The 112,025-nt window shown below is 47.0% G+C and overlaps 3 protein-coding genes across 6 annotated transcripts; all 3 read right to left on the bottom strand.

The window, feature by feature from the left end:
• Positions 1–5,341: 5,341 nt before the first annotated feature.
• On the bottom strand, positions 5,342–16,074 carry TMEM119 (transmembrane protein 119). 2 transcript variants are annotated; one of them, XM_083407978.1, is made up of 3 exons: positions 15,764–15,910; positions 11,391–11,605; positions 5,342–9,277 (listed from the first exon to the last, which is right to left on the bottom strand). In XM_083407978.1, exon 3 carries the CDS (start codon positions 9,251–9,253, stop codon positions 8,375–8,377), a length of 879 nt encoding a protein of 292 aa, XP_083264104.1. In that variant the 5' UTR covers positions 9,254–9,277; positions 11,391–11,605; positions 15,764–15,910; the 3' UTR covers positions 5,342–8,374. The 2 variants fall into 2 exon arrangements, with proteins under 2 accessions (XP_083264104.1, XP_083264103.1); XM_083407977.1 differs by lacking the exon at positions 11,391–11,605 and having other exon boundaries at positions 15,764–16,074.
• A 19,940-nt stretch (positions 16,075–36,014) lies between these two features.
• SELPLG (selectin P ligand) lies at positions 36,015–45,226 on the bottom strand. Its single transcript, XM_083407748.1, has 3 exons — positions 45,110–45,226; positions 41,571–41,817; positions 36,015–39,483 (listed from the first exon to the last, which is right to left on the bottom strand). The coding sequence occupies exon 3, from the start codon at positions 39,476–39,478 to the stop codon at positions 37,913–37,915; it is 1,566 nt and encodes a 521-aa protein (XP_083263874.1). The 5' UTR covers positions 39,479–39,483; positions 41,571–41,817; positions 45,110–45,226; the 3' UTR covers positions 36,015–37,912.
• Positions 45,227–46,352: 1,126 nt separating this feature from the next.
• On the bottom strand, positions 46,353–111,754 carry CORO1C (coronin 1C). Of its 3 annotated transcripts, none has more exons than XM_083407591.1 (11): positions 109,903–111,754; positions 85,192–85,391; positions 70,494–70,616; positions 59,228–59,357; positions 55,373–55,554; positions 54,441–54,560; positions 52,877–52,981; positions 51,186–51,331; positions 50,363–50,420; positions 50,015–50,260; positions 46,353–49,410 (listed from the first exon to the last, which is right to left on the bottom strand). In XM_083407591.1, exons 1-11 carry the CDS (start codon positions 111,266–111,268, stop codon positions 49,291–49,293), a joined length of 2,796 nt encoding a protein of 931 aa, XP_083263717.1. In that variant the 5' UTR covers positions 111,269–111,754; the 3' UTR covers positions 46,353–49,290. The 3 variants fall into 3 exon arrangements, with proteins under 3 accessions (XP_083263717.1, XP_083263719.1, XP_083263718.1); XM_083407593.1 differs by having other exon boundaries at positions 111,590–111,722; XM_083407592.1 differs by lacking the exon at positions 109,903–111,754 and adding an exon at positions 106,289–106,420.
• Positions 111,755–112,025: the final 271 nt, after the last annotated feature.

Raw genomic sequence — 112,025 nt, 5'->3', positions numbered from 1 at the left:
AAACATGGCCTGTATTTTGAACAGTCATCTTCATTCTGTGGGGTGTTCCAGAAATTTGCAATTTAAAAGGGAAGGTGGCAGATCATGAATTCTGTCATTTCGACTGAAATCACCCACTTGCGTGTTCACCTATGGTGAGTAGGAATCACCTGTAGATAACCAGGGGACATTACTTTAAAAAGGATTCTACTTTTATGCCTCTGAGTGCCACAAATGCATAATAAAAGCATGTGTGTTCAGATGGATTGCTAAAAATAAAAAAGTGAATGCAAGTACAGTGGTACCTCAGAACTTGAACAGAATCCGTTCTGGAAGACCATCCGACTTCCGAAATGTTCGAGTTTCAAAGTGCGGCTTCCAATTGACTGACAGCCAGGTTTTTGCATAGCGGAAGCTGCATTGGACATTAGTTTTCCAAGGATCATTAGAAAACTGGAGCACTTCCTGGTTTTTGGCGTTTGGGAACCAGAACGTTCAAGAACAGCCATTCAAGTTCCGAGGTACCACTGTAGTAGTATTTGTCTATTTTTAAAGGATGAATTAAAAGAAATCATTACCTGGTGTCAGGTATCTCCGGCTCATTCTTCATTTGGAGCACAGCCTACACACACTTGCCTTGTTTAAATACTGAAGGGTGCTACTTCCCTAATATACAACAACCTATTCGATCATGAAGTGGGGGTGCTAGAGGCCTTCGGATTGTATGGGGATCAGATTTAGGCCACCCAAACGAAGATCACAAATGAGAGGGAATCTGGACCCCCCCCCCATTAAAACCATCTCTGCTCGCTTACAGGAGGCCTCGCTCAAGGTCATCTTCCAATGGCACTGGACACCGGTCAGGCTGGCAAAAATGAATCCCTCCCTCTCCCCCATAACTTGAAAGGGTTGTGGAAAACATGGTTCATTCATTCACGTTGGGTGAGAATGCCCCATGTTAAAAACTTTTGGAGTAGCAAATACCCCATTATATCTATAATTACAAGCCAACCTCTTTCTCCAAATCCTGCCTTAGCCCTAATATCTTTGGACATGGAGGGGCTCCATTTTGCACGACAGAAAACCAGCAGGCTTCTTACTGACCACAACAAGATTAGCGATAGCTCAGCAATGCAAGAACCAGACTGAAATGCCCCTGAAGATATGGGGAAATAATATTTGGGATACAGCAATGTCTGAGCATCTTGGTAGACACAGGAGGGCAATTAAAGGCATAACAAAAAGAGACACCTTCCAAGAAAGGTGGACCCCTTTCTTGAACTGTGTTAATGACCAAAATCAAGACCTTGTTATCCCAACCACTCAATTTTCTCAGTGGAGAAGTAAAGTTAAGTAGTAGGTTTGAATACTGAATGCGTAAGCTTATGTATAAAGTCAATGGGTAGAACAAACAGCATTAAATGTACTGCTGGATAAGTGTTTAATGGTTCTTTTATTTGTTTAAAAATCAATAATAATTGCTTAAAACATAAGAATCATACCGGGAAAATAAACAACATTAGAGCAAAAGAACCTGAGAGGTGCATTGCTTCATATGCCCATTGCTCCTTCCTATATGAAACTGATGGAGCGTGTCCACAAAATTGAGCCAAATGGTTCTGCTGAGAACTAAGGGGGACTGTAGTTTGGTTTAACGGTCAAATCCTCTTCCCAGGGAGCTCTGGGAATTGTAGCTCTGAGAAGAGAACTGGGGTCTCCTAACAACTCTCAGCACCCTTAACAAACTACAGTTCCCAGAATTCTTTGGGGGAAGCCATGACTGGCTAAAGGGGCATCATATTGCTGTTTGTGTAGAGTGTGGATATGGCCCCTTCGGCTTCCCAACCGCAGCCCACAAGATGCCTCTCGGAAGGCCACAAGCTGGACAGCAAGGAAGCAGCCCTAGCTTCTTCCCAGCAGCCCATATCCAGTGGCATCCATGGCTCCCCAGTGGCTATTCTAAGATACACTGCGGATGAACATGGAGGAACTATTATAACTTCCCATCTCAGTGGTGTCTCCCTGTTTATGGCATGCTCTCCACTATCTGCTTTTGTGGGAGATTAGCAGCCAACTTAACAAAGGCATATTCTTGCTAGTTAGCATGAGAAGGGGCCAAGTCCACAGAGCCGCATTGCAGTATTGCTGAGACCATAGAAATACAACTGGTAGACAGGCCTTTGCATGACGTCATTTCCCCTTGGAGCATACAGTACTTGCAGTTCCTCTCTCTCTTCCTTTGACCACCATTGGATGCAGACATGCCTCCACTTGCTCCGCATCCCTGAGGCTGCTTATATAGTAGAGATAAGTATGTTGCCTGCATAGTTTTGACTGCTGCCATTGCTGTGAACCAATGCATGAGTATAAGTAAGTAAATCTTTTTAAACTTACTTCCCAGGTTGTTGCCTGATTCTTTGTTAAGTGGGTTAGAAGGGGGGAGCCAGCTTAGTTCATAGCTGGACTTGCTCAAAACAATATTTTACAGCCTGATTCCTATGCTTTACATTTTGCTGCCAAAGGTGGGAGTTTGAAACTCTGTTCAACCTGCACATGAGAGGCCTGACTCCAACTATGGAGGCCAAGCCATTTTGGTTCATTGTGGTCATAAGAACCTGCCCAAGAACCATCCAGGTTGGTGATCATCACTGGCTCCTGTGGGAGTGAGTTCCATGGTTCTAACTATTGTGAATTTTTGGTTGTGTCATCCTTGTTTTTTAGTATTTGTATGTCGCTTTGAGTTTCCCTTTTGATAGAGGGACAGTGGCTAATTAAAAAAAAACCCATTAATTAATAGTAAGTAACTTTGCATCAGCATCAATTTTTTTAAAAACAGAAAGCACTTCTTGTGCAGTATTTTCATCACCAGCTGAGGCGCCATTTTGCTGATCCCAGAAAGTGCCTGGGGCTTTGGGGAAGGGGCCTGGCTCTGGGGCAGAGCATCTGCTTTGCTCCCGCAAGGTCCTTGGTTCCATCTCTGGCATCATCTTTGGGTGGGACTGGGAGCAACCTGACCTGTAATCCTGGCAAGCTGCTGCCAGGAGAGAATACGGTAACTGTGTTGGGTGGGCCAGTGGTCAGATTTGGTCTACAGCAGCTTCCCCTGTTCCTAAGCAAATTATGGCCACAGACCAGAAGATGTGGCAAAGGAAGGACTGGCTGTGCATGGGAACCACCCAAATTGCCAGTGACCAGAGATCCTCATAAATGGCTCCCAGCGCTTCTCTCACAGAATGGTTAGGGGGTTTTTCTCCCCATCTACTAATACCAGATTTCAGTTTAGCCAGAACTGGTCAGGTTTTGAAGCTTTCCCAGCTATTTACTGTCTTTTTTAAAAATAAAAGATTTTGTGCTATATAGATTTAGATCAGTGGCCAATTCTTACCTATATAATTTGATTGACCCCTAAACTAGGGCTGGCTAACACCCAATTAAGGGGTGTGATCAGGCTCTCACCCTCCCAACAAAATTGTCTGGTCCCTGCCAGATCCTGCCAATTTTGGTGATGGCATTGAAAATATTTTGTTGTATCTACTGTAGATTTTAGAATATTTTATGTGCACTATGCATTTAGACACCTTGTAATATATTATAACCAAATTCTGCCTGGTGGCTCCTGAGGAGCAGGTTTCCGTATATGGTTGGTAACAATTGGATGCCATTTTGAATCAAGATGGCGGGTTGAACTTTTCAGAACTGCATTCATTTTTTGGGTTTCTTTGACCTCTCAAACAACACTGAGGATGAGACATCTGCAGTTAAGACTTAGCTGGTTGTAGCTTTTGGGAGCTTGTGCCAGGAGCCTGTGAATGCCCTCATTTAGTGGGGGCGTTTGAGGGGAGGCCGTACACACACTCCAAGAGACATGGAGGGCGAGGGCCTGCAGCAGCTGCACCATGTTGGTCTTCCTGCCAGAGAGCATGCAAAAGTACACTTGTAGCAAGTGTGCACTGGTTGCCTTGTTGGAAGAGAAGGTACAACAACTTGAGGCCTGCCTAGCCACATTTCCAGCTACAGGACAAGATGCAGAGGTTCTTGACAGAGCTGAGTGGAATGTGCTGGAGCAGCAACACAGCTGAGGTGCCTGTAAGGAGGAGGAAGATTGCCTGTTGCAGGAGATGAACCCCTGGAGGAATGTGGCACACCAAAGTAGGACTGTCAGGAACCATGTTGTATCATTGGAGCTGCAAAAGCAATTCCATGCTCTCACCTTGGACACCGATTCTGGACCAGAGGAGCTAGGACAGCAGTTGCTGACCTCAGAATACACCAAGGTGGCTGTGGAAGGTACAGTGCACAGAATGATTCCTGCCACCCTCCAGAGGAGGAAGAGATGGGAGGAGATGGACTTGGAGGAGTCCTTTTCCATTCTTGACCCTTCCCATCCAAGGCTATTGATTGTGGATGAGTACGCAAATAACCCACTTGCTACCTTCCAAGGAAATGATCTCAGAGAAAGGGAATTGCAGTCTGGAGAAGGCAAGTTGAAGGAGAAGGAAGTACTCAAGCCATAAGGCTCCTGCCTTTATAACCTATCCTAATAATATCCAGATAAGCTCCAATAAGCAATAAGGGGAAATTCATTATATTGATCCAAATACAGGGATTGGGAGAAATATGTCCAGATGAGAGGCCCTAAACTCCTACCCTGCTAGCAATCTATTTTCTGATTCTGGGCCAGAGGAGCAAGAACCGCAGTTGCAAACCTATGAATACATTGAGGTGGCTTTGGAGCCCTCAGTGTTTAGAGTGATCCCTGCTGCTACTCAGAGGCGGAAGAGACAAGTGGGGGTGGTGGGTGACTCCCTACTGAGGAGGACAGAGGCTGTAGTGTGAGGAGGAAACAGGATGTGCCAGGAGATGTCTTTTGGGTGCAAAGATTCATGATGTGACAAGAGAAGTCTCTGAGTCTTATAAAGCCCACTGACCACAGCCCTGAAGTCTCTGCATAAGGGATGCTCCAGACCTGGCAACTCTCGTTCTAATCACTTCCCCAAGGCTAGCCCAAAATATTTTGCTGTCTGAAGCAGAATAGGCTGTGGCACCCACCCTCCACTGCCCAGGTCAAAGCACTCAGTGTTCATGGCTGGCACCCAATGCAGAAAAACCCACAAGTGCTCCTCCCATGGAAAGAAGGAATCAGTGCAGAACATAACCATCCCTTTGATCCCCATCCACAACACCCAAGTGCCTCACTCTACTCAATGGTAGGGCTGGCCCTGCATCCTTCAAGAGAAAAGCTATTTGAGGTGGAGGCTTGTTTGCGTCCAAGGGAATCTGATATCCACCCCCCCTTGAATGGATGCTCTTACACAGAGACATATCACACCTATAGCAGATTAAAAAGAAAGCGTTTCTAAACTTCTGTTTCAAAAGCAGTTTACCACAGAGCAGCACAAAGAAAAAAAACAAATAACTGAAAAATAGGTCTGCATAGGAATGTATATTTGTGTGCATGGGTAACTGAAGGTTTAAAGAAGGTGTGGAAGGAGGTGCAGGCAATATACATTGCAGTCTGCAACTTTACTTAATTAATTTGTTTAATATTCAGGTTATTTCTTAAGTAATTGGTTAGATTTCAGTTTATAAAAATGCAGAGATAATCCCTCTGGTTTATTTCTCTGAATCTCTTTGGGCAGCAGCTGTGACTTCTGGAGGAGATGGCAATGATTTCAGATATTCTGCGGTGGTTGCCCAGGGACCGAATACTGTTTTGCGAAGCCTGCCAACATTTTCCATGGAAGAGTCCAAGAGAGTAGCTTTGGTAGAAACCATTCTTAGGAATCCCCTTCCACACTTAATGCCAAAGTAGTTTTGCAAAAGGGCCCCAAACTCTGTGCAGTAAGTAGCCTTGGCCTTTTTTTACCCTGTGTTGTTTTAAACAAAATGTTTTTCAGAACATGGCATAACCACTGAAGGAGAGAGTTGCTTTTTCCATCAGAGAGAATGGGCACTTCCAGATAAATCATTATTTCTGCCCAAGTAACTCTAGGTCACAAGGTTCCTGGTTGAGGCCCTTGACCCCCAGAGTCTTAATCAGCCAAGGACCTCTGGCCCCTCATGATGCCTTTGCTCCCACTGGTCACGCAAAGGGATCCCGGAAGCTCTTCACCTAAAAACCACCCAATCCCTGGTGCTTGTTGAACAAGAAAGGATGAGGGGGCGGCCTGCCCGGGTTGTTGGGTCCTCCTGGGTTTGAATGCAAGGGGCTCCAGGGTTCTAATTCTCCACAGCACCCCAGGAGAATGGTGTGCGTGGTATTGTGCGATAGAAGACCATCACAAGAGCGCACGCCTCTTTGGTGGCTTCCAGCACCTGGTATTTGGAAGCATATTGGGAAATTTAAATGGAGGCTGGACGCAGCCAGCCAGAAAGCGGGCAGGGCAAACATCACTAATGCATTGCAGAGGGTTGGACTAGATGGCCCTTGGGGATCCCTTCCAACTTTACAATTCCATGATCCCCACCTAGTTCCCCAAGCCCCGCCATGGCACACAGCCCACCAGCCAGGCTTGACAAATCCCTGTTCTTAAAGAGAGCATAACCATCCATGTTTTTTGTTGGCTTTTGTTGACTTCAGAGAGGGCTTCCCTATTATCTTGTGTTCTGAGGAATGGCCACAGTCATAAATATTATCAGAACCTTTGTGAAGAAGCTTGGCGAAAATGGTCGTCCCCCAATAAAACCCTCCGCTCAAATTCTTCAAGGCTTGTCACGTATAAAGATAAAGAGTTTCTTGGTCCAGCTGTAACGTTTGCTAAAAGTATTCCTCTCTTTCCTGAGCAGGCCAGAGAAGAAAATGTCTCAGAATCCCAAATGGAAACAATAAAGCCACTCAAAAGTCCTTCACAAAAGTACAAAAGTGAGTTTTAAAACAAAGTAGTTTACCTCCCCCGAACCCCTTCAGAGCTGATAGAAAGAGTAAAAATGTCCAGCCAACATTACTGGCATTTTAGGCAGATTTTTTGAGTTTCCCAAATATATGCTGCTTCCACAGATATTATAAATTCAAAATTATCTTAAGATCCTTTGCTGATGACACAAATGCTTCAGGGTTCAAGTGGTGTGAAAGGCCAGTTCTGGTGTGCTTCTCTCACACATGATTGATGTCCTCTCCACCCCAAAATTCTTGTAATAATATAAATGCCTGGATGTTTGTGAAACTTTAAGCATGCCAGTCAATCAGCTGGGGACATCCCAGATCCGAGCCTATTCTCTTGAGCAAGGATCTTTTGTAGGATTGTTTGAGCACTGAAATTGACCATGAAGGCATCTGTGATGTCAAAGTTGGTGTCTCCCTGGCTGGTGTCAGAAGTGGCATCCATTATCAAGTCCAACTGAGGTTTCTGTGTCACGTGGATGGGAGTTAAATTTAAAACCTAACATCACGAAAAAATATCCAGGAGAGATCTGGGGAGCAGAGCTGCCCTGAAATTTCAGGACTGAATCTTGGACCAAGAACCTCTAACAAAGATTGTCAGGCCTACTTGTAAACAGTGGCAGAGATTTGTTCTGAGAGGTGAGCTCTGCTTCTACCCATGCACCTTCACTCCTCAAAGGGCACATATACTCAGCTTCAGATTGAATCCAGATTGTCATTTTGCCAGCCACATTTTTAAGCATCATGCATTGTTCTTTTATCAACAATTTGTTCAGCACCTGAAAAAAGGCTCCAAGTGAGGTGGCTTTGTGATTGACACGAAAGGCTGACCAATCAGTTCTAAGTCCTGTGCTAAGTCCTACTTCCAAAAAAAGCGGGTGTGGTGGCTTTGTAATTGACCCAAAGGCTGGCCAATGGGCATGTTGCACAGCCTTGCTTCAAAAGGAGCGACTGGCTTCATGATTACCCAAAAGGCCAGCCAATCAGCACTGTGTAAATTCAGCTTTGGCAGAAAACTAGAATGGGCTACTGATCCCAGGGAGAGTATAGAATATGGAGCAGCCCGGCACTTACCTGGAAAGTGGGGATTGGGTAGGCAGCTACTATTATTGGGGACTGCTAAAAAAACCCTCATCCAGAACTGGGCCTGAACCACAGGTTCTACCATATCTGTTCACAAAAACGTGTTTCAAAATAGGTTTAAACCCAACAGTGGTTTCAGTCCTATATTTGGATCTCAGTTAGCGCTCAGTGCTGGATCTCCTCCAGTCATCCTCACCTACTAAATAATACCTTGTACTTGTGTCAGAGGAGAGTGGCTAAGTCATTCAATGAAGAGACTGTTAAGGCAAACCTCAGTATGCTACTTCTAATGGGGCATCTCTACAACGTCATATACTGAAGGGCCTGGTGTTGCCCACAGAGTAAAAGTAAAGTCCATCACAGGTTCAGTATGATCGGCTTTTCAACACGATAGCCAACGGGTGGAAAGCCAAGCAATGGAGTCCCTGTGTCCTAGTCTCCTGAGGTGCAAGTACTATCAGGGGGTGAAGCCCCCGGCTCATCTGCCTCACTTTCTGAGACTTGTCCTGTGGAATTATCAGTCCCTGGTGATTCCTTGGGCTCTTCTGGAGATGCTGGGTGAGTTTCTTCTTCCACCTGTTGATCCTTCACATCTTCACCATTGATTTCCGCATTTACCGAGTTTGGCAGGGCTGGAGTCTCAGCCTCCTCTGCTGGACCATCCTGTTCTTCTGGAGTGGCTTTCTCTTCCTTCTCAGCCTCTTCCATCACCTTTGTCCCTTCTTCCTTGACGTTGGTTGCCCTGTCCTCCATTTTGGCACTCTCCCCGTTCATCGTGACAGCCTTGGCTGGGGATTTGAGGTTCTGTGCAGCGGCTAAAATATCCGCCTGCAGCTGCTTGGTGGAGTCAACGGGCTCTTCCTGGTCGGCATCAGACAGCTTCTCTGGCACTTCGCTGAAGGCCTTGGCCCCTCCTGACTTGTCGTTCTGGTCCACGTACTTCTTCTTTGGAAAAGATGATGGATAGTAGGCCGAAGCCTTGTGTTTCTGCCGGACGATGACGGCGGCACACACAATGAAAAGGAAGAGGAAGACCAAGGAGCCGACCACAATGATCAAGAGCATGTACTTCTGGAAGAAGTCCACAATCCCGTCCAATATGTTGAGGGATGTTGAAGTCCCATTCACAATGAGGTCATTCAAGGTGGGGTTTGCACCTAGTGTCACGCTTGCAGGGGGTGGGATGGAGGATGCCCCCTCGCTCTCTCCGCTGCCACCGTTGTCTTCAAGCCCTGCTTTGTGTATGGATCTTGAGGCACACAAGGGCACCATCAACATAACAAGCAGGCAGATGTCCATCAGGATGGCCATGTCAGTGGTTGGATGTGGCTAGTTCTTTGGAAAAAACAACACACACACAAACAAACAAACAAACACAAAGGAATGGTTATTCTTAGATGTGTAGCATGTGCAAATGAGCTAAGTCCCATTCTTAGACCTGGAGGAACTTCTTCCATGGGGGTGGGGGGCTTGCTAAAGTTAATGGTGAGCCTCTTTGCACATGCTTAGTAGGCCTCTCATCTGTCCTAATGACTTCACATATTCGACAACTAGTTCTGGGGTTAAGCTCTGGTGAGTCCCTACCTCAAACTGAGATGTGGGCATAAGCAAAAATAGCCAATGAAATCCCAGGAAATCGACACATTCAGTGAAGTTTCAGGCCCAGCTAGAGGTAGGGCTTCTTCCATACATACACAGCTCATGGACAAGGTGTGTTATTTCTTCCCCACTCCTCTCACTCTTAATGGAATTGTAGAACTGCAGAGTTGGAAGGGACCCCTAAGGGACATCTAGCCCAACCCTCTGCAATGCGAAATTTGCAGCAAAAGAATCCCTGGCAGCTATCCTACTCTACTTATAAGCCTCCACTGAAGGGAGCCCATCACCTTCCGAGGCAGTTCATTCCGCTCTTACCCTCAGGAAGTTCTTCCTAATATTTAGTCGGAATCTCCTTTCTTCTCATTTGATCCACTGCCTTCCCCAGAGCCAATTTTAAAAGTCACTCTCCACCGCCTGGGATAGTGGTGGTCCCCCTGCAACCCTCCCCACAAAATGAGATGCAAAATAGTTTTCCCTCCTCTCATTTTCACTAATGAAGTGACCCTTCCCAAAGTTACAGAAAATCAAGGCAAACTCTTTTTCTGAATTACCTAAAATGGAAAAGGTTTCCTTCTGGTGTGAAAGGCTAAGTTTTCTCCAAGAGAGTTACCCTCAGACGACTTGCCCACTGCCTATGACTTGGGATGAGTCACTGTTCCATTGAGAGGTCATAGCTCAATGGCAGAACACCTGCTGCACATGCGGAAGGTCCCAGGTTCATCTCCCGGCAGCAGGGAGCAGGTGGTGGAGAGGAGCTGCCAGTCAGAGTAGACAAGACTGGGCTAGGTGGATTAAGACCAGGGATATGACCGTGACTCATAGCTCTGCAGAAGCCAACTCTGTATGTGTCAGCCCAGAAGAGCGGCTCAGGCAGGCAGCCTCCTCTGAAGGAGGCTATTTCTGGTCTGTCCGTACAGTCAGGAGTGATTGAACAATCCTAATGTCACCCAGTCAAGAGTCCGAGGCAGAAGGAGATCAGAAGAGCCCCCCTTGTCAGGAGGGGAGCATACAGTGAGGTGGGTGGGCTTTGAGCTGACAGAGATGTTTGGATGGTCTAAATTCATTTATTTCTCAACATGCAGAGTTGGGAGCTTACTAGTTTAGGAGTTCTAATAAATCTCTGATCTCCTGAGCCTGATCAGATCCTGGCCTGAGCACACCACAGTGGCTGGTGGGTAAATTCCTGAGATTTGAGGTTTGCAATGGAAACTGTTACACAGACCGAAGAGCGCAGACTCAGGCATGCAGCCCCGGCTGATCCAACTCAAGGTTTACTTCACCAGCTGTTGGAGCTGTCAGTAGATCTAGACAGATGTTTAAATGCTGCTGTTTCTGTTCTGACTCTCCAGTGACACACACCCAGTTTTTAATGTGGAAACAAAGAGGGCTTCCTCCCCCCCCCCGCACTTCTCTGCCTTCTTTGGGGCTCTGCCTTCTGCCCCCAGTGCTGCACCCCAAATCCCAAGTGCCAGCCTGGCAGTCAGGAGGTGCCACTCTGCACATGTTTGGAACTAACATGCTCCCCCAGAATTTTCTTCTCCTCTGCTCCTTTTTCTAAGCAACATATTCAGAGTCCAGATGTTCCTGCTGAAAGGGGCTGTGCCTGATGCAAGCAGTTTCCCCTTGACTCAAATGCAACGTGCCCAGAACCTTTGCCAAGTCTGGAGACATTAACTTTCTGCAAAACTGCTAACTGAAACCCAGGGTGCAGCCTCAGCATCTGGAACAGCCAGAGGTCCCTGGATGAATCATCTGGTAATGTGTAGCCTCAAAAGAGCCCTGCAGCTGATCATGCCCAGAGCTCATCTATTCCAATGGAGACCAGCCCAGATGTGTCCGAGAAGCTCACCAGCAGGGCATGATGGTGGCAGACACCCGCTGTTGTGTGTCCTCAGAATCTGGCCTTCCCAGCTGCCTTGCCTCTGAACAAGGAGTTTCCATCTGGCTCACAGCTGATGACCAATCTCTCCAAGGATATTTCATCCAATGCAAATTACAAAGACTTTTGAAATCCGTATATGGGGATGTTTCCTTTGCAACAGATATCTAGGCTTCTCACTTCCACTGGAAAGGAACATTCCACCCAGATGATACTTCAAGAAAAGAACTTCTCCTTTATCATCTCTCCCTGACCCCTTCATCGGCTCTTCTTTCCTTAGGAGCAATTTAGCCCCGGATCCACAAAATCCAGGCAGGGCACTGACACAAGGGCCCTCTGTAATTGTTTCTCTACAGCCCTTGGTATTCAGAGGTAGACTGCCTTTGGGCATGGAAGCTCTGTGGATCTACCAAGGCTAAGCTGTCAATATCCTCCCCACCATGAAACCCAATTTGAGCTTGCAACACTTCAGCAGGAATCCAGAACTTTTGTGCTTGCCAGAAATACGGAGAAAAGGGGGTCCTCTAGCCCAACCCCCTGCAATGCAGGGGTCTCAGCTCAAGCATCCATGACAGATGACCATCCAACTCTGCTTGGAAACCTCCAAGGAAGGAGAGTTCTTGCACCCTCCCTTGAGAACCAGGGTCAGCAGGATCCCATCAAATGGATCAGCCATATCTATGCAAGGCCTGCAGCCTCTCTCCAGATCCCAGTGACAGGCCAAATTCCATACCCTCCAACATTTCTGTGATGGAAATAGGAACGTCCCATTCCACCATCGTTTCTTTCCTATTTATACCCCACACATCTGACTGGGTTGCCCCAGCCACTCTGGGCAGCTTCCAACATACATAAAAACATAATAAAACATTCAAGAAAAAACCCTTCCCTATACAGGATTGGCTTCAGACGGCTCAGGGGTTGGATAACTCCATACCCTCCAACATTTCTCCAATGAAAACAGGAACGTCCTAAGGAAAAGCGTGACATTCCAAGATCAAATCAGAAATGGGAATGGCTTCTGTAAATCTGGGGCTTTCCCTGGAAAACAGGGACATTTGGAGGGTCTGAAATTCTTCAAACTCTAAATGCACACAGTCTCCCCCAGCCCTCTGCCTCCTTTCTTCCTCCTCCTCCCTAGATGCATAAAATATCCCCTAAATCCCCTCTAGTTTTAAAAGCTGTGTAATCTGAGAACTGCCCCATCTCTTCTGAGCTGGAGCAAATCAACTGGCAATTAAATCAGCAGACAAGACCTTCCTCTGGACTCTGAGCACAAACCTTCTCAGATAGCCAGCTGCATAATGCAAGCTTTTAATTCAATTTTGTTTTCATCAGGTTGTTATTCTTCAAAGGCATCCCACAATCTTAAAGCAGCTGATCTACCAAATAATAGTGTTGATTTGATTGCTCCAAAGTCTGTGCTACTCCTTTAACAATTCAGTCATATAAATTTAATAATAATAATAACAATAATAATAATTTAAAAGGCAGTAACATTTAAAAAAGCAAACTACCCCACATTAACATCAATAGAATATATACTGCCTATGATTCAGGAATATTTATATACTGCCTTTGATTCAGAAATATTAAGACGGTGCAGAGTAAGTAACGCACAAGTTAATTAAAATGACACATTAAATAGCAATGAATAGCTAATTAACTGCTTTATTTGCTTCTGTTTTGTAGTTTCAGATTCTTCTGCTTTGTCTGTGGTGTGGTGGTTTTTTCCATCTTTATGTTCATATTTGAAGCCCTGTGGATGGGGCCTTGTAGACCTCCTCCCGGCAGCTCCTTTGGCCAAGCTCATGCCAAATGTATTGCTCTGCTTTCCTTTGGAGCCCACCAGCAAGTCCAAGAGGGGGGTCTTGTTGTCTGGGCAGCCCAGACCCTCCAGACACGCCTCCCAGGCCTGCACCCTGGGGAAGTCACTTTGGTGCTGCTAACACAGCAAAAACAAGGACTACGGGTTGCTTCCATCGGTGGGAGAGATCACTGTCTCTCACTGGTCAGCTGGGCCTGCCTTAAGCTGGGCCGCCCCAGTCAATAAGTGCTGACCCGCCACGATCTGCCTGCTTCAATGGGTGCTGGAGCTCAGAGAGAGAAAACGCCCTGGTGCATCTGCAGCAGCACAACCGGATGCCTTCCTCTACCCCAGCTGCAACAAAACATGTCTCTCCCATATTGGTCTCTACAGGCCACAGCAGCCTTCCAGCGGTTTGACATCGCCCCCAAAGGTGCCCTCCTCCCTTATCTTCTGAGACAGATGGATGCCAACAACAATGTGGTCTTTGTACAGATATAAAATCCTCTAAAGAAGCAAAACAAACCACCACAGGAGAAATCTGAGGTCACACGCTGTTCCATTGGCACCACCAACTCAAGAGACTCCTGGGTTGCAACGGTGGCTGGGCCTGTCCTTCACCTGACTACAAATGGGACCAGTGCTAGATGGCCCATAGGGTCCCTTCCAACTCTGTGATTCTATGAAATCAACATTATGTGAAGGCTACAATCAGCACCCGCAGGACACGACTGGCGTTCCATGGCAAGCCCAAGGCTGTCGGTGGCCGGGGGTGGCAGCAGAAGGCCGCTTCCTGTGCTCCTATGTCTCTCCAGATCTGCATTATGCCACACACCCCATGGCAGGCCACCTGGGACTGGTGCCCTCAGCCCCCTCCCGATAGTTGGTCGGTAACCCCTGAACAAAATACCTAGAAGGTCAGGTGGATTTGGAGTGAGGCTTACATGCAAAGCCTGCCTGATTACGTCCATGTTCTGATTTTGCCACAGGACTCCGCAGGGGGGGGGGGGAGGATTGGCAGAGCCATGCTGCACACATCTGAGCCTGAATCTAGCTTGCTGGCAACAGGGCAGGGGACCATGGCAGGAGGAGCAGCTGTGATTTTCCTCCATTCTTGTTGCATGGATGTTTTTGGCGTGGAGACCAAAGAGCTAGCTAAGGAAGGTGGGCTTCAGCTCAGTCCCCCCTCCCCCATTACCCATTTTCAGTGCTGAGAGCAGACCCCGGGACATATGAAGAGCCAGTGTGGTGGGGTGGTTAGAGGGCTGGATTACTAGGACCTGGGAGACTAGGGTTCAAATCCCCCACTCGGCCATGAAGCTCCCTGGGTGACCTTGGGTGCCAGCCACTGCCCCTCAACCCCACCTGCCTCACAGGGTTGTTGGGGGGATTAAACAAGGAGAGGGAGAGCTATATATGCTACCTTGAGCTTCTTGGAGGAAAATGTGGGTTATAAATACAAGAAATAATAATAATGATTAACACCTCTGAGCATGTGCAGAATGCTCTGCATGTTTCTTCCCCCTGCAGCCCCGCCACTGCATGACCACAAGCCCCCATGTGTGCCACAAATCCCATGACGTGGCTCCAAGGGAAGCACAAACCCCAGGTTGTGTTGAGGAATCTCTGCTTGGGGCACAGACCTCTGGGAAGTTCTCCTGCATATGCACACAAAGTTCATTTCAACAGTGCAGGAGAATTTCCCAGGGAGCTGCCCCTAAATTTTGAGTTTTCCTAGGGAATAGCAGCCTCATCTTCTTCAGTGCCCAAGGCAGAAGCAAACGGGTTCATCTAGGACAGCATTGATTACCGGGTCCTTCTGCCTCTTCACGGGAACACAAGAAGAGCCTGGCTGCTGGATCAGGCCAAGTGGGGCCCATCTAGCCCAGCGCCCTGTTCTCACGGTGCCCTACCAGATGCCTCAATGGGAAACCTGCAAGCAGGATCCAAGCACAAGAGCCCCGTCCCCCCTTCTGGCATTCAGAAGCATCGCTGCTTCCAGTTGTGGAGGCAGAGCAGAGTCGTCTGGCCAGCAGCCAGCATTGGCCTCCGTGAACTTATTCGGTCCTCTTTTAAAGACATCCAGGTTGGCGGACGCCCTGCCTCCTGTGGCAGCAAGTTCCATGGCTTAACTCTGAGCTGCACAGATTCCTTTTATCTGTCCTGAAGCTTCCAGCGTTCAGCTTCCTGGGCTGCCCCAAATTCTGGTGTTCTGAGAGAGGGAGGAATTTCCCGCTGTCTGCTTTGTCCAGGCCACGTAAACTTCTATGAACTTCTATTGCATCTTCTTCGCCTTTTCTCCAAACTAAAAGCCCCCAAGACGGCACCCTTTTCTTACAGGGGAGTTGCTCCGTCCCCCTTGAGCCACCCCGTTCCCAAGCAGGCGAGGCTTTTGTGGGGCCCCATCCTGCCCGCCCCAAAACGCTTAGCAGCAGTTGCAAGCCTGCCAGGAGTCAGCGGGAGTTGAGAAAAGGTGGGGCGGTGCTGGGCCCCCAAGGTTTAGGGCGAGGGTGGGGAGTTGCGGGCATTTACTCACGGGAGAGGAAACTTTGCCGTCTTCTGCTGGCTCCTGGCTGCCTGCTCTGCTGCTGAGCGCAGCCCCTTCCTCCTCCGAGCTTGGCCGCTTCTGTGCCTGGCCAGCTTTTTTGCATTAAGTCTGGTTTCATGTGGGGACAGGGAGGGAGGGAGGGAAGGAAGGGGAGGGCAGCCCCCCACATGCGGCTCTCCTTTCCCTCCCCCTTTCTCCCGCAGGCAGCCGCCCTCCAAGCTGGGAGGGAAGGAGAGGGAAAGAGGGTGGATAAAGTTTTGCTCCGTCTGTGCATCCCTCCAAGGGGAAAGTTCCCAGCAAAGCCAGGGCCAGAGGGGGGGGGGGGTTGTTTATCAAGGCAAGCAGCTGAGGAGTTAGGAAGGGGGGGGTGATGGTTGGTGGATTAAAATCATCTCCCCAGAGAACATTCTTCCCGGAGGTGACATGATAAAATGATGCGTCCATGGAGAAAGACGACAGAGAACAGTCTTTCTTCCTCTCTCAGAACCCGGGGACATCCCATAAAGCTTGAATGCCGTCAGATTCAGGACAGAGAAGAGGAAGGGCTTTTTCGTGTAGCACATAGTTACCCTGTGGAACTCACTCCCACAGGAGACAGTGATGGCCATCAACTGGGATGGCTCTTTTAGAGGACGGGGCGGGGGGGGGGGTCACAGAGGATAAGGCTACTAGTCAAAATGGCTGTGCGCTCCTTCTACAGCCGAGGCAGCAAGGCTTCTGAATCCCACTTGCTGGAGAGTGTTGCTCTGGTGCTCAGCTCCTGCGGGAGAGGGTCCTAGAGGACATCTGGCTGCCCCCAGTGAGCCCAGTGAGAAGAAGCTGCTGGGCTGGATCTGCTGGCTCTTCTCATGTTCTTAACAGCTTCCTTTTTCAATCCTCCTTTCATTGGTCACACTTCTATAACAGGGATCAGATGCAATGTTAGGAACTGAGAAAGATGAATTACAATATGTCCAGGGATTCAGTTCTATCACTTGTGGAATGCACCAAAACAAAGGATTTTAGCACATTTTGTATGCTACTTGACTTACGGATGCTGGGGATGTCCCTGTTATCAACAACTGTTTTGTGGGTTGCCTCTGTTAATTAGGTACTCAGGACAAGATTTCACGTGTCTGATGAAGTGAGAGGGACGCCACAAAACTTTATGCTATAATAAATTTGTTAGACTTTAAGGTGCCATAAGACTCTTTGTTTATCCTGCAATGAACAGCTCCACTCCGTGATGATTGCAATAAACTATTAAGGGTTCCTGAAAGAAGCATTACTTTATTCCTCCCCCCCCCCCCAAAAAAAATCCAGGAACCTGAAGTTTTTCTCTGAGTTCCTTAGAGAGAGGAAGAGATTGTGTGGAAGGAGCCAAGCAAGGGTTAAGGGCTTCTTCTTTTTCTTCTTCTTTTTTAAAAGGTCCAAAATTCCTTATCAGCCTCATAAATATATTGCTGTGTCATGTCACTTAAGATTCCCCAAATAATGCATTTCCCGTGAGAAACAGAAAGAAAATGAGGATGGGAAGAGGGAGTCAGAGGCGGGGCAGAGATGTGTAGTCATTTTGTTCTTCAGAAGGAAAACGGAGTGTGACCAACAGAAACCCATTCCAGGGAAGTGCAGGAGTGTGTGGACCAAGAGGACTGGGGGGCCAGTTTGGGCTTAACTGGGGGGAAAGGAGGGCAGAAGCCAGGGAGGTGGGAGGGGAAACCTAAACCTAAATAGCCCCCTGCATATTGGGGGGAGGGGGAGATGGCAGCAGCTGGCTTTGGAGAATCCCAGACTTTGGAGAACTACAAAAAATACTGTACTCTGGAGGGCCACATCTGGAGGGCATAAATGTGGGTCATTTGGAAATTCACAGATCAATTTCTAGAGAATCACGGAGCTGCAGAGCGGAAGGGGCCCTCCAAGGGTCCTCGAGTCTGTCCTCCTGCGATGCAGGCGTGACGGCTGAGGAATCCCTGACAGGGGGCCGCCTGGCCTCTGCTTCTCAAAACCCTCCAGGGAAGGAGGGTCTGCCACCTTCTGAGGGACCCCCCCCCAGAAAACCCCTGTTCTGCTGGGTCCTCCCCCCTCGCCCGCCTTTCTCCTGCGACCCTCAAAGCCCCCCTTGAGTGAGCCAGCCCCCCCCATCCCCTATTTCGCCATCTTGTCTGCTGGGGAAGGACAGCAACGCGGGAGGATGTTGCTATCAAGTATGCCCTCTGTTCCTCCTCCTGAATGTGTCCAGCAGCAGAGGGAGACTGTGCCAGGAGGTCCTCTGGTCCAACCCCCTATTCCATGCAGGAGCTGCAAGGCACTCCCTAGGCCTCATGGGGCCACCACACATCAGTCCCTGCGTCTCCGTCTTCCCATATGTCTGCTTCCATGAAGCTGAAAGCCTGGCAGGTTTGAGTCAGAAATCTCTGCTCCCCTCCTTGCATTACAGTGGCCTCAGCTCAAGAAGGATCATGTGCAGTTGGAGAAGGTTCAGAAAAGGACAGCCAAAACGATAAAGGTGGTGGAGCAACTCCCCTGTCTCCCTGGGACTTTTTCGTTTAGTCCATGCTTACCTTTTTGCTCAGCGCTTTCCAGGCACACGTCTGTGCTTTAAAGCTCTGTGTCTGAGTGTTCTTTCCACCCCAGAGCTTTCCCTGAGAAAACTCACTCTTTAAAGCTGAAGTGCAACAAACAGCAATTCGAGTCTTCTGCAAATTGCTGTCTGTTCTGATTCAGCATTAAAGAGCAGGTTTTCCCAGGGGAAAAGGGGGAAAAGCCACTCAGAACTTTAAAGTTTTATGTTTCATTATGATCATTACTATGCCCCCCACCTATTCTTTTTCTCTTTCCTTTCTTTTCTTTTCATGTTCTTCTCTCTCTCCTCTTTCTTGTCTTTTTGATTTTATTTGCTCTAGATACTATTTTATTGTATTGTGAAAACTTTAATAGAAATCTTTGGGGAAAAGAAAAAGAAAGCACGGTGCAAAAGGAAGTTTGAATGGGCCTTAAGAAGTGGCACAACTTCATAGTTGAGCATCTGCACTGGCTGCTGAGCCAGGTTCAAGGCCCTCGTGCTAATTCACAAAGCCTCAAACAACTTGGGTCCAGGATACATCAGGGAGTGCCTGAACCCTGGCACCCCAGCGGGATCACTGGGATCATCTGCAGGAGCGTCACCGGTTGTTCCCCAAGTTGGCGAGGCTCATTTGACAACAATAAGAAACTGAGTCCTGGGGAACACTCTGCCACTAGAGATTCACAGGCAACATTGGTGCCAACATTTACATGACTCCTGAAAACTTTTCTATTCTGCCAGGCTTATGTAGGCCATATCTTTTCACAATAGTAAGCTGATTTCTGCTTTTAATTTTTTTAATATTGTTTTTATTGCATGGTTTTATGTACAATTGTTGTAAACTACTGCAATGTTTTTAGATAGTTGTATATAAATATTTTTATCCTTAATTAATTTTTATAATCAATTACCTTTTTTAAAAAAAAATAAAAATAGCCCAGTAGGCATAGTTGCGACTTGGAAGTTGGTTCACCCTTCTCCACTGGAGATTTTTAAGCCCAGGCTGGGCAGCCGCCTTGTCAGGGCGTCTTTAGCTGTGATTCCGGCATTGCAGGGGGCTGGATTAGATGACCCCAAGGGGTCCTTTGCAATGCTACAATTCCATGATTCTGCCAGGTGCTAGAATAAGGGCTGGTCTGTAAACAGAAGCTGGCAAGCCCCTTCTCTATCACACTTTCAAAGCTGTGCCTTATTTCCACCCCTCTAGCCCGAAAACTGAGCCGGCAAAGCTCCTGCCTTCCTTGGCCACGTCCTGCCGCTGCCCCCTAACCTTGCCCAGGTCTTCTTGCGCAGCCTCCTTGGCCTGGCGGCCGCTCTGTAATTTAGCTCTTGTGGGGTGTGCTGCAGCTTTGTGGGAACACTTCAAACCAACTTGCAATTTGACACACACACACACAAAAAAAAAGCCCACTCAAAACCTCTTGGCCTGGCGCTGCTTCTAATTTGGTTGGCCAAGGAGGTTTTTCGCTGGGTCAGCAAGTGTGCATCCAGACTCCTCGGCCAATTCCTGACTTGCTGCAGAGATTTATGGAGCCTGTCTTTGCCTGCATGCAGGGGAAGGGACCTCTCAGGCCAAGCACTCTGATGCTACCATGACATACAAGGCAGAAGCTTTACAGTGCTTAAAAGAAAAAGTGGATTTAGGAATCTATGTCCTTTCTCTTCAGTCTGCTCCTCCCAGCCCACCTGACTCCACAGCATGTGCTTCAGCACACCCAACACAGTGTTAAAGCACACGGTCATTTGACAAGGGGGCTGCAAATGGTGGCCCTGCAGAGACGGGGGGGGGGGGGAGCCACGTGTGCTGGATGTGCTTTCAGCGCATAGTGCAGCTCTGCCCTTTGCCCTTTTAAACAACCCACAAGGAGAGGCCAATGGTTATGCCAGACTTTGCCAAGCTGGTGTGTTGGCAGGGGCTGAGGAGAGCTGGAGGTCCCCAGGCTGGTGAAGGATGATGGGTTGAACACGGCAGACACCCTCACCCTCACCTAGACATTTGCAGACTTCTGGATCACCCAACAGGGATACCAAGGGCATTCTTAGAGCACCAGCAAAGCGGGGGCACACAAACAATCAAAAATATTTTTAACAAAAATTTAACATTTCAAAAAAGGCACTGAAGTCATCATCCTGAGAAAAATCAGAACTTTGTTAGGCCTCCTTGCACTGTGCCCACCACACTTTTTCCTAATTTTTCTGTTCTCTTTTTATTATCTCCCACTAAACCGGGGAGAGTGGAGCATCCCACTAACATAGATCAGAATAATGCAAAGGAATCAAATCCTGTCATGTGTTGCACATGGTATAAGTTTTGTGTCAGCTAAAAAAATATAATGTTACTTTCATTTTAATTGCATATAGGAGGAGCATCATCATCTTTCCTGGTGCCTGGAGTCTGTAAAGGTCTTTCCTGCTCATGCCCTGCAGGCACTCATTTCAAGCCTGGTCTTTTTTAACCATGAGGACTAGAAGATTGCTCCTTAAAAACAAGCAAACTAAAATGCAAGTTTTGCAAGAAGCTGTGCTGAATGCACTGCACAGATCTCAGTAGGGAAACCTCATTCAGGGCCTGTGGTCCAAAGCAGGATAAGCAGAGATGCCAACAGGATTTCCTGGGGTGTAGCTGTACATGGACTGAGCACCTGCCTCCTGCCCTCACTCCTTGCAATCTGTTGGTGAGTTCTGGCTTATGTACCTCCACTAACTTAATATAGCCTACCTCACAGGGCTGTTATAAATATAAAAGAGTAGGGAGGAAGAGATACACAAGCTTGACCTCCTGAACGGGAAAGCAAGACTCACATTTTGTTCCCTGCCGCCCCAACCTCCTAGTCGTGCAAGATTCCAGGGGTTCCCAGGCACTGACTCAGGGCTCGTCCTTTTGGGAAGGAGGCACAGCGGAGACTGGGGTGTCTTTAGGATATATGGCTTATTTACACATATATACAACCCGAGCCAACAATGGAGGAGTTCATGGCATTAACACCTCAGAAGGTCTTGTTTCTCCAAGAGCTACAGTCTCTCTTCAAAGAGGAAAAGAGCGAGAGAAGATGGGAAAAGAAGCCATGAGAAAACATCCCCCCAGGCCACCCAGAGATCCACACGCTACAATTAAATTACATCCAATGCACATTTAAAACACATGACTCCCCCCGCCCACAAAATCCTGGGTACAGAGCTACAATTCCTAGCTCCGTTAGCGCCCCCCCCCCCCACTTTGGGGGAAGTCCTGTGCTTGAAATGTGCATTGAATGAACTTCAAACGTACGGGACGCAAGGGACAGAGGCAGCATGTTGTTGACAGGAGTAGATGAGCCTTTGGGTCCCTTCCAACTCTCCAGTTCTGTGATAGGGAGCAAATGCTGGCAAGGGGACTGGGAGCAGCCACACAGTTGGAAGCAACTGGATTTTGTTTACAGTGGCTTTGAACTAGCAACCAGGAGCAAGATGCTGGTCCACATGTCAACCCTCTCAACCCTTTGACTCTTGAAAGTTGGGAAGTAAGGCTGATTTGTGTGGGTTCAAAAGTCTGTCCCCTTCCAAATTCAAGATTAGTATTTCGACAACAGATCTGTATAACTAATACCTAAGCCTGGGTCTAAATTTGCCTAACATAATATGCAATGTGTGGTTCCTCTGTCCCCCTCAAACAGGCATACCTGAAATTGCAGCACAGTTTAACAAATAACGGTCAGTTTAGGAAAGCCACACTTTGGCAGTCCAGTTTCTGACTTTGCAGCACTTGCCTGAGAATTGTTTCTGCTGGGGGAGGGGGAATCTGGCACGCAGCCCCTGGCCCCCACCCAAGTGCCAGAGAGAAACCTCTCTGTAATGTGCCAGAACTTCCCTAGGGAGCTGAGAAACCTCAGCCCCAGAAATTAAAGTAAGACACACTCAACTCTTCAGGTGAGCCCCACCAAAATGTCTGAGGTTGCCAAACCCCTCCCCACCCCCTACTGAGATGCAAGATGTGGGGCAGAGGCCAGAGATTACTGTGGGGCTGCAGACTTTGGTTCTTTTCTTTTAAAGTTACCTGACAGAACTCTGTGTTGAGCTTTTGTGCAAATACACAACTGGGAAGCGGCAACCCATCCCATCCCCACTGGAAACCTTCCCAACCCCCAAAGACCGTTTCTGCAGGAAAGAGCCAGGCTCCCCTGAACTCTAAGTGAAACAGCTGCTGCAGCTGCACAACCTTGTTTATAGGAGGCCAAACCACAGATTTTTCTCCTCTGATTTTTAAACAACGGGGGGCCAGCAGGACAGACGGATGGACGGACGGGGGGCTTGCAGGGTGAGAGAGGAAGGGGGAAAGGGGGAGGTTCATGTACAGAGGGTCTGCGTGGATGGGAGGGGCCACATTTCCCTCAGACACCCCCAGCAAGGGATGCAAGAGGAAGTCCTTTGTCTGCCAACGTGTATTTAAAACAACGAAATTCCCAGCCGCAGACCTGTTAAAACATGGCCATTTAAAACACAATGTGATAAAAAGGGTTTTTAAAACCGTGATATGACAATTGCAATTAAAATGAGACTGTGGAGCAGAGAAGAGGAATGTGGTCACCAACTCTGTTATTAATAATAGAATCCTCGTTTTGCAGAGTTGGAAGGTACCCAAAGGGTCCTCTAGTCCACCCCCCCCCCCGTGCCAGCCAAGAAACATTTCCAAGTACTGTTCCAGTGTGCTTCCTCCTAATTGCACAATGTAGCCTGTTACCAGGGGCGGAGGCAGGGGGTGCGGTGGGGGTGGGCCGCCCCGGGTGTCACTATTGAGGGGGTGACAAATGCCGGGCAGCACTCACCGCGGGGCCTGCAGCGCGCCCAAGCCACACGAGCCTGGGAGAGACAGGGTGGTTTGGGCGCACACAGGCTCCACGCTGCCCAAATGGTCCGCCTGCTGCCTCCCCCCAGCTGTAGGGCGGCTGAGTGGGAGGAGGCAGGCAGACTCCAGAGGCCCCGCGGTGCGCCCCACCCTCGCCCCGTCCCAGGCGCCCAAGCGGCTTCCTCCGCCACTGCCTGTTACATCCCTTTCCGTGAAGACTACATTCAACAAAGAGGTGACACTCAATTTTGGCTACTTCATCTCCACAGGGACACAGGTGATATAGAAAAACCTGCTCCCTTTCCCTTATGGGGTATTCTGGAGCCCGGATAGACTCCTTAAATAGGTTCCCTATCAGTAGGAGAAAATAACAGGCCAACCAGAGAATATTGAGAAGGAAAGCAGCTCGTAAGCCTGATCTTTATTAAAGCTGTTGCAACAGGGACCTCGCTCACCACGTGCCAGAGGGAGGAGGAACCCAGAACAATGGTAGACTTCTGAAATTGCCCACCCCGTAGTCAGATACCACCCCCAAAACATCATACATACATCCCAGAAATAGGTGGTCTACAGCAGAAATCCTGTCTGCCAGGATACCTGACAATGGTCACTGACTGCTTTACCTGGACAGCCCGGCCATTCTTTTGTGATGGTAAATACTTTAATTCCTGGATCCAGGTCACAGGCTCACCCTATTCATACACAGATACACCCTTGAGACAGGTTTTGTGAGCAAAGAGACAATGGGGAGGTTTTCCTATTTCCTTCCTCCTTGCAGAGAAACACTTGAGGTCAATTTGGGAGAGTCAAAATGGCTTCAGGGTTGCTCTCCTGTACTGTTTCAGACACGGGGTTTATATACTTATGTATATGTTTGCCTTGTACATTTATGAACATTTATTTTATATTTGGGACCTTAGAATTCTTAAAACACAGGGATCCTCATTCAGGATACTTCCAGTAAGTGGCCTGCTGATACTTGGGGATAGTCAAACTATTCAGGTATCTAGCATATCTAGGAAATTCAAAAGTTAACCTAAGATATAAACAAGACTGCTAGGTTGTAATAGGGGTTATGGCCACTAGCTTAAAAAGCTTTTTAAAGCTTTAAAATAATAATAATAAACAAATCAATTAAGATGCCTACTAGTGTAAGGTTACCAGATTTTTTTCAATGAACACTTTTCAACTTCCTACTAAATAGATGGATTTTGTCAGGGGGACTGATTTGTAAATCCAGGGACTGTCCCCAGGAAACGAGGTAACCTTATACTAGTGATTTATCTGGCACAGCACCTAAATGGCTGTTTGGAGCCGTAGCTCACCAGGTGTTGGGCCTGGGGGGGGGGTGGCAGTGATGCCCACCAGTGCCCCTACTGAGGGTTTCCCAGAGGCCCCACAGCCACCACTGTGAGCAGATGCACACCACAGATTTAAACACACATATCCAACACCCACTTAAAGCACATGACTTCCCCCAAAGACTCCTGGCAAGTGTAGTTTGTTAAGGGTGCTGGGAAGTGTAGCCCCAGTTCCCAGAGTTCTTTGCGGAAAGGGATTGATGTTTAAACCACTGGAGAATTGAAGCTCTGTGAGGGGAATAGGGTCTCCCTTATCAAACCACATTTCCCAGGATTCTTGGGTTCAGTTTAAAGTGGTAAGATCCTGCTTTAAATGCAGCCAGGCCCTCTTGCTCTTAATCGCTGTTGCACAAAAGGGACGAGGCATTTTAAAAATCCCACTTGCCCACACGAAGAGGACAAGCATGAGCTCCGCTCTTCAGAAAGCCTTTCCAAGGCAGTGCTGCCTGCCTGGTGGATCACACCGGCTCTGTTCATGTGTGACGAAGAAGCCACTGCTTTGAAAATTCAGACTGGCTGTTGGCGTTATTATGGGCACTGGCGAGGGATGAAAATGTGGAGGCAGGCGAGGTGGGGTGGGGGATAGAGTGGCCAAGCCAAGTAGCAGAAAACTTTATGCAGCTATTTCCCCCAATACATTTTATCCTTTTAGAAAGCCTAGGATGACATGCAGCGGGTGTTCGAGTGTGAATTCCATTTTATCCTCTTCACACGACACATTTAAAGCACTGAGATACCACTTGAAATTGCCATGGCTTCCTTCAAAGAATTATGGGAACTGTAGTTTGTTAAGGGTGCTAAGCGAAGACCCCCTTCCTCTCCAAGAGCTCCATTTCCAAGGGTTCTTGGAAGGATTGATTGTTAAACCACTCTGGGAATTGGACCTCTCATCACCCTTTATTAATAATTTTATTATTTGTACCCGGCCCATCTGAGTGCTGCTCCCAGAATCCTTTGGGGGAAGCCATGACTGTTCAGAGTAGTGGCATGACCCTTTAAATGTATGGCATGAATGTCACCTTGGGGGGGGGGGGCATATAGGAAAGCCTTCCAATCTCAAGGTCCAGGCAGGAACATATCAGAGGAGGCAGTCCATTCATCACTAGTCATTTGATCAAAATAATCACCTGCAGGATCAGGCCAAGGGCCCATCTGGTCCAGCATCCTGTTCTCACAGGAACCACCCACCTTCCCCAATGGGAAACCCACAAGCAGGGTTCAAGCCCAAGAGCCCCTCTCCTGTGGCTTCCAGCAACTGGGATCCAGAAGTGTTTGCTTCCTCCTCCTCCTATGTAGGCAGAGCCCAGCCATCCTGGCTAGGAGCCATCAAGGGTCCTCTCTTCCTCTATTCATTTGTCCCATCCTCTTTTAAAGACATCCAAGTCGGTAGCCATCACTGCCTCCTGTGGCAGGGAGTTCCAGAGTTAAACTGCAGAAAAGCTTTGGTCAAATATGCAGAATTTATACAGGCAACAGAATTTGAGCTGACGCTTTAAAATGAAAAGTCAGTCTGCCCAACCAGGGGATGAGAAAAGGTCGTTGTTTGGCTGTTCTGCCTTGTAAGCAGAGCTCTACTCCAGCCAAGCACCCCACCCTCCACATTAACATGAAAAAAGAACCACAGTCTGTAAAAAGAAACTTTGTGGACAATTTTTTAAAAAATCCAGTTTCCACAAAGCCACTTTCTGCTCCCTCCCTCTGTGTCTATCTATGGAAACAGAGTTTTTGCATCTTGTTGGATGGTGGAAAACTTAGAGCATCTGCTATTTCAGTTGGGAGTCTAAAAAGAGACGCAGAGAGCCAGAGACACAACCCTCTGGCTCCAAAGCAGCAAGAATGCCTGTGATGTGTGCGTTTTGGCGCTGGATGTTTTAATTGTGGAAACACGTAGGCCTTCAAAAAAAAGCCTGGTTGGCGCTTGAGGGTGTATTTCTGTCCCCCAGAACAGCCGTCGCCAGCAGGGGTGGTCATTACAGAGCCACAAAACTCTCATGTTTGCAGAAAGGGAAATGCAGATGGAAGAGCCTAAAGCCAGGCACTCCTCAAATAATGCAATTGTTGACATAATGGGGAACATAAATCAGTGGCAATATCTATACGTTAGATGGATCTAAGCAATCAATCAAGTGGGCAGAACGACTTTCCTATGACGAAAAGGAGTGTTTGAGATTTTTCAGCTTAGAGAAAAGGTAACTAAGAATCTTAGACTGAAGGGAAATTGGCACAGGGCACAGAAAGGTCAGTATATGAAGTTCAGAGGCTCCCCCCCCCCCCCGCAGATGCACCCAAACACTTGCAGCAGCACGACGACTGTGGCCCATGGGCTTGAAACCTCAAGGCTGGATTGCTCCCTTGCGCTCTCTGTGGGGCTCCCCTTGGGCCTGGCTTGGGAGCTCCAGCTGCAGAATGCAGCAGCCACACTGCTGAAGGGGGCAGCTGGCTGGCAATATTTGATACCATTATCCAAACATCTGCACTGGCTGCCCATCTGCTCTTGAGCCGGGTTAAAGGTCCTTGTCTCAGTTTTCAAAGCCCCCAAAAACTTTGGGCCCTTCAGGGACCACCTGATTCCTTACATCCCAACTCGACCACAGAAATCATCTGCAGGAGCACTGCGGGTTGGGAGCTGCTGGCGAGGCTTGTTTGACAACTACAAGAAACTGAGCCTGTAATGTTATCACCCCAGCAGTCCTGAGGAACTCTCTGGCACTAGAGATTCAGCAGGCACCTCCCGTTTTAACTTGTACATGCCTGCAAAAAACTTCTATTCTGCCAGGCTTATGCAGGCAATTAAGAATCCAAATTTCCACAATAGTTTGCTGATTCCTGATTTTTAAAATATTTTTACAGGGTTTTTATTGTGTTGTTTCATGTATAATTGTTGTAAACTGCTCTGATTTTTTAAAACGAATCTCAATAAAATATTCCCTCTGAGCGTGTGCAAAGTGCTTTCACCATGGACCAAGCAGCTTGCTGCACCTCTGAGATCAAATAGTACTTTCTACATTGTGGCAGGTTTAAGTCTCTCTGCTGTTGCAACTGAGCACAGGTCAAAACACAAAAACAAATGGAGAGAAGCGGAGTGGTCTGCCACCTGCAAACTATCAAGCCCACCTGTGTGGACCAGGCCTCTTGCCTTTAAAGCTCCCACCCCCAGCTACCAGGAGGCAGAGCCACCACAGCTAAGGTCTGAAGTTTCTCCACTTTGATTCTCAATTGGCAAAAAAATGAGGCAAAGATGGGCAGATCCTGCAATCAGCAGAGTCGCTGTGCCCCAGAGCTCCCCACCTAATGAGCGGAATGCTTCTGGCCCCAAAAGCTGAGCAGATGCTGATTCATTTCTTTGCTTGACGTTTACATTCACCAGGGGGATGGCGGGAGAGAGCATGAACCTCAGGCGGAAAATATTCAAAACACAGGAAGAATGCACAAACACAGAACGGCTCCAAAGGCCACAGCAAAACAGAAGAGCCTCTTCTCGTCCAGCCCCCTGCTCTGCCCACCTGCAATTTTCAGCAGCTGCCCTTCAGAAGCACTCCTGCCTCCAACAATGGCTCTGCTCTGGTCCACGGTCCAGAGTCTTACAGCCCCTGGATGAAAGTCAGCTAATATGAGTGCCTGATTTAAACCTTCCTCTCTCAAAAGCAAGGGGAGAGTCAACTATGCGTAACATCAGAAGAGCCTGCAGGATCAGGCCAAGGGCCCGTCCCATCCTGCATCCTATTCTACTGGCCAACCAGATTCCTGTGCAAAACCAGCAAGCAGGATTCCAGCACAAGAGCCCTCTCCTCTGCTGTGGCTTCCAGCAAGTGGGATTCAGAAGCATCTCCTGCCTCTGACGGTGGAGGCAGAGCAGAGCCACCATGGCAGGAGCCACAGGTAGACTTCTCCACTAATCTGTCCAATTGTCTATTGCAGCCATCCACATTGGTGGCCATCACTGCTCCTGTGGGAGGGAGTTCCATAGTTTAACTGGCTATTTGGCTTCTGAGGGGCAATTGCTCTGGGGGCTAAAGCCACACCCCAAAACCTATTTCAGAGGACCTCCTCTAGAGCCAACAGCACCTTCAAACTCTAAAACGGCAACGCAACACTTAACACTGGCAGGAACTGGTTGGCATTGCAACCTCTCTGCCCACCTTGATTTGCAAAGTTTGGGGTGGGGGGGATCTGGTGGGAGAGAGGACGGCCGTCATAACACAAGAGCAGGAAGCTGCAAAGGTCAGGGCAGATTTCATGAAGCAGTAACTTTCACACAGCCAACTCAATAGGTCCAATCAAATGTTGGAATCCTGACCGGGGTTTACAAAATACAATGGGGCATCTCTCAACGCAAGTAAAAGAGAGCTGGTTTTGGAGGGGTCTTTTGCTAAGCGCGTGCAGAGTGCCTGCTCAGACACAGGTCTGAGGCTCAATTACTGGCCTCCAAAAGTGCTGGCGGTCAGGGGAGACAATACGAAGTGAGATGGTCCGCTCCCGGTAAAGGAGGTTCCTAAATTGTTTTTATCACGCTCTTTAGCCCCAAACTGCTCCCAGAGTAGCTTACAAATGTCAGTGATAAGGCAGTTCCTGACTTCCACCTTGCAGTGTAAAAGGCATGACGCCAAAGGAAAGGGGCCTGGAGGGGGGAGCAAACTCAGGTATTGCTGACGACAGAGTTATTGCAATGAGCCGCGGGAACAGAAATATTCTGAGGCAAGGAGGAGCCAGAAGTAGCTGGCCTTTCAGCAAGACAGATGCAGCAAGGCAAATGGGAGCCAGGCTGGGGGTGGGAGCACTCCTTTTGCAGGCAGAAGTCCTCCTGGTTCAGTCCCCACAGGCTTCTCTTTTCAAAGTGTCTTTGGCAGCAGAGGATGGGAACTGCTTGTCTCTGCCAGAGCCCTTGGAGACTCTCTCAGAGAAGATAACACTGAGGTCCAGATGCACCAATGGCCTTGCCAGGAGGTGTGCATTTGAACCTACATGTGTGCTGAGCACTCCCACATATCTCTACACACATTCCCAAGCAGTTTAGGATCTTTGGTTGGAGTCAAACCTGCTTCCATTATGAAGACATTTTTACCCATAATCATGTCCCATACAGTAGTTACACACACCAGGAAATAAAGCAAGCGGCTTATTACATGAAATCATAGAATCTTAGAGTTGGGAGGGACCCCCGAGGGTCATCTAGTCCACCCCCCTGCAAGACAGGAATCTCAGCTCAAGTTTTTCTGGATGTTTAGTCGGCATCTCCTTTCTTGTAACTTGAAACCATTAGTTTGAGTCCTATTCTCAGGAGCAGGAGAGAAAAAACTTGCTCTATCTTCCACCTAATAGCCCTTCAGACTTCTGAAGATGGCTGTCATATTCCTCTTAGTTTCATCTTTTGTAGGATAAACATCCCCAGCTCCTTCAACCGTTCCTCATAAGGCTTGGTTTCCAGATCCTTGATCATCTTAGTTGCCCTCTTCTGCACACTTTCTTAAATTGTGGTGCCCAGAACTGGACACCGTATTCCAAGTGTGGTCTGACAAAGGCAGACTAGAGTGGGACTTTTACTTCCCTTGATCTGGACACTAGACTTCTGTGGATGCCAGTACCAAAGATGGAAGAACAGAAGCCTCATACCTTCTTCTGGTGCCTTTTCAAAATCTTCACTCCATGTCTGCCCTGTAAATGGAAGCTTAGTTTGGTCTCCTCCTTAAACAGAGAACATCTGGTTTGAATTGCAGCACTTGGAATAAATCAACAACTGAAAGTGTAAAGAGATATCAGCTCCCAAAGCTGAGGCCAAGTGAATGTACAGAATATGCAGCTGGACAAGATCTCTTGATAAGAGGCAGAGTCCGAGTCCTGAACTCAAATCTTAGTTCTGAAATCCACATCCCTCTCAGGGAAAAGGTCCTCAGAGCTTTCTCTTTCTCTCCATGCAGCTGTAGGGAGAGGCCGCAGGGGCAGTGCTCCCCCAAGCACAGGCTCCATCTTTGAGCTAAACCACCTGTTTTGTAATCTAGAAGTATATTTGGCCTGAATATTTCACTGCTATTTTGTGCTTGAATCGAGCCTGCAGCTTTATGTAAATAAACAATATCTTTATTTTCTTGCATTACAGACTTCTGTGTTCTTACTTTGTTTAAAGGGTTAGATCCTGCGTTTTGAGTTTTTGGCCACCAGGCGGTGGTGTTACACCACCTGGCAAGCACATGATGACGTCTCCAATTGTAAAGGGATCCCCGCCCCCACGCCACATCAAACCCACAGCAGAACAGTGGTTGGGCAGTGAAGATTTTCATTCTGAAGTTTAAGTTTGAAGTACATTTGAATTTGGCAGATTTTTCTCAATTTCCCAATTTTGAGAATTTTTCCAGCTTTGGATTTTTTGAGCTGGCTAGTGAGAATTTCATTGCTGAGGCAAACCTTAAACTGTCCATTCTTACAGAGGACGACAGGGTCCAGTGGAGAAGATTAGAAGCAAGATTATTTCAAATAAACACATTTTTCCTTACATAAGAGGAAGGAGCTGAGAAGCCACAGCAGCAAAAGAGAAATGGAATGGACAGAATGATATAGCAGTATCAGTTGTCTTGGACAATATCTCAGATTTTCAAGTGATTCAAACAAAGATAGGTGAAACTGCTGTTCATATTCTTAATAATCTGGAGACTGAAAGAGATTTCATAGATCATGGATGAAAAATCTATTCAGAAAAATCTATTCCCTCTCATTCTTTTTTTCTCTTCCTACTTCCTGGAACAAGGAAAGAAGGAGCCATGCAGTCATGGCTCCCTGCAAGTGAACAGAATCTTCTAAAATGAGGTTTTACAGCTTGCATCTTTGCTAACCTAACGACCGCATGATCTTTTTTACAAGGAAACGAAGTTACTTCCTTGGGTTTTTTTATTGTTTTATTGCCAAGCATGGAGACTTGTTTACTGAACTTCAGACACTCTGTGAGTAAAATTTAGACATTTGCAGAGCTAAATGTCTGTGATTTATTCTAGCCTAAGCATTTTCATGGGGAACATTTGTTCAAAGTTGGAGGAGGGCAGATGTAGATCTAAGTTTTAATGTGCTTGGTCGTGATTGCCATTGTGCTTAACTCTGCTACTGGAGAGTAGGCATCTGTCTTCCAAACCTGAAACCTCCAAAAAGAACGTGAAGTACTAGCTGAGAATTGCAAATTCACTGGTGTTATGATTCATTCAGGTTGCAGAATGTATTCAGCACTGAGGTCTTGGGTGTGTGCATGCAAACCCTGTGTACCTTGGAGATGAAAGAGGTTGTTGCCTTTAAAAAAACCATACTCTGAAAGTCCCTCTCCTAATGCAAGCATTGCCGGGGGCGGGGGTGATATTGCTGATTGCTGAAAGGTTGGGGCTTTGGTAAATGCAGGATCAGGGCCGTGGTGGCTACTCAGCCACAAGCCTCTGAGGCTTTCCTGTGTCATTCTGAGAAACCTTTTCCCCCTCTCCAACGTCACATCAGATACAAGGGAGTCTTGGCTATGACTCATCTCACTTCTCTTGCAAACTACCAGAAAAAGACTCAAGACCCTCTTCGGCTGTTGCAGCCAAGATCCTCTTCTACAGAAAAGGAAGCAGCCATGATAAAAATGTGCACACACCTATCAGCAAGAATCTGTTTGAATAAAACCTGCCAATCCCGAGAAGCCAATGAGAGTTTTTAGCATCTTACTGAATGACTGCTTTGAAAGGCATTGATGCACACTAAGCCCTCCTTCATTTTCAGAGAGGATTATCAACACTGTTAATAATCACCATTGCTGAGTGAAACCTCCAGCTCCAGAGGAAGTCTACCTGTGAGTACCTTTTGTGGGAGAGCAGCAGCAACAGAAGCCTTGGTGGCTTTCCTGTTCTGCTTGAGGGATTAGCAGAGATACCTGGGTAGCTGCAACAGGAAGACAGGTGCCAAACCTATGTTCTGATCTGGAAGGGCTCTTTTCCCCAAAATCTTTGTTCAGCAAGCACAGCAACATCAGAAATACGTACCAAATACATGTATTGTTTTAATGCACAAACTGAAAAAACTAAAGAATTATTACATTTAATGACATTAAAGATGATCGAGTCTGCTTTAAATCCGTCATCGCCAGCCTTGGACTACAACTCCCTGGAGCTGGAACCAGTTGGCTCCTAGACTCAGTACAAAGGACAGCTCCCAGAATCATTTGGGGGAGCCATGACTCTTCACAGAAGTATCAGAGAGGGGGTGAGAGAGAGATGGCCAAGGCCCCCTTGGCCTCCTGACCCACCGTGACGCAGAGACAGCCTTGCTCCCACTTTGACGCCACCAACACACTTTCATTTCTGCTACACAGCTCCTGGTTCCCCTTCCGCTCCATCTCCACTCTTGAAGGGAGAACAGAAAGCCCAGGCCTGGAAGAGATGCCTGGCCTCTCCCTTGGCCCCAGACTAGCTTCGCTTTGTTCGGCCACCCTGAGCCGCCCCTCCACACAGGCCTCACACCTGACTGCCATGGGACTTTGCCGCTGTCCCACCAACCCCGTAACTTTTGATCTTGGCAGGAAGAGCCCAGAATCGATATGTGGGAGAGGGAGGAGGAGCTGATGGGTCTCAAACCCTTGGGAGTTAGGGACTTCCCTCTGGCGGATTGAGCAGAGGAGACCAAGAGTGGGTCCAATGGTCGAGAAAGCAGTTTCTGCCCCTGCCATAGAGGGAAGTGAGGGGCAGATGGGGCTCGTCCGCCTGGGAAAGGAGCCCATCTAGGAGAGGAAAACTCTGGTCCTAAACCTCCACTGCCTTGCAGGATATCTTCAGGAGAAGAAAAGGCTCAGGAGGAAACCCTCCACAAATCCAGGGTGGAGACAGTTGGATGGCGCCTTGTCCGCCTCCTTCTGGCAACTCCTGCAGCCAAGCTGGTGCCAAATGTCGGGCTGTGCTTTCCTTTGGTGAGGCCGGGGGTGGGGCGTATTGTAGTCTGGGCAGCCCCCCCCCCGACACACTGCCCAGGTTTGCACCCCGGGGAAGTCACTTGGATGTTCCTCTCACAGACGAATGCAAACAACATTGCAGTAATATATAAAGTATAAAGCTTTGTATAAAGTAGTATAAAGCTTTTGTGTCAGGATCAAGTAAACAGGTACCTTATTTTTGTTGGTTCGTTGCCCCCCCCCTTCTCCTAAGGGTTCACAATGTAAAATTACAATATAAAAATACAAAACACATAAAAACAAAAACGCCCCAATAATCCCCCCTTCCACACCACCTTTAAAAGTGCATCGGATGTCAATCACCCAAAGGTCTGGTTAAAGAGGAATGTTTTTGCTGGCTGCCTAAAGATGTATAATGAAGGCACCAGGTGAACACCTCTGGGGCAAGCGTTCCAAATGGGGAGCCACCACAGAAAAGGCCCACTCTCGTGTTGTTGGCCCCCTGACCTCAAAGGAGTGAGCACAGATTATGATCTCATATGGAAAGAAGCGGTCCTGGAGGTATGGTGGTCCTGAGCCATTTAAGGCTTTATAGGTCAAAACCAGCACTTTGAATTGGGCCCGGAAACTAATTGGTAGCCAGTGCAGTTGGACCAGGATCGGCGTAAGATGCTCAAACCGTCTTCCTCTGGTGAGCAACCTGGCCACCAAATTTATGCACCATCTGAAGTTTCCGAACCGTCTTCAGAGGCAGCCCTACTTATAACGCATATCAGTAATCTAACCTTGAGGTTACCAGAACATAGAGAACAGTAGTTAGGCTGTCCCTGTCCAGATAGGGGCACATCTGGGCCACCAGCCAAAGCTGATGGAAGGCACTCCGGGCCACTGAGGCCACCTGAGCCTCGAGGATCCAGGGGGACCCCCAGGAGATTTGTTAGGGAATCAGTCAAGAGAGGTGATTAAGTAGGGATGAACTCCCTGTGGGGGTTTTATTTTTAAAAGGAAACTAGCTTTTGACTGGCTTTATACTGAACTGAAAGCTGAAACTTGGACTGAAGCCTATTGACTGTAATTCATAAACCACACTTAACAATGTTAAATGACGCCTACACCACCCTTGATCTGGGTTTTTTCCGTTACCTTCCATTTTAAACTGTAAGGTATACTCTAGTTTTTAAATACTAAAGTCCTCTTTCACTGGTTTTAAACAGAACTGAAAGTTGTTTTTTCCGTTGCGTCCTACCCTTAGGCTTTAAGCTTTCATGCCACTCCTTTCCACCTAAAATGCCCAAACTTTAAAAACTGAAGAATCTGAACTGGGTTCAACCAGATAGCTAAGTCTACTTTTTCTAATTCTAAGCTGAATACCCCACTAGTTTAGTCTCTTCTGTGTGGAACTATATATTAATCTCTTTTTTCTTTCTTTTCTTTTTTATTCCCTCCCCAAAATTGGGATTTAATCAAGGTTTCCGGCTTCCTGTGGCCCTTAAAAAGTCCCCTGCTAAGGTAGAGTGAAATCCCACTGTGGTGGAGCTGAAAACTAGGATTCTCTAGACTTGTATCTTTAACTCCTAAGCAATGGGGGGGGGGTCGTTTCTGTTTTTTTAACAGATTTTAGTTTCTAGCACAGAGGTCAGCAATCTTTTTCAGCCATGGGCCGGTCCACCGTCCCTCAGACCATGTTGTGGGCTGGACTATATTTTTTGGGGGGAAATGAATGAATTCCTGTGCCCCACAAATAACCCAGAGATGCATTTTAAATAAAAGCACACATTCTAGTCATGTAAAAACACGCCGATTCCCGGACTATCTGCGGGCCAGATATAGAAGGCGATTGGGCTGCATCCAGCCCCCGGGCCTTAGGTTGCCTACCCCGTTCTAGCACACTGCGGTCTTTGACACCCATGAACTCCAGAATAGGGTCCAGATTGTATATATATGTGGTATAGGGTTTTTTTTGGGGGGGTACCCCAAACCCTAGAAATTAATGAATTCTAGGATTGCGATAAGTAGGGATGGGAAGGGAGAAATATAAATTGCAGTGGAATTCCTGGGTAGCCTGCCCAAGCCAGGGCCATTAAGGGAACCATAGAGAGCCATTCCGTGCAACAGAACATCTTTCTTCCTGCCCTGGGGTATGGACAGAGGGCAAGGGGTTTCTCGGAAGAAGGAGAGAAAAGGGCTGAGATCCATCTTTGGAGGGTGCTAGCTGCAGGTTGCCTACGTTGCTGCCTCTTGCAACGACCATGTCGTAAGATCTGGACTCTCTCCATGCAGACTGAAGGTGTAGATAGGTGAATAAATCATATTTCTTAAAGCCAGATAGTGGCCGCCTTTTCTATTTCCCAAAGGGACACAGACCCTGTGGCGGTGCCTGGGACCCCTGGGCTCTTGACACCGCTTGGCAGAGAGAGGGGCAAGCACCTGACTTTTGTAACAATATATTTGGCCAGACAGACAGTGCATCCTGACTGCATTTTATTGAAGGATGTATTTTCTAATTTTGGATCTCTCATCTGCAGGCATTTCTAAAGCATGCCTCAGGAAACGTGAACTTAGAAAGGAAAGGAACCCCCAATATTGAGAATGCCAAAAAAAACAAAAAGTCTTATGCATGAACTTAGAGCCACTTCTGTATTTCAATATATTTCATCATTTGAAATACACATTATCTTTAGGACCCACGTCCAGACCCCAAACACATTCAAAATTCATTCACGAAGTCCAAAGAAATACTAGGTTGTAAACACACCAAAAACACCACAGGAAATAAACTGACTTAGCTTTCTCTAGATTTCATTAATGTGACACTATCTTTGCCTTCCTGTATGTTTCACTCCCAGATTTACAGCTGAAACTTCACAAGATCAAAGTAGTCCATCTGTGGGGAGCCAAGGGGGCCGTGGCTCCTTCTCTCCAGTAAGGGCAAGAGGGAGGGCAAAATCCCTAGTCTGGCATGGCTGGCAAATTCTCTCTGCTTGATCCCCTCTCTGCAAAATAGCGCTTCTTAGCACAATCCTTTGGCATGCTGCTGTTTATCGGCAGAGATAGAGCTCACTCACATTTCAGCCTGCGGTGGGTGAATCACATGGAGGGAGCAGCCCTCCCCAGGGGGATAAACATCTGGTTTCAGCTGTGCGTAATGGGTGCTTGGCTTGGGTGCCCCAGGATTAGACTGTCCCTAAGAATGCCATACAGCAGTCAGAGAGGTTTGCAGAAGACACACTTTTGTTAAATGAAAACTTATAGGACATGCACTGATTGGAAACTGCTTCAAATCTTTTCCAAGTGCAAACAGTATCTGCACTGTTTATTTCCTTGTCTGCAATCCCACATTATTTGTGCTTGTTGATAATCCTAACATTTTTGGTTTAGTAAAAAACAAATTGTGTGTTTGTAGCATTATGGTTTTAAAAATGTAGACATGAAAGTTGGGGGTGGGGTAAATGTCTGCAGAAATCTTCCTATATCAGGTGGGTGACTGAATCAAATGGTCAGCAGTGGGAGCCCAGCATCCTTCCCCCCCCCCCCCCGCCCTATGACTAGCAGACCTGAAACAAAAGAAAATAGTACTTGTTCTTCAAAGTGCATGACTTAGACAGGTGGCGGGTCAGAAGCCTTATCCTGCCTGGCACATCCTTTTCTTAGGTAAACTGCTAGTGATAGGTTGCCGGGGGAAGTCAATAATTCGTTCGTGGCTTCTTTGGGCCAGGTGATGCAGCTGCCTCAGGCAGTGAGAGATGTTGGTGGGGACACACTGTGCCCCACAGCCTGCCCTCCTGCCCCAACTAGCTCCTTTCAGGTGTGGCAGAGGATGTGGCCTCCAGGTGAGACTAAGATTAAATTCTCTGCTCATCTTGCTGCTGTTTGGGCAATAAGGAGGTGGGCAGCAGCTCCTTTCTCTCAGGCAAGATAACGTCTGGGGCTGGCCCTGTTGTTTCTGGATACAGGATCATCTTCTGAAGAGAAAAGTGTAAATTAGAGGAGGGGGACAGAACTTTCCTCACCTGTTTAAAGGTAACTGGCAGTTTTGAGTCAGAGAAATAAAAAGTCACGTTTTGGGCTCTGCTAGGCGACTGGCAGTCTCCCTGGAGATCTGCTGTGAGAGGAGGGGCCTTGGTTTTCTCTGTGAGTGCGAAATCCGTGCCACCACATCGTTGTAAATTAGGGCTGCCATGTTACAAAAAGTGAAAATGAGCATCTTCTTTTTATTGCCAACCCCACTTCCCATATGGGTTGCCAACCAATTTTTAAAAATTCCGCTACTTTCTACGGACAAATCCCTGATGTGTCAGGGAAATTCCGGACAGTGGTCTCCTTCAAAGGAAACTAGACTTTGCTAAGTGCTTCGCCTGTTGAACTGCTCGCCACTGAGAGATGTGTCGTGAGTGTAGGACAACATATATTTTAAAGATAGTTCTGGATGGAGTAGACCTGGCATGAAAGTGCTTCGCATCGTAAAACACAACTCTGGTGAACGTGAGGAGTTTCTAGAAAGAACCAGAGAACCCTATTAATGCTCCGGCAAGAAGCTGTTCAGAGTCAAGTTGTCCATATCCGCCTCTGATCCATTCTCCCCAAGCATCTTTACCCTTTTCACCCTGGGGTGCCTCCCTCTGGCCTCCTCTGCTTCTTCAGCAGCTAGCAGGGATGAGATGCACACCATCTCTGTGTGGTTGCGACCATTCATTTTGTAGGCCCGTTTCTGGCGCCAGAGCATGGTCGCGAGGACACCAGTGGCCACTATGAAAATGCCGGCAATGAGGGCCAGGATGAAGATCCACAGTAAACACTTCCCTACCAAGATGGTGGTGCCACTGAGAGATGTCACTGAGCGGGGCTTCTCCTTGGTGGTGGTGGTGGTGGCTGAGATAGCAACCTTTGCTATGAAGGAAGGCTTGGTTGTGCCAACGGCTTGCCTCAACTTTGCTGTGGAAACATCTGAACTGGCCACCATGGACTGAGAGCTTGTCACATCATCCAGCAATGGCCAATCGGTGGTGGGGCTTGGCTTCTCAGTTGAGTGAGGAAATTTCACCTTTCCCTTTGCTATGAAGGAAGGCTTGGTTGTGCCAAAAGCTTGCCTCAACTTTGCTGTGGAAACATCTGAACTGGCCACCATGGACTGAGAGCTTGTCACATCATCCAGCAATGGCCAATCGGTGGTGGGGCTTGGCTTCTCAGTTGAGTGAGGAAATTTCACCTTTCCCTTTGCTATGAAGGAAGGCTTGGTTGTGCCAAAAGCTTGCCTCAACTTTGCTGTGGAAACATCTGAACTGGCCACCATGGACTGAGAGCTTGTCACATCATCCAGCAATGGCCAATCGGTGGTGGGGCTTGGCTTCTCAGTTGAGTGAGGAAATTTCACCTTTCCCTTTGCTATGAAGGAAGGCCTGGTTGTGCCAACGGCTTGCCTCAACTTCGCTGTGGAAACATCTGAACTGGTCACCATGGACTGAGAGCTTGTTGCTCCAACCAACAGTTTCTCAGAGACCCCTAAAACCAGCCTTGTTTCTTGGAGGGCAGTAGCAACCTTTTCTGTCTCAGTAGGCATAGATTGTGATACAGTTTTGCCCACTGTGGGAGCAAGGCGGCGGACACGGGGCACTGGAGCACGAGAGCTCTTTGTGGTACTTAAATGGGTTACTTCTTTGGTGGTGCCAACTTCTGTGGATACTTTCCCAAAGGTATCTAGAGTTGTTGTGGCATTAGTAGGCACTTCAGCAGTGGCACCATTGTAATTGTCCCCAAGAGATGTAGAACTCTCTGCTGCAGCCTCTGCGACTGTGAGACTTTTCCTGGCTTGTTCTGCGGTGGCTGCAGGAGGGTTCTTACAGCTACCATCCTTCTTTCCGCAAGGTAACTGAGGGGATTCCTGGCCATCATCTCCCGCTCTCTTCCACACCCACTGTCCTGGGGAAGCGAACTGAGAGCCTGCGCTGGCAGGGAGGTTGTATGACTCCACATCCTCAACAGCAGCGCCATCTTGGATAAGGAGTCTTAAGGTTGGGAGCCTGAAACTGCCAGCTGTGAGGAGACTCCAGAGAACCATCCAGAGGGAGAGCCAGAAGGGAGCCATTTTCCCTGGGGTGGGTGGAGAAAGGGAGCCAAATACACATATTAATATTTGTCCACAAGTCTCAAACCCCCCACCTCCCTCCACCTTACACCTCAAAATGGCTGCCACAAGAGACTCTTGGTTAAGCATTGGGGGCAACAGGGGTGCCATTTGGGGCTGTTACTGAGGGGTCTTCGCCCCTCTTCTAAAGGCTCAGGCAGAGCATTGTCTGTCTTGGCTACTTTTTAATTTGTTTGTAACATTTAATAACCCACCCTTCTGCCCTATCCTGGGAGAAAGTAGAGGTGGGGGGGAAAGATCTGATATCAATACAGGGCAGCCGACTCACAAGAGCCGAGGGGATTAAAGGACTGAAAGGGTTAAAATTAAGGAAATGAAATGGCCCCTGGTGCCCAGTGCCAACCAGCAGTAGATTCAGGGTCAGGCAAGTCTCTCTGGAGAGAACAGCATAAGTGGGGGGCATTTTTCAATTCTCTTAATCATTTCGCTTCAGACAATTAAGATGTTTCCATCGTGTCGCCCATGCAAACTCTTCTCAGCGTGGCATCACGCGTTGCAGGCCAGGTGCCCCCACCTGCAGTCTGGCCACTGCAATCTGCACCCGCTGGGCCTTCTGCACCGGCCCCAAGGGCAGCACCACATAGAGCACATTGTAGCAATCCAGTCTCGAGTTTGCCAGCGCATGGGCTGCAGCCACTCTGCAAGACAAGCTTAAATGCAAGCACATCATGAGTTGCTGCCATGAGGCTTTGTAGCATCTGAATTAGCTGGGATGCCCAAAGCAGGAATGAAAGTTTGTGCATGCCTAGAAGCAGAGCAGTCTCTTGCCCATTTCCTGTGTCAATTAATACACACTAAAGCGCTTTCAGGAAGGGCAGCAAGCAAACCACAAATGCTTACGTATTTTTCTCTTGCAACTGAGCCCAGCCCTAAAGTGAAATGGTTGCTGGGTGGTGGTTGTTGATGGTTTTTTAAGGTTAAGGGAGGCCAGATTGGGAAATAAATTACTTATGTCCAATGTACAGTGAATGTCTGATGTAGAGTTTTTCAATAAAGATTATCGTATCGCACTCCCCCTGCATGAAGAAGATGCGTGAGGAGCCTGCCTGCCTGCCCTCAGGGACCCCCTGCAATCTTAAATCGACAAGGATGGCGGAGGAGGAGAAGAAGCAGACAGACAAGTATGAATGTGAATAAATTCTGCTCCGTGCAATTAAATTGGGTTTACTTAGAAATCCCCTACCATGAACTCAAGCGCCCCCACAACGACACGGGAGAAGTCAAACTGACAACTTGTGTCCTCTTGTACAGCTCTTTTTACTGAAATCTATACATAATCTTCATTGAACCCATTTTATCAAACATGCCAGGAGAATCAGATGCTTTTGATGTCATTTTACTGCTTTCAAGTCAAAATTCATCTATAACCTTCAGTGTGGCCAAGCAAAACTCGCCAGCAGCTGGCCTCAGAGACATTCTGTAATTCTCCTCTTTGGAGTTTATGACAAGTCTGTAAGTTTGTTGCTGCCCATTTTATTTTATTCTATGCTACTTTTATTTCATTTCACCCTATTATACACATCTAGATAAAGTGTTTCAAATGCTTAATCTTACTTTCTGTCAGTCTACTGTTGAAATGCACTCAAACTCTGCCAGTGGGATTTTGTTCTGTTTTGTTAATCTTTAAGAGCAAGCGCTGTCCAGGGGAAAGTCAAAGAGTAGACCATACGAGTTACTGTCAGCCCAGAGGCTGAATCTCTGAGTGAGGCACTCACTGGTCCCTCTGGGTTTGGACATCTCCTCAAAACGAGCCGCTCCGCAGTTCAGCTTTGGGCCACCCTCTTTCTTGTGACCCCCAAATGCAACTTCATCACCCCACCCCAAAATATACATACCCCTGAACGCAGAACAGCCCAGTGAAGAGAGGGAGGCAGCTTCCTTTGTCCACAGAGCCAGGGGAGACGGCAGCTGCACAGACAGGACACGCACCGGGTGCGAAAGGGACCGAACTTGGCAAATGTCTGTGGCTTCAGGCTCCAAAAAAGAGAGAAGCAACCGCCCACTTCCATGCGCACACATGCATTTGTCTTACCTGCTGCGGGGCAAAACAGGAAACCTTCCGTGAGGCAGTACGAGAAAGAGAGGGGAAATCGGAAGAGTTGTGGTGGTTTTGGAGAACACACATGATGCCGCTTCCTCTTCTTTGGCGGGGGGGGGGGGCAGTGTGCAACAGCGGGAGGTGGGGCTATGGGCCCTACATTTGCTCTGCCTGGGGACCCTGAAGAAGACCAGGCCTCCGGATGCCGGGCTTTTCTTTAAGGACCTTCTGCGTTTGCCTCCTCGAGAGAAAGGGAGGAAGGGGACAATTCAGGACTCATTTACATTTACTTATTTGTTTTAATATAAAAATTGGCCTGTGATTGTTCCACCACCAAGTGATGTCCCTTCTGCTCACTTCCAACTTCAAAGGGAAATCTACTAGGGACTGTTAGGATACAGTTCCCTTCCACCTTAAAAGGGTCAGGCATGACTGTTGTGTATCACATGCCTGTTTACGTCCAGCACAGTCTGCTGGGAACTTCCCTTGTATGTTGTTTTTGTGTTACTGCTGCTTTGCTGGACATGGAGGCAAGCAGACATGTTTTCTTATGTTCCTGAGCTATGCTGAATAAAATGCTGTACGTTTTGCTTGCACATCTCTCTCTGCGCCTTTTCTACTGTGAGGTGTTTTACACACTCTGATGCCAGAGCGCGCACGGGTCTTGGAACGTATCTGAGGCTCGTGTCGCTGACTGACTGATGCTGTTCCACAGGAGACCGAGATCATCCCGGCAGTATCCCAGGAGGGACGAGGCAGCCCAATGAGAGTTTACTTTGTGGCAACCCAAGGCAGGTCTTCCCATGGGGGCTGGTGTCATGTGCAGCCAGGTGAAATTGATCCAGCTGACATATATCTGCTCCAAAAAGACAATTTATCTCCTGCAATACAAAGTAAGAAATCTGGAAAAGTTGGAAACTCTGGTGGAAGACCATTAGTCAGTCTCACTTGGGCTGTGACATTTATATATATATATTGGAGGGTGTTTCCAACTAACTTTTCCTCAGAGTAGGCCCACTCAAATGAACAGACTGAAGTTATTTATGCCCTTTTGTTTCAACAGCTCTGTTCAGAGGAGGCTTAACATTGGATACAGCCCTCTGTCTTCAAGCATGAGGGCTTTCTGTAGTGTTGCATGAAATGCTGTCACGAAACTCCCTACACTTGTGCAACAAGTCTCACCCAAGGAGCTCCCTATACGTCGTCTTTTGCTCGACTGGCCAGGGTGCTGCAGTGGTTCGTGGCAGACCAGGGTTATGTCCACATGAGGGCTTGAAGTGCAGCAAGGCCCAGTCCTCTTATTAGAGTACCAGAATGTAAGCGCCTGCTGGATCAGGCCAGTGGACCATCCAGTCCAGCATCCTGTTCTCACAGTGACCAACCTGATGCCCGATTCCCTGTGGGAAAGTCGCAAGCAGCACAAAATCAACTGTCTCCTGCTGCTGCTGCTTCAGCAACTGGGATTCAGAAGCCGGGCTGCCTCAACTGTGGAGGCAGAGAAAAGCCATCCTGGCTAGTAGCCATCGATAGCCCTCTCCTCCACCATGAATTCGTCAAACCTTTTTTTAAATACATTGGTGGTCATCTCTGCCTCCTGGGGGAGCTCCATAGTTTCCCTTTGTGCCGCGTGAAGGAGGACTTCATTTTATGTGTCCCAAATCTTTCAGCATTCAGCTTCATCGGATGCTCCAGAGAGTTCTAGTGTCGTGAGAGAGGGAGAAAAACTCTTCTCTCTCCGCTTCCTCTGTGCCAGGCATCATTTTATAAACTTTTTCCACATCACCTCTTACTTGCCTCTTCTCTAAACTAAAACGCCTGAAGGGAGGCAGCTTGGCAAAGGCATTTAATCGGGCACTGCAGGGGCTGAAGCCCCACTTCTGGGCAGAGGGCTTCTGTTGGACCAGAAAGAGCCTCTCTTGGCCAGGATTCATAAGCAACCGTTAAGTTGCAGGATTGCTGCTGCAAACTTGATGTTAATTGACACCCGCAGATCTCACTGTGAGGCAGGACATAGCTTTCCACCTTAATAAAAGCAACTTCCACACATGGATTGCTGCTTGTGTCTGCTTTTTGTTGTTGTTTTAAATTGTTTTTATTGAAGATTTTCTTGGTAACAAAAGTACATACAGTGTCTCTGCTTTCAATGCATAGAGTCCTTTCTACAGATCACTTATATTTGATGTGAGACACTAATGTTACGGACAAGATGAGATGGGAGAAGAGAGATGGGGAGAGAGAAGGGGGGGATATTGAACTTTCGATCTTTTATACGGAGTTCATGAAAGGTTTTTATGTCAGTATCATGTGGGTAGGTTCTTTGCTATTCATTTATTACTTTTGACTGGCTACTTGCTTTCATTGTCTTGATGAGTATATTTCAATATTGCTTTGGTATACCTAAAATTTTAGCACTTCGGGTGGTGCCCAACGTTAGCCTGTCTCACAGAAACCTGCTGAAATTAATGGACATAATGACTAATGGACAATTCTAATGGAGGTACTCTTTGGGTATACCTTATCTTAGGCAGACTTCTTCCAGCGGCGCTGCTAGCAGAGGGACTCAGGAGCAGTGGCGGTTTCACAAACGATATATTGCCCAGTGAAACCGCCATCCCACTTGCAGAGGAGGAAAAAGCTGCGCTGGCAAGGTGCCGATACACCTTGTTCCTTCCTCTGCATCTTTAAGCCGCTCGGCTGAGGAGTGTGTGGCTGCCACTCCACTCAGCCAAGCAGCTAAGGCAGTGGTGGCAAACCACATGCCAGGGTGAGCACTCGGCGCCCTCTCTGTGGGCACTTTCACAATCGCCCCAGCAGGGCCATTGCTGGGTGTTGGCAAAGTGGGCAGCCGCTCCCACCCCCACCCCCCACTGCGGTCCCCGGGACGAAGGCCTGTTAGATACTCTGGGCTTTACGAGGCATCTGACCCTCACCTGAGGCTACTCCAGCTGACGAATCACACACCTACTTCCCAAGCTAAAGCCCCACCTGGGCGATTTCACTATTCAGGTAAACTTTACAAGGTTTCTCCTCCAACTCACCATTTCACAGCACCCCACAAAATGTCCCCTCGGTTCCCTAACCTGCGGGGTCAAGATTTTGCTGTAAATTCCATGTTAATTTGCTGTGTTGGCACTTTGCAATAAATAAGTGGGTTCTGTGTTGCGGTCTTGGCACTCGATCTCTAAAAGGTTTGCCACCACTGAGCTAAGGGATCCCCGGCCCTGGCTCCTGCGCAAGCGGGGAGAGCACCGGGGATGGCTCTGCAGGGAATGGGGAGCCCTCCCGCACCCCAGCTGAGCTGTACAAACAAGCTGCCTTGTCCCAGCCCGCTTGGCATGGGGCGAAACCGCCTCAGCTCCTGCAGTGAGAGGTGCAGCAATTCCACCCAGCGCCTGGCAGGCTGAGGCCCATGCAGCTTGTTTTTTCAACATTGCGGTGTATCACCAGACCGTGATGTTTGGCTGGTGATATACCACAACATTGAAAAGCTGATATCACCCAGCCCTAGTACACGTTATGATTGGCAAACTCACCAGGCCTGATTGTTTAATAGACAAGGAGGAAGACATTGTTCCCCAGTAACGATGAGTCATCCCCCTCCGCTCTTGCATTTCCACAGCCACTGTTTTTCAGGGAGGCAGCTTCTGTAGGACTTACAGGAATTTATTTCACAAGCTCTTTTGATGCCACTTCCTGTCTTATTTATGCAAATAGATGATGCGACAGATGTGGGGGGTGGGAGGGATCTCACTCCTGGGCCAGCCCCCATATCTCTTGCTCTCAGGGCAGTGCCACACTGGTGGCTCCCTCTGAAATGGTCAGCAGTTTGCCTGCTGAGAGAATGTGGCTTTTGTGTGTGATTCACAAGCTGCTGTGTGAAACTTTTTCTGCTGGAAGATAGAGATGAACGTTCTTTAAACAAATCAATAGCCAAATCATGCTGTGTTCTGCTCTGTAGTGCTTGTTTTCTAGAGAAGAGGCAACAGGTTTTATGGGTTCGATGATGTTTGGCCCAGTTGAGACCCTAATTGCCACACTTCTGTAATTCCAAGATTGATTGCCTGAGTTACGGACCTTGACAACCAGGGCTATGCCACCTGTGGCCTTCAAATGCTCTCAGGCTCCCCACATGAGCCACCGGCAGAGATGGCGGGAGATGTGGCCTGTCCACACACAGCGGGTCTCAGGCTCCACAACCCAGTTCTAAACCAATGCCCAGTGACTGGTTCTGTGAATTTGGGACCAAATGCTGAGGGTTATGGAGCGCACACGACTGCAAACTGAAAGCAACCACCTCCCTTTACCTCTGGTAACTTCCAAGTACAAAATGCGGCCTTTTTATTTCCAAGTTTCTACACCCCCACAGAAGCTCGGGACCGGAATGTGAAGGCTGCACACAGTACAATGGCTTTGTCCAATGTTGCTGGAAGAGGCCGCATGAGGGAGCTTGTCTTAGGCTAGACAAATTCATGGAGAATATCTAAGGCCTGGTAGAAAGATGGAACCTCCAGGTTCAGAGGAAGTCTATCCCTTCATGCTAGTTGCTGTGGGTTGTGAGTGAGAGAAGGCTGCTCCCCTCATGTTCTGCTTGTGAGCTTCCTAGAGGCTTCTGGCGAACAGGATGATGGATGAGGTCTGATCCAGAGGGGCTCTTCTGGTGTTCTGCGTTAGCCCTGCAGGAGCCATAATGTCTACTTCCAGCACGACATGTGGGGTGAAGCCCACGCTTGGGCTCTTTCGGAGGAAAATAAAAGACGACCACAGAACGCAACACGGTTTGGGTTTTTGTAATCAATGGTTTTTTTAATCTCTGAAATTGGAAGCAACTATTTGGACAGAAGACTTTGGGCACTCTATAAGAGCGCATCTCTGGAATACCTTTTGCTGGGTCTCGTGGGGGGAATGTCACAGCTCGCAAGAAGCTGCAGGCACTGACTCCTTCTGAGCCTGGTTAGGCATCACCAGATCCTTTAAATAAAGACAAGCTACACATCCAAGGAGGCCCTTCTTACGCCCCTCCCTTCAGAAATAAAAGGAGAGAAAAGTGCACCCAGGAAAGCCAGCGCGGCTGCGGGAAGAGGGGACACCTGGCGTTTGGAAAGAAAAAGCTCCTCTCTCCTCCTCACCAATTTAAAAACAAAAAGGTCTCCAGGACACAAGACTGAAGCAACATTTACAGACGGACAAGGTAATAACCCTTGGGCCGGGGAGCGAGTTCCCTTATTCCTTCTGAAAATCCACACCTCCTCACCAGCCACCGAGCGCAAAACACCCCAAACATCCACTTACCTCAGAACTGCCTCAACTACAGACTCCCACCGACACAGTATTTGCCACAATTGCCCTGGTGCTTCTTTCACACACATCTGACTGCCTGATCGTGTTCAACAACGCACATCCATCGCCCCAACAGCACATTTGCAGCGAGAGTTAACTCCGCTGTCCCACGTGGCATAATTTCCCACCACAGGCATGAAATATCTTCCCCAGACCACAACATTCTTGTTCTGAGAGGTTTGAACATGCAATTGGGGGGGGGGGTCCACCTTAAGACATTCTATCTTCAACTACTGACGGAAAAGACACATTTTGATCCCAGGTGAAGCTGTGCAGGACCGCCATGCCTAAAGGCAGTTTCTTTAGACCAGGTGGGTAGAGAGTGTGGTGTGTGTTTTAAATAAAGAAAAAGAAAAGTATGCAGTACTCAAAAGCTTTTAAAAGAAAGAGGCTTCCAAACGGATCCATTGGCCCACACCACTTTTGCAGATGCTGGGTTTTCCCAGGTGCCAGCTGATCTCAGCACACCTGCAAAAGTCGGAAGCCATGGGGGAGAGGGGACAGTGTGAATAATCCTGACTAGCCAAAGCAAATCCAGCACAGCCAACTGCGGACTTTCCTGCAGAGAGTCCCCTCTTGAAGTGATGCTTTAAAGTGCTGCAGCACAAAGCATCAAGGTGACACAGCCATGGATGCAGACTGGCTCTGGGCGTGTTTGGCAGCAGCATCCAGCTTTGCCCCTAGTATGTGACCATGCCTGTTTGGTATGAAAAAGCCTCACGTTCCCTGTGGGGTGGCAGGAGGAGAGAGAAGAAAGGGCAGAAGACCTCATCCATCCAAGCCAGAAAGACCCACTTCGGATTCTCACAACCAAAAACAGCTGAGGAACTCATACGAAGAGAGACGTGGCCTCTTCTGCTGTGGTTCATGCCCTTTGTGAGCAGCCGGAGGCCGCCCGGGAGCAAGTAAGCCAGAGGCTATGTATGTGCCAATGCTAAGAAACGCCTTTGAGGGGTGGGGGAGAATCCTGCAGCTCTTGTTTACTAGCGATGGAACTTGGCTGCAGCTGATGTTGCAAGAGATTATGGCAGATTCTTAGGGGCGAATGTCTTGGAACTTGCTCACTGGAGCAGCTTCCAACCTAACAGAGATCAATTGGGGGACCCAGGGAGCCAAAAGGATCCCTACCTGGGCTGGTTCCTCCAGTCCAATGCTCTTCCCAGGCATTGACTGAGCTGCTCAGACTGACTCCCTGTCTGCCTCCAAGGCACTGTGACAATCAAGGAGTGGTTGCCCTGCACCACTGAGATCAAGGGGGTGTCCTGGGACAATCAAATTTGGACTGAAAATCCTCAAGGGACAGGATAGATACTGTACTTAAAAACACGCACACACAATTCATTTCAGAAGACCTTAGTGGCAAGAACGAGGAAACCCTGGCAGGGCCCAACTATGAAAGTTCTAGACACAGAGGATGGAGGGAAGAGCAGAGAATATTCCCAGAGGGCAGCTCAGCTGCTTGCACAACTTAATGGTTGGTTGTCTGTCATTCTTAAAACTTTATATATAGGTGATAAATAGAACAAATATTGGAAGGGAAACATGGACCCAAAATTAGCAACCACCACGACATGCCAGGTTTTGACACTATTAAGATTAAACCAGAAGCACAATGTAAGTTTGAATAATGGCAACACAGACTTCAATACTCAGCCCTGGAAAAAGCATTCAGTCCCTGTGATGGGATGGAGGGGAGAAGAATGGATATCAGGGGTTTGGGATGCATTTGTAAGAGGTCAGAGAGCTGAAATTATTTTCAAGGTTGGATCTTTCAGACATGGCAGTGGACCCACCACTTCAACTGTTCAACGATTAAAAGGCTTACACAGAATTCCTTTGTTCTCTGAATGGCACATATACACACAAAGCAATGTTCCTTTAGATTAAAAATGCAAAAATACTGCAAAATAATAAAAAGGGGGGAAATCATGACTTTAAATTTTTTTTTAAAAAAAAGGAATTTCTAAAAGGATTTTTTTTAAAAAAATGACGTAATTTTGGTCCTGAATCCTAGGAAGTCTGACAGATTGGCTCCTCACTGGAGAGGTGGAATGGTTGGTTTCAGATCAATGAGAGGAAACAGGTCACAACAGCAGCAGTTTTGAAATGGCCACACAGTCACCAAGAACATCAGGAAGAAGAAAAAATCACTAAAAAGGTTTGGCTTCAAATTGGCTTCAGCTGGCGCTTGTGAATTTGGGAGGAGAAAGTCTTGACTGGGAAGCGCCCAAGGTGGTCGTGCGGGGGCAGCTTTGGAAAATGAACGCCGCCCCCCCAAATGGCAGTGACTCCTCCCAGCCCCCATCCTGCAGTCGGCTCACAGCTTGAGTTCTGCTTCCTTCCTTCCTTCCCTCCCCGTCCCCCAGCTGCTGGGCTCTCAGACTGCAATCTTTGCCATCTGCTGTTCTAACTTGGAAATGCGCTCGTCTTGGTGGGTGATGGTGCTTTTTAGAGATTTGAGCTCTTTCAAAATTTCATCCAATTTGGCTTCGTTTTGCTACAACAGTGAGAAAGAGAGACAGAAATGGAAAACAGTGAATACTAGAATAATAATGGGAAGAAGAAATCCCACGTAGAAATAGAGTGGAAGACTACCAACACATGCAATTTGTTCACACAGCAAGAAGACTGGATTGCAAGAACACTGATCTAACCCCACGAGAAGAAGCAGAGGTTTCCGCACAGAGCAAAGGAAGCTGCCATATTCCAGGCTGGACCATTGCACTATCTAGCCTTAGACTGCCTGCTCTGACTGGCAGTGGCTGCCCAATGTCTCAGGCAGAGGTCTTTCCCATCCTCTGCCACTAACTGGACCTGGAATCTGGTCTGTGCCCAGAATGGGCTCTCCACTGAACGAGGGAAGGGGCAGGGAGCTGGGTCTCGCCCCAAAGGCCGCTTCTGCTTTTAAGTGCCCATCCCAATATAAGAAGCCTGCTTATGTAAACCTGCATCCCACAGGAAGGCCAAGCCAGCAGGGCATGCTGAGCCAGCCTGGAGAGGCAATTCCTGCTCCAAATTGCTCAATAATCTAATGCAAGTGGGGAAATGAGTCTATTTCAGACTCCATACACTGAAAGCTAAGAAGTTATTTTTTTACTCACGGAGTTTGAGGTGTCCGCTGCTTTTTTGGGGGCACTGATGAGATCGCTTTTCTTATTTGCTGCCAGCTTGTTGTCTAGTATGTTCTTCTTGACCACCTTGAGATCCCTGTTTTTGCCAGGAATGTATCCATGCTTCAATGAGATAAGGATGGGGTCGGCATTCTTTCCATCAAACCACTCCTCAGCTTCCAGGGAAGCCTCTGGACCAGCCGTGTCAGGATAGAGATCATCCTGGAAAAGGTCAGACTGCAAAAGGGAGGGGGGGGGAGATACAACGGCCACATTGGTAACTGTGCTGTGAAAAGTCCTACAAGACGCTCACATATCTGAAACAACGCAAACACTCACCTTCCGAGGGACAGTCATGATAATGGGCTCGCACTTTCGCTCATGCAGTTTGAAGAACCTTTGAAAGAAAAGAAGCACACGTAGAGGTAGAGGTAAAGGTAAAGGACCCCTGCACAGTTAAGTCCAGTCAAAGGTGATTCTGGGGTTGCGGCGCTCATCTGGCTTTGAGTCTGGCCCCTCTAAGATCAATATCCTGTCTGACCAACCAGACAGAAGCCTGTGGGAAGCCACAAGCACTCTTCCCTTTAGCCTTCAGAGGCACACTGCCTCCCACACTGGAGGGAATATATAGCCAGTGTGACCGGCAGCCACTGATTCCTTGTCCTTTTTAAAAGTCAACTCAACTCAAAGCTAAGGCATGGCCCAATTTTCTTCCTCTCTAGGCCTCAAAAGGACCTCAAAAGAGCAGCTGAAACCAAAAGGACTTTCCATTGTTAAGAAAATCCTGAGGCTGGGTAGATTTTTCTTCCCAAATATGGAAGCCACAACATGCATTTCAGGAAAGTATTTTGCTGCTGACCGATGAGATCCTAGAAGTGTCAGTATTTGGGGCTATGACAAGGGGAATGCCACCTGGCTTGCTTTATTTGTCAATTTCCTCTTTTAAACAGATTCTTCTTCTGATGTAGACAAGCTACCCTGACATCCAGCATGCCTTGAGACATCACTTCCTTTACAAAATCCTCCATCCCTACATCCTTTGAAACAGTTCAGATTGCATAGCGCCAAGTGGTGGACTTGTGACCCAGCATGTGAGGGTGCCAGGCTAGAGATCCCAGGGCTGCAGTCGGGGTGGCTGCCACTCTTCCCGGCCTCTCGTTACCTTGCTATCTCGCACTTGTTCACATCCAAGCCCCTCTTCGGCATGAAGCCCATCCCTCTCTGCGGCTCTTTGCTGCTGAAGGTGTTGAGGTAGTGCACATAGGGCGACTCATCTGTGATCTCAAAGTAGCGAATGCTGCTGTCACCCTGGAAGAAATTGGGGAGGGCCAGCAAGTGACTACGGGCCAGGAATCCTCCTCGCGGGGGTGAGGAGGTGTGTCCTCCCAGACCATTCCTTGTACAACACGCCCACCCTTCAGGTACCTGGTGTCTCTGGCACATTCATGAAGCCTCCAGGGTGAATTATGTCTACTGACACCTGAAGCAGCCTGCAGGACCAAGCACAGGCCTGCGCATCCACCCTGCTGCTGCTGCCCACAGTGGTAGCCAGAAGCCTACAAGCAATGAGCCTTTCCTCACCGCGGCCCCCTCCCCACCAACGGGGATACAAAGGGGCACAATGCCTTTGAACAAAGCGTTAGCGTGGCTTGACTGTATCTAAAAATTCCATAATTTAGTTGGGTGTTTTGCAAAGCAGGTCTTTCTTCTGCCTCTCCCAAACCTGCTAACTAGAGGGCTGGCATTAGGAAAGGAGGAGAAAAGCTTCACTCTCCCCCCCCTGCAGCCTCACCACTAGCACAGTCCTTGGGCTTCTTCATATAGCCCCAAAGCAGTTTTTAAACAAGAGGGCAGGTAGTGTTTTTTCCCTACTGCATCTTCAAGATTTCATAAAGCCTCACATATAAGGCTGCAGAATCAAGAATCACACCCCCCACACACAATGGACGACAGCACATTGTTCAGTTAATTCTGCCTGACAAAATTCTCAACTTATCAGTCTAACAGGTGTCTGTTTAGGACAGCTCAAACCTGCAGCCTGGGCAGACTGTTCTGATTATCCTTTCAGGACTCCACCAAAATAACATGGGATGCAATGCAGCACCAGTCTCGCCTCACCCCCCAAAATCCAAGGTGAGAAAAAGAATGATTCTCAAACCACATGTGAAACTTAACAGGGACCTGTGGTTTTTTAAAATGCCTAAGCCATAGATTAAGAGGGGGCCATGAAACCATTGCGAACCCCTGGGTGGTGCACACCATATCTTGAGGGCAGCCTAAATTCCACAACATCAGCTGCTAAAAACATTGGGCTGGGGAAGCTCTATTTAGATGCTCTGATTTATCTTAGCAGCATGGGGATGGAGTGGTTTCAATGTTTCATGTTACGTTTTGCCGTTTTAAATGTGATCATTACTGTTTTCTGTTGCTTAATTGTTAGTCACTCTGGGATTTATATTTATAAATATTTGTAAATATAAGGTATAAATATTTGTAAATAGCTAAACAAATATGTACAGTATCTAAATTCCTATGACAGACTAGTGGTCCTGGGGGACTTGCAAACAAATGATTTGAAAACTGTTAAGAAGAAGTGGAGTTGGTTTGTTCTCTCCTTTGGTACATATCATGTGTCGCTTATGATGTGAAGTTCTGCATTCTCTTTATACACATACACACATGAATCCACACACTCTAGAGCGGGGGGCGGGGGGGGGAGCAAGAATAAATAATTCCCCCAAGAACAAGGAGATGGAGTAGCAGCCAGGACAACCTTTGCAGGCAGCACTGAAATGCCACAAACAGGCTGCTTTTCTGACAACCGTTCTCTTCAGCACAGCAGCCATGACCTACCTTTCCACATAAGTAAATGATGTTGGTGTCTGGGTCATAGAAGGGCAGCAACACACCATTGCTGGTGTCCATTTCATGGAGGGCAATGGGCTCTTCCATGCTTTTCTGCAGAGAGAAGAAGGGCATCTTACATTTGGAAGACATGGACTCTGGTGACCCTGCTAGTCAGAATGACATTGATGTTGCTGGCTGCCCAGAGAGCAAACACCAAAATAAAATTTAATGCACAATATCTGAGAACTACAATTTGCTGCAGTTGTCACACTTTTTGCATGTGACAGATCTCATCTTCCAGAGCATTTTGGTGTTTGATACAGTTTGTTGCAGTGAGTTTCAGATTAAGCCATATACTAATAATAATAATAATAATAATATAATAGTAGTAATTTATTATTTATACCCCGCCCATCTGGCTGAGTTTCCCCAGCCACTCTCGGCGGTTCCCAATCGCAATACAGCATTAAATATTAAAAACTTCCCTAAAGAGGGCTGCCTTCAGATGTCTTTTAAAAATAAGATAGCTGCTTATTTCCTTGACATCTGATGGGAGGGCGTTCCACAGGGCGGGTGCCACCACCGAGAAGGCCCTCTGCCTGGTTCCCTGTAACCTCACTTCTCGCAGTGAGGGAACCGCCAGAAGGCCCTCGGAGCTGGACCTCAGTGTCCGGGCAGAACGATGGGGGTGGAGACGCTCCTTCAGATATACTGGGCTGAGGCTGTTTAGGGCTTTAAAGGTCAACACCAACACTTTGAATTGTGCTCGGAAACGTACTGGGAGCCAATGTAGATCTCTCAGGGCTGGTGTTATGTGGTCCCAGTGGCCACTCCCAGTTACCAGTCTAGCTGCCACATTCTGGATTAATTGCAGTTTCCGAGCCACCTTCAAAGGTAGCCCCACATAGAGTGCATTGCAGTAGTCCAAGCGGGAGATAACTAGAGCATGCACCACTCTGGTGAGACAGTCCGTGGGCAGGGAGGGTCCCAGCCTGCGTACCAGGTGGAGCTGGTAGACAGCCGCCCTGACCAAATTATCTAAAAAGACCCTATCACCTGCCTCTGTCCTGAGGTGCGAAGGGCCTGGGCTGTAAAAGGCAGTTGCAGAATTACATAAAAGTAAGTAAATTAACCCTTTAGGTCCCTTCCAACTCTACAATGCTAGGATTCTAACTTAAAAGTTTGTTTCCTAAGGGAACATCTGAAGCATCAAGACAGAGTTGCAGAGTGAACACGTTTGTTGGCAGGATGGGCTGCAGGGGTCAGCAACCTTTTTCAGCCGTGGGCCGGTCCACCGTCCATCAGACCATGTTGTGGGCCGGACTATATTTTGGGAGAAAAAATGAACAAATTCCTATGCCCCACAAATAACCCAGAGATGCATTTTAAATAAAGCACACATTCTACTCATGTAAAAACACGCTGATTCCCGGACCGTCCGCAGGCCAGATTGAGAAGGCGATTGGGCCGCATCCAGCCCACGGTCCTTAGGTTGCCTGCCCCTGGAATTGGGTGTTGCTGCTGTTTGCTGAGCTCTATGGCAATGTTTGATGGCAGCTAAAGCACTTACAGGGTTCCAGAGCGCAAGCTGCCTTTCACTCATCCGGCTGAAGCCCGTGGTGAAGACGTTCCCATCCGAGAGGAAGATGGCTCTCATGGGTCGGGCTCCCTCATGAGCTTTCTCTTTCTCCTGGTTTGGGGGAGGAGAAGCAAGAGAGGAAAGAGAGGGAAATGGTAGCAACAGTCACTGATATTATCTCCTAACGTCCCCAATGAGGCTTGCAAAGCAAGCTGTGAGGGCATCTGAAACCAAAAAAAGATGAATGTACTTACAAATGGAAGGATTCACCCTCCACTCATGATGTCTAGCCTTCAACCCCCAATCTGCATGAGCAGACAAAGCACGAATGCATAAGCAATATGAACACAACAGAACATAAAACCCAATCCCCAAATGCTGATGAAGCCACAAGTGGCACAACGGTGCCTTGAGTTTCGGGAAGAAAAGGGCCTAAGTATAGAAATATGAATAGCTTCCCGGTGCACAATGAACTTGGCTTTAAGTGAGGGAAGGCGCCGGGGGCACGGGGGAGGATAAGCAGCACAGCTTCCTTGACAAACCACCACTTGCCAATTATTATTATTATTATTATTATTATTATTATTATTATTATTATTTCACCAGCCACTCTGGGCGGCTCCCAACAGAGTATTTAAAAAGCGATAAAATATCAAGCATTAAAAACTTCCCTAAACAGGGCTGCCTTCAGGTGTCTTCTAAAAGTCAGACAGTAGTTTATTTTCTTGACATCTGCTGGGAGGGTGTTCCACAGGGCGGGTGCCACCACAAAGAAGGCCCTCTGCCTGGTTCCCTGTAACCTCACTTCTTGCAGGGACGGAACCGCCAGAAGGCCCTTGGAGCTGGACCTCCATGTCCAGGCTGGACAATGGGGGTGGAGACACTCCTTCAGGTATACTGGGCTACATACAGCACATACTCACTGCAACAATTTCTTGTTTCCTGGGGTCAATCACTCGGATCTTCTTGTCCTTGGATGCTGTGCAGATGAGGCTCCCATTCCGATTCCAGCTCACGTTGTAAATCATGTCTTGATGCATGTCGTCCAGATTGATGAGGGGCTCACCTGTCCCCACGTTCCAGATGATGATAACATTATCGCAGCCTGAAGAAAGGCAATTAAGAAATAAAAGCCCGTTACCTGTGCGTGTTTTAAGGGTTACCTGTTAATATTTTCCGCTTCCCTGAGGTATGAAAATCCTTACAGCCAGCACTCTCTAAAAGGAGCCTCAAGGTCGCTCCAGCTTTGCCACCCAGGGAAAAAAAGGAAGGAGAACACGATTGAGCTTTCTACCCCAAGAAACTCATGTTATTCTGCTTTTAATATTTCAGCTGTGCTGTATTTCTTTGTGACAATTTCACTGCTTTTTTATTTCACCTCTTGGGTGTTAGTTGTGGGGTCGCATTTGTGGGCAGAGATACATTTTAATTCAAACAAGAAAGTCAGTAGTTTAAGTCTCTATTTAACACACAGACAGGAAACCTTAACTTTGCCAACATAAGAGAATGCAGGCTTTCAAGACTCAAAGAATTCTTCATCAAGCAAACCAATTACTAGCTTGCAAAGGGCCAAGTCAATCTAGATTGACTGGGAGTGGGTCCCAGCCAACAAAATGGCTGGGGCATGTTCCACAGGGGGGGATGCACTGGGACAACCGATCTCAGTGATCACGGGTAGGAGGAGGAGTTACACTAAGACCAGACCATGTCATTACAGAGGAGGCAGGTTTAGTCGTTGTCTGAGGACTATTCCTATGGATGTTGGTGATCTGACACTAAGTAAAAGCGAAACGAAAGAAGTGCCATGGTCAGATCACTTCCTGGTGCAACTGGACTTCTCTGCGACCCTTCCCCTCTGCAGGGAGGTGGGACCAATTCGGATGGTCCGCCCCCGCCACTTAATGGATCCAAATGGTTTCCAGAGAGTGGTAGGGGATGCTTTATCCCATGTTGATGGCCTTTCAGCCGATTCCCTGGTGGCCCGCTGGAATGTGGAGTTAACCAGAGCTATTGACTGTTTGGCTCCGAAGCGCCCTCTCCGATTGCATGGAGCCCGGACAGCCCGGACAGTGGTTTTCCATGGATCTGAGGGCAATGAAACAATCGTTGAGACGGCTAGAGCGCCGGTGGCGGATAACTCATTCCGAATCTGACCGGACACAGGTTAGAGCTCAACGTCGAGCCTACCAAGTGGCGATAGCGACGGCGAAGAAGACTTTCTTCGCCGCCTCTATTGCATCTGCAGAAAACAGCAGCAGGAGACTTTTTCAGGTGGTTCACAATTTAGCGGAACCACCTGCGACATCTGGGCCCAGTATGGTCCACATGATCTCCTGCAATGATTTTGCAAAGTTTTTTGCATATAAAATCGCTCAGATTCAGGAAGAAGTAGACTCCACCGTGGGAGCAGGGCAAGGGCGGGAGAGTGCTAGAGTCCTGTCTAGTCAAGTTGCGTGGGATCAATTCCAACCTGTTACCTCCAAGGATGTGGACAGGCTGCTTGGATGAGTGAAGCCAACCACCTGTCTCCTGGATCCTTGCCCATCCTGGCTTATAAAAGCTAGCCGGGAAGTACTGGGCGATGGGCTTCGTGGGGTGGTAAATGCTTCCCTCCGTGAGGGAGTCTTCCCAGACCCACTGAAAGAGGCGGTTATTAAACTGCTTCTTAAAAAACCATCTTTAGATGCGGCCACGATGGCCAATTATCGCCCAGTCTCAAATCTTCCATTCTTGGGCAAGGTGATTGAGTGAGTGGTTGCTGAACAACTCCAGGCACGCCTGGAAGAAGCGGACCATTTGGATCCCTTCCAGTCGGGATTCAGGCCTCATCATGGTACTGAAACTGCCTTGGTCGCACTGGTTGATGATCTCCGGCGGGCTAGGGACAAAGGTGAGAGCTGTTTCCTAGTTCTGCTGGATCTCTCAGCGGCGTTTGATACCATCGACCATAACATCCTTCTGGACCGTCTTGAGGGGCTGGGAGCTGGGGGCACTGTCATACAGTGGTTCCGCTTCTTCCTCCTGGGCCGTGTTCAGAAAGTGGTGGTGGGGGATGAGTGTTCAGACCCCTGGGCTCTCACTTGTGGGGTGCCTCAGGGTTCTGTCCTCTCCCCCATGCTTTTCAACATTTACATGCAGCCACTGGGAGAGATCATCAGGAGGTTTGGGCTGGGTGTTCATCAGTATGTGGATGATACCCAGCTCTACCTCTCTTTTAAATCAGAACCAGTGAAGGCGGTGAAGGTCCTGTGTGAGTGTCTGGAGGCGGTTGGAGGATGGATGGCGGCTAACAGATTGAGGTTGAATCCTGACAAGACAGAAGTACTGTTTTGGGGGGACAGGAGGCGGGCAGGTGTGGAGGATTCCCTGGTCCTGAATGGGGTAACTGTGCCCCTGAAGGACCAGGTGCGCAGCCTGGGAGTCATTTTGGACTCACAGCTGTCCATGGAGGCACAGGTCAAATCTGTATCCAGGGCAGCTGTTTACCAGCTCCATCTGGTACATAGGCTGAGACCCTATCTTCCTTCAGACTGTCTCGCCAGAGTGGTGCATGCTCTGGTTATCTCCCGCTTGGACTACTGCAATACGCTCTACGTGGGGCTACCTTTGAAGGTGACCCGGAAACTACAACTAATCCAGAATGCGGCAGCTAGACTGGTGACTGGGAGCGGCCACCGAGACCATATAACACCGGTCTTGAAAGACCTACATTGGCTCCCAGTACGTTTCCGAGCACAATTCAAAGTGTTGGTGCTGACCTTTAAAGCCCTAAATGGCCTCGGTCCAGTATATCTGAAGGAGCGTCTCCACCTCCATCGTTCTGCCCGGACACTGAGGTCCAGCTCCGAGGGCCTTCTGGCGGTTCTCTCACTGCGAGAGGCCAAGTTACAGGGATCCAGGCAGAGGGCCTTCTCAGTAGTGGCGCCTGCCCTGTGGAACGCCCTCCCACCAGATGTCAAAGCGATAAACAACTACCTGACATTCAGAAGACATCTGAAGGCAGCCCTGTTCAGGGAAGTTTTTAATATGTGACATTTTAGTGTATTTTTCATCTTTGTTGGAAGCCAGATGGGCGGGGTACAAATAAGAAATTATAAATTATTATTATTATTATTATTATTATTATTATTATTATTATTATTGTATTAGTTCCATAAAGAACATCATTAAAACAACACTATCAGCACAGGATATGGAGAACCATTTTCCAATAAATTGGCACATTAATGGGTTTTCTATCCTTTCCCCCCCAATATCACTGACCCTGCACACTGAGTTCAGTGATGCATCTAAAAATAACACCCCAAACTCCATATCTGAAAGTCAAGGTTTGGCACAGAATTGGGGGGAAAGCACTGTGCCTTTTCATAGGTGCTAGTTTAGAGTCAAAGGAAAAGGGGAGGGGGGGGGAAACAGGAATACTTACTCCAAAAGTATGAGCAGCTTTAAGAAAACTTAATGCAGATTAGAAATTTACTAGGAAATAGAGCAGAGTGAGCAAACCACCTGGTGAAGAGCAAGAAAACTAGAAAGGTAATGTAGGTTTTCAAAAGAAGTAGCTGTGACACATGACACAGGGGGGAAAGGCAGGCCAAACCCTCCAGGAAGCGGATCTTGCCCAACTGGTCATGTGGGCAGAGTATGGCCTTGCCTCCTTTCTTAACCACAGGAACTTCCATTCGTGGCTTTGGGAGAGGTTTTTCTGGCTCTGCAAGAGCTAGAGGCCAGGCAGCTGGGAGAAGCCAATTCCTTTTGTTCCTCAGGGATCCAGAGCCTACCTGCACTTAGCAGCACATTGTGCGCAGTGGGGTGCCAGGCCACAATGCCCACCCTTTTGGAATGGCCTTCCAAGATGACCACAGGCTCTGTCAGGGGCAGCGTAAGCCCATTCTCTGGGATCTGCCAGACCTGCAAAAATGAAAAAAGAAGAAGGGTGGGGTGGGAGGAACCGTCGTTACTGGGACACTGTCACTTTCCAAAAGGTGGACAAAACCATAGCTAGCTGGAGATTTGCCAAGCTGGCATTCAGATGAAGTGCCAGCTCCATTTCAGAAGCCATGATGCCTCTGCTGGCTGCTTGACTAGCCAGAGGCCTCCCAGCTGGCAAGCAAGCAGCTCAGGATTTCTTTCTGTAGTTTGAGTCATTCTTCCAGAGATGTGTTCCCTGCAAATCACCTGAAGGGCATGGCAAAAAGTCAGCGAACGTCTTCAAAGGGGAGCCATTCTGACTGAACCATTTGCCAAGGTGCAACCGGGGTGGGTATCTAATTTTACAGATGACCAAGAAACATTATCCTGTAATGTACATGATTAAAGCTGGGCGATTTCTTGTCCACCCTCAACCAACACAGGGCCTACACAATATCTGTGACGCACCAAACTGACTCTCCCATGCTCTGACCACTCTGCTTTACCACCTGCCCCGTCTACACTCACAGTGAGGAGGCATTCATCTTACTTAGGGGCTTCTGAAAGTGAGTAGGACGATCCCATGCTGAGCAACCACACTACTGTATTAGCCTAATTATAAGCCGCAGTTTCCCCCCAAATTTGAACCGTGAAAAGTTAAAGTGCAGCTTGTATTCGCAACCTTATGCTGCCAGCAAAGCGGTGTGGCTCCCCCTGCCCCCAGGAAGCAGCCCGGGAGCGCAGGGCAATGGCGCACTGTCCGCCTGCCACTCCCAAGCCTCCCCCAAGCCGCCAGAAAGAAGGGGGGAGGCCACTGGCAAAGCAGTGCTGCTCCCCCCCCCCCCAGGAAGCAGCCTGGGTATTGTCTTTTTTTCTTTTCCCTCCTTCAATTTTAAAGGTGCAGCTGATTTGTGGGTGCGTATTATATTCGGGCCAATATGGTAAATGCATTTCTTTCTTAGCCTAAGCGAGCACAAAAGGCAAAGGGGAGTACTTAATTTTTATGTCCAAACTCAATTTCTTATTTGTTTTATTATCACAAATGGCATTCAGTGCTCCAGGAGGCATCAGCAACCAGGGGAGGGTGGCATATTCTCATGAAGGTCTAAAGAGAGCCCCAGCCCTCCCTGCATCTGCCAAATATATTATTATTATTATTATTATTATTATTATTATTACATCACCATCCCGAAGATCACAGGGTGATTCACGATGTAAGCATACAAAACGAGAACACAAAATATGTAATAAACCAAAAACAAAAGCAAACCAATTACCCCACCCCTTTAAAGGCCATAGAATGTTTAATTAGCCAAAGGTCTGGTTAGAGAGAAACATTTTGCCTGGTGCCTAAAGATGCTTGCATGTCTTCCTACAGGCCTGAAGGACAAAGTCTGAACCAACAGCCACCAGCGCACCCACCCACAGCAGCCTTTGAACCCCAGGATCCTCCTTACGGGGCTTTCAGGGATGGCAAGGCTAATAAGGAAGTGTCCCCTGGGCATCGTCTGCATGAGTCACCACTGGCCAATCATGGTTTCTGAACCAGAGCTGACCTACATGCAAAAGTGGGGAGAACTGCTGAGGAAGCAAAATTAACCACCAGCAGATGGCAGCAAAGTAACAACCTGCTCTATAGTCTCTTACTGCCTGCTTCTGATGAGAATACAGTGGTACCTCGGGTTACATACGCTTCAGGTTACAGACTCCGCTAACCCAGAAATAGTGCTTCAGGTTAAGAACTTTGCTTCAGGTTAAGAACAGAAATCGTGCTCCGGCGGCGTGGCAGCAGCGGGAGGCCCTGTTAGCTAAAGTGGTGCTTCAGGTTAAGAACAGTTTCAGGTTAAGAACGGACCTCCGGAATGAATTAAGTACTTAACCCGAGGTGCCACTGTATATTATTACAGGCTCCAGCAGAATTCACATCCAAGACTCTAGAGCAAGCAAAGCCAAGTGGCTATTGCCCTGCCAAGGTCATAAGAGGCAACACTCACACCAGAGTTTCTCATGAGGCCCCACTGAAAAGTTTGAGCCAACATTCAAAGCAAAGCAGGTAATTCAAAAAGAACCCCAAGCCGTTCCAATTTAATGGGCGGAATTTGCCTAGTCAAAACAGCAAAGCAATAGTCTGATCATGAAGCTTAGGGAGCTGGAAAAAGCCACAGACAGCTAAAACAGATGATAGTTCTTGAAAATTTGAAATGGATTTAAAACTCTGCAACACTAAGAACCAGATTAAGGAAAAAAACTATTTGTACTCTCAGTTTCTCGCAGTAAGCCAACTGTGTTTTGGTGTGTCCAAATTTATTGGGGCTTTTTCTGAAAAGCATGAGAAATATGTGGAGAGCTGAGATTTAGAGAAGTGCAGAAATGTCACTGTTCACGTGGGGAGAACAACACAGAGAGTATTCCACAGATAGGGAGCCACTGCAGAGAAGGCCCTGTTCTCGTGTTGCCACCCTCTGGACCTCTTGAGGAGGAGGCACATGAAGAAGGGCCTCAGAAGATGATCTCAGGGTTCGGGTAGGTTCATATGGAAGCAGGCAGTCCTTGAGGTATTGTGGTCCTGAGCCGTTTAAGGCTTTATAGGTCAAAACCAGCACTTTGAATTGGCCCAGAAACTAATTGGTAGCCAGTGCAGTTGGACCAGGATCAGTGTAAGATGCTCAAACCGTCTTCCTCTGGTGAGCAACCTGGCCACCAAATTTATGCACCATCTGAAGTTTCCGAAGCATCTTCAGAGGCAGCCCTACTTATAATGCATTTCAGTAATCTAACCTAGAGGTTACCAGAACATAGACAACAGTAGTTAGGCTGTCCCTGTCCAGATAGGGGCACATCTGGGCCACCAGCCGAAGCTGATGGAAGGCACTCCGGGCCACTGAGGCCACCTGAGTCTCAAGGATTCAGGAGGACCCCCGAGCTACGAACCTGCTGCTTCAGAGTAAGTGTAACCCCATCAAGAGCAAGTGATCTCCTTGGACCAAAAATCGAAGCAAGAAGAATTACCGACGACTGAAGAATGGAGGATGAAGTTAATGGACTATGCAGAACTAGATAAACTAACCAGAAATTCACGGAAGACTGGAGTAAATTTATGAACTATTTGAAAAGTATTTGTGAAGATTAGACAACGTTTGTAGGTTTGCAAGAAGTTTTGTGAGGAGTATTATTGGAAGTATTGCAAAAATGGAGAAGGGGAAGGATGATTTGTTAAGAGATGTAAAGGCAATATAAAGTTAAGAAATGCATAAGAAGTGGTTAAAATGGTGGATCATCAGAGGTGCTGATGGAAATCTATAAAGATTGTATAAGTGATAAGTTTTGAGGTACATTTTATAATTTATATGTTAAAATCAATAAAAAATATTTTTTAAAAAAAGAACAAGTGATCTCCCACCCATCTGATCTAGGGAACCACCCACTAACAGTGCCTCCGTCTTATCTGGATTGAGCTTCACTTTGCTGGCTCTCATTCAGTCCATGACCGAGGCAAAACACTGGTCCAGCACTTCCACTGCAGATGGACACCCCATGAGATTCATCTGCTATAACAGCAGAGTCAAGGTCTTGGTGGATGCAAGTGATTTTATCCTCAAAATGCTTTGCAAGCAAGCACAGTGAGCTACCCTTGGTCCTATCACTTCCTTTGGGCCTGCCTGTAAAAGGCCCCGTAAAACCCGGAAAAGCTCTGCTGGACGACATAATGAGGATGCAATGAAGGCAGCAAAGCATGCCTTCTTTGCTGCCTTCACTGCCACTAGGTAGGCTCAATAATGAGCCCTTACCAGTGTTTGGTTGCATTCATTCGGATCTTTCCTCCACTTGCCTTGATGATATCAAGACAGCCATATGGCCTGCAACATAAGGAGAGACGCCAACCCTTTAACATGAACGGAGCTGTTTAACTGGATTGAAGTGTGAGAGAGTACACTACTGGAAGATTTCCACAGGTAATTGGGGAAGCAGGAGGACTAACAGACAGATCAGATAACAGCACAGCAGCAGAAGCCAAGACAGGCCTGAGTCAGGTCTATGAAGCATGGGAGAAAGACAAACAGGTCCAGACCCTTTTCTGCAGGAGTGCTCAAAGTATGGTCTGGGGTATATATGGTGCACATAGGCCACAGCCTCTCTTTCTTTGCTTGCGAGGGTTGGCCTACAGACCTATCAGTTGCAGCTCTCTTGAAATGCTGCGCTCTGGTAAATTCACAACCAGTCGGGCACTGCTGACTGCAGAGAGACTACACTCAGGAGGCCAAACATTACATAATGGGAAATGCCCAAGCAACTACCAGTTTTGCTCCAGGTGCACAAACTGAGAACCTAATACATGTGCCAACTTGAATGCTTACAAGAAAAGACATACTTGACGAGGAAGACCCAAACACGCATGTGGTCAGCTAAGCCCTCAATGTCATGCAAAATAAGGTAACTTGTTGTTTAGTCGTTTAGTCGTGTCCGACTCTTCGTGACCCCCTGCACCAGAGCACGCCAGGCACTTCTGTCTTCCACTGCCTCCCGCAGTTTGGTCAGGCTCATGTTTGTAGCTTCGAGAACACTGTCCCACCATCTTGTCCTCTGTTGTCCCCTTCTCCTTGTGCCCTCCATCTTTCCCAACATCAGGGTCTTTCCCAGGGAGTCTTCTCTTCTCATGAGGTGGCCAAAGTATTGGCGCCTCAGCTTCACGATCTGTCCTTCCAGTGAGCACTCACGGCTGATTTCCTTCAGAATGGATACGTTTGATCTTCTTGCAGTCCATGGGACTCTCAAGAGTCTCCTCCAGCACCATAATTCAAAAGCATCAATTCTTCGGCGATCAGCCTTCTTGATGGTCCAGCTCTCACTTCTATACATCACTACGGGGAAAACCATGGCTTTAACTATACGGACCTTTGTTAGGAAGGTGATGTCTCTGCTTTTTAAGATGCTGTCTAGGTTTGCCATCGCCTTTCTCCCAAGGAGCAGGCGTCTTTTAATTTTGTGACTGCTGTCACCATCTGCAGTGATCATGGAGCCCAAAAAAGTAAAATCTCTCACTGCCTCCATTTCTTCCCCTTCTATTTGCCAGGAAGTGATGGGACCTGTGGCCATGATCTTTGTTTTTTTGATGTTGAGCTTCAGACCATATTTTGTGCTCTCTTCTTTCTCCTCTTTCACCCTCATTAAAAGGTTCTTTAATTCCTCCTAAATTCCTCCTAAAGGTAACTAAAGCAATACTAAGATTGGGTCAAACATACCTAGTTTTACACTGGTCCCATTTTTCCATAATTCATAAACATTCTGACCACAAAAGCATTCCTAGATTTGGCTGACACTAGAAGTCTAGGTGCCAAGAATTTACATGATGTCAGATGCATTCATTCCAACAAGTGACACCTCTGACAACCATTTTCGTTGACAGCTGCCCTCAAAAAACAGCAGAGCTTCACAGGATTCCTTCAGACAATCGGTTTCTGGAATATTCATCCCAATTTGCTTGCAGAAAGTCTATGCAGAGGTTATTGAGCAAGTTGTTATACTCTGTCTATAGGGAGGTTGGGTAGTCTTCAGTGATGTCTCTAATTGCTAAGTTGTTGGTTGTTTATCTATAGAAGAATAAAATACTACTGTTCAGCTACAAGAGGCCTCAAGGCAGTGTGCAACATTTATTAATTACAAAGAGCGCTCACTAATGGTTCCTCATCACCCAGGAAAAAAGTGACAAGTGGGGTTCTGCAGGGTTCTGTCCTGGGCCCCTTGTTGTTCAACGTCTTTATAAATGACTTGGACAAAAGTATTCAGGGGATACTCATCAAATTTGTAGATGACACCAAACTGGGAGGCATAGCCAACGTCACAGATAGACTCAGAATTCAAGATGACTGTAACAAATTGGAGAACTGGGCCCAAACTAACAAAATGAATTTCAATAGGGACAAATGTAAGGATCTACACTAAGGCAGGAAGAAGTAGCTGCACAAATATAAGATGGGGAACACCTGGCTTGCCAGTAGTACATGTGAAAAGGTTCTGGGGTCTTAGTAGACCACAAGCTGAACATGAGTCAACAGTGTGATGCAGCAGCAAAAAAAGCTAATACTATTCTAGGCTATATCAAGAAAAGTACATTGTTCCAATCAAGGGAAGTCGTAGTACCACTCTATTCTGCCATGCTCAGACCACACCTGTTCTGGGCACCACAATTTAAGAAGGATACTGACAAGCTGCAATGTGTGCAGGTGAGGGCAACCAAGATGCTAGGGGTCTGGAAACCAAGCCTTATGAGGAATGGTTGAGAGAACTGGCTATGTTTCACGTGGAGAAGAAGAGACTGAGAGGAGATATGATGGCCACCTTCAAATATCTGATGGGCTGTCACATGGAGGATAGGACCAATAGCTTCAAGTTACAAGGAAAGTGATTCCGACTAAACACCAGGACGAACTTTGTGACTGTAAGAGCTGTTCCACAGTGGAATGGACTCCCTTGGAAGGTGGTGGATTTTCAAGCAGAAGTCGGGTGGCTATCTGTCATGGATGCTTAGTTTAGATTACAGAAGGTTGGAATAGATGACCCTTGGGGATCCCTATGCCAAGATAGAATTCTAGAATAGAATCGCTCCAATGTTTTTGTATTCTTCCTTTCCCAAACCAATTTGCCACATGAATGTCCACAAGGAACAAACTAAAGCAGCCCCATCTGGCAAAACAGCCCCTAAACATGACAAAGGCAGCCACTTGGGAAGGGGGGGGGGTTCAGCTGTTCATTTCTACAAAGATGAATTCTAGGGCTGAAGAGAAGCCACATCCTCTGATCTGAGAGGCTGGTCCCCAATTCCAACTGTGTAGAAAGAGCCTGTAGTTAATTTGGTGGCAAAGGAAATGTTCTCTGCACATGTACAAAGAAGCGCTGCACCAAAGTGAGCCTGGCTTCAAACTCAACCCTGGTCAGAAATTCCTCACCCCCCCAGCTCTGCTTTCTCCATTCCCCTCCTGGATTTTACACTGCCTCAAGAGAGCGCTTTGTCTCAGAGTCCATAATGAGTTTACCAGTTCAGTTATGAGATCCCTCCATGGCGGGATCTAGTTATAATTATTTCTCGTCTCGCTGGGGTTCTGTCTTATATCACGCCCATCTACCACCCATGACATCCAGGTGCTTCAAGGGAACTATAGGCCACCAGTGACTTACTGAGAAAACCCACAGCTATCAGCATAATGCATTTGTCTGGAACTTCAAGGATTCACTTAGCAAGCCAATGGTCATGATTGGCATCACTGTCAACTCAAACCTTTTGCTTTTTTGAAGATCCTGGATGTCCAGCAAACCAGCAGAACAGACTGAATGACTCAGGCTGAAATTAATTCCTCCCATTTGAGAAGAGCCATTTGGCATCCTCCACAAAACCCTAATATAATCCAACATTCTCCAGCTGAGGAAGACAAAACCTGCAGTACATTACCAACATTCAAAAGGTTCTGAAGAATCCACATTTAAGCAGTTCCTTATTTCCTGGCATGAGAAAAATCATTCTTCAAAGTGAGCATTCAGACTAGGCGGGCTCATGGCAGCATTTTACAGCAAACCCCTCTAGAAGTTAAGCAAGAAAGAAGCCAAAAGGGCTGGACTGCTCACCTCTCTGCATTGTGAAAAAACACTCATTATTTTTTAAAAAAACATGCAAGTCTTCTCGCTCTGCTGAAGCTAAGCAGACATGGGTCTGAATGGACCTGGATGGGAGTCTGTGGGCGTCCCCATGTAAGAAGAGGGTAAAAGGGAAACTCAATCAGAGACTGACTGCCATCCGTGTGCTTAGGAAGACCTTTTAAAAACGTAAAAATATTTTGCTCTGGTGGCAAAATGAGCAAAGCGAAGCTGCTTGGAGAATCTCTGAGGAATTATGGGATTTCAAAAGTGATCGCCTCTGAGGACATGGAGCAGGGCCTCAGCCACGTGATTGTGTAAATTTCTTAGTTTGGAGCTGTTATCTCAAAAACTGAAAAGCAGCCTAGAAAGGTACTATTAATAGCAGGAAAGCTATTAATCTTTGCTCTTGGTGCTGCATGTCAGCCCAAAGATCCCTATCCCCACACACATTTACCATACTTTCCTTTGGTTCCCCATATCCCCCTCCATAAGGTGAAAAAACATCTGGGAGAGGATGATTTTGAGCAAATAGCTCAATAACCTATTTTTCCTCCACCCCCCTTAATTGCAGTCCCCAAGGCTGCTTTTCAGTTTAAAATAAAACAGGGAAAGAAATTCCCAACTGCATGTAATGTAGGGATGGGGAATGAACGGCCAGTAGGCCCATTTCAACCTGGAATTAGCAGCACATCCATCACAATAAATATTCACATTGATTTTAATTGTATGTCTATTGCTTCTTTTGTTTCTAATGATTTGTATTAATTGTATTACAGTTTGAATTCCATAAGATTGCAAGGCACAGGTAGAAAAACCGTTAAGTAATCCACCCATATGCTCAGCAGTTTTCAAGTGAACTGTGGGTGGGAAGTTTGGAAACCACTTCTCTGGACCATTCTCCCTAGTTCCCCTTCCATCTCCCACATAAAATTCTAATAATCTTAAACTCTGTGAAATTCCTCCCAATGTTTAATTTCTCCTTGTAGCTCTTTCGGAACTTCCAGGGTATGACTGTTGTTACTTTTTTGCCATGGGAACTGAAAGTGACTTACAATATTTTAATCCAAAAACAAAACAGATACCTTAAAATCAGTATAAAAAGTCATTTTTTAAAAGTTTGTTTCCCCATCTGAATACAGCTTTCTTGTCTCAGGGCTCTACCTGGAATCAGGAAGTCGGGCCAAATCACATGACACTGTTCCAAGCAAGATAGAGGCGTGGACATTAAGCTTACGGCCAAAAGGGTATGAAATTTATCCCACCCCCTCCAACTTGACCAGAGAGAAAAGGCAATTATAATATCAATATAACTATCTATTGTTTATCATTTATCCCAACCATGTACCTGAGATGAGAGAGAAACACAAGAACAAAACAGGAGGAGGACAATGAATAGGTGGAAATAGAACGAGAGGCAGGTATGAGCGCCAAGCAGGGCAGTTAAGCCGCTTGCTCCTGCCGCTCCTGCCGCTGCTCCCTTAGCAGGAGACAGACTGGACTTCTGCTTTGCTGCTGCTACTGCTACTGCTCTCTCTCTCCTCTCCTCTCGGCAATGACGGCGGGCTGTAGTAGCTGAAGGCTGCACCCCAGCATGTGCATGCTGCCCAATTTCTCTCCTCCTGCTCCTCTCCTCTCAGGGATTCTTCTGCAGCACGTAGATGCTGCCTCTTCCTCTCCCCACCAAAGCCCCTGAATGGAGCCACATGCTCCTTCCTCCCCAGCCAACTTGCAAGGCGTCAACCAGATTGTGAAGATGCCAGTCACCAAACCTGGCAACAAGACAACTTCACTTGGTCACAAGTGGAACATGGCAGCCAGGGGATTTCAAACACTGCTTGGAAGGGGTCCCAAATTGGCCTGTGAGGTTAATCCCCTCAAACCATGCCCAACTGCTCCACACCCGATGCCATATGTGGGGAACTCAATTGCCCTGCTCAGCCCTGCAGAAAGCTTTGCAAGCCCTAAGTTCAGGGCTGCCAAGCACTGGGCTGGCAAACCCCCTGGTGCTGTGGTGCTCGACAACTAGCTGGCTGTCGGGCATGTGGGAAGCACTGTGCAAGGGACGTGGATAGGCTGGCTTTCCTGCCACCTGTCAAAGTTAGGGGTCGGGGGGGGGGGGAGGGAACAGATGAAGATGGCAGGATCTCCCACCTGTCCAAGGCTCCTCACCCTGGAGTAACATGTCTCCAGGTGCTGAAGCTGTGCTAAGCGGTAGGTTTGAAATGTGGGCTTAATCCTGATTAGGAGGGAGAGATCCAGCCTCAAGACACTTAAAAATAAAAAAAAACACCTTCTTAAGGCATTCAATTGAACATACATTTTGTTAGAAACCGTATCAACTCTTAACATTTTTTTTAAAAAAACAAAACAGTCCTGAGAAGGGAAAGGCAAGTGACATCAGTAGAGTCAACTTGAGCTATCCAACAGGAAGAACCGGTTTTCCCTGGGGTCAGTCCTGAAGATAAGGCTATACCTAAATACAAAATAGGATAGAGATGCCATTTTCTAGCTCATTGCTCAAGTTATGTATCTACACAGCCTCAGATACTTTAGGTCCCTAATGAACAAATGGCTTTACCATTCTGAGGCAGCGGTAGATGACAGCAAACCAGGGTCTTCACAGTTCTCCCCAGTAAGCGGACAGCAAATGGCCACAGACACTCAAACTTCCCATGATTCCTCTTGTCTCTCAACTGGTAAAATGAATGCGGGGGGGGGGGGTTGCACGGAGGGAGAAGATCCCTGCTTTGGACATTTCCACCCTATACTCATTAGAAAATCAGTTGTCACCAAACTCCAAACTGCTCTGTAAAAAAAAAATCTCTCTCCTCCAATGCCAAACAAGTTTCTCCAAGCAGCTTGGGTTAGAGGCAAATATCTCTCTCTGTCAAGAAGCTCAAATTAACTTCTATCGAACCTCCAGAAGGCATTCATTACATTTCATGTGCCTTCTGAATTATGTTTCTTACAGTACGTTCCAACATCCTTTAGCACACAATCCTGTTTAGTGGTGAACTCTGCACACCCAAATTGCTTCTTTTTAAATGTCAACGTCTTCCAAAGTGAGATCACAGGAGATGGTGCAGGATAAGCCACCATGAGATAGAAAACAAATCCAGACGTCAGGTGGATTAAGAGGTGCAACACACAGGTATGAACTTAGTGCTATATAAAATTAAATCCACCTATCTTGATATTGTGGCTTTTTAATTCAATTTTTAGACAAACAAAAATTCAGCACAGAACCATTTCAAGTGCAGTGAAGGCCAATTTTCCTTTCAGTGTTACTCACTCCAGTTCTGCTTGCTGTGACAATGCAAGTAATATTTTCTGCCTTTCAGTGCACCATCTATGAGCCCACAGCAGTTGCATTTTAAAGCTAGAACAAGGATGACTGGCTGCCAGGTTAAAATGACTACCATAAGGCTAACTTAATGAAGGGCTACAAAACTACTTCCAAGTGAAAGCAAGAAACAACTTTTTGAGATGCTTAATGCAGCGACTCACCATGACAGTGCAGTCTTCTGAGCCGCTGGCGATGACTTGGTCATTGTGAGGACACCAATCTATGTCAAGCACAGGTCCTGTATGGCCACAAACCGTGGGGTAGGATTTGTCAATTCTACCTGTCTGAAGAGAGTGAAAAAAGTGCTGTAATGTACAGAACAAGGAACACAATACAAAAAAGCCAGGGATGGATGACCTGCCTCTCTCCAAATGCTGCTGAACAACAACTCCCATCTGTCCCAGCCAGAAGGCCAGTGGTCAGGAATGAGGGGAACTGCAGTCAAGCCTCTGGAGGTCACAACTTCCACACCCCCAAAGTCAGCACTTCATGTTCAGTAAATTATCTCTTACACACAAAATATAGAAATGTATGGTGCTAAGGTTTTTTAACAGTCACACCTTGACTGTAATAGGTTAACTGAAGGCAAAGTTAGTTGCTCAAATTCACCTAGACAAACCTTGGCGGCAGCTCTCCTGGGGTTCCATCAGACTGTTTGGCCATCTATCCCAGTGTTGCCTACTCTGACTGACAGCTCCCTAGGATGGGATGAGGGAGGCCTTTCCCATTAACTGATGCTACCAGAGATCCTCTGAATGGAAATGGCAAGGACTGAAGCTGAGGCCTTCTGTATGCAAGCAGGGGTGCTTTTCCCTGGAGCTAGGGCAGCTTTCCAAACTTATTTCAAAGTTTGCATGGCTGTAATGTCAGAAAAACCTTTAAGCTATATTTCTCCAAAGATTTGCACTTGTTTAAGTGTTTAAAACTCACCCCATTTATTGAACTGTGGGCAGATCCATGACAGCTGCCTTTTTCAGACACAAACACCTATGACTGGGTTTCCTAAGCTACTCCATCCTCCTTATGCTGCTTGAACCCTGGATCATGCATCCAAATTACTGCACTGATAATTCCAGGGAAGTGAGTTTTCCCCCCAATTCAGAGTTGACTGTGCATAAGGTTTCAGAAACAGCGATAGCCATTAGCTCTTGCAGGCTGACCTAAACCTGCTTGTCAAAATCAGGAGAGAGGGGCAAGTCCTAAAGGACTGAGACACAGCAACAGGAAGCAATCCTTACAGAGTTCCACTGAAACTGAATAGAGAGGTATCTCTTCTTCACAGCTAGGAACATGTCATGGGCATGGCCACTTAAATGCCTACCTTGTGCCTGTGACCAGATGGAGAGGTGAATATGCACAGCCTCTGATCAAAGAGCAAATTGCTACTGCAACCTTTAAGGAACCACCAAACTCTTTGCTGGCCAATGGTGTGTCAGACCAAGCCAGCACACTATCACCTGCAAGCCCCTGGGCAGCAGCTTCTATCTGCATGTACGCACTGTCTTAAAGCAGGGGTGGTGATCCTCCAGCCCACCAACGTTGCTGGCGCTGAGGGGAGTTGGGAGTTCAACACCATCCAGAAAGACAAGGCTCTCCACCCCTCTCGACAGGAAACATCATGGACAGGACTGAGGCGAAGAAAATGACTCAGGAGGAGAAAGAGGCCTGTGAGCCTACGGAGGAAGACATCCCTCCACCAGCGTGGAGTCCTTCAGGGCTGGATGCGTCCATCTGGTGTCCCCCCCAACTCCCTCTAGGCCACGCCCTTCACTAGCCCTGCCTGGGATGTGTCACTGTGCTTGGATCATGCCCCTTGCTTGTCAGGATAGAGAGGGTTGTGTGAGTGCGTGTAGAAACTGCACAAAATTGACCTCTGCTGTTTTGCCCACTTTGCCTCTGCCCCCTGGAAGGCTGCCCAGAAGCAAATGTGGCCTCTGGCCCGGAAAAGTTCCCCCACATCTGCTTCCCAACTTTTTGCCTGCCAGTTTGCATATAAGACACTGAAGAAGGTGGGGAGGAAGGAAAACATATTTCCTCTATGCCAAAATCTAAATGGAGTGGTAGATGGATGGTCTGGGTGGGGGGAGATAAGTACTACATCTAAGGAAAACAAAATCAACAGGTTGAGGGGCTTGTGAAAAATTTAACTCTCTAACATGGCAACACTTGAACATTTTAAAGAGGAAAATACAGAACTATCTTAAGAGAGAACCAACACTGTGTAGTCCAGACATGTGTCAATCAGGATTTTGACTGAGAGGGAAAAATTAGCTGCTGCATACATATTAAACTTGCAAATGCCTCCCGTCTGTATGAACAAGATTAAAACCAAACACCAAACATTCAGACAAACAGCTGAGTGTTCAGTCTCACTCAGCAGCTTGTGTGAAATGAATGGAACATATGATTTTTTTATTATTTGTTTAGTTATCTAAAATGGCAATTCATTTGCTAAGACGCAGACCTACAATTATCACTCTCTTCATGTCATTATCTTACTGCCCTTTTATACACTTAAGAGAAAAACAAATATAATTGCATGGGCCCTTACACCAAGTGTGTCACAGTTTGGGATGTAACCAGGAGTCTTTTATTCACATATAATGACTACTTACTAAAAACTTGGTAAACCATCTCAGAATCAAAATGGGGGTTTTCTTGTTTGATGAGCTTTACCAATCAGACTGGCAGGGTCTCTCAGTGGTCACAGACCAGATTAAGACCTACAGAGGTTCATCAGAATGGAAAAGATGGGCTTTCAGCTATGAAAATTAACTACTAAATTCCTCACCACAAAGGCTTCCAATAATGAGTCAGTTGTAGTCAAATGGGACATTGGTCTGCAACAGAGCACCCACAAGCACAATTCACTGCAACTCACATTTTAGCTTACTTTTAGGATCATGTGAATCACCCTCTGATTTGCCCAGTTTATGTGTCATCTCACCAACCACCAAACCATTCTTGAACCCTGCAGATTCATAGGCTTCTTACTCTATCTATGGAAAAATAATAATACTTTCTCCTGATTTGCAGTAACTATGGTTAACTATGTTGTCCAAAACAAAGTTACTGCTAGCTACAAATTGCTCTCATATAAGAGATTGAGAAATCCGGATTAGAACCTGGTTTTGAATGGCTTGAGAGCAAACTATGGTCACTAACCATGGCTTAGTGTTATGTGCAAACCTAACAGAACTGCTAGAACCCAAAACTAAGATTTTGTCAAGAATGTATAACTTGCTGTTGAAATGGAATACTCAGGATGAAACAGTAAAATCTGCTATGATCAAATGGGCACAAGATGTTGGACATAACATAATGATGGCTGACTGGGAACAGTTATGGACCACTCGTATGAAATTCATGGCATCTAATGCCCTAAGAGAGAATATTATGAAAATGATATACAGGTGGTACATGACACCAGTCAAGCTAGCAAAAATCTATCATTTGCCCGATAACAAATGTTGGAAATGTAAAGAAACTGAAGGCACATTCTTTCACCTTTGGTGGACGTGCCCAAGGATTAAGGCCTTCTTGGAAATGATTTATAATGAAATGAAGAAGGTGTTTAAATACACCTTCCCGAAGAAACCAGAGGCCTTTCTCCTGGGCATGGTCGGCCAACAGGTGCGAAAGAAGGATAGAACTTTCTTTATGTATGCCACAACAGCAGCAAGAATACTTATCGTGCAGTATTGGAAGACACAAGAACTACCCACTCTGGAAGAATGGCAGATGAAGGTGATGGACTACATGGAATTGGCAGAAATGACTGGCAGAATCAGAGACCAGGGAGAAGAGATGATGGAAGAAGACTGGAAGAAATTTAGACCATTTACAGAAATATTATAAGATTAATGAATGTTAAAATGACATCGGATTGAACGTAAAAGGTTATTAGTAATGAAGTGGTGAAGGAGTATGGAAAATTCAAAGGTTAAAAGGTGTAAAATTAAAGGGCTTAATTTATTAAGATATTAAGGAGATGAACTGTATTCCAGTTCATATATTTGATCAGCAAATCCCTTCCCTTTATCTTAACTAAGATTAAGATAAAGATTAGTTAAGATAAAGGGAAGGGATTTGCTGATCAAATATATGAACTGGAATACAGTGAGGGGAGGTGTGGGGAAGTCTGGGAAATGCAAGGAATATTACGAAAATGGAATTGTTTTTATTTGTTATTTTTTTCTTTTTTGTGTTGTTTTTGTTGTTTTGTATTTTTGTATTTTTCTGCTGTTTTCTCTTTTTATGTAAAAACCTTAATAAAAATATTATTAAAAAAAAAAAAAAGTGTTATGTGCAAACCTGCTCATTGGGTGGGAGATCCCAAAATACAATCCTGGTTCCTCACTAGGGTGAACATGTACAGTATGTTAGTACTACTTTCTGCAATATGCATCACAACAGTGTTTTGTTTTGTTTTTAATGTTAAATGCCACAAAAAAATTAAGTGCCTAAAAGTAGGCTGGTCACTTTAGAGCAATCATTATGGATGTTGATAAAACTAAGATAAAAACAAATGAGCAGCTGTAGCACAGAACAATTCCTAGCAATTACAGTGGTACCTCGGGTTAAGTACTTAATTCGTTCCGGGGGGCCACTAGGGGCGCATCGGAAGATGGATGACAATAACATCTCTCCGACCCACAGGGGGTAATTAGGAGGCTGTGATGGGAGTAAATAGCCTCCCTACTCCCCCAGGATTGGGGGGGGGGGCTGCCCTTGCCTGCTGTGCCCTATACCACCCCCGAATTTGAGGGGATGGGGGCACTAGGCAGAATGCCCTCCTGTGGGTTTCGGCACTCCTGGACGCTGTCTCTGATCCGCGCCGCTAGCTGCAAGAACTTCAAAAGGAACAATTAGGAAGAAGCGAATGCACATATTTCAAGGAAGGAGGGGGAGTAAAGACTGCTAACTGAAGAGTTCTCTGATAAACAAGACGAGTCAGAAGAACAAGAATCAATTTTGAGAAGACAGCCAAGACTCGGTATGGCAAAGGGAATGGATGGGGGAGGGGGGAAAAACTTTTCTTTCTTTCCTCTATGTGATTAAACAAGAACCCCCCCCCCCAAGTCAGAAATGGCGCTTTAATGACTTAAGCTGTGGATGTACGACTGTGTGGAGATAAAGTTTCTAATCAAAGCATGTTTTAAGAAAAGCGTGGAAAGTTTAAGAGCTCTGGAATGACGCAGTTAAAAATACCGTCGCCATATTGGTAAGCTCTGTCGGAGGACTTGAGTCTGGGAGGGGGAAAGAGCTGTTTTTATACTGTGGGTGAGACTCCTCAGTGGGATTTAAGAACGACAGACCCTGAGATTAATGATGGAAAGAGCGATGTTATTTATGAAAGTGATGATATATGGAAACCATCACAATATGAGGATTGGTCGAACGGAAAAATCCACACAGGATATAATTGGTGTTTATCTGCTTAAGGAGATTATCAGAAGAGAGCATAAAGGAAAAAGAAAAAATGTACGAATAAGATGAGATGTGGAAACAGCAATATAAGACTGGATAGAATTATGAACTTTATTTGGACTGATTTGGATATGAACGCAGTAGCAAGAAGATGATCGGAATCCCCCTTTGAAACTTGAAATATGGGTCCCCTCAACAAAAATTTAAAATTCGGCTTTGTAATTCGGAATTTATGTGATGTGATTTGATTTTTCGGTTAATAAAAATTATATATATTTTTTAAAAAGTACTTAATTCGTTCCGGAGGTCTGTTCTTAACCTGAAACTGTTAACCTGAAGCACCACTTTAGCTAATGGGGCCTCCTGCCGCCGCCGCGCCGCTGGAACATGATTTCTGTTCTCATCCTGAAGCAAAGTTCTTAACCCGAGGTATTATTTCTGGGTTAGTGGAGTCTGTAACCTGAAGCGTATGTAACCTGAAGCGTATGTAACCCAAGGTACCACTGTAGATGTATGGGATATTATGCTTAAAACAACCCTTAACTGACTTCTTTTGCAAAGCATTTTGACTACAAAATTGCTTGCATCTGCTGGGATCTAGAATCCACTGTTAAAGCAGATGAATCTCGAGGGGTGTCCAGAGCACAGTCTAGTCCTCTTGTGGTGGATGAGTTTCAGCTGGCAAAGCCTGAGGATGCAGAAAAGGTGCCTGGATCAGTTGGAGTGGCCACGTGCTCTGGACCTTCGCCCCGCATGAGTGATGAAAACTAGCAGGAAAGGGACCTCTGGCTGGGCCAGGAAGGTAGGTGATCACTGCCTCCTTACGCAAGGGAGTGGTCCTTGCCTGTTTGAAGGAGGCAGTGGCAAAACCACTCAAGAAACCTTCCCTAGAGTCTGAAAATCTAACTACCAGCCAGTTGCTATTCTCCCTTTTTGGGGAAAGGTTCTTGAGTGGGTGGTCATGGAACAGATCCGGATGCTCTTGGAGGAAACTGATATTCTAGATCCATCTCAATTGGGCTTTATGCTGAGTTTTGGCACAGAAACTGCTTTGGTCATCCTGTACGATTACCTTTGTTGTTGTTTTTCTCTCAGGCCTTTGGCTATTTACACAATCTATGGGCTATTTTTTTTGGGGGGGGGGGTATTTGTTTGTTACTATGTTATATACTTTTGTCTTTTTATATTGTAAACCACCCCGTGATCCTTGGATGAAGAGAAGTATGGAAATTTAGCTGATAAATAAAATAAATAAGCTAGCTTTTCACACAAACCCTTCCAGAGGTCTTAAAGTTTGCCGAATAAGACCATTTAATGAAGTCACACAGGCCAAAATAGATTTCTGTGTAAAAGTCCTGATAGGATGGGCAGGAAAACTGGTGGAGTCTTCCACCATGACTAACCCTGTCTTTCTCATAGAAAGAGGCAGCTAATCACAGAAATATACTTCTTAGATAACTGAATGTAGAAAGTCACTTCCTCAGGAATGTCTGTTATCGCCCCAGCTGGAAATAAGGAAGTGGCACCAACTTGCACAGTCCGCTTTGTGTATGCTAGAGAATGGAGCAGAGGGGGGAAGAAAACTGGATCACAAAGAATGGGTTTGAAACGCAAACGAAGCTCTCTCCTTCATAGAGAAACAGTTTCTCCTATGGCCTGGCAGCAACGCATTCCCACCTCAAGGTTCAAAACCTCAGTCCCACCTCTCATCATTTAACAAAACCTGCTGCATCTATAGAGCACCCACATCTACCAACACCAGATGGGTTATACCCAGGTGCTAGACTTAAATGAAGACCATAGAGTTGATGCAGACCATGACAAATGGCCATCAGTCATCCAGCAAGCCGGCCAAGCTCTTCATGACTAACCCTTGTTAAGATAAGGAAACGGGGAATATAGTAACACCACCATCACCAAAAGACTGCTATAGAGCCATTTAAGTTGCTCTGGGGACACAAAGCTTGTACCTTCCATCAAAACTCACAGAATACATTCAAGTAACAGCAGTTAGCAACTGAAAGTTCTAGCAAAGCAACTGGTTGAAACATGAACAGCTATCAGATGATGAGCAAAACTCATTCAAAGTCCCCTAAGCCTGTTACACAGCACCAGTAGCAGACTGAAGATGTTCATGAGCTAACATGGGGTGGGGTGGGGGGTAAGAAGCAAGATGTGCATATAAATTGTGTCTTTATAGTCCTATGGGGTGGAAAAATTAATGATTGAAACGTGAATATGGGGTTTTGGAATCAAAAACATCTTGCCCAGAGCAGAACCACCCAGAACACATAACTTAGCACTGTTTGGAGTTGAGCTGATAGTAATTGGGGGCGCTTCTGACAGATAGTTCCATTTGAAAGAAGTACTTTGGAAGTCTTGAAGAGCAACGGACTGGCACCTTTTACACCTTTAATAAATAATTTTTTAGAAAGCATGAGGAGCCTCACCAGGCCTGTGCGACTCAAATAGTTTTTCAAATATACAAATAGCTAAGAGGTAGTAATAGGGCTGGTATCTCAACCCACTGGGAAGACTACGAACCAAGCAGCCAAATGACTTCATTGCTCAGTGCCATGTGCTTACAACGGAACACAGAGAAGTGCTAGGTCCAAGAACAAAGGGCCCTGAAAATGCAGAGTTTCTATGGAAAATCTGCCCTGGAAAGATCTATGGCAATGCGCAGAAATTCACCACAAAATTAGCTGTGACAGATACAGACAGAACAAAACTGCCAACTTGCTTGCCAGAGGAAGAAACTGAGTACTTGGCACAGCTACTGCATTTCAAGTCCTGAACAGCAGTTTGTTGCTCCTACTGTATTGGGAGGGGAGGAGAATGGCAAAATCTAGAAGAGTACAGTGGTACCTTGGTTTAAGAACAGTCCTGTTTATGAACAATTCAGTTTACAAACTCCACTAAACTGGAAGTAGTGTCCTGGTTTGTGAACTTTACCTCGGTCTAAGAATGGAATCCGAATGGTGGAAGGGCATCGGTGGCGGGAGGCCTCATCAGGGAAAGCATGCCTTGGTTTAAGAATGGTTTCGGTTTAAGAACGGACTTCCGGAATGGTTTGTGAGAGCCACAAAAAAATTCATCGAGGGCCGCATGTGGCCCTCAGGCCATGTGTTGGACCACCCTGCTCTGTTAGTTACACTGCCTCTGTAGTTACACTACACAGGCCCTCAGTCAAATATATATTAAGTATATATTAACATGAGGAGGAGGAGCTGAATTTAGAGAAATCACAAAAGAATGGGATGCTCCTCATTTCTGATAAATTAACTTGTGCCACAAAACTGTCTACTTAGTAGATGCTGGGGCTGAATTTTGAAGGCTTCACTTCCACATCAAATTCCTTGTGAGCATAAAAGAGAAGGCAAAGAACAAGAAACGTGATAATCCTAGGTTGGTGGCTTGCCCGTTTACTGGCTGGTGGCCTGCCCTATTAGTCACAGCCTCACTCCATGCCACAAAGTCCACAGACCTTAACTTCTACAGTAACCCAACCCTTGCAGTTTCTTCCTCACTGCTCTCAGGACAGGAATGACATATTTGGCTGGCAGAGGTTCAGCTGTGTGGAGCAAGCAAGAGATGCCGTTTCTTAATTCTGGTCTTTCCCCAGAAAAACAAATAGTGCAGCTTCCAAAAATGAGGAGGGTTTTTGCTCCCAAGCTTCAGATTTGCACGCCAAGTTTCAAACTAAAACCAACATTTTCATAGGCAAGTTTTATGAGTGAAAGTGCTGATAGTCCCTCAACAGAAGAAAACAGTAGTAATGTACTTCTGTTAGCACTCTCCCCCCCCCCCCCCCAGCCACTGGAAGAGCCTCAAGGGATGCCTGCAAAGGCTTCTGGTGTCAGCACATGCAAGTAAGTTCAAAAAGGGATCTTCCTGGAGGAATTAGGAACAGGAAAGGTTGAGGGGAAGGGCCCAAGGTTTCATACAGATTATACAGATGCAAACTATAGGCATATTCCCCGGCAACTGCAGGTTTCTTGATTTCTCAGTTGTGCAGGAAGATGAAACACCATATCCCTCGGAGATGACACAACCGAATGCCCAGAAGGAACATTGAAGGGCAGGAAAGACCAACCATGGGTACAACATATGGTGGGGGCTTTTATCCTGCACATGCAATGGTTTGCACACTTTTCCTGTGAAAATGCTAGCTTTTGAGAAGAGGCAACAGAAACCACAACAGGAGAGAAGCAAGATTAAGTCCTTGGCAGCAAATTCCACTGTCGAACAGTAAGAGTGTGGTGGAGTCTCCTTCTTTGGAGGTCTTTAAGCAGAGGCTTGACAACCATATGTCAGGAGTGCTCTGATGGTGTTTCCTGCTTGGCAGGGGGTTGGACTCGATGGCCCTTGTGGTCTCTTCCAACTCTATGATTCTATGATTCTAAGTTTCATGCAAAGAGGAGAGAATATCCCATATTCTCACAAAAAGACAAAAAAGCCAGAAATAAAGGATGTAAGTGCATCATTAGGTTTTTTAGTTGCCATTTCCCCCCTTAAAGGAACATGTTTTGCAATCAGTGGTAAGGATTGCATGAAATTCCTTGCAGCAGGGGGTGGAGAACCCACCAGACCATTCTGGCCAAGTCCCGCCCACCTGCCCTAGATTATACAGGCAACTTCCCCACTTTCCAAGCCCCCACATGCATAAGCGAAATGCACATGTGGGGAGCACCCTCTAAACAGCTGTTTTACCTATTCAGAAGCATAGATCACAAGGGTAATCTAAGGGGCAGCGTAGACCCCCTTCCTCCTCCCCTCAATCTCGCCAGAAAGGGCAGGGAAGCTGCACAGATGAGCCCACTGCAAGGAACGGCCTTCTGCCCATCAGCTGTTGAGTGGAGCAGCACAGCAGCAGACAGAGCTCCCACAGGCCATTCTGAGGGGCAGGGCCACAGCTTGTAAGCTTTTTATAACGGAAAACCTTTTTGCTATCAGCTTCAGAAGCAGAAGGGACTTTCCTCCAGAAGAGTATCCACAAGCTTCATGACCCCAAAGAGGCTGAATTCTCTGAATATTAGTTGCTGGGGGCAACAATGGGATGGCCGCTGCCTTCATGTGCTGGTTGTGGACTTCTCAGAGTCACCTGGGTGGTCAGTTTCAGAATTTCTGGTCCTCTGGGGCTCTTTTTCATTGTTCTTAGTCAAGAAATATGTTTAGCTCCTTCGAGAATTAGGCCTTAAACATAAGAAAAGCCCTGCTGGATCAAACCAAAAACTAGTCCAGGACACTGCTTCTGTCACTGGCCATCCTGGTGCTTCTGCGAAGCCCTCAAAAAAATATGTGAAGGCAACAGCCAACTTGTTGCTCCCCAGCAACTGATTTCAGCCACTGATGTTCAGCAGAAGCCGCAGAACCCCAGTTGCTGGGGACTCTCTACTCTCGCTTGCTGTTCTAACAGCGGCCATGCAGAGCCTGCCTGCAATTAGGACACACCATGCCAGCATGCAGATAACAGCTCATACATGCTGAATGCTTCCCCATGCAAACCAGCTCCCCCAACACAGAAATTTAAACACTCTTCTGACATCCTTAGTGAAGGAAATTATCTTCTGTAGAAATATCTTTAAACAATCTGAAGTGATGTGGTCCAAAAACTTCAGCTGCTATTTCTCTGAACTAGAACTCCAGACATAAAGTACTTCTGCTTTTCAATCTGCCTCTGACACCTTTTCCAGCATCATTGCCGAACGAGAGCTCCAAATGATTGCCGTTACACACACTCACTAAAAGAAGTTGGTCCCTTAAAGAAAAGACTGCGTGGCTGAAAGGAAAAACACAAGGAACTTCCCAGTTTTATTCACAACATCTGGCTTAACAGGAAAATTAGTTAAAGCCTTTAATTCCAGCTGCCAAATATTCCCAAGGAATTAGACAGCACCACCCTCTCCCAAAGTTTCATCTTGTTTGTAAAAGATCATGGCCAAAATGAAGAAGGTTCATCTGATGAAGAGCCCCTACTCTGCTGAAAGCCCAGCTCACACTGCCACATGTCTGGTGTCAGCAGGGCCGCTCACTGCCCTCTGCCAAGGAGAAAGCAGGGAGCAGGAGAACAGGGCTGCTCTCAGGCACGCACAACCCCACTTCAGGTTGCAGTCTGGCTTTTGCTGGTGCCTAGATACAGTAGCCACGGGCTTCAAGTCTCCACAAATATCATGCGGGTGGTGCTGTGGTCTAAGCCACTGAACCTCTTGGGCTTGCTGATCAGAAGGTCGGAGGTTCAAATCCATGCAATGGGGTGAGCTCCCATTGCTAGGTCCCTGCTCCTGCCAACCTAGCAGTTCGAAAGCACGTCAAAGTGCAAGTAGTTAAATAGGTACCGCTGCAGTGGGAAGGGAAATGGCGTTTCCGTGCGCTCTGGCTTCCATCACGGTGTTCCATTGCGCCAGAAGCGGTTTAGTCATGCTGGCCACATGACTCGGAAAGCTGTCTGTGGACAACGCTGGCTCCCTAGGCCTAAAAGCGAGGTGAGCGCTGCAACCCCAGAGTCACCTTTGACTGAACTTAACCACCCAGGGGTCCTTTACCTCCTACACCTGAATTCTGATTCCCTGCGGGAAAGAGTGGGCTTTGAGCAATGCTTGAAGATCTACTTCCTCATATTCACTTTTTAATCTAAGGTTGCTTTTTAAAAATAAAAGTGCAGACTTCTCAAGTACTCTGCAATAAAAAAGCAATTTATTGATCATGTGAAGCCAAACTGTTGCACTTTCTGCCATCCCCGGCATTTGGCACATCCTTCCCCTTCCTTGCCGTAAAGGGAAGAGGTGCTTGAACAGCACTGGTTTCCCCCCTGCTTTTTAATTCCATGCACAGCACATTACAGCCAGGGCTGTCAAGAACTGCACATGGTATGTCTCCCCAGGTAACCGTATGAGATTTAAACCTCCCACTCACTTGCACACTCAGAAATCGAGAGAGAGAGAAGCTGCCAGGTAGAGTTCAGCTGGCACATGCACGAGCGATACAAAAACCCGGCAGCAAAGAGTTAAGCCGCCCTTTCCACTTGACTCAAAGCTGCTTCTCCCTTTTTTGCAGAAGAGCTCCTATCCCATCCTTCTTCCAGGCTCACAGCGGCCAATCAAAGCAAAGGGTGGAAATTATTCAGCCTGCCTCCCAACCCAAAGAGCTGTAATGACCATATATGGTAAAAACCACTGTCAGAGCCCTGCACTGACAGCTGTGGAAATGCTGCCGCTGCAGCAGCCGTGGTGGAGGCAGGGCTGCAGAGAGAGAGAGAGAGAGAGAGAGAGAAATGCAAAGAACAGGCAGCTCAGCTTCCTCCATATCTCTCTCTCTCTCTCTCTCTCTCTCTCTCTCTACCCCCCCCCCCAAATGAGAGTGGGAAATAGGCACTCGTCTGCCCTGCCAGCATCAGGGCCACAAAGCACATAAGAAAACACCCACACAGTAAATTGTGGCGGCTTCTACACCAGGACTCGGATCATAGTTATTATTCGTGCTATAAGAATATGGCAAAAGCTTTTATAGGAAGAAAAAGAGAGGCATTTGATCTGTTTGTTGCTACAGAATGAGGCTGGAAGAACAGGACGATTGCCTGATGCTGCTGGCACGGCTGGCTCTCCCCAGCCCAGTTCATGCAAGAAATGTTACAAGGAGGCCTGTGCCCTCCCTGCTGGGAGGCAACAGCCTGTTGGGAGGCAGGTTCTCCACAAAGCAGCTCCCCAAAATCTTACATGGCCTTAACAGACCCTTTGAATGCCACTGAAATGCGTCATATCTGCTTCAGACAGCAACAGCCACCTAAAGACCAGCAGGGCTTCAACATTAAAACACATGTGGCTTTAAGAGTATCCACACAGAGGAAGGAAGGAAGCCTGTCCGGCTGGGACTGGAACAGACTAGGGGTGCTTGAAATTCTATTGTCTCTTCTGAGGCGCAGTGCAAGCAAGGCCTTGCTGCAAGAAAGGCATTTTAAGTGCTGTTTGACAGCTTCACTTATCACAAGTAAGGAAATCTAACAGAGCTGCACAGGAATGGGATTTCACAATATTCATACAGGTTCTGGGCTAGTTTTTTATTATACTGAAAACCCTCTGGTACTTAGCTTATCTAACAGATACCCTGAATTATCAACTATTCCTTCTGTTTCAAATTTTCAGTCTGCAAGGGTCTGCAACCAAAGCAACAACGTCCATGCACAACAGAGATATCTCAACATGCTTGGGAGAACCCTCAAGGTTTGTGAAAGTAGCCCCCCCCCCCCCAAAAAAAACCCTACAGGAAAAACCCTAAGGAAAGAGACCCAAAAACAATCCAATGAGGACTGAGTATGTTCAGTGGGAACAAAATGTTGAATGTTGCTAGGAAACATAAAGAGTGACCAAATAGTACTTCATGCTGCAACATTTTATTGCAGTCCTTGACTTACCCTGAGACTGCAGAACTGAAGGGAAGCAAACACACATACTGGGTTCAGAGGAACAAGGGCCATAGGAGGTTGTGCTCCCTGCCTCCCAGGAAGATCATCATGTCAAGGGGCAGATCAGTCTCATCCCATTGGTCAGGGAATAAGCAGCTGTGGGGAGACTGTTTTCCTGCCTAAAAAGGCCACCTTGATCCAACTATCAGCTGCGCTGGGACAGGGCTTTTTTGAAATCTGTGGTAAGTTGCCCTGAAAATAAGTCAACCAGAAGGCAGAACACAAATATTCAAAATAAACCATCAGGGCCTTTGGCCTCCTAGTCCCCTACAAAAATACTAATTCATTTTAGCCCAGGTTCTGAATTCTGAGTCTACATACAAGAAGCAAGATCCCTGACTGCAAAGTTAAGGCTATGCATGGACATTCCAAATGACCGCAGCTCAGTGGCAGATGATGTGTTCAATCCCCAGCAGCTCCACATACGGTGGGAGAAGCCCTGCCTGAACCCTGGACAACACACTGTCAGTGTAAACAAAAGAAAGTTAGATAAACCAATGGTCCAACTCAGTATAAGGAAGCTCCTGGTGTTTCTATTATGTTCACACAACCATCTGAACTTGCAATAAGTCAGTAGGTGGAGCCTGCTAGCAGGGTCCCACTCCTACACACACGTTCGCTTTATAACTGTGGAAGCAGTTCTTCCATTTTGTATGTCTTCACATTTCTATTAAAAAAAAGAATTAGAGCAATTTCAAATACAATGTGCCAAGGATGGGAGCTGTTAGTTTGGAGAGAGAGAGGCCTCTAAGCTAGCAAGCTGCTTGTTCTTCTCCTGAATTAGACTGGTGCTTGTCAAAATGACTATAATGAATGCGTTGCCAACAACACCAAATTCTAGCAGTCACGTGACCTATGTTTCTATCTAGTGGACTTTTCGTATTCTGAAGGAAAAATAAAATATTGTAATAATTGGGCAGAGTAAGCTACAGGACCACGTTTAAACTATTGTTTAAAATACCACTTACCTTGTGTAGAGGAAGAACCAGGAATGCACCACCACCGCTAGCCTCTATTATTATTGCAACGAAGTTGGGATTTACTGCACAAAAAGAACTGTCCCACGTCACCCGAGAAACTCTAATGTCATCGTAACACTGGTCGTTTTTCACTGCTTGACCAAAGACGTGCCGAAACTTGCTCTGTCGTACCACTCGTCTCATTGTTTCTGCAGAAGAAAAAAATTCAGCATGGGTTACTGTTTCTCTGATTCCTCCAGTTAGGGTGCTTCCAGAGGAAGGTTTAATATCGCAAATGGGTTATTGGCAACATTTTTAAAAAAATAAAAATACATCAGATTATCCCTTTCTGGATTAAGTAGGGAAAATATACATACTAAAATTTTGACATTGTGTGGACAGAGAAAAAACAACGCCTTGCACACATGAGGAGCACCAATAAACACCCATCTGGAAGGACCCTGGAACAGCCAAGGTAGCTCCTTTGCTCCACTGACAAGATAATTTGCAATGGCTTGGTATGGTTTCAAATTGGATGGAGGGCCGTGTGTTGAGATTCCTGCATCACAGCAGGTTGGACTGATGGCCCTTGGGATCCCTTCCAACTCCACAATTCTGTGCTTCCAAATACCTAATTTTGAGCTCTGGAACAGTGCCAGCCAACTCATAATCCAGATCAACTATTTTGTTTAAATACTGTTGTTTGGTTCTCTGAGTTCACTGTAGTTTATTGAATGGTTTGTTGTAATTGGGAGCCTATTATTCAGCTATTCAAGCAGAATATAAATTTACTGAGTACACACCCAAGCTTAACAGGACTACTGTGGAGTAAGCACATTGATGCTTGCACCCTTCATTTGTCTTCATTATGTCTCAGAAGAGGAACCTTTCCCAAAAACATTGCAGTAACACTAGAAATATGCCAAAACTCAGAAGAAGGAAAGAACAACTATCCATGATTGCATGGGGGGGGGGGGGGACGTCCAATTTAGTCAACATGACTGGCAACAATCACATGAGAATCAAGAATGCTGCCAAAAACGATACTCTCCAAAGTCACCACCTAAGACTACATTTGGACATTTGACCAGACCAACAAACAAACCAACTCCATGCAAAACAAACCATGATCAATTGTCTGATCAAATATTGTCCAGTGTTGGTTGAGTACATAAAAAGCTTTGACTTTATCAGAACAATAAAAATAGAATTATCAGCAGGTATGATACTTATGCTAATTACAATTATAAGTTAGCTAACTTATTGTGATGCAATAGAAGCAAAACATTTAACTGAATTATTTTAACTCAATGTTAGGTAAGGTTCTCTGATTAGCCATGGCATTGTGGCTGCATAGAATATCTGACCACCGACAAACAACCGGTCATACTATTTGACATGTCAAATGACCTCAGCACCAGCCCTGCTGAAAACTACTGGGAACATCTTCCCCCTGATTAGGATTTCACAAAATTCCAAGCAAGAACTAAAAAAGTGCTTAAGCGCAAGGTCCTTGGCAGAAACCTCTGGTTACCAAACCATCAAATCAAATGCTGCCTCCTCCCACCCCAGGTAAGGTGTGGGCCATTACACACAAATCTGCCTGAAAATAAGGATTAGGGAAGTGTTCTTGACACACACAGACCCCCTTTTTAAAAACAAAACAAAAAAACAACAACCCTTAACTGCTTGTGTGATTGAACCTAAACAAAGATAATCTGTTTTTGGTAAATTTGTGAGTGAAGTTAATGGCCTGTACATCTACAGTTAAGAATGTGAATCAACTAAGCAAAACATGGAAATACTAAATTGCAAAAGCTCATCTGTAGTGCACACTGCATTATAAACAAGAGAAAATGCTTTAGAGTTCTATCAGCTTCCAGCAAAATCTCAACATTTTTGGTAGTGTTCTAAAAATGCAGCCACGATTTCTGAAGCACCCAGGTTTCTGAGAGGTGCTCTGCCTTATAGCTAGCTTTGTTCCAAGTCAGACATCTTTATACGCAGTGTGTTGATACTACACACAGAGATTGTAATATTAACCCTGAAACAATAAAACTTGTTAAAGCTACCAGGCCAACTACAACGGAGGCAATTCTCCAAAGCACCGGAAACTTACTAAAGGCCTGTCCTATGGCGAGGAGGAGGACTGCCCAACCCTTTCTGCAGAGACTGGTAACAAGGAGCCAATCACGGAGTGTGTCTCAGGTACAGTTGGTCCACCTGGGAATAGGCTACCAGCTGGTTCCACACAGACCAAACAGCTGCCAAATTGTAAGGACAAACATTTAGTAGTGACCTGAATGGAGTTCAAGACAGTGATCCAAAGGTGAAAGATTCCATCTATCTTAATCCAAGAGTCTTAGGCAACTCCGTGGTGACATGTTTTTTAAAAAATTACATTAGTGGGAATTTTATACTTTTACAAACAGCAGAGCAGATGGCTCATTAGCACACACACAAAAAACCTTTTATCAACAGCAAAACTACTTGTGGGGGAAAACGATGGCAAACCAGGAACCAACTACTGCATTCAATATCTGTGTTTATGTGCCTGGCATTTTCTTCCTCAGGCATCACCTTGTTATGGTTTAAATAAGAGTAATGAAACACCGAGTCTTCGGAATTGCTTTCCTTGGAGGTTTTCAGAACGACAGACTGGCCATCACAATAAACCAGGGTGCATAGTCTGCCTTCAGTGTGCAGATGGCTCCTCCCTCGCTCCTCCGCTAACGGGAGCAACAAATCACAAACCATGACTGATAAGCCAAAAGCAAGCTTTGGGTTGCTATCTGAAGCAAAACAAACCCTTGTTCTTGGTTCGAATGTAACGCTAGGCCAGGGACCCTGGCTTCTTGTTCCTATGAAAGGAGCAACAAAGTGGGAACCATCTGCATGTTCACAGCAAACCAGCTATGTAAATATGTAAATTCAGTCACTGTCAAGTATTTCTTAACGGTGTTAGAAACTCAGATACATAACTTAATTGCCAAAAGGCACCTGAAACCAAGGTTAGGTAGCCACAATTGAATGTCTAAGTGCCATTCTCACCCCCCCCCCCACCCAATGAAATGTGTTGTTGTTGTTGTTGTTGTTAATTTAATTTCTATACCACTTTATATTTTAAAGAAAAAATCTTAAAGTGGTTTACAACACATGAAAACATCAAATAAAACAATTCAGAACAAAACAAATTCAATCTTCAAGGAAAGTATTTCAGATCCTTCTCCAAGTAACATTTTGCTTTCCGCATCCTTATTTACCCGCTTAATTTAGCTCATACTACAGCAGAAATACTCTAGGAAGCCAATGGGGTGTAGTGGTTAGTGTGTCACCTGGAAGATGAGGGTTCAAATCCCCACTCAAGCCATGAAGCTCCCTGGGTGACCTTGGGCCAGCCACAGCCTCTTAACCTACCTCAATCAATGGGTTGCTGGAGGGGTTAATTGAGAAGGGGAGTGAACCATGGACAAAAAAGGGGGACATAAATGCAATAAATAAACACTTCTGCTCACCTGCTTAAGAAGGCTGGAGGAGTCGGGCAGATAGAGATGTCAGTTGCTAACCTGGCATACAGAGATCTCCATGTGGTGGAAATTGGGCCTGCAAAACGCCAGTTGCAAAACGCGCCTGGTGAATTTCAAAGACTGCTTAGGGATGCATGTCTGAAGTTCAGACCATCCTGTCATAAGGCAAAGAATCAATGGGCACATTAACAGCACAGACCTCTCCTCTTCATGCACCGAGCTTTGCAAAGTGTGAAGAGTAAGATGTCCCTGCTTTAAGCAACCAATACTGTAAAGGAGGCAAGAAAGTGAAGCGAGGGGACAAACTGGGGAAGAACAGGCATTTATTTCAGTTGCACCTACTTATGCTTGGTTGCTGTGGGATATGAGGAGTCACTGCACTCTGCAAGTGAGGGCCTCCTCACAATTCCCACAACTCTCTGGAGAAGGAACAAAGGGAGCCATGGTGGTCAAACCAGTTTAAAACCAATAGAACTTTGCACTGTAGATATATGCTCAGATTAGATCCTTTCTATGGTCTTGGGCTGATGATTACTAACATCTATAATTAGCGCTGTGGGCTAAAGTCTCAGCGCCTAGGGCTTGCTGATCGCAAGGTCGGCAGTTCGAATCCCCGCGGCGGGGTGCACTCCCGCTGTTTGGTCCCAGCGCCTGCCAACCTAGCAGTTCGAAAGCACTCCCGGATGCAAGCAGATAAATAGGGACCGCTTACTAGCGGGAAGGTAAACGGCGTTTCCGTGTGCGGCTCTGGCTCGCCAGAGCAGCGATGTCACGCTGGCCACATGACCCGGAAGTGTCTTCGGACAGCGCTGGCCCCCGGCCTCTTTGAGTGAGATGGGCGCACAACCCTAGAGTCTGTCAAGACTGGCCCGTACGGGCAGGGGTACCTTTACCTTTTTATAATTCATTCAGAATCATTTACTTGGGACTCTCTCATTTAAAGGTATGTGGGAGGCTAATAGTAGAATCCCACACATGTCTAGTAGTCAGAAGCATAGACACTGCTGAAAACAATCAGATTTGCTGCTGACTAACAGACAAGTCTTTAGTTCATTTCTCCCATGGCTCAATGTTGAAAAATTCATCTTGGGACGCAACTTGCCTCCAGTGTTTGAAATTTGTCAGGCGCATTTTGCACCTGGGTATCGGCCACTTGCTACCAAGTGAAGATGCCTGGGTGCCGGGATGGCGTCTCACACCTCTACCATCTGGAGGTGCGTGCCTGGAGATCTTTGGGTCTTGACTGTTTTCACACACTAGCAACACATCCTGTAGAATTCTATCCATTATATTTTATCTGAACAATCAGAATGAATTTCAGGAACCAAGAAGTCATATTGAAAAGACAGACTTTTGAGCCATCTCTCCCAAATTAAAATCTAGGAAGAATCCCAGTCTATGCTCTCCAAGCTACTCAACCAGTGGAATAAAGGATGGGAAATGGAAACAGCGCTAACCAGCCCTGTGGTGTTGCAATGGCAAAGCACAATGGCTCTCCTACTTCCCACTCAGCTACACACTCACTTGACAGATACTGCGCCCTTGCAGGAACACCCTTCTTGCTCTGGCTGCCTGGTTTGTGGTGACTCATTTATGCATGCATTTTGTCATCATGATAAGATAGGCAAGGCAAGACCTGTACTTGGGCCAGTACATTTTCATAACAGCTTTGAAAGAACATCCACTGGTTAGATTTCCTCCCACAAGGCTTGCCAAAAGCTATATAAATCTGATGTTTTACAACAAGCAAGTCAGAAATGAAGCTGTCTCACGCAAGCAATGCTAAACCTGCACACCAAAACTATATTTACAGTTACTGCACAAGGAGGAAGTGAGCGAAAGTTGGCCAGAATCTCTAATACCTCAGTAAATAGGAAAACCAAGGTGCACTAATGCCCTGGGTAAGAAGGCTATATCATCTTACCTCAAAAAGGACCTTTCAAAAATCACACATTCATACATGACCTTTTTAGTTGTAGGTACAAACTTCTTATATGTGAATATGTAAGACTACAATTTTTCAATTGATTAAATGCCACCTGTCCATGTTTCCACCCGCCCCCCTCCCCAAAAAACCCTAGTAATCTTAAAATAGCTGAGGAAGTGTCATTTCTAATAATGGGGAGAAATTTTACAAAATGACTATTTTCCTTTCCACACACACACACACACACACACACCTACACACACCTTTCTCCCTTGGTTTTCCTGTTATGAAGCCACAGCACGCTCAACAGAAACTGTGCAAGATGAACACACACATGCTCAACAGCCTCTCCAAGCCTTCATTTCCATAGCCAAGGGAGTGATTCTTGGCTCTGAATCAGTCGTGTTGATTTGGCTCCCTTTCAAAACAAAGGAGGTGTATGAGAAGTACAGAGCAGCAGACAGAAGAAACATGCAGATTCCAGTTATGAGAAGAACAAATGATGGATCCCCTGAAATGCATCCAATAAAGTTCAGATGAAAATTTAAACAAAGGTTACCTAGTGTCTGAAAGCAAGAGGGGTTTTGCTGCCTCCATTTTAAGCCCTGAAGACAATTTTTCTAACCTAATTAGGTTTTTCATGTTGCGAAACATATGCCCTCCCCCATTATGACAGAGGGAGGGGTGTGTGAAGAGCCAGCTGACTTCCCAAGTGCCACTGGCACCAAGGCTGGTTCATAGCTATCAAGACGCAATGGTTCCATGTGCTACAGAGGGTGGGGTATCTGAGAGAAAAGGGAGAGGAGGAAGCAGACGGGAGAAATTGTAAAGGCCCTTCCTATTTGGAACAAGGAGAGTTTTGTCCCTGGCAAATAACAACACTAGTCCACAAGCTGGCTAATGTTTCCTTATCTATATTCAGTAAGAAGATGAAAGGAATTCCAAGTGCTTTTGTTCATAAATACTGCATTTTATATAGCATAAACTAAAAAGAGATACAAAGCAAACACTTTTCATTGCACCATTTGCTGGGGCAATAAGACACAAAATTCTTTATCAGGGAGCATCCACACAAGTTGTGATCCCCTTTCACAACAGTAGGCACCGAATGATCCTAAATCCTTATTCTCCATTCTGCCTTAGCTGAGAAATCTATTCCCTCCCTGAATCCACATCTGGTTGCAAGTTAACACTGTGATAGACATCTCCTCAACTTCCAAAGGATGTCAGACTTTGACCTGATGAACTGACCCACAGCTTGTGATTGTCAGGAAACAGCCAATTGTCAATAAAGTCCCACCTGGGTCCCCAAAACAGGAGATCAGAAGACTCTTTGTAAGTAGAACTATTAGAATAGCTAAAGGTAAAGGTAAAGGTACCCCTGACCGTTAGATCCAGTCGCAGACGACTCTGGGGTTGCACGCTCATCTCGCTCTATAGGCTGAGGGACCCGACTTCCGCAGACAGCTTCTGGGTCATGTGGCCAGCATGACTAAACCGCTTCTGGCGAACCAGAGCAGCACATGGAAACGCCGTTTACCTTCCGCTAGAGAGGTACCTATTTATCTACTTGCACTTTGACGTGCTTTCAAACTGCTAGGTGGGCAGGAGCTGGGACCAAACAATGGGAGCTCACCCCGTCGCGGGGATTCGAACCGTCGACCTTCTGATCAACAAGCTCTAGGCTCTGTGGTTTAGACCACAGCGCCACCCGCATCTGAACTAAAAGGTTTTGTTATTGTTGTTTTCCTGATGCAACGTTCTGCCTCTTACCTTTTAAAATTCTTTTACAAATTTGGCTATCCCCAGAGTGCGGCAGGTAGGCTAGGTGCTCTCTCTGTCTACCCTACTGGATACCTGCCTTGAACCACTAATAATCACTCCTGTCAGGGGGTAGAAGGTGCTAAGGTGGTGTGGTGAAAACCTACGACCAGCCTACCATGAGAGGTAATTGTGGGAGGAAAGGAGTAAAATGTTCTTTACCTCTCCTTCTGTTCCCCTTGAACTCCCATCATTCCTAACCATGCCTAGCTTGACAATCAGCTTTCCAACCAAAGCAGGTTTTACATTCACATGAAACTCACTTTAATTCTCTTTTATCTTTTGCTGGCAGGAGGCCCAGAGTTCAGGTATTCCACCATGGTTTGGAGGATCAGGAATGTGCCATGGAAACAGCTCCTTTTGGATTGTACTAACCAAACTCTTCTTTCAAATAGCCTCCATACCATTATTTAAAGTGGGTTTGAAAACCATGATTTGGAGATTAAAGCTAATCACAGTTTGCCCAATTCAGACATCGCGGCAACCTGGAAATGGAGGAAGGCGGCCGCGCATGAGAGCAGGGGGAACGCATGCAGGCCTGCAGCACTCTTGGTCCTCCAAATTATGGCTCGGAGGACTGTCTAATCTGAACATATAGGTGGTAGTGTGGTTCTCATTTGTCACAAAAATGGATTGAAAGTGGGCACATTTTCCTGTTTTCAAGAACTGTCTAAAGAGGAAAACAGATGTACTTCTGAAGCTTGGAGGAATTTCAACCTGTTTATGCAAGAGGAAATACATCCTGCTAGGGAACACTTACAGGAAAAGCCACTACAGGAGCAAAAATCCTGCTTTGCCTCTGAAAAGGGAGATGTTTACACAGGGCCAGAGAAAACTCAAAATCTGTATTTCGCTTTGAATGATGATTTGGACAATCCAAATTACAGATCAGCTTGGCAAAGGAAAGCATTCCTTTGCCACATCATCCCAGTGCCTGCAGGCCTTTTCCTTCTTGCATTCTATGGTCCACTTTGGCCATCAGGGTATTTATTCCTGATTCCCTGTGGATGTGCACTGAACTCCCAGGAAGCACCTTGCTCCCTTAATACCATATTATGGGTTATCTGTCCATTCAGTGTGTTAAAAGGAGCACCTGGATTTTTTGTCAGGCTAAAATGTTAGGAGGAGGATGTGATATAATATTAGAAAAATTAAGCTCACCCAAAAGGAAGTCTGGTATGTTCTGCTGCAGCAGCAACCACACACCACTTCCAAATATAAAAATAAGGACACAGTTTCTAGGTTCATCTGTTACATCAATCCTTGCTATTAGGATAAAACAATCTAACATAAGATAACGACATAGGAAACTGCCTTATACGGAGTCAGATTCCTTGGCCTTTCACAATCAGCACTGTCTACACCAGGGGTCAGCAAACTTTTTCATCAGGGGGCCGGTCCACTGTCCCTCAGAACTTTTGGGGGACTGGACTATTTTTGAATAATATAAATGCCCTGCAAGCTGGTCCTGCAGCTGCCTCCGGACCTGGAGGAGGAACACACTCTGCATGCGCTCAGGAGCGCGTCTTGGCAGTGCCCGCTCACTGGCATTGTTGACAAGCAGCAGCCGCTCCATCGGCCCGTCCCCGCGGAGCTTCCACGTGGCGTGCGCCAGGCACTGCGGCCCGCCGTCCGAGGCAAGGTCAGCGGGCAGGCTGTGAATGTGAAGCGCCGGCCAGGAGGCGCACAGCTTGCCCTCCAGCTGCTCCAGCGCAGCCGAGCACGCCACCAGCAGCAGCGCTGAGCCGGGCGCCAGGCTCCGGCTGAAGCCCCACGACACGCCCATCACAATGCCCATGGCATGGCCCAGACCCGCCCCCTGCCCACTTCGTCCATGGCTGCGCTGGGTTTACCTCAGCATGTGGCGAGGCTTCAGACTGGTTGCAGGAACGTCCTACAGCCAACCCAAAGCCGCAGCAGCGTTGCCGCCCACCCAGAAGCCAGCCAGCGTCGCGGAAGTCAGTCCCTGCGTGGTGAGGCATCCACAGTGCGCGGGAACTGACAGAGCAGGCAGCAGGGTCCACGGGCCAGATTTATGAGCCTGGGGGGACGCATCCGGCCCCTGGGCCATAGTTTGCCGACTCCTGGTCTACAGGGAGCAAGGGAGCAGCTCTTGCCAGGATTCTGAGACAGGTTTCTCTCCCAGTCTGCCTAGATGCCAGAGACTGGACCCGGGACCTTCCCCACACAAAGTAAATGCTTTACCACTGAGTTGTGGTCAGTCTTCTGTGGTGCAAAGATTATACTTCATGATCCTTTACACTACTTTTCTTTTTCTATTGAGTGTCTTTAAATGTGGGTGGGTTCAGCTAGTCATTTCCAAGCTGCATTCCAGGAAACCCTGGGTGCCTCACAGATCAAGATCAGCAGTGCTCAATGAATTTTCCTGAAGGACCCTTTGCCTGCAACTACCAATCTTACCATGCTGCAAACAATCATATCTCCATACAAGCAGAAGAGCGGCAAGGCGTAAGAGACCTGAAACAAGCCACTCCAGAACTGAGTTGTGTGCCACAGAACTGTCTGCAATGTGCAATGGTTCCTGAGTGAACAAGTTTATGTGGACAGGGTTCTCTGAGGGGATTGGAAGTATCAAAATCACTGGGGCTAAAGCCATGCTCCAACTCACCAGGACTTCTTGACTGGGGGGCTGCCTAGCTTAAGATAGGCACAGCTGACCCATGAGAAATAATGATCTCTCCCACCAATGGAGGCAACCTGTAGTACTTGTACCTTATGCCAATCAGGTGGAGCTTATCACTCGCAGCTGCTGCCTCCTGGGTTGTTTTTGCTGTGTCAGCAGCACCAAACGGACTTCCCCAGGGTGCAAGCCTGGGCAGCGTGTCTGGAGGGTCTGGGCTGCCCTGAGATTCAGAAGCAGAGATTGCTTAAGAAAAAGAAAGGGCTACTTAAAGCCCAAAGGACACAATGACTTGTTATTTTTTTAAAACAGCAGCTGGCAGTGCAGGAAGCAGAAAGGTTCAGGATTAGAATTCTGATCCCATTTTCTGCAGCAGGAACTCAACAGAAGAATCAGGTCAGAACCCAGCCCAACCAGCCCACACAGGACCCAATCACAATCCTGCCGGGGGGGGGGGGGGGGATATTCCCATAATTCAAGGCAGGAGATGGGTATGCAAGTGATAAGCCTTTTCTGCATGTTTTCCTTTTGAGGTAACCTAATTTTCTTTACCAGTGCAACAAGATTAATAAGGCAGAAACATCCATTTCAGTTTCTCACTGGCTTTTCTTAGCTATTTCAATGCCATTTCACAAGCCACTTTTTTATTATTACTACTATTATTATTATTATTATTCACAAGCCAAATTTATTTTTAAACCACCACAACATAGTATTTTATTGCTTCCCAGCCTTCCCCAACCTTATGCCCGCCAGATGTTCTGGAATACAATTGCCACCGGTCCCAGCTGGAGTCCAAACATCTGGAGGGCACCAGCTTGGGGAAGGGCTGACTACCCTATTTGTTCATGAGATTCATTAGAAACATTTCAGAAGACAGCAGGTATGGAAGACTACTTTCGGCCCTTGCAAATCCAGTCTGTTAAGGCAAAGTGTTAACAGTTCATCATTTCCACATTAGTCATTAGCAGGTGTAAGATGGTAAATAGCCTTTCTTCAAAAGCAACACATTTCAGTAAACATATTGCCCCACCCCCATATATGGATACCAAAACTTAACCAACATCAGTTCCTGCTACTGCTACTGAATGAGAACAAGCAGCTAGCGGCGTATTCTGATGCCAGAGTTGAACATGGAAATAGAAGCACGCTCTGGATACAAACAAGCATTTCTAAGTGTGAGGGAGTCTTTCCTTAAGTGCCTGAATTTTTCCAGGCCTTGTAAAGTGAGGTTCACTAAGAGCAAAGTGATAACAGAGCAACTGGAGGCCACCTTAAAGCAGCGCAGCAGTTCTTAACTGCTAAACATGGCTCAGAGAAAATTCAGCTCCATAAACTCTCACCCGGTCCACTGAAGACTCGGCTCAAAAGAAGGATGTGCCTTAAAATTCAGAGACCATGAAATGCAAAGGGCAGAGAAAGCCCACCCTGCTCTGGGCAGGCTGGAGAGAGGAGGGTCTGCTGCCACACAGGGCCCCAAGGCACTCGCCAACTGCACAGGCGATGGACAGGCAGCTGCTGGCAGTGTTTCTCCCAAGAGTAGACGGTGTAAGGCCCAGAAATGGGGCAGAAGCAGAGAACGAGCCTAAGCCAATTCAACAGACAGATAGGGGCCTGATCCAGGTGTCTTTGCTGAACTAGCCTGAAGCTGGTTCACCAATTTATTTTTTTTTAAATACCCCCCCCACACACATTTTTTTATCCTGGTCAACCATTGGGGTTTGGGGTAGCTCTGTGCTCTGTTCGGCCCCACTGCTCCCCAGCAAGGAATCTGGAATGATCCCTTCCTGAGCAGCTGCAATGGGAGTGAGGCACCTTTGGCCATTAAGATGTTGCTCGAGTGCTACTTCCCTCATCCCTGCTCATGCTGGGTGGGGCTGGTGGGAGCTGGACTCCAACATCTGGATTACCACAGGTTCCACACCCTGATGTAAGACATTAGGAACATGGGAATCTTCCTTATTCCAGATCAGACTATTGGTCCATCGATCCCAGTAGCTCAGCTGATTACTGAAGTTCTGGAAGGCCGTCATCTGCTGCCTTAAGGGAGGATCCAAGGGACAGAGGCCGGGGCATTTGCACATGCTCTATGATACTTATCCCCCACCCCTGTGGCAGCAATTCAATGAAAAGAGAATACATTGAATTGTTGCACAAAGTCAGTAAATCGCTTCAAATTGTTAACTGTGCAAACCCCCACAATATTAACTTCACCAATATTGCCACTGCAAACTGGAACACAATTTCTAACAGGAGCATCACTCTTCTGCCCTACAGTGCAACCTGTAGTGGGGAACCAAGAACTGACTTCTAGATATTTCAATCTTATAATTTTACTTCAAATCCCTCACTTGTGGTACCAATTATAGCCTCTCTAACATCTGTTTTAACAAATGCTTTCAAGATCAACACTTCCTCTCTCTTGTACAGATGTTCTTTATCTTCAAGCTTAATCCCTTTTCATCCCAGAGGCACTGTTTTGAGCTACTGAAGAGCACTATCTTAATCTAGAAGTATCTGTTGTCCACACAACTCAACATTAGTGTAAGAATAAACCCATTTACAAGATGCAAAGTCAGAGGGGGGAACATGACTCAAAGGACATTTGCTGTAATTACGGATGCTCAGCAACATGTTATTTCAAGACAGTAGTTGAGGTGGTTCTGCACATAAGAAAAAGATTCCCAATATAAGATGACAACTTGTCATGTGACTTTTTAATGCAGGGAATCGCTTTCTATCAGGATCATTAAGCATAGTCATACCTCGGGTTACAACTGCTTCAGGTTGCATTTTTTCAGGTTGCAGACCTCTGAAACCCAGAAGTACCGGAATGGGTTACGTCTGGGTTTCAGCGGTCGCGCATGCGCAGAAGCGCCAAATCGCAACCCGCGTCTGCGCATGCATCCCGCATGGATCACATTTGCAACCTGAGCATCCATTATACACTGTGTTGTTCTATACAAACTGAGGACAAAACTACCTCACATACTTCTGCAGTGAAGCTGGAATCATCTGGAGGAATTTAGGACTCAATTCTTGCATCAGTTAATGATGATGGATTTGTCAAGAACCAAGATTCATGTTTCAATAAGCAAAATGTGACATTCCCGCCAGGTAAAAACTCCCAACATGCACAGATAACATAAAGATATTATAGTACTGAATATTCAGAAAGTTTCTCAACCAGGCTTCAAAGAAATCAACCCCCGTTTCTTGCTGAAACCCCCACAAAGTGAGGGAATTGTTTGAGAGACTGAAGTCAGAACACCACCACCTTTCAAAGGCCAATTTCAAAGCACAAGACTGCACAATTTTACAATTGCTCATCTAGATTGTGTTCCAAAGTCTATGAAGAGATACATCTTTAAATGGCACTGAAAACCAAAGAATGAAGCCACTAGTAATACGTCTGAGGGAAGGGATTTCCATTAAATGGGTTCCACCACAAAGACAGTCCTATCTTGCTCTCATTGCACTGGGCAAAAAGGAGGGCCTCCCCTGCAAATCTCAGTGAACACTCTTGGGACAGAGCGCTCTCTGTGCTGTGAACCACTTATCTCTGGATAATTTCCAGCTTTAATTACATCTACTATATATGTGCAACTGATCAATGTTAGAGACATGTACATGATTCATGTTCAGGACATTACCTGCCAATTAATGGTGCTAGTACATGAATGGTGGGATTAGGAGATTTGCAGGGGTGGGAGTCATCTCAGGCTCATTACAGTCTTTTATTTAAAAAAATCGTATCAGACTGGTTGCTATAACTCAGGATCAATAATAGATAGAAGAACCTGTTTGTTTCTTCCAAAATATTAGTCCTGGTGTTCACAAGTGCTGTCTGCATGGCATGATGTTTTTTGGGAGAGAATTTCCATGCAACTTAACTCTTCTCAAATGCCAGAGGATTCCATCCAGGGGTTCATAATCCCTCCTTTAGACACCTGATTATACTCCATTTTAACCGGTTTAGGGTTTGTGCTAGCATTATTTTAATTTCATTGCTCCTGCTTTTTAAATGGAATTATTGGAGGGGAGGAAGGTTTGCATCAGTGAAGAAAGGGAAAACTAATTACATTAGTAGAGATTAAGCTCACTGTCAAATCAAATACCCATGGCTCCTTAATCAAAGGACACCAAGGGCCAGCTGGAAGATGCTCTCGCCACACTCTGACCAGATGCATTCTCTGCCCCCACCAGAATGAAGGTTTCCTAAAAATTCACTGCAACAACTCCCTGCAAAGACAGTGCACACTCCCAGTGTATGTTATCACATATATGAGACACGCAGGCTTTGTAGTGCGTTAAACATAGGTAGGAAGCTGCAAATATCAGAACACCGTTTCAAGTCTTAATGCCAACAAATTTTCCATCCTCCATAAGATTTACTACTTTAAAAATCCGTTGCAATGCAAAGAGTAATGAAGTTCTTAGCCCTCTTTTGCAGCCCTTCATCCTGACAAAAATATTGATCTCATAGAGCTCAAGCTTAGCACTTTTTGAAGCAGTCCTCAAGTACAGAAGTATTCTTCCCACCTAACAATCCCACAATATTGTTTATCCAGCACACAAAGAACTGCATTTCCCTCCTCACACTTCTTCATTTTCTCTGTATGCTACCTTGCTTTCGCTCTGAATCAGACATACCTTGTTAAGCGAGATTTTTACCTTGACTCAATAATGGCATCTTCTGAAAGCCACAGGTAAAAGAGAAGTGTCCTGAACAAGAGATCTCACACTAAACTCAGATACTTGTAGGACAACCCTACCATCTATTGCCCACCTAGGTAAACAACACAGGTCTCAAAACCATTGTTACACTATGCAGGCACTATGCAGGCAAGCATATCACAAACGCCAACGACTGAATTGTCATGGTTCTCAAAGAACCACAAGAACTGCAGTTCTGCAAAGGAGCCCAGTCAAAAAATTATCCCACCTTCTTTACAACTATAGGTCCCAGCCCAGGCTTATCTGCTGGTGTACATTTCTGTTGTGCACTAAGGGAGCACTCTAGAATGGTGCTTGGAATACTGGGTAAGACCTCCCTAGATGGCAGCATCTGCAACATGGCAACCCAGCCTTTGCCAATGAGTGTTCTCCAGATGCCTCAGACTACAATTCCCATCACCCCCAGCTGGTGCGGGATTGGGAATGATGGGAGCTGTAGTCCAAAATGTCTGGACATTGTGTTGGCAAAAGCTGCAGCAATGCAATGCAGCTTCTGTTAGAAAAAGTGCACAGCTCAGTTTTCAAAGCAAATCAAAAGTTAAACTGGTCCTTTTTTTAAGTCAATAGAAGTGTAAGATAATTTTTAAAATGTGTTTTAAAACAAAGCCCCAGGCACTTTTAGTGAGCCAAATTGTCGTGTAATGCTCAAATGATTCCTTCAATTATGTGATTATTAAAAATGTCCAATTTTAACATGCATGCAATAAATATGCAGTTATTAAGCACCATTAGTTTCTCCCTCGCTCCTAGCCTATGATGCAATATTAATTTCCCTGGCCTTACATTTCATTGCAGCTACATCCACTCCCTGCCTCGTGCTTGGATGCAGCCCAACTGTGACAGATGCAATAAGCATGAAGATTTAACTCGAAAAATCCAATGATGTTTGAAAAGGCATCAGACGACAGAGCAATCCCAACACAGTGTGTATGGGGAAGCACCAATGTGGACTGCAGTTCTCCCACTCAAAGTCTACAGCCATCCAGTAAAAATTTACGATTATGTAGCAAGACACAAAAACACATGCAGTCAGGTGTGTATTTGGGGATTTTTGCACTTTGATCTTTTACCTCTGCAAACACAGCCTTGGAAAAACATGAAGTAACAAAATAACATCAGCAAGTTATATATAGCAACCTTTTTTACATAAGAAGATAAGCTATATTGCCCCAATTTGTTTTGTTTCCCCACCTCCAGCATACCTAGACCACCACCCTGCTTTCCTCCATGGGTCTATCCTCAGTCCATTTATCATTACAGTTCCCTTAAGCCAGAGACTCAGGAGTCCCATGTGCCAGACTCCATCTCACCTCAGCTTTTTACCACCTTTGCACTCTGCTTACAAGTTCTTTCTCAACCAATTTATTGTACACCCAGAGGGAGCAGATGGTTCAGGAATTTGCATCCAACCCAAGTGGACACAGCAGCCCAGGGAAAATGGGAGGGGGCGGCATTGCATGGGTATTACCACGTCCCAAAGTGAGCCTGCCATAACCACCCCCCCAAACTCCTCTTTGGAGTTCTAGGGCTTGCACTTTAATGAACTCACTGAGCGTTGTAAAATGTTTTTAGCCTATGTTTTTAAGCTGTGGTTTTATAAACATTTCAGTTGTTTTAGGTTTTAATATATTTTAGATCCTGATTGTAAATTACCTTGTTTTATACACAAAAAGAAATATTTTCATAAAAGGGAGTAAGCAAAGCATGAAAGTCTGGCATCTACCACATGGATGGAGAGGGAAACATGAGTGGGTTGTGCAAAGGGATCACGGGGGTTGCAGATGGAGAGCACCCTCCGCGTGGGAAGGCCCTTGCAAGCAGATGAGCACATGGCTACCATACCATCTCTGAACCAATCAGAGGAAAAATAGGCACACAGAGCAAACATGCTCTATTGTACATGCAGAGCAGCTCAGTTTATGATGACCTCCTAGGCTAGTCAGTTTTATTTCTATGTCTAGTCAGCTTGCAGCTGATTTCTTCATCATTTTCTTATACATTAGTACAATGATGCATATGCTTGAGAAAGGTAATTAGTTTACATTTTGTGAGTTAGAAAATTCATATAGCATTTCACAAATCATAAGAAAAGCTTCTAAGAATTAAGAATTCACTTTCAATGAAAGTCGCATCTTACAGTGGCCCATTTTCCATGCCAAGGCAAACCATAGTTAACGGCTTACTGTGTATGCCCAGACCTGACCACTTTGTTTCTCCCACTTCCCGCACAGAAGAAACAAGCTAGGATCCCAGCTGTAGTGTTACACCTGAGTCAGAGTGGTATATAGTGATCAAGAGTGTTGGATTAGGGTCAGATAAAAAAGGAGGGAGAGAACCATGTATGCGTGCCGCCCCCTTTGAGGACAATTCAGAAATTACAGCTGGTGCAAACCTCAGTGGACAAATTGCTGACCAGTACAAGATGGTCTGAGTATATAAAACCAATTCTGGCATGACTGCAATGGCTACCAATTTGCTTCAGGGATCAATTTAAAGTGCTAGTTCTGACCTCTAAAGCCTTATGCAGTTTAGGACCGCAATAACTCGAGGACCCCCTATCCCTGCACTCACCATCTGAGGTCTTTCTCTGTGCGCCCTCTCAGAGGGAGGTGCAGATGGTGGCAACATGAGAATGGGCCTTTTCAGTGGTGGCTCCCCACTTTTGGAATGCTCTCCCCAGGGAGGCTTGCCTGGTGCCATCATTGGCTATGTTTAGGTGCCAGGCAAAAATGATTCTTTTTAAATGGACTTTTGACCTTTAGCTCAGGAGAGTTTTAGATATTGTGGCCTCCTTTAGTGGGTGGGATGTATTTGACTGTTATATATATGTATATATGTATAAGTTTTTGTTTTTATTTGGTTTTAATTTTTGTATTACATTGTAAGTCGTTCTGGGCTTATTTCTCATTAAAAGTATGACTTACAAGTGCAATAAATAAGTATAAATAAATAATGTAATAAAAAATAGCAATCAGTAAGCAATGAACAAACCTTAGCTACAGACTGAGATTTCACTGGAGCAAAACAATCCACAATCCCTGCTTCAGATATAACTCTGAGGTAGAAACTGACTCTCCTGTATACCAGGAAGGAAAAGTAAAGAAGCTGAAGTTGTCCTTCATGGTGGGCCATTGTCTATGGCTTACCATTAACATGTGAATAAGGTAAGAATAATGTAAAAGCAGGTCCCTACCCTGGTAAAGGTAAAGGGACCCCTGACCATTAGGTCCAGTCATGGCCGACTCTGGGGTTGTGGTGCTCATCTCGCTTTACTGGCCGAGGGAGCCGGCGTACAGCTTCTGGGTCATGTGGCCAGCAGGACTAAGCCGCTTCTGGCGAACCAGAGTAGCGCACGGAAATGCTGTTTACCTTCCCGCCAGAGCGGTACCTATTTATCTACTTGCACTTTGACGTGCTTTCAAACTGCTAGGTTGGCAGGAGCAGGGACCGAGCAACGGGAGCTCAACCCGCCGCGGGGATTTGAACCACCGAACTTCTGATCGGCAAGTCCTAGGCCCTGTGGTTTAACCCACAGCGCCACCCGCGTCCCTCCCTACCCTGAGGATCCTACAAATGACATTTTGACAGAAGGAAACAGGGCATGGAGAGAAAGGCAGAACCAAAATATGCAAATAATTAAGAGTTATGTAAATTTACAATACAATCCCATGATTACTTTGTCTGAAGACAAAGAAATGCTTCTGTGAGACAGAGGCAGAACTGCTCAACAGCTACTTTTCCTCTGTCTTCAGCCAAAAGGAGAGTAATGCCCAACCTGGTGAACATGATAAGCAAGGCAAGGAGAGAGCTGCATTTCAATAGGGACAACTGTAAGGTTCTACACTTAAGCAGGAAGAACCTGCTGCACAAATATAAAATGGGGAACATCTGGCTTACTAGCAGTACATGTGAAAAAGATCTGGGGGTCTTAGCAGACCACAAGTTGAACATGAGTCAACAGCGTTATGCGGCAGCAAAAAAAGCTAATGCTATTCTAGGCTACATCAACAGAATGTTCCCACCAAGGGAAATCATAGTACCATTCTATGGTTAGACCACACCCAGAATATTGTGCCCCTTTCTGGGTGCCACAATTTAAGAAGGATATTGACAAGCTGGAAAGTGTGCAGAGGAGGGTGACCAAGATGATCAAGTGTCTGGAAGCCAAGCCTTAGGAACAGCTGAGGGAGTTGGGAATGTTTAGCCTGAAGAAGAAGAAGAGACTGAGAACAGATATGACAGACATCTTCAAATATTGAAAGGGCTGTCCCATGGAGCAAGCTTGTTTTCTCCTGCTCCAGAGGGTAGGAGCCAAACCAATTGATTCAAGTTACATGAAAGGCTATTTGGGACAGTAAGAGCTGTTCAGTAGTGGAAAAGACTCCCACGAGAGGTGGTGGACTTTCCTTCCTTGGAGGTTTACAAGCAGAGCTAGATGGCCACCTGTCATCTAGTTGAGGTTCCTTGGTGTCCCTTCCAACGCTGCAATTCTGATTCTATGAATTATGACCTGCTGAACTCCACTGGACTTACAGCCCCAGCATGCATGGCAGGCACAGTCATCTACCCTTCCCCCTTCTTCTTAGACATCATGTTCCACTGTATGCCACACACATCGTAGGCAACTGACTAATATTTTCCCCTCCTCAAAAATAGTCAACAATCTAAAGAACAAAAGAACTGTATTCCATCCCACACAGAAGTGCTCACATTATTCTTAGTCATAAAATGTGCAATACTGAGGAAGAATTACAGTTTGCACCTCGAGAGGCTTCTTCTCGGCAAAAGATGCCCATTCTTTGAGCAGCAGACTCAGCTGCCTAGTCCAGCCCTGCAAGAGGTATCCCATGCCAACTGAAGGCATTTATTGCTATCTTCTAAAACCACTTCCCCCACATGCAGAATATACTGCTGTATTCTTCTGTGAGGTATTTGAAGGAGGCTTCTATCCGACTGAAAGCCTCTCTCCAGGGTTGCCGAGCAGTATGTGACAGCTTCCTCCTTTAGAAGGAATCCTATCTACAGAAGACAGCCAGTATGAAACCCTCTTCAGAGTTCCTAAAATTTCTCTCTACACTTCATTTAACCCATGATTTCCCAGTATTCAGCTGTAAAAATTGCACACGCACAATTTCCCCAAACAGAAAAGCAGATTTCCTTGAGAATTCCTTTTTAACCCCTGCTGCTGCGCTGCTCTCCCTCAACCATCACAGGGAGACATACCCCACCCCAAACACCTGCAGCCCCTTATACAGGGACATCCTTCTTGTTCCCCTGACCTCTCCACAATTTGCAACAGAGCACCAAACATCTGCCTGCAGCTTGGGGAGCAGCCTGCCCTAACCAGCAACTGGCTCTCCCCATGACCTAACCCTCCCCTCCCTCCTCAATTATCTGCTGCCATAAAGCAACACACCCAAGTCCCTCCTCCGTCACCAGCACCCAAGTCTACACCCTGCTGACAACCCGCCCCCCCACAAAACACAGAAACATTATTGCCTGCACCTGCATGATACACCTCCCTCCCCAAACTGGAAAGCTTCCCACCACCGTTTATCAGCTTCCTGGGCTGCCTGGACTTAGCACCTTGAGTTGTCTCTCACATGAACAAACCTTTATGTCCTCCTCAGTTCATCCCTTGCAGCTGTTTCTCCCCAGTCACCCCCCCATGCCTTCCCTTCTCGCCCATCCACGGTCTCATGCAAACCCCAGGCCTCTCATCCTAGCCCCACATCTGCAGCCCCCACATCCCACCAAACCCGACACCCTCAAGACACCTCTGTTTCCAAAGAAGCCCGGGCTCTTTCCCTCCCCAGCCCTTTTCAATGGCATCTCACTGCGGCTTACATAAGCTGCTTCAAGAGCCCTTTCTCCCCCCCCCCCCCCCGCCTTTGAGTCAAAAGATGGAAATTATTTGAACATGACCACTCGGACCACCTGACAATTACAAACCTCCACTTCCCTTCTCCAATTTCAAACCTGGCATGCTCTCACCTGCAGTTACAGATTTATAAATGTATATTTTGTGAATCAGACACGCAGTCTTTTTTTAATGAGGAAGGTGCAAATGTCTTTTTTTTTTTTAGCCTCCCCCCATGAGACCCACATATGCCACACCAATAATCTGTTTAAGCGCAAACAAAAATGCATTGTTTTGTGGAATCCCTACAGGCACCCGAATCTGCAGGAAGACAGAAAGTCAGGCACGTTTCCTTCGGAGGCCGGAGGGCAACCTGTGGGGCAGGAGGGGGCGGGGGAGAGGGGAGCCCCGCCGCCCTTCCGCCGCTTTCCCGGGGGGCCTGGATCGGAAGGAGCGCGAGGGCGGCCAGAGGAGCCGGCAGCGAGGAAGCGGCCCCCGAAGAGCGTCGCCGGGCACCAAGAAGCGAGGACACCCCCCGCCCCGAGGGACACGCGAGCGCGCCTGCACACGGACACGCGTCCGCCTCCCCTTACCTCGCCCTCCGCCGCCGCCCGCGCACCTCCTTCCTCCTCGCCCGACTCCGACTGACTGACGGACACGCGCGAAGACCGGCCGCCAGGGGGCGGGACCGCCCACGCCCCGCCCACGCCCACGCCCCGCCGCGCCCTGCGCCGCTCCGCCCTCTCGCGTCGCCTCAGCCAACCTCATGTCCCGCCCTCGCGGAGGGGAGAGGCGAGGCAGCCAATCGCCGCCCAGCGCGGGACGGAAGGCGTCCAACCAGCGTCTCTCGCTGGAAAGGAGAAGGGCGGGGCGGGCGCGGCGCGAGAGGAAGCGAGGAGAGGCGCGGCGGGGGGGGAGCGAGCGCCGGGCGCGGGCACGCGCCTCCCTTGTCCGCGGCCCCGCCTCCCCGCTCGCTCCCCCCGGCGCTCGCACACGCAACTCCCCATTCTCACGTGTCCGAGTCAGACTCGTGTATGGTCCCCGGACGTGGCCGAGATCTCTTTCTTCCCTCCGAGCGAGGGGCTGGCTTAGGAATATGGTTCATAAATGAATATTTCTAAGCAGTACATACGTTTTAATCTATTTCAAATATTGTGGGGTTGAGTTTTTTGTAAAGACCTTTAGCGCTCTAGTCCTGCACAGTATGCGTAGTTATTCAGCAAAGAGAGAGCAGTGCTTTTGGAAAGATGGGTTGGGGTAAAATTAAAAGAGACTCTTAGATTATTATTTAAAACAAAACATTTGGTAAAGGGGATGGCATCGTGTACATTGCCACTCCCAAATCCCGAAGTCTTCCCAAGCTGCCTTTGGCCGGAGAGCTCCCCCCGCCGCCCCGCCCAGCGGAGCTGCTCCATCCCTGGGCTGGCCCTTTCTGCAGCCGGGCCCCGGGCCCAAAGAGGCTGGCGGGGCGGGGCTGGCCTTGGACTTCCTCCCTTCCAAGCCGCGAGAGGAGGACCACCTTCAGGGGGTTCAATGAGATCAGCAGTTCATCGGCACCCTGCATACTGCAGCTGATCTGATTGCAAAGCAAAAACCTCTTCAGCCCTTGTTCAAAGCTCTCTGGTTTGGGCTTGTGAAGAACCCCCGCAGCAGTTCCATTTTGGGGCCTGTCTTCTGCATGGCAACTACCTTTAATTGTGTTAATACTGGGAGCCACTTACGAGGTCTTGGACTACAGGAGTGCCTATATAACGCTTCAAAATTAGATTTAAAATAAGCAAAATGCCCCCCAAAATTGGCTTATATTTGCTGGAGTCGTTGTCTCTTTCAGGTGGGCACTGACCCTGGCCTTCAGTACCTTCCTCTCCTATGTCTAGGGAGATTGGGTTAGGGAAATCGATAGCAAGAATCATATTTACAGTAGTGTGACTTGCTGTTGCATTCAGCTTTTGACCATTAAGGGGAGCTATAGAACTGGAGTACTATCAGGGCTGAGCTCTAGCTTTTAAAAAGAGGTGGTGGTGTAGGAAAATCACATGTGATACATGAATATTAGCCATTTATGTACCAATGAAATGCCTATCATTGCAAGAGGGCAGCAACAGAGGATTACAAAGGATGAAAGAGGATTTCTCAGGGATGCCCCCTCCCAGGCACCCCAGCTCACCCCACCACCAACACGGAGGAGAGCCAGCAGCCAGCTCAATGGCTACAGCTCAGTGGCAGGGGTTGAAATTCCCGGCTTCAATCTCTGGTGTTGTCTGGTAGATTTGGGGAAAGACTCATGGGCATAGCCGGGGGGGGGGGGGCAGCTATCCCTATCAATAAAAATAAAAAAAAATACATAGCCAACTGAGGTTCTCCTCCCCCCAAGAAAAGGCCTGCCCCCACTAACAAAAATCCTGGCTACACCCAGGGAAAGACTCCTGTCTCAAACTGCATAGGAGCTGCTGGTCCAGGTAGACAGGGGCTGTGGGTCATTAGACCCTAAGAAGGCCTGACAGAGCTGTAGTCCAAAGCCTCTGGAGGGCACAAAATTGGGGAAGGCTGATTTAAGGTGTGGGCACAGGACATTGGTTATCAGCAGTTACACGGGTGCAGGCACATCCTGACACTGGGAGAAAGTTTCCTTAAGGCCATTCCTCTGACCTGAGCCCTGCAGGGTCAAACCAATTTCTCCTGGCAGCAGGGGCATACCTAGGGGGTGGCTATGTTGCCCCCTGCCAGGGGCGCAGGCCCAGGAGGGCACAAAAACCGTGCATCCGCTCTCTAGCTTGGAGTGTCTAGGGCCCGTCCACCCACCTGCGCACTCCCTGGGGGGCTCCCCGGCTGCTCTGGGTGCCTCAGCAGAGAGGGAGGGGGCTCTGAGGCAGCTCCTTTCCAGGGACACAAGGGAGCCTAGGTATGTCTCTGCGCGGCAGCAAATTCCTTTGCTAATTTTGCCCAAGACCACTATGTGCTGTCTTCTCTCATCACCAAGGCAACTGAAGGGGGGGGGCACCCAGTTCTGCATATGAGAACCCAAGTATCAAATGCTCAGAATAATAGAACATCTGTAGCATCCCAGCTACAAACTGCGTGATGCTAAATAAATACCACATTGGGGAAATTCTAGTTGAAAGCAGGCAGTCCTTCCCTTCACAGGGGCTTAGTATTGCAAACAGGCTGTCAGCAATGGATTTTTAAAACAGATTTTCTGTGGAAAGGGTAAATGCAGAAGGCAGGGACATGGGCTGGCATTTTATAGAAATACAGAAAGCTGCCTTCTACTGAGTCCGGCACTGGTCCATTGAGCTCAGAACTGTCTGCACTGGCTGGCAGGGGCTCTTGGGGAACAGGGATCTCTCCCACCCTCCCTGGAGGTGCCATGGGGGGGGGCAGGGAACTTCTGCAGGAAAGCAGGTGCTCGGCCACTGAGCTCAGCTAAGTTACATGGATGATGCAAAAATGTGCTGGCCTGAGGAGGACCGTCCATCCCACACCATGCGTATGTGGAAGCTGCACTCAAGAGTTGCGCCATGGGACTAAAAGGACGTGATGCAGCTTTGCAGTCAGCTGCTCAGCTGAAACAAATAAAAATGCCTCACTTGCTGAGTCCACTAGACATAGTAGAAAAGTGGGCCAGAGGTTTTGTCCGCCTGCAGGGCGGGTGTCATCAGGCCAGAGTTTTACGACTAAAGTCTTGGGCTCAGTTCAGCAGAGTGAGCAAGAACCCCCCCCCCTTGCAGTTAGCCAAGAAATACATACTCCGATCTAATATGGGGGAGGGCAAAAGGCCATCAAGTCCAGGTGCTAAAATTTCACAGCCCTGTGAAATTCCCAGTCCTTTGCAGGTTTAAGCAGTACTCTGGTATTGCTGGTTTATTTGATTTATTTTCTCCCTTCCTTGATATTTAACTCACATCAATGATCCCAGCTTTCTTTCCTGGTCAACTTCACAGGCAAAGCACACAAACAACCTCTCTCTCTCCCGACCCAACACACTAATTTATTCCTTCCTGCTGCTGGACATCCATTCTGAAGCAGAACTCTGTGCCACTTCAGCAATCTTTGAACACCTGCCGATCTGAATACAAGATGCTCTCTTACCTGTTCCGTGTCCTTGTGCTCTGAGACCAAGATGGCGGTCAAGAGTTTTTTAAAATGCTCCTCCTTAGCCACTGCAAACATAGGCAATCCTGCCCCAGTCACAGTACCCCTGTCTCACCTTTCCGAGCAGGTGGGGCAGCCTTCTCCCCTGCCGGCTTCTGCTTCTCAAACGTCTTCTTCATGTCTGCCACTCTGAGGGCTTTTTCATCCTCTTGTTTAGTCTTCCTTTGTTCCTGCAGCCGACAACATTCCCCATTTTCTGGGGGTTTTCCTCCAGTGGTTTTGCTTCTGCCACTTTCGCTGGTCCCGTGAGAGGGGTTTTGCAGGGTCACCACCATGACTGCCGTGGCTGCCGTGGACTTGAGGTTCTCTGCTGCTTCTGCCTCTTCCCCAGGGCTTGGCAAGCCACCTGCTTGGCTCTTTGACTCAAAGCCCAGTTCACTGCAGGCCCCAAGGTCTTCCCCACTCTTGCGGGGCTGGCTCCTCTCCCTGGGATGTCTTTCAGCCTCCCCCCAAACCAAAGCAAGGTTTGAAGCTGCCAGCAACTTTATCTCAAGGCCCTTGGCTCCTTTATCGCTCCCACGAACCTCCCTTGCCGCCTCTTCTACACCAGTCAGGGTAACATGACTGCAGCCGATTGCTGCTCTCGCAGGCCAAGAGGCGCAGCTCGCCATCTGCATGTGGTCTCCACTTTGCCCATTGGGAAGAGCAATCAGTGGGCCTCCGGTTCCCCCATGGTTTTGTAGCGGAGGGCCTTCCATCTCTCCATTTCTTGGCTCCTCTGGAGAATCCAGGGAACTCAGGAAGCCAGCCTTGGTTTCCTCGCCAGGGGAGTTCAGCATCAGCTTATTCACTTGCCGGTTCTCAGCGCTGCTCTCTGAGCGTGTCAGCTGCCTCCTCAATACCCCCTGGAAAGTGCTAGTCATATCTGCCCTCACAGCCTCCCTTCCTAAACTTTCTTGACTGCCAAAGTTATTTATTTGAACCAGTGGCCAACTGCACGCTGTCATTTCCCTTTTCCTTTCAGATTCTGGAAAGCCAAATGGGTGGGTTTCGCCCTCTTGGGTCATGATGCTGTGCTTGCTTTCCTCTAGCCTATAGCAGAGAGCCGTGGTCTTCCTGCCTTCTGCGTCTTCTGAGCGCTGCCTTTGGAGCACCTGCATAGAGGCTGGACTTTCCAGGCCCTTCCCATGCGCCTGCATGGCCATGTGTGGCGCAGAGAGGAGGGGCTCCCCTGCCAGCTGCCCCATGGAAGCCGCCTCACCTGTGGCTCTCTTCATCTGCAGGTGTCTTGTGGAGACATGAACTCCACAGACTCCATCCCTGGGCCTGGTCCCCTCACACACCATTTGCTCATCTGTTGCCAAAGCAAAGCCATCACATTTCACCTTTGATGTTTTCCTGGTGTGGGGAGCCTCTTTCCTTTTTGTGATGCTCTTGCTGTCGAGTGAGTACCCCGAGTGCTGCCACGCAGGGGCTTCCATGGCAAGCAGCACACCACCTGGATTGCCTGTGCAGACAAGACCCCAACAATGCGGGTTCCCCAAATGTCATTCAGTTCAGAATCCTCCGCATCAGCTTCCCCTTGTATTTTGGGTGGGGGGGTGGAGGGGGACAGACGATGCACCCACAAGCCCACCAGTAGCTTGGAAAGCTCTCTCTGTGGATCATTAGAAGCTCTGTTATCAACATTAACAACATCCAGGGCGGGTCACCCCTTGGAGAGTCACAGCACGCGTTTCTCTACCAGAACAGGACACACAAATATACTAAAAGAAAACGCACAACATGGATTTTTCCCCCACCTGAGCAAAAGACACATCCAAAAGTCCAGTGGATTCCAAGCTGCAAACTTCTTTCTTGAAAGGCTGCATTACATTCTAGCAAAAGCCTTTCTCCTTCCCAAGAGCAGGTTGCAAGAAGCTTTTCCAGCGATTTCCAGTGATTTGTCTTTTGGGACCAACCTCACGATGACGATTCACAGCCCTCCCTTTGCAGTCATTTATGGTAAGATGGTTAGATCTCTACACATCTGAAACTGGCCCTCTGCCCGTGGCTTTTTGGAAAGACTGAAAAGCAGAGGAGCTTCCGGCTAGGTAGTTCTGGTTTGTTTGATTTCTAAAGATGACCTCCCTTGTCCCAATCCCCTTTTACGCAGGCACCCCTTCCTTAGATGGTGTGTCACATAGGCAGTGTAAGATTGCACCTTGCTCTGGCTTCCAGTGATGAGGAGGAGGGGGG

The sequence above is a fragment of the Podarcis tiliguerta genome, assembly GCF_965153285.1.
Source record: "Podarcis tiliguerta genome assembly, chromosome: 13".
Lineage (NCBI taxonomy): Eukaryota > Metazoa > Chordata > Lepidosauria > Squamata > Lacertidae > Podarcis > Podarcis tiliguerta.
This window is presented reverse-complemented; position numbering and strand designations above follow the sequence as displayed.

What these genes read in the sequence shown, in the direction of transcription:
- TMEM119 (XM_083407977.1), bottom strand. Translation starts at nt 9,253, where the DNA reads ATGGCCATCCTGATGGACATCTGCCTGCTTGTTATGTTGATGGTGCCC.
- SELPLG (XM_083407748.1), bottom strand. Translation starts at nt 39,478, where the DNA reads ATGGCTCCCTTCTGGCTCTCCCTCTGGATGGTTCTCTGGAGTCTCCTC.
- CORO1C (XM_083407591.1), bottom strand. Translation starts at nt 111,268, where the DNA reads ATGGAAGCCCCTGCGTGGCAGCACTCGGGGTACTCACTCGACAGCAAG. An exon ending in TCATTTACTTATGTGGAAAG is followed by an intron (nt 51,332 to 52,876) that starts GTAGGTCATGGC and finishes AATTTCTTCCAG; the next exon opens with GGTGACAGCAGCATTCGCTA. An exon ending in TCATGACTGTCCCTCGGAAG is followed by an intron (nt 50,261 to 50,362) that starts GTGAGTGTTTGC and finishes TCCCTTTTGCAG; the next exon opens with TCTGACCTTTTCCAGGATGA.